This window comes from Anomaloglossus baeobatrachus, chromosome 8 (assembly GCF_048569485.1).
Source record: "Anomaloglossus baeobatrachus isolate aAnoBae1 chromosome 8, aAnoBae1.hap1, whole genome shotgun sequence".
Lineage (NCBI taxonomy): Eukaryota > Metazoa > Chordata > Amphibia > Anura > Aromobatidae > Anomaloglossus > Anomaloglossus baeobatrachus.
In genome coordinates this window covers 248,069,996-248,214,174 of record NC_134360.1, presented here as the reverse complement: position 1 = coordinate 248,214,174, position 144,179 = coordinate 248,069,996, and the positions used below count along the sequence as shown (strand labels likewise).

Here is a 144,179-nt window from a genome sequence, read left to right as displayed (position 1 = left end):
CCCTTTCGAGGGGGTGCCGGGAGCCCGGGTGCGAGTGGCGGGTCCTCGGCTGGACAGAAAAAGGGAGCTTGTTGGCAGTATAACGAGGGACAGTGTAAGTTCGGGGCCTCTTGTCGGTTCAGACACGAGTGTTCCGGATGTGGAGGGTCCCACCCTCTGGCCAGGTGCTTCAAGAAAGGCAAAGGAAAGGCGGGGGAGGGGTCTGGAAAAAGGGAGGACGCCAGTGAGGGTAGAGGCGATGCTTCCCTATTTAAGTAGATACCCGGATGTGCGGGCGGCGGAGTTGTTGGAACGTGGTTTTACAGAGGGCTTTCGGATTCCGTTTGAATCTGAGGCGCCGGTGTTTCGCCCGGGAAACTTGCGGTCCGCAAAAGAACATCCGGCGGTGGTGAAGGAAAAGCTGCAGAAGGAGGTGGAGTTGGGGAGGATGGCGGGCCCATTCCAGGACCCGCCATTCTCTAATTTACGGATTTCCCCCCTTGGGGTGGTACCTAAGAAGGAGCCGAACAAATTTCGGCTCATTCATCATTTATCTTATCCGGCGGGATTGTCGGTGAATGATGGGATATCACCGGAATTGTCGGCGGTATGTTATGTATCGTTCGATAGGGCCTTGGAGCTGGTAAGGGTAGCGGGGCGGGGGGCCCTGATGGCAAAGGCGGATGTGGAAGCAGCTTTTCGTTTACTCCCGGTGCATCCAGAGAGCTTTCATCTCTTAGGGTGTATGTGGGATGGTGAATACTATGTGGATCGTTGCCTGCCGATGGGCTGTTCCATTTCGTGTGCTTATTTTGAGGCATTCAGTACGTTTGTGGAATGGGTAGTCAAGGAGGTGGCAGGAGTCCATTCGGTGATTCACTATTTGGATGACTTCTTTTGCGTGGGTCCGGCGGGCTCTTCGGTTTGCTCCTTGTTGTTGTTTACGTTAGAGCAGATCGCGCGGAGCCTGGGTATTCCGTTGGCAAAAGACAAAACAGAAGGGCCGGTGACGGTATTATGTTTCTTAGGTATCGAAATTGATACACTGGCAATGGAATGCCGGTTGCCGGAGGGAAAGCTGTTGGATTTGAAGGCGTCGGTGCGGTTTTTGTCTCAGGCCAAGAAGGTGCGGTTGCGCGAGTTGCAGTCAGTGCTCGGAAAATTGAATTTCGCTTGTCGCATTATGCCGATGGGGCGGATATTTAATAGGAGACTGGCGAGCGCAACCGCAGGGGTAAAAGCTCCAAATCACTTTGTCAGAGTGACGAAAATGATGAAAGGGGATTTGTTGGTGTGGGAGGAGTTCTTGGACCGGTACAACGGTCGGACCCTTTGGATGAGCGAGGCGGTGTCCAATAGCCAGCTGGAATTGTACACGGATGCGGCTGGGGCGACAGGTTTTGGAGCAATTTTTCAAACGCGCTGGTGTGTGGGAAAGTGGCCGCGGCGGTGGGTGGAAGCAGGTCTGGTGAGGAATTTGGCTCTGCTGGAATTGTTTCCCATTATTGTGGCGGTGGAGTTGTGGGGCCCTGTTTTTGCTGGAAGAAGGGTTTGCATGCATTGTGACAACATGGCGGTGGTGCATTCCATCAACGCACTGTCGGCAAAATCCCCGCCGGTTGTGGGGTATTTAAGGCATCTAGTGTTGCGTTGTTTGGAGTTAAACATTTGCGTGGTGGCTCGGCATGTGCCTGGGATTCGCAACGAGGTGGCTGATGCGCTATCACGGTTTCAGTTTTGCAGGTTCAGGAAGCTGGTGCCGGAAGCGGACGCGGAGGGGGAACCTTGCCCGAACTGGCTGTGGGACCTGGCATCGGTGTAGCTTTTGAGGGAATTCGGAGATCGGTGTCTGAGGCTACTTGGTGCCGATATCAGGCGGTGTGGCAGGAATGGGCAGAGTTGGAAAGTAGGGAGTTCATGGAGTCGGGTTACCAGGGTCGAGTGTTGGGGGTACTGATGTTAATAAGTGGGGATTTTTCGGAAGGCAGGTCTGTTTCGGTGATTGGTTGCAAGTTGGCGGCGTTGGCCTTTTTGTTCCAGATGCAAGGGGTTCGGGACGCGACTAAGGATTTTCTGGTGCGACAGGCGATGAAGGGTTTTCGAAAAGGGGCTCAGTCGCGTGACTGTAGGCGGCCGGTGTCATTGCCATTGTTGGTGCGTTTGGTGGGGTGTTTAGGGGAGTTGTGTTCGTCTCCTTATGAGCGGGTGTTGTTCTCGGTAGCTTTTGTACTGGCGTTTTTTGGGGCCTTTCGTATTGGCGAATTGGTCAGCCCGACTAAGCAAGCGATGGGTGGTTTGCTGTTGGGTGATGTGATGCTGGGAGAGGATAGAGTGGAATGTCGGCTTCGTTTTTCTAAGACGGATCAGAGGGGCCGGGGGCGCTTAGTAGTGTTGTACGCTTTACCGGGGCACCAGTTGTGCCCAGTGTTACATGTGTCAGAGTTTTTAAAGGTGCGCGGCGGTTACCCTGGTGTTTTTCTTAGACATACGGACGGATTGGCTTTGTCGCGGTATCAATTCAATGCGGTGCTGAAGATGGCTCTAGCAAGGGTGGGGGAGGAGCCACGTGAGTACGGGTCTCACTCCTTCCGGATTGGGGCGGCAACGGAGGCCGCCAGGTGGGGTTTGAGTGAGGATTGTATCCGGCGGATTGGGAGGTGGGAGTCTTCCAGGTTCCGTTTGTACATTAGGCCTCACTTGGTCAGGTGATGGTCAGGGGTGGGGGATTCAAGGTTGGTGTTAGATGCCGGTTTGTGGGCAATTTCTTGTGCTGTTGCTGTTTTTATTCGTGGTCTTTGTATTTTATAGGTCCATGCCTTGTGTGGATCCTCGGGCACTCCTATGTGTATTGGGGAGCGTTACGGGCGGATGTGCGGCGTGACGGTCGGCAGCTCGGAGTGTCGGTGTCGGAAGCTCGAGTAAAGTGGCTCGGAATTCGGGGCATGACCTGGGGTAGGGTGCGCCCTGAGGTGGCTTATTATAGCAGTATGGATCGTGTCCCTGATGTGTTAATTTTGCATGTGGGAGGGAACGATTTGGGAGTAAGGTCGGCGAGGGAATTGAAAAGGGATATAAAGCTGGACCTGTTACATTTGTGGAGGGCGTTCCCGGGCATAGTTATCGTTTGGTCGGACATTATAGCTCGGACGCAGTGGCGTTTTGGGAGGTCGGTGGACCGTATTAATAGGGCTCGGAGCAAGCTGAACCGGGCTATTGGCAGGTTTGTGGCGAGAAATGGTGGGTTGGTGGTGCGGCATAGAGAATTGGAGGAGTCCACGGAGCAGTATCTAAGGAGAGATGGGGTTCACCTGACTGATGTGGGTCTGGATTTATGGATGTTGGATTTGAGGGATGGCCTAGAGCAAGCACTGGGGGGTGTGGGGGGCCCGGGCCAAGTAAGGGTGTCACTTGGCCGGCCTGTGGCGGGGTGATAGGTCCGTCTGAGAGGTTGGGAGTACCGACAGTCGGCTTGTTGGTACGAAGTCGCTCAAGGGGAGTGGCTTCGGAGTGGATGGGAACTTGTGGGCGGAGGTCCCGCAGGTTCTGGGTAGGGGTAATTAACGATGGAACGTTGTTACCCCTCACCTCGGGCCGGGTGGTCACGGCCGAGGTGGTCCTCTGGGCCGGTTTGGAGGTTACGGCCGGGGGGTTAGGAATGATGGTTTGCCTCTCGGACGGATCTATCGGTGTTTCTGGTTATACGGGTATATATGTATAAGGTTAAGTTTAACAATTGAGTGGCATGTTGGGCCACAAGTTTGGTATACATATATACGGTAAAATAAAACTGTGGCCATTCCTGCAATAAAGTCGTGGTTCTCGTCTTCATTTAGGTAGATATGGTACGGGGGGGGTGTTTTACAGGATAACCTGCTTATCCCTTATAGATGCGTCAAGAAGGGCAGTGAGCCCCATAGGGGTGAATGGACCCCATGACGATCGGGAGGGTGCAAGGTTAGGAAAGGGTTAATAGGTTTGCATGGGATGGGGGATGTGTGGGAGTACAGGATTGGTAGTAGGGAGCTGTAAGGGGATTGGGGGGGAGCAAGGAAGGGGTGGGGTGTTGGGAGAGGTATAAGAGAGGGGGGGGTGCTGTTTACCTCCCCTTTTGTCGATTGATCTTTGTGTCCCACCCGCCCGCCCTGATACATAATTATATGTATATGTTCAAAAAAAAAAAAAAAAAAAAAAGATAAAAAAAAAAAAAAAAATGAAAAGGTGGAAAGGTGATGGTTTTTCAAAAAAAAAAAGAACTTTAAAAAAAAAAAAAAAGAGGAATAAAGGAGAATACAAGGTTGAGTTGCTAATTTATTGTTGTCACAGCGGGGTGATAGGTCCGTCTGAGAGGTTGGGAGTACCGACAGTCGGCTTGTTGGTACGAAGTCGCTCAAGGGGAGTGGCTTCGGAGTGGATGGGAACTTGTGGGCGGAGGTCCCGCAGGTTCTGGGTAGGGGTAATTAACGATGGAACGTTGTTACCCCTCACCTCGGGCCGGGTGGTCACGGCCGAGGTGGTCCTCTGGGCCGGTTTGGAGGTTACGGCCGGGGGGTTAGGAATGATGGTTTGCCTCTCGGACGGATCTATCGGTGTTTCTGGTTATACGGGTATATATGTATAAGGTTAAGTTTAACAATTGAGTGGCATGTTGGGCCACAAGTTTGGTATACATATATACGGTAAAATAAAACTGTGGCCATTCCTGCAATAAAGTCGTGGTTCTCGTCTTCATTTAGGTAGATATGGTACGGGGGGGGTGTTTTACAGGATAACCTGCTTATCCCTTATAGATGCGTCAAGCAGTGAGGTCATTGTAGATTATAGGCGTCTCTGAACAGATGAGTTTTCAGGTTCCGTTTGAAGTTTGCAAGTGTAGGGGATAATCTGATGTGTTGAGGCAGTGAGTTCCAGGAGACTGGGGATGCTCGGGAGAAGTCTTGGAGTCGGTTGCGTGAGGAGCGAATGAGGGAGGAGGATAGAAGGAGATCTTGGGAGGACCGGAGGTGACGTGTTGGAGTGTAGCGGGAGATTGGTTCGGAGATATATGGAGGAGACAGATTATGCACAGCTTTGTAGGTCAGTGTTAGTAGTTTGAATTGGATGCGGTGGAAGATTGGGAGCCAGTGGAGGGACTTGCAGAGAGGAGAAGCGGGGTGGTATTGAGGAGAGAGGTGGATCATTCGGGCAGCAGAATTAAGGATGGACTGGAGAGGGGCGAGCGTGTAAGCAGGGAGGCCACAGAGGAGGATGTTACAGTAGTCGATGCGGGAGATTATGAGGGAGTGCATTAGCATTTCTGTAGATTGAGGATTGAGGAAAGGGCGGATTCTGGAAATATTTTTGCGATGAAGACGGCAGGAGGTGGTGAGGGATTGGATGTGTGGTATGAAGGACAAGGCAGAGTCGAAGGTCACTCCGAGGCACCGAACTTTGGGTGCTGGGGAGAGCGTGATGTTATTTATTGTAATAGATAGATCAGGTGGAGAGTGTAGGTGAGACGGAGGAAAGATGATCAGTTCAGTTTTGGCCACATTGAGCTTTAGGAAGCGAGAGGAGAAGAAGGAAGATATAGCAGATAGGCACTCCGGGATTCTGGACAGCAGAAATGTGACATATTTATTTAGTTATTTTTAAATCATTTTTTCGGGCATGGAAAATTATAAAACTTTTGAAGCCACTTAACTAGGGGATTTGTCTTCATTCCTGTAAAAAAAAAATGCATATAAGTTATATGTATATCCTGTATACACCACACCTATATACAGTGTGTCCACCCATATCCTGTATACACCGCACCTATATACAGTGTGTCCACCCATATCCTGTATACACCGCACCTATATACAGTGTGTCCACCCATCTCCTGTATACACCGCACCTATATACAGTGTGTCCATCCATATCCTGTATACACCGCACCTATATACAGTGTGTCCACCTATATCCTGTATACACCACACCTATATACAGTGTGTCCACCCATATCCTGTATACCCCGCACCTATATACAGTGTGTCCATCCATATCCTGTATACACCGCACCTATATACAGTGTGTCCACCCATATCCTGTATACACCGCACCTATATACAGTGTGTCCACCCATATCCTGTATACAGTGTGTCCACCCATATCCTGGGTACACCGCACCAATATACAGTGCGTCCACCCATATCCTGGGTACACCGCACCTATATACAGTGTGTCCACCCATATCTTGTATACACCGCACCTATATACAGTGTGTCCACCCATATCCTGTATACACCGCACCTATATACAGTGTGTCCACCCATATCCTGTATACACCGCACCTATATACAGTGTGTCCACCCATATCCTGTATACAGTGTGTCCACCCATATCCTGGGTACACCGCACCTATATACAGTGTGTCCACCCATATCCTGGATACACCGCACCTATATACAGTGCGTCCACCCATATCCTGTATACACCGCACCTATATACAGTGTGTCCACCCATATCCTGTATACAGTGTGTCCACCCATATCCTGTATACACCGCACCTATATACAGTGTGTCCACCCATATCCTGTATACACCGCACCTATATACAGTGTGTCCACCCATATCCTGTATACACCGCACCTATATACAGTGTGTCCACCCATATCCTGTATACACCGCACCTATATACAGTGTGTCCACCCATATCCTGTATACACCGCACCTATATACAGTGTGTCCACCCATATCCTGTATACACCGCACCTATATACAGTGTGTCCACCCATATCCTGTATACACCGCACCTATATACAGTGTGTCCACCCATATCCTGTATACACCGCACCTATATACAGTGTGTCCACCCATATCCTGTCCACCACCATTAACTTGAGAACGGCGGCAGCTATAGGCATAGAAGTGGTGTCTAGGTATAGTAAATTAGCCATGCGCTACGCAATGAAACCACCTATAGCGCCACCTGGTGGAAAACAACGGAGTTAGCATTTTTATCTTGAAAATGGAACGAGACAGAGAAAAAAAGTGAATTACAAAGTTGTAGGGAATCATCAATTCAATACGAATCGACACCTTGCATACAGAAATGCTATGATATGAAACCCATGACCCCCCCCAAGACATTAAATGCTGGTCACGCATATGGCGCTCATTAGTGTCCCCCGTCAGCTGCAATGCACATCTGGGCTCTGCACAGCATACTGTATCTTGCTGCACGTTGTGCAATATGGTGGGTGACACATTTGCACAAGCATCTGTGATACGTGGTGGTAGGTCCTGCAATGTTGGTGGAGGGGTCGCATACACCTGCTGTTTGATGTGACCTCACAGAAAGAAGTCCAATGGGGTCAGGTCAGGTGAGCGGAGGCCACTCCACACAGCCACCATAGCCAATGACTTGTAGGAAGGTCTCCATGAGGTATCGCTTCACGTCCGCAGCCTTGTGAGTGTTACACGTTGTAATCATAGCATTTCTGTATGCAAGGTGTCAATTTGTATTGAATTGTTGATGCCCAAAACTTTGTAATTCACTTTTTTTCTCTATCTCGTTCCGTTTTCGAGATAAAAATGCTAACTCTGTTGTTTTCCACCAGGTGGCGCTATAGGTGGTTTCATTGCGCATGGCTACTTTACTATACCTAGACACCACTTCTATGTCTATAGCTGCCGCCGTTCTCAAGTTAATGGCGGAGGACAGGATATGGGTGGACACACTGTATACAGGATATGGGTGGACACACTGTATATAGGTGCGGTGTATACAGGATATGGGTGGACACACTGTATATAGGTGCGGTGTATACAGGATATGGGTGGACAGACTGTAGAACAGGCAATTAGGCCTCCTTCACACGTCTTAGATTTCTAGTACGCATGTGAGGTTTTTTTTCACACACCAGAATCACGGACATACACAGACTCATTATAATCATTGGGTCTGCGCACACATCAGTGATTTCTCACTCACGTGTTCCGTGCGACGTACATGCGAGTCCGTGATTGCCACATGGAGACATGTCTGTTTTTTTCTGGCATCACTGATGTCACACGGACTCCACAGTGGTGTGACCTGTGAAACACGTACCAAAAAAAAGAAAGAAAATTTAAAGTAAAAAGCTTGTTAAACTCACCCGTCTCCAGTGACGCTGTCTTCAGCCGCTGCTCTCTCCTGCTTCCAAGCCAGCTAATTATGCTCATGAATATACACTGCACAGCCGACCCGGAAGTAGCAGCAGCTGCGGGAAGACAGCATCGTGGGAGACTTTAACAGCACGGACAGCAGGAGCGGCGACAGGTGTGAGCATACTATAGCGGCATCAATCTGTGTGGTTGAGCATTAAAGGTATCATAATGTGTGGGGGATCATATTTTGGAAACATACACTGTGGGGGCATCATAATGTGTGTGGGAACTATGGGTGCATCATTCTTTGTGGTAGAGCATTAGAAGTATCATAAAATGTGTGTGGGGGGATCTGTGGAGGCATGATACTGTGTATGAGAAGCTCTGTGGGGAGCATCATATTTTGGATACATACACAGTGGGGGCACCATATTTTGGATACATACACAGTGGGGGCATCATATTTTGGAAACATACACAGTGAGGGCATCATATTTTGGAAACATACACAGTGGGGGCATCATATTTTGGACACATACACAGTGGGGGCACCATATTTTGGATATATACACAGTGCGGGCATCATATTTTGGAAACATACACAGTGGGGGCATCATATTTTGGATACATACACAGTGGGGGCATCATATTTTGGACACATACACAGTGGGGGCATCATATTTTGGACACATACACAGTGGGGGCACCATATTTTGGATATATACACAGTGCGGGCATCATATTTTGGAAACATACACAGTGGGGGCATCATATTTTGGAAACGTACACAGTGGGGGCATCATATTTTGGACACATACACAGTGGGGGCATCATATTTTGGATACATACACAGTGGGGGCATCATATTTTGGACACATACACAGTGGGGGCATCATATTTTGGATACATACACAGTGGGGCGCATCATATTTTGGACACATACACAGTGGGGGCATCATATTTTGGATACATACACAGTGGGGGCATCATATTTTGGATACATACACAGTGGGGCGCATCATATTTTGGACACATACACAGTGGGGGCATCATATTTTGGACACATACACAGTGGAGGCATCATATTTTGGACACATACACAGTGGGGGCATCATATTTTGGATACATACACAGTGGGGCATCATATTTTGGATACATACACAGTGGGGCGCATCATATTTTGGACACATACACAGTGGGGGCATCATATTTTGGATACATACACAGTGGGGCATCATATTTTGGATATATACACAGTGGGGGCATCATATTTTGGACACATACACAGTGGGGGCATCATATTTTGGACACATACACAGTGGGGGCATCATATTTTGGAAACATACACAGTGGGGCATCATATTTTGGATACATACACAGTGGGGGCATCATATTTTGGATACATACACAGTGGGGGCATCATATTTTGGAAACATACACAGTGGGGGCATCATATTTTGGAAACATACACAGTGGGGGCATCATATTTTGGAAACATACACAGTGGGGGCATCATATTTTGGATACATACACAGTGGGGGCATCATATTTTGGATACATACACAGTGGGGGCATCATATTTTGGATACATACACAGTGGGGGCATCATATTTTGGAAACATACACAGTGGGGGCATCATATTTTGGAAACATACACAGTGGGGGCATCATATTTTGGATACTGTCACGCTCCCCGGGTCCCCTGCGCTGCCCTCCGGCTCACCTGTCACGCTCCCCGGCTCCCCCGCCTCGCTTCCCGGTTCCTTGGTCCGGTCACCGCCGCTCCCCGCTCTCCAGCACCCTTTGCCGGCGCGTCCCCAGCGTCCTGGTCCCCGCTCCCGTTGCCCGTCGGCTTCACAGCCCCAGCCCGGCCCTGCTGCTTCCTCCTCGCAGCTTCCTGCTCTGGCTTCTGGCACTCGGGCCGCGCGCATGCGCATTAGGGCGCGCGCGCGGTCATTGACCCTTTCTTAAAGGGCCAGCGTCCATTAACAGGAAATGATGCAAAACAGGTACAGGGTATAAAGGGGTGTAATGTCCAAGGGGGCGGGGCCTGATCTTCGTGTTTCTTAAGCTAGGAGTCAGGTCTCCTGGTGTCTCTGTGATATACTCACCTCTCTCTCTTGTAGAGCCGTGCCTGCCTCGCCATCCGGTCCTGCCGAATCCCGAACCCCGAACGCTGTCCATCTGCCATCCTGACAGTCCGCACCATCTCGGATCCCTGCGGTGACCCGTCATCTCGCTCCAAAGGTTCCGGACCCCGCCTGACATCTTCTCGGCTTCCGAACCTGAGCTGCGTCACCCGGACTACCATCAGTGACTCCGTGGTCCCAGGGACTTCTCCGTTATACTCGTGTGCACGGACTGTTCTGCTGCCTATAGTGCTCCAGCTACCGGACCCCTTACCACCATCTAGGAGTTCGGCCCAGTGGATCCACCTCCTGGGTCTGCCCGTCCACCTGGCCCTGACAGATACATACACAGTGGGGGCATCATATTTTGGATACATACACAGTGGGGGCATCATATTTTGGAAACATACACAGTGGGGGCATCATATTTTGGAAACATACACAGTGGGGGCATCATATTTTGGACACATACACAGTGGGGGCATCATATTTTGGAAACATACACAGTGGGGGCATCATATTTTGGACACATACACAGTGGGGGCATCATATTTTGGACACATACACAGTGGGGGCATCATATTTTGGACACATACACAGTGGGGGCATCATATTTTGGACACATACACAGTGGGGGCATCATATTTTGGACACATACACAGTGGGGGCATCATATTTTGGACACATACACAGTGGGGGCATCATATTTTGGATACATACACAGTGGGGGCATCATATTTTGGATACATACACAGTGGGGCACCATATTTTGGAAACATACACAGTGGGGCATCATATTTTGGACACATACACAGTGGGGGCATCATATTTTGGATACATACACAGTGGGGGCATCATATTTTGGATACATACACAGTGGGGGCATCATATTTTGGATACATACACAGTGGGGGCATCATATTTTGGATACATACACAGTGGGGCACCATATTTTGGAAACATACACAGTGGGGCATCATATTTTGGACACATACACAGTGGGGGCATCATATTTTGGATACATACACTGTGGGGGCATCATATTTTGGATACATACACAGTGGGAGCATCATATTTTGGACACATACACAGTGGGGGCATCATATTTTGGACACATACACAGTGGGGGCATCATATTTTGGATACATACACAGTGGGGCATCATATTTTGGATACATACACAGTGGGGCATCATATTTTGGATACATACACAGTGGGGCATCATATTTTGGATACATACACAGTGGGGGCATCATATTTTGGATACATACACAGTGGGGCATCATATTTTGGATACATACACAGTGGGGCATCATATTTTGGATACATACACAGTGGGGCATCATATTTTGGATACATACACAGTGGGGCATCATATTTTGGATACATACACAGTGGGGGCATCATATTTTGGATACATACACAGTGGGGGCATCATATTTTGGATACATACACAGTGGGGCATCATATTTTGGATACATACACAGTGGGGGCATCATATTTTGGATACATACACAGTGGGGCATCATATTTTGGATACATACACAGTGGGGCATCATATTTTGGATACATACACAGTGGGGCATCATATTTTGGATACATACACAGTGGGGCATCATATTTTGGATACATACACAGTGGGGGCATCATATTTTGGATACATACACAGTGGGGGCATCATATTTTGGAAACATACACAGTGGGGGCATCATATTTTGGACACATACACAGTGGGGGCATCATTTTTTGGATACATACACAGTGGGGGCGTCATATTTTGGAAACATACACAGTGGGGGCATCATATTTTGGACACATACACAGTGGGGGCATCATATTTTGGATACATACACAGTGGGGGCGTCATATTTTGGATACATACACAGTGGGGCATCATATTTTGGATACATACACAGTGGGGGCATCATATTTTGGATACATACACAGTGGGGCATCATATTTTGGATACATACACAGTGGGGCATCATATTTTGGATACATACACAGTGGGGCATCATATTTTGGATACATACACAGTGGGGCATCATATTTTGGATACATACACAGTGGGGCATCATATTTTGGATACATACACAGTGGGGGCATCATATTTTGGATACATACACAGTGGGGGCATCATATTTTGGATACATACACAGTGGGGGCATCATATTTTGGAAACATACACAGTGGGGGCATCATATTTTGGACACATACACAGTGGGGGCATCATTTTTTGGATACATACACAGTGGGGGCGTCATATTTTGGAAACATACACAGTGGGGGCATCATATTTTGGACACATACACAGTGGGGGCATCATATTTTGGATACATACACAGTGGGGGCATCATATTTTGGATACATACACAGTGGGGGCGTCATATTTTGGATACATACACAGTGGGGGCGTCATATTTTGGACACATACACAGTGGGGGCATCATATTTTGGACACATACACAGTGGGGGCATCATATTTTGGACACATACACAGTGGGGGCATCATATTTTGGACACATACACAGTGGGGGCGTCATATTTTGGACACATACACAGTGGGGGCGTCATATTTTGGAAACATACACAGTGGGGGCGTCATATTTTGGAAACATACACAGTGGGGGCGTCATATTTTGGACACATACACAGTGGGGGCGTCATATTTTGGAAACATACACAGTGGGGGCATCATATTTTGGAAACATACACAGTGCGGGCATCATATTTTGGAAACATACACAATGGGGGCATCATATTTTGGAAACATACACAGTGGGGGCGTCATATTTTGGACACATACACAGTGGGGGCGTCATATTTTGGAAACATACACAGTGGGGCATCATATTTTGGAAACATACACAGTGGGGGCATCATATTTTGGAAACATACACAGTGGGGGCATCATATTTTGGACACATACACAGTGGGGGCATCATATTTTGGACACATACACAGTGGGGGCATCATATTTTGGAAACATACACAGTGGGGGCATCATATTTTGGAAACATACACTGTGGGGGCATCATATTTTGGAAACATACACAGTGGGGGCATCATATTTTGGACACATACACAGTGGGGGCATCATATTTTGGAAACATACAGAGTGGGGCATCATATTTTGGACACATACACAGTGGGGGCATCATATTTTGGACACATACACAGTGGGGGCATCATATTTTGGATACATACACAGTGGGGGCATCATATTTTGGAAACATACACAGTGGGGGCATCATATTTTGGAAACATACACAGTGGGGGCATCATATTTTGGATACATACACAGTGGGGGCATCATATTTTGGACACATACACAGTGGGGGCATCATATTTTGGACACATACACAGTGGGGGCATCATATTTTGGATACATACACAGTGGGGGCATCATATTTTGGAAACATACACAGTGGGGGCATCATATTTTGGAAACATACACAGTGGGGGCATCATATTTTGGACACATACACAGTGGGGGCATCATATTTTGGGTACATACACAGTGCGGGCATCATATTTTGGACACATACACAGTGGGGGCATCATATTTTGGACACATACACAGTGGGGGCATCATATTTTGGGTACATACACAGTGGGGGCATCATATTTTGGACACATACACAGTGGGGGCATCATATTTTGGGTACATACACAGTGGGGGCATCATATTTTGGACACATACACAGTGGGGGCATCATATTTTGGGTACATACACAGTGGGGGCATCATATTTTGGATACTGTCACGCTCCCCGGGTCCCCTGCGCTGCCCTCCGGCTCACCTGTCACGCTCCCCGGCTCCCCCGCCTCGCTTCCCGGTTCCTTGGTCCGGTCACCGCCGCTCCCCGCTCTCCAGCACCCTTTGCCGGCGCGTCCCCAGCGTCCTGGTCCCCGCTCCCGGCGCCCGTCGGCTTCACAGCCCCAGCCCGGCCCTGCTGCTTCCTCCTCGCAGCTTCCTGCTCTGGCTTCTGGCACTCGGGCCGCGCGCATGCGCATTAGGGCGCGCGCGCGGTCATTGACCCTTTCTTAAAGGGCCAGCGTCCATTAACAGGAAATGATGCAAAACAGGTACAGGGTATAAAGGGGTGTAATGTCCAAGGGGGTGGGGCCTGATCTTCGTGTTTCTTAAGCTAGGAGTCAGGTCTCCTGGTGTCTCTGTGATATACTCACCTCTCTCTCTTGTAGAGCCGTGCCTGCCTCGCCATCCGGTCCTGCCGAATCCCGAACCCCGAACGCTGTCCATCTGCCATCCTGACAGTCCGTACCATCTCGGATCCCTGCGGTGACCCGTCATCTCGCTCCAAAGGTTCCGGACCCCGCCTGACATCTTCTCGGCTTCCGAACCTGAGCTACGTCACCCGGACTACCACCAGTGACTCCGTGGTCCCAGGGACTTCTCCGTTATACTCGTGTGCACGGACTGTTCTGCTGCCTATAGTGCTCCAGCTACCGGACCCCTTACCACCATCTAGGAGTTCGGCCCAGTGGATCCACCTCCTGGGTCTGCCCGTCCACCTGGCCCTGACAGATACATACACAGTGGGGGCATCATATTTTGGATACATACACAGTGGGGGCATCATATTTTGGAAACATACACAGTGGGGGCATCATATTTTGGAAACATACACAGTGGGGGCATCATATTTTGGACACATACACAGTGGGGGCATCATATTTTGGAAACATACACAGTGGGGGCATCATATTTTGGACACATACACAGTGCGGGCATCATATTTTGGGTACATACACAGTGGGGGCATCATATTTTGGACACATACACAGTGGGGGCATCATATTTTGGAAACATACACAGTGGGGGCATCATATTTTGGACACATACACAGTGGGGGCATCATATTTTGGATACATACACAGTGCGGGCATCATATTTTGGATACATACACAGTGGGGGCATCATATTTTGGATACATACACAGTGCGGGCATCATATTTTGGATACATACACAGTGGGGGCATCATATTTTGGACACATACACAGTGGGGCGCATCATATTTTGGACACATACACAGTGGGGGCATCATATTTTGGATACATACACAGTGGGGGCATCATATTTTGGACACATACACAGTGGGGGCATCATATTTTGGATACATACACAGTGGGGGCATCATATTTTGGAAACACACAGTGGGGGCATCATACTGTGTGTGGGGGAAAGGCACTGTTGAGGCATTATAGTGTGTGGGGGAGAAACTTTGGAGCATTATTACGGGGTTTCACAAGGGGAACCATTTCTGCTGGTGCACAATATGAAGCTGCTGGGTTAGTAGTGTCGCTTCACTGTAAAAAATTTGTGTCCTCATATCCTGTGCTCAAAAATTGGGGGATCCGGCTACACGTCAGGAAATCCTTGCATGTGTTTCTCAGACGTGTGCCATTCTCATGTTAAAATATTTTTTAATATTTTTCTTTCTAAACCGTTGAATACTGACGTTCCTCCTCAATGTTTTGTCTGGCGGATCACACGGATTTTCAGCCCGATTTAGCAATGTGATATTTATTTTGGGAACTTTCACCCGGTGTAGGCAATAATTAAACGAGAACTCGACTTTGCTGATTATAAAGAGATATAAGACGTCACTGATTGAAGAGAACGTTTTAACACCTGCATTATCAGTAGGATAAGAGCCCGGATCCGCGACCTCGGAAAAACTCAGAAGACTTCAAGCAACGAAGAGGGACACAAAGGACATAAAACTCTACAAATAAAGAGAATCATCCAGGACATAGTTCACTGTTCTATCAAAATGCAGGGAATGATTTCTTGCCCATTACCCACTAATCTGGAGTTTGTTACTTTATTTTTCCTCTGTCACTTATCAAAATATTGTAAATAGCAGGTTTATAAGATGCGAGGCAAAGGTGAATCCATCCAGTCATTGCACAATAAACAAGTGCATCTCAATAAATTAGAATATCATCAAAAAGTTAATTTATTTCAGTAATTCAATACAAAAAGGGAACGCATATATTATATAGAGTCATTACACACAGAGCAATCTATTCCTATATATTATATCGAGTCATTACACACAGAGGGATCTATTCCTATATATTATATAGAGTCATTACACACAGAGGGATCTATTCCTATATATTATATAGAGTCATTACACACAGAGGGATCTATTCCTATATATTATATAGCGTCATTATACACAGAGGGATCTATTCTATATAATATATAGAGTCATTACACACAAAAGGATCTATTCCTATATATTATATAGAGTCATTACACACAGAGGGATCTATTCCTATATATTATATAGAGTCATTACACACAGAGGGATCCATTCCTATATATTATATAGAGTCATTACACACAGAGGGATCCATTCCTATATATTATATAGAGTCATTACACACAGAGGGATCTACTGTATTTCTATATATTATATACAGTCATTACACACAGAGGGATCTATTTCTATATATTATATAGAGTCATTACACACAGAGGGATCTATTTCTATATATTATATAGAGTCATTACACACAGGGGATCTATTCCTATATATTATATAGAGTCATTACACACAGAGTGATCTATTACTAAATATTATATAGAGTCATTAAACACAGAGGGATCTATTCCCATATATTATATAGAGTCATTACACACAGAGGGATCTATTCCTATATATTATATAGTCATCACACACAGAGGGATCTATTCCTATATATTATATAGAGTCATTACACACAGAGGGATCTATTCCTATATATTATATAGTCATTACACACAGAGGGATCTATTCCTATATATTATATAGAGTCATTACACACAGAGGGATCTATTCCTATATATTATATAGTCATTACACACAGAGGGATCTATTCCTATATATTATATAGAGTTATTACACATATATTCGTTACACATAGACACAGTTACAGTTCTCCATAGAATATCATGAGCACTAACTGTCACCTCCTATCTCAGTAATGGGAAAATCTGTATTCACTGAAGACAGATTTTACCGTGAATTGAGAATTTTGAGAATGAAAGGTCAGTCCAGGAGGAGAAAGAAGCAGATATCTATAGTAAGACATATTACGAAGTTTCTTATTGTCACGTGTACTATTGACTTATGATATAATAAAAGCACGGTCACTCTTTAGATTAATAATACACTAGTAATACATTCATGAACAGTTTATAGGAAATTAGAACATACAGTGCCTACAAGTAGTCTTCAACCCCCTGCAGATTTAGCAGGTTTGATAAGATGCAAATAAGTTAGAGCCTGCAAACTTCAAACAAGAGCAGGATTTATTAACAGATGCATAAATCTTACAAACCAACAAGTTATGTTGCTCAGTTAAATTTTAATACATTTTCAACATAAAAGTGTGGGTCAATTATTATTCAACCCCTAGGTTTAATATTTTGTGGAATAACTCTTGTTTGCAATTACAGCTAATAATCGTCTTTTATAAGACCTGATCAGGCCGGCACAGGTCTCTGGAGTTATCTTGGCCCACTCCTCCATGCAGATCTTCTCCAAGTTATCTAGGTTCTTTGGGTGTCTCATGTGGACTTTAATCTTGAGCTCCTTCCACAAGTTTTCAATTGGGTTAAGATCAGGAGACTGACTAGGCCACTGCAACACCTTGATTTTTTCCCTCTTGAACCAGGCCTTGGTTTTCTTGGCTGTGTGCTTTGGGTCGTTGTCTTGTTGGAAGATGAAATGACGACCCATCTTAAAATCCTTGATGGAGGAGCGGAGGTTCTTGGCCAAAATCTCCAGGTAGGCCGTGCTATCCATCTTCCCATGGATGCGGACCAGATGGCCAGGCCCCTTGGCTCAGAAACAGCCCCACAGCATGATGCTGCCACCAGCATGCTTGACTGTAGGGATGGTATTCTTGGGGTCGTATGCAGTGCCATCCAGTCTCCAAACGTCACGTGTGTGGTTGGCACCAAAGATCTCGATCTTGGTCTCATCAGACCAGAGAACCTTGAACCAGTCTGTCTCAGAGTCCTCCAAGTGATCATGAGCAAACTGTAGACGAGCCTTGACATGACGCTTTGAAAGTAAAGGTACCTTACGGGCTCGTCTGGAACGGAGACCATTGCGGTGGAGTACATTACTTATGGTATTGACTGAAACCAATGTACCCACTGCCATGAGATCTTCCCGAAGCTCCTTCCTTGTTGTCCTTGGGTTAGCCTTGACTCTTCGGACAAGCCTGGCCTCGGCACGGGAGGAAACTTTCAAAGGCTGTCCAGGCCGTGGAAGGCTAACAGTAGTTCCATAAGCCTTCCACTTCCGGATGATGCTCCCAACAGTGGAGACAGGTAGGCCCAACTCCTTGGAAAGGGTTTTGTACCCCTTGCCAGCCTTGTGACCCTCCACGATCTTGGCTCTGATGGCCTTGGAATGCTCCTTTGTCTTTCCCATGTTGACCAAGTATGAGTGCTGTTCACAAGTTTGGGGAGGGTCTTAATTAGTCAGAAAAGGCTGGAAAAAGAGATAATTAATCCAAACATGTGAAGCTCATTGTTCTTTGTGCCTGAAATACTTCTTAATACTTTAGGGGAACCAAACAGAATTCTTGTGGTTTGAGGGGTTGAATAATAAATGACCCTCTGAATAAACTTTTCACAATTTAAAAAAAAAAAGAAATAACATTCTTTTTTGCTGCATTTCACACTTCCAGGCTGATCTACAGTCCAAATGTCACAATGCCAAGTTATTCCGAATGTGTAAACCTGCTAAATCTGCAGGGGGTTGAATACTACTTGTAGGCACTGTAGGTCTTTAGCTGCTTTTTGGCCGGAGTCCAAAAGGTGAGGTTATAACCTGACATAAGTCACGCTGCCTCGGCCACCTTTTCTCCAGATATTAAGGTGGAGTCGTTATACAACGAGATTGTATCGGGAAATGGCGTCTGACACTTTCCTGGGCACAGACATAGCGGATCATAGATAAAGGACCTGAGGCTGATTGTAAATAGTAAACCTCTCACCTATTGGACACACAAGAGGGTCACATCACCCAAGATAGGAAAAGTGTAGGTGTTTTTAAAGGGGTGTTCCCTTTACATCGCTCGTCTACCCCAGCGGATTCTAGACCCAGTCCAAAAAAGAATACCGTATTTTTCGGATTATAAGACGCACTTTTCCTCCCAAAAATTTGTTAGAAAAGTGAGGGTTGCGTCTTATAATCTGAACATAGCTTACCGGGGTGGTGGAGATTGGCCACAAGAGGCCGGGGGAATGCTGTGGCAGCTGTGCAGGGGCTGCGGCGGCTGGTGTGGGATCTGTGGCGGATGGTGTTGGGATGGCGGTACGGTGCCTGCAGCCGCTGTGCGGGGTCTCCGGCGGCTGCTGCTGGGGTGGCTGTGCAGAGTCTCCGGCAGCTGTGCAGGGTCTGTGTGGGGTCTCCGGCGGCTGTGGCTGGGATGCTGTGCGGGGTCTCTGGCAGCTAGACTGGCGCTGCGGGTCGGGCGGTGAGGACTTCAAATACTGCCGCCTGTAGTCGGCGCGTGCGCTGACGGAGGTCTTGACTCAAGCTCTCATGTGCACAGGCGCCGCCTCCGGCCCATTGATCTCTCTCTAGTGGACTTCAGGAAAACGGCACCCGGAGGTGGCACTTGCGCAGATGAAATCTCGGCTTGCCATTGAGCCTAGAGCGCAATCTGCGCTGACTCCGGGCGCAATTTTTTTGAACCCTTCACCGCCCTCAGCAGCTGCCCCAGAACGGCAGCCCGAGCCTCCGCCACAGCCCGAGCTGCACCAGCACTGCCTACAGTTTTTGGGACACCCACTTCCCCAGCCTCCTGTGACTCCACCACCGCTACTGCCCCTTCCGGTAAGCCACCACCGGATTACAAGAAGGACCCCATTTTTTTTCCACCTTTTTTTTTGCTCTGAATTTGGCATGTGTCTTGCAATGGCTACTCTGTTATTTACATTCCCTTTGCTCCAAGTGCCCCTTGCACCTTTTCACCTCGCTAAAGGTAAATTCCTACAGACTGTCACGGTCGTCGCTCTGTTTTTGGAGACTAGTGACAGCTTCCGGACTGCAGCCTCTCATCTCCATCTGGTTATCCACATTTAAATGTGGCTTTGTTTCCTTTGGTGCCTAAACGGTTAATGTCAGTTTTGCTGCTGGCAGCTTCTCCAGCAGTCTCTAGCTGAGTGTTTCGGCTGCAGGAGCTTTGTAGTCACGCCCTTCAAGTTTAAATAGAGGGGCTTCCCTGCAATGGCAAAGAGTGAATAGAAAAAAGTGGGCTCAGCACTGGTATAAAAATATATATAAAAAAACTTTTATTGGAATCTGGTTAAAACATAGTCTGGGAACACGCAGGAAAATCTTTACGCGTTTCGGACAGGCTAATAATTTAAAACCAAAAAATGTCCTTAATCATAAGCTACCCGCAGAGCGGCCAGAAAGAGAATATCTCCTGCAGGAGAGCGGTGTTCCCTATCCAGCTGTAATGGAATAATGCAATCAAAATTCCAATCCAAAGGCAGGGTTAATAGACATAAAGGTAACAATTCTACTACAGGGCCCTAAAAAAACGCATAGAAAAGCATGAGGGAAAAAAAAAAATGCACTTTAAATGGAATAAAGACATCATGAAATCTGTATCGCAATGTTATATTTAGTGACACATATGTTTCGCTGCCATACCACAAATATTTATATTATATAGGCACTTTTGCGATTAGTCGGTTTGGCTGATAGGCAACAACATAGGCACTATAACCATACGTGTATATTAAACACATGGAATGGTTGCCTGGAATGTATATGGGCATATTTTGTATTTTTATGCATATTACCATACATTTATATTATTAAACAGCCACGACTGAAACCCTACCCCCCCATTCCCTTCCCCTCCCTCCCCTGTCCCCCATTCCCTTCACCCCCCCCATTCCCCTTACCTGATTAACATTGCAATACAGATTTCATGATGTCTTTATTCCATTTAAAGTGCTTTTTTTTTTTCCTCATGTTTTTCCATGCGTTTTTTTAGGGACCTGTAGTAGAATTGTTACCTTTATGTCTATTAACCCTGCCTTTGGATTTGAACCTTGATTGCATTATTCCGTTACAGCTGGATAGGGAACACCCCTCTCCTGCAGGAGATATTCTCTTTCTGGCCGCTCTGCGGGTAGCTTATGACTAAGGACATTTTTTGGTTTTAAATTATTAGCCTGTCCGAAACGCGTAAAGTTTTTCCTGCTCTTCATTGTGTACAACGTGTTCCCAGACTATGTTTTAACCGGATTCCAATAAAAGTTTTTTTATATATATTTTTATACCAGTGCTGAGCCCACTTTTTTCTATTCATTCTTTGCCACACATACCGGTATGGACTGACCGGCAGGACTCGTGCACTCTGGAGGAAAGCATGGACTTTGAAGGCAGGTGAGCTGGATTTTCTCTCTTTTGTTGCTTCCCTGCAATCCCTGCTTAAGATACAAACTCATTTGCATGCTGCATGCCGGCCCCCTTGGTGAAAGGAGCTGTGTTGGAGCCATTCCAAGAAGCCGACCTTTATCCTTTTGTGTCGTGGTATTTCCTCTGTTTGTTTTCCTTCCCTTGTGTTTCCGCATTTTAGTGGTTAGTCTAGTGAACTTGTCGGCCTACTCACTAGACCAGGGTAAGTTTAGAGTCAGCTGAGGGCCCAAGGTATCCTGCTCGCCGACAGGTTGAAAGTGTATAGTCCGGCCACTCTGCCTGTGAATGACAGGTCACTGCTGAGATTTCAAACAGAGGAGGCAGGAGTTTCACAGACCGGAGGCAGGTGGAAGGGCCGTGGAATCACAGACAGGGAGGAGAAGACCCAGTGTTTAGTCTATATCTTTTTTTAAATCAGGTTCAGTTTTATTTAACAGCAAAATTAAACAACACATAAAAATTTCCCCATAAAAACATCACAGAAAGGGGAAAAACTTTTAGTCAGTAACAAAAAACACACAAATTACATAATAAACAATGCATCCGTAGTCCACGTCTCACATCAGTATGGGTCACAAAGTACATATTATTTCCCAATGTATTCCCCATAATATAAATTACCCAACATCTTTATGACATATATATATTTCAGCAATACGCATATCACCCTATTCCAGTAAATGTGTTAACCGGTTAGACGGAGAAGGACATGGTCACCCCCACTGTCCTGCAGCAACGCCGAGGAGGGAAGGCCCGGGGTATCCAACCATGCCCCCCAGATCTTGTAGAACTTCTTCAATGCATTTCTTTTAAGGTATACTCCCCTCTCCAGTCAAAGTATAGCGTTTACTCTTTCCCTAAGATCCCTGATGGCCGGAGGAGCCAGGTCCAACCAGTAGGAAGATATAATAGCAAACCTGCCAAGCAGAGAAGTGGTGCCCAATAGTCCAAAATACAAGAACAATAATAGCAGGGACTTAAAAAAAACTTAACTTTTAATCTAATATTAGGTAAAATTGGTAATAAAGTGCTTGTGCATAAATAGTGCAAAGAACAAAATGCCAAATGGCAACATATTATTCAGATCTCACCCAGACGTCATCCATGGGCGAGACTACACACCAGTCCGGAAAGGAGAGGTCACAGGCTGGAAGGACAGGGTGGACAAGTATGTTAAATTAATCCCTGTCGTGCCCCGTGAATGGACTTCTGCCCTGACAAGGGCAACACCCAAATGAGTTGTCTGCCCCACAACCACAAAAGAAAAAGAATGTCCCCCCGACGCGTTTCCCTCTCAGTATCAAGAGTTCCTCAGGGCAGACGGAGGAAAAAAGGGGGGAATCAACCTACAGTGGCAGGGACCAGCACAGGCTTAGAGGATGAAAAACCTATGTGACCAGGTAAACGGTGGATCTGTCGAGGAGGACAGCCGGTGGCCTTGCACCATCACCGGACTGGGACCAAGGCACGACGGGGTACATGGACCCTAGGTCGGGGAGTAGCTTCAGGCAATTCGATAATTTACCCGGGGAGAACGGAGTCTTCAAGAGCCGTTCCCACCTGCTCCAAAATCGGGGCATTAGCGCAACGAGGGGGATAGGACTTTCCAATTCAAAGCAGTCCAGAAAATCCCAAGTGTGAACCCTGAGAGCAAGCTCCCACACTTAGCAAGTTCCATACTACTGGGATCACTAAAGAAGTAAACTTAGTTCCAGGAGGCAGGTCACGGATCACCAGGCAGCACCATTGTGGACGGGACCCGAACTAAGCTCCCCTCAGCGGCAGCTGCATCCAGAGACTTGTTTAACCAGTTGTCGGTACCAGCTTAATGGACTGCGTGAGTACAATAGTGACCCCCTTTGCATCCAACGGCAGTCCCCCACCATCACCGAGCCCCGGGGTATCCCCCCTACCTGTGGAGGGTCACAAAACCTGGCTGCCCCACTTCATCATCCCGGGTACTCCCAACTGCAGCGGTGGTACTCCTAATTACCACATATCACGGGTGGCATCATGAACTCTATAACCTCCCTTGTAAATACCCCTTCATTTGAGTGGGCACACGACCCCCGGGACCGGAGACCCTCGAGCCACTGAGAATCCAGATCCAAGAAGCTCGGCTGCTGGCACGGGGGCGGCACATAATGTATCTTTTGTTTCGGCCATATAGTGAATGCATTAAAGTAGAATATCAGATGTGTATGGTGTTGAAGGGACAGTGCAATAATTTCATGCACGCCAGCTACCTCACATTTGCATTTAGAAGTACCTTATGAGTTTCTTGTAATAAATTTTTTAAAAAATCTAATGGTTTGTATTTTTTATATATGTTGAATTTGTAACAATAAATTAGAAAACCTTGTTACAAATATTAAAAATATCATGGTTTCCTTTTATTATATCTGAGAATCAAGAAGAAAAGGCAATTCAGGAATTAATATTTGTTTGTATTTTTTTTAGACCGTTCACTGGGTTAGAACACTAATAAGGCATCTTTATTCTTCGGGTTGGTACGATTGCAGCGATATCACATTTATATTGTTTATTCTTATGTTTTCTTGCTTTTACACTATAAAAACAAACTTATATAAAAAAAAATAGTTTTTGCACTGCTGTATTCTGAGAGCTATAGCTTTGTTATTTTTTTGCTGATGGAGCTTTATGGATGATTTTTTTTTGCGGGACAAGATGGATGTTTCAGTGATACCATTTTTATTTTGATACGACTTTCTGATTGCATTTTAGTCCACTTTATTTATCAGGTGCATAATGAAAAGACTAACTAGGTTAACTAGTATGACAGTTTTATAGATTGGGTTGTTTTGGACGCTGTGATACCAAATATGTGTACTGTACTTATGATGTTGTTTTTTTTTTTTTACATAAATATATGTGTTTATTGTTTTGGGTTTTTTTTCATTTTTTGTTCTTTATTTTTCTGATTTCTGAAAATGTATATTTTAATATTTTTATATATATTTTTACAATATTTTCCCATCATTCTGCATCATACAAAATGCTTCAGGAACTGAGCAATTGACATAATTATTAGATTTATTTTACAATTCACATTTGTGTGACAAATAGCAAAAAACACGAACTGTAAAGACACGACAGTCAAGGAGAATGTAGTCTTCAAGTTTTATTAAATAAAATCCAGGATAAAACCAAATGTGTGTCAGCCCATATTTTCAGGTTAGCTTTAGTTCTTTGTACTTCAGTATATGGGGGAAAGACCCTCCTCCTGTGCATATTGCCTGTATGTCATGGTTGTCTCCTTGCTGTTTTGAGACCAGTAACAGCCTTAGGACTGGAGCCTCCCATCTCCATTTTGACTCCTCCTTTAAACGAGGTTTCCTTTCCTTTGGCGACTCATGAGTTAATTTCAGGTTTTGTTGCCAGCAGCTCTGAGCAGGGCAGGTCATCTGTAGCTGCTTTGAGCCCATTTAGGTTAAATACTGGAGCTTCCCCAGCAAACCCTGCTGCTCTTAAAATAATTTCTACTTTGGCCACCCTGGTGGAAGGAACTGCTGAGGTTTTCTCCTGTGTTCATCCAGCTACTATTATAGAGTCCGTCTGCTATGGTGAAATTTGATGTTTCGTATCCTTCTGTTTATTCCCCCATCTGTCTTTTCTTTCCCTCCGTGTTTATTAGTGTAGTGGCGAGTCTAGTGAACTTGTTGATCTACTCACTAGGCAGGGTGAGTTTAGGGCCAGCTGAGGGACCCAGCTATCCTGCTCGCCAACAGGTTGAAAGGACTTGTATAGGGACACTAGGCAGCTCAGGAGTCAGCTTAAGGTGAGTGCAGGAGGTGCCCCCTCACCTCTCTCCCTAGCGGTAGTGACCTCTGCTGTATCGTGACCCCAGTGTTTCCCCCTTTTTGTGGTGTTTTTTAGTAGAGCGTCAGACCCCCTTTGGTCTGATCACGTGTGTCACGCGTTATATACGGATATATTCTACTACGTGCGTTACAATATAGCTTTCCACCTTCAAGAGTTAAAGGGGTCAAGTCTAAGTCCTCCTCTGTCCCCATCTATTTTGAGTTCTGCTGACGCATAGTGAAAGGACTATCCTGATTTGGGTACACCTTGTCGTAGTATCCTATGTTAATAACATGTACTACTAGTATCCTATGTTATTTACATGTACTTTTACTATTTATTTGTTTATTTATTTATTTACTTACTGCAGGGTATTTACTCATCTGTTTTTAGCCTAGGTTTTGTGTAGAGCAAAGTGCGCTTGTGCGAATATCAATCTCCCTGCGCAGGCACAAAATTTTGTCTGGCTATGTGGATGACGAAGGATCCACCAATGGAGAGGAGAGACAAGAGTTGCTGCAAAGAAACCCATAGGACCGGACTGGTTGCATTTGCAAACAGCGCGGGAGCTATTAAAAAAGTTTTTTTGGGGGATATGCAGGGGGTCACGGCATAAGATACCACTTTTAAGAATGCAGCATAGGTGCTAAGGAAGGTGGTAGGATTATCTCATAGACTAAAAAACTGTTGACAGGTTCCCTTTAAGGGCCGCAGTGTGAATATATACATTGCACTTATAACCACAGGTGTGCCGGCCCATCTCTCTGGCTTTGCGTCAGGTTTTACAAAGCTTTTTCTATTTTCATCAGGTTGACATGAATACCGTTCACAGAACGTAGGACGAGCTGATGAATCTTCCGTGGCTCATTGTCGGGGTCAGAACTCAGGTGGAATCTCTGTAACGTCAGCGCGATGGCCACTTTCACCTCATTCATAGCAAAGTTCTGTCCAATACAATTCCTGGGGGAAAGAATATAAAGGCTAATTTGCCATTTTTACTATTTTATGTTCCTTATTTTACTAGTTATGCCTAAAGTATGCGCCGCGTAATTGTAGCTGGTGGCAAACTGACAATTTTTACCTAGAAACCCCCCCCCACCCGGGTAGGGACCAGGCAACATCTACGCAGACATGGAACTCAATGAAATCTGATGGATTTTATAATATAGTTTGTTATAGAAAGACACATTAAAAAAAATGGTAAGTATCCACCCTCATTAAAAAGTGGCAGTATTAAAAATAAACTCAATTATACACACTTTAGGGGCCATTCTCTCAGTTAATTTTATTTTTCTTATTTTTGTTTCACATTATAATTATAAATATTTGTGTAACCCTCAAGCTCTGTGCCGCAACACCATTGTGTAACTTCCATGCTCTGTGCATCACCTATATGAGTAACTGCTAAGCTCTGTGCCTCAAATTTGGTGTGAAACTACCAAGCTCTGTGCCTCACCTATATGAGTAACTGCCAAGTTCTGTGCCTCACCTATAATGAGTAACTGCCAAGCTCTGTGCCTCACCTATAATGAGTAACTGCCAAGCTCTGTGCCTCATCTATAATGAGTAACTGCCAAGCTCTGTGCCTCACCAATGAGTAACTGCCAAGCTCTGTGCCTCACCTATAATATATAACTGCCAAGCTCTGTGCCTCACCTATAATGAGTAACTGCCAAGCTCTGTGCCTCTCCTATAATGAGTAACTGCCAAGCTCTGTGCCTCTCCTATAATGAGTAACTGCCAAGCTCTGTGCCTCACCTATAATATATAACTGCCAAGCTCTGTGCCTCACCTATAATATATAACTGCCAAGTTCTGTGCCGCAACACCATTGTGTAACTTCATGCTCTGTGCCTCACCTATAATATATAACTGCCAAGTTCTGTGCCTCACCTATATGAGTAACTGCCAAGTTCTGTGCCTCACCTATAATGAGTAACTGCCAAGCTCTGTGCCTCATCTATAATGAGTAACTGCCAAGCTCTGTGCCTCACCAATGAGTAACTGCCAAGCTCTGTGCCTCACCTATAATATATAACTGCCAAGCTCTGTGCCTCACCTATAATGAGTAACTGCCAAGCTCTGTGCCTCTCCTATAATGAGTAACTGCCAAGCTCTGTGCCTCTCCTATAATGAGTAACTGCCAAGCTCTGTGCCTCACCTATAATATATAACTGCCAAGCTCTGTGCCTCACCTATAATATATAACTGCCAAGTTCTGTGCCGCAACACCATTGTGTAACTTCATGCTCTGTGCCTCACCTATAATGAGTAACTGCCAAGCTCTGTGCCTCACCTATAATGAGTAACTGCCAAGCTCTGTGCCTCACCTATAATGAGTAACTGCCAAGCTCTGTGCCTCACCTATAATATATAACTGCCAAGCTCTGTGCCTCACCTATAATATATAACTGCCAAGCTCTGTGCCTCACCTATAATGAGTAACTGCCAAGCTCTGTGCCTCACCTATAATGAGTAACTGCCAAGCTCTGTGCCTCACCTATAATGAGTAACTGCCAAGCTCTGTGCCTCACCTATAATGAGTAACTGCCAAGCTCTGTGCCTCACCTATAATGAGTAACTGCCAAGCTCTGTGCCTCATCTATAATGAGTAACTGCCAAGCTCTGTGCCTCACCTATAATGAGTAACTGCCAAGCTCTGTGCCTCACCTATAATGAGTAACTGCCAAGCTCTGTGCCTCACCTATAATATATAACTGCCAAGCTCTGTGCCTCACCTATAATGAGTAACTGCCAAGTTCTGTGCCTCTCCTATAATGAGTAACTGCCAAGCTCTGTGCCTCACCTATAATATATAACTGCCAAGTTCTGTGCCTCACCTATAATGAGTTACTGCCAAGCTCTGTGCCTCACCTATAATGAGTAACTGCCAAGTTCTGTGCCTCACCTATAATGAGTAACTGCCAAGCTCTGTGCCTCACCTATAATGAGTAACTGCCAAGTTCTGTGCCTCACCTATAATGAGTAACTGCCAAGTTCTGTGCCTCACCTATAATGAGTAACTGCTAAGCTCTGTGCCTCACCTATAATGAGTAACTGCCAAGTTCTGTGCCTCACCTATAATGAGTAACTGCCAAGCTCTGTGCCACACCTATAATGAGTAACTGCCAAGTTCTGTGCCTCACCTATAATGAGTAACTGCCAAGCTCTGTGCCTCACCTATAATGAGTAACTGCCAAGTTCTGTGCCTCACCTATAATGAGTAACTGCCAAGCTCTGTGCCACACCTATAATGAGTAACTGCCAAGTTCTGTGCCTCACCTATAATGAGTAACTGCCAAGCTCTGTGCCTCACCTATAATGAGTAACTGCCAAGCTCTGTGCCTCACCTATAATGAGTAACTGCCAAGCTCTGTGCCTCACCTATAATGAGTAACTTCCAAGCTCTGTGCCTCACCTATTATGAGTAACTGCCAAGCTCTGTGCCTCACCTATAATGAGTAACTGCCAAGCTCTGTGCCTCACCTATAATATATAACTGCCAAGCTCTGTGCCTCACCTAGAATGAGTAACTGCCAAGCTCTGTGCCTCACCTATAATGAGTAACTTCCAAGCTCTGTGCCTCACCTATTATGAGTAACTGCCAAGCTCTGTGCCTCACCTATAATGAGTAACTGCCAAGCTCTGTGCCTCACCTATAATATATAACTGCCAAGTTCTGTGCCTCACCTATAATGAGTAACTGCCAAGCTCTGTGCCTCAACTATAATGAGTAACTTCCAAGCTCTGTGCCTCACCTATAATGAGTAACTGCCAAGCTCTGTGCTATAATGAGTAACTTCCAAGTTCTGTGCCTCACCTATAATGAGTAACTTCCAAGCTCTGTGCCTCACCTATTATGAGTAACTGCCAAGCTCTGTGCCTCACCTATAATGAGTAACTGCCAAGCTCTGTGCCTCACCTATAATATATAACTGCCAAGTTCTGTGCCTCACCTATAATGAGTAACTGCCAAGCTCTGTGCCTCACCTATAATGAGTAACTTCCAAGCTCTGTGCCTCACCTATAATGAGTAACTGCCAAGCTCTGTGCTATAATGAGTAACTGCCAAGCTCTGTGCCTCACCTATAATATATAACTGCCAAGTTCTGTGCCTCACCTATAATGAGTAACTGCCAAGCTCTGTGCCTCACCTATAATGAGTAACTGCCAAGCTCTGTGCCTCACCGATAATATATAACTGCCAAGTTCTGTGCCTCACCTATAATATATAACTGCCAAGCTCTGTGCCTCACCTATAATGAGTAACTGCCAAGCTCTGTGCCTCACCTATAATATATAACTGCCAAGCTCTGTGCCTCACCTATAATATATAACTGCCAAGCTCTGTGCCTCACCTATAATGAGTAACTGCCAAGCTCTGTGCCTCACCTATAATGAGTAACTGCCAAGCTCTGTGCCTCACCTATAATATATAACTGCCAAGCTCTGTGCCTCACCTATAATGAGTAACTGCCAAGCTCTGTGCCTCACCTATAATATATAACTGCCAAGCTCTGTGCCTCACCTATAATGAGTAACTTCCAAGCTCTGTGCCTCACCTATAATATATAACTGCCAAGCTCTGTGCCTCACCTATAATATATAACTGCCAAGCTCTGTGCCTCACCTATAATGAGTAACTGCCAAGCTCTGTGCCTCACCTATAATATATAACTGCCAAGCTCTGTGCCTCACCTATAATGAGTAACTGCCAAGTTCTGTGCCTCACCTATAATGAGTAACTGCCAAGCTCTGTGCCTCACCTATAATATATAACTGCCAAGCTCTGTGCCTCACCTATAATGAGTAACTGCCAAGTTCTGTGCCTCACCTATAATGAGTAACTACCAAGTTCTGTGCCTCACCTATAATGAGTAACTGCCAAGCTCTGTACCTCTCCTATAATGAGTAACTGCCAAGTTCTGTGCCTCTCCTATAATGAGTAACTACCAAGTTCTGTGCCTCACCTATAATGAGTAACTTCTAAGCTCTGTGCCTCACCTATAATGAGTAACTGCCAAGCTCTGTGCCTCACCTATAATATATAACTGCCAAGCTCTGTGCCTCACCTATAATGAGTAACTTCCAAGCTTTGTGCCTCACCTATTATGAGTAACTGCCAAGCTCTGTGCCTCACCTATAATGAGTAACTGCCAAGCTCTGTGCCTCACCTATAATATATAACTGCCAAGCTCTGTGCCTCACCTATAATGAGTAACTTCCAAGCTCTGTGCCTCACCTATAATATATAACTGCCAAGCTCTGTGCCTCACCTATAATATATAACTGCCAAGCTCTGTGCCTCACCTATAATGAGTAACTGCCAAGCTCTGTGCCTCACCTATAATATATAACTGCCAAGTTCTGTGCCTCACCTATAATGAGTAACTGCCAAGCTCTGTGCCTCAACTATAATGAGTAACTTCCAAGCTCTGTGCCTCACCTATAATGAGTAACTGCCAAGCTCTGTGCTATAATGAGTAACTTCCAAGTTCTGTGCCTCACCTATAATGAGTAACTTCCAAGCTCTGTGCCTCACCTATTATGAGTAACTGCCAAGCTCTGTGCCTCACCTATAATGAGTAACTGCCAAGCTCTGTGCCTCACCTATAATATATAACTGCCAAGTTCTGTGCCTCACCTATAATGAGTAACTGCCAAGCTCTGTGCCTCACCTATAATGAGTAACTTCCAAGCTCTGTGCCTCACCTATAATGAGTAACTGCCAAGCTCTGTGCTATAATGAGTAACTGCCAAGCTCTGTGCCTCACCTATAATATATAACTGCCAAGTTCTGTGCCTCACCTATAATGAGTAACTGCCAAGCTCTGTGCCTCACCTATAATGAGTAACTGCCAAGCTCTGTGCCTCACCGATAATATATAACTGCCAAGTTCTGTGCCTCACCTATAATATATAACTGCCAAGCTCTGTGCCTCACCTATAATGAGTAACTGCCAAGCTCTGTGCCTCACCTATAATATATAACTGCCAAGCTCTGTGCCTCACCTATAATATATAACTGCCAAGCTCTGTGCCTCACCTATAATGAGTAACTGCCAAGCTCTGTGCCTCACCTATAATGAGTAACTGCCAAGCTCTGTGCCTCACCTATAATATATAACTGCCAAGCTCTGTGCCTCACCTATAATGAGTAACTGCCAAGCTCTGTGCCTCACCTATAATATATAACTGCCAAGCTCTGTGCCTCACCTATAATGAGTAACTTCCAAGCTCTGTGCCTCACCTATAATATATAACTGCCAAGCTCTGTGCCTCACCTATAATATATAACTGCCAAGCTCTGTGCCTCACCTATAATGAGTAACTGCCAAGCTCTGTGCCTCACCTATAATATATAACTGCCAAGCTCTGTGCCTCACCTATAATGAGTAACTGCCAAGTTCTGTGCCTCACCTATAATGAGTAACTGCCAAGCTCTGTGCCTCACCTATAATATATAACTGCCAAGCTCTGTGCCTCACCTATAATGAGTAACTGCCAAGTTCTGTGCCTCACCTATAATGAGTAACTACCAAGTTCTGTGCCTCACCTATAATGAGTAACTGCCAAGCTCTGTACCTCTCCTATAATGAGTAACTGCCAAGTTCTGTGCCTCTCCTATAATGAGTAACTACCAAGTTCTGTGCCTCACCTATAATGAGTAACTTCTAAGCTCTGTGCCTCACCTATAATGAGTAACTGCCAAGCTCTGTGCCTCACCTATAATATATAACTGCCAAGCTCTGTGCCTCACCTATAATGAGTAACTTCCAAGCTTTGTGCCTCACCTATTATGAGTAACTGCCAAGCTCTGTGCCTCACCTATAATGAGTAACTGCCAAGCTCTGTGCCTCACCTATAATATATAACTGCCAAGCTCTGTGCCTCACCTATAATGAGTAACTTCCAAGCTCTGTGCCTCACCTATAATATATAACTGCCAAGCTCTGTGCCTCACCTATAATATATAACTGCCAAGCTCTGTGCCTCACCTATAATGAGTAACTGCCAAGCTCTGTGCCTCACCTATAATATATAACTGCCAAGCTCTGTGCCTCACCTATAATGAGTAACTGCCAAGTTCTGTGCCTCACATATAATGAGTAACTGCCAAGCTCTGTGCCTCACCTATAATATATAACTGCCAAGCTCTGTGCCTCACCTATAATGAGTAACTGCCAAGTTCTGTGCCTCACCTATAATGAGTAACTACCAAGTTCTGTGCCTCACCTATAATGAGTAACTGCCAAGCTCTGTACCTCTCCTATAATGAGTAACTGCCAAGTTCTGTGCCTCTCCTATAATGAGTAACTACCAAGTTCTGTGCCTCACCTATAATGAGTAACTTCTAAGCTCTGTGCCTCACCTATAATGAGTAACTGCCAAGCTCTGTGCCTCACCTATAATATATAACTGCCAAGCTCTGTGCCTCACCTATAATGAGTAACTTCCAAGCTCTGTGCCTCACCTATTATGAGTAACTGCCAAGCTCTGTGCCTCACCTATAATGAGTAACTGCCAAGCTCTGTGCCTCACCTATAATATATAACTGCCAAGCTCTGTGCCTCACCTAGAATGAGTAACTGCCAAGCTCTGTGCCTCACCTATAATGAGTAACTTCCAAGCTCTGTGCCTCACCTATTATGAGTAACTGCCAAGCTCTGTGCCTCACCTATAATGAGTAACTGCCAAGCTCTGTGCCTCACCTATAATATATAACTGCCAAGTTCTGTGCCTCACCTATAATGAGTAACTGCCAAGCTCTGTGCCTCACCTATAATGAGTAACTTCCAAGCTCTGTGCCTCACCTATAATGAGTAACTGCCAAGCTCTGTGCTATAATGAGTAACTGCCAAGTTCTGTGCCTCACCTATAATGAGTAACTTCCAAGCTCTGTGCCTCACCTATTATGAGTAACTGCCAAGCTCTGTGCCTCACCTATAATGAGTAACTGCCAAGCTCTGTGCCTCACCTATAATATATAACTGCCAGGTTCTGTGCATCACCTATAATGAGTAACTGCCAAGCTCTGTGCCTCACCTATAATGAGTAACTTCCAAGCTCTGTGCCTCACCTATAATGAGTAACTGCCAAGCTCTGTGCTATAATGAGTAACTGCCAAGCTCTGTGCCTCACCTATAATATATAACTGCCAAGTTCTGTGCCTCACCTATAATGAGTAACTGCCAAGCTCTGTGCCTCACCTATAATGAGTAACTGCCAAGCTCTGTGCCTCACCTATAATATATAACTGCCAAGTTCTGTGCCTCACCTATAATATATAACTGCCAAGCTCTGTGCCTCACCTATAATGAGTAACTGCCAAGCTCTGTGCCTCACCTATAATATATAACTGCCAAGCTCTGTGCCTCACCTATAATATATAACTGCCAAGCTCTGTGCCTCACCTATAATGAGTAACTGCCAAGCTCTGTGCCTCACCTATAATGAGTAACTGCCAAGCTCTGTGCCTCACCTATAATATATAACTGCCAAGCTCTGTGCCTCACCTATAATGAGTAACTTCCAAGCTCTGTGCCTCACCTATAATATATAACTGCCAAGCTCTGTGCCTCACCTATAATATATAACTGCCAAGCTCTGTGCCTCACCTGTAATGAGTAACTGCCAAGCTCTGTGCCTCACCTATAATATATAACTGCCAAGTTCTGTGCCTCACCTATAATGAGTAACTGCCAAGCTCTGTGCCTCACCTATAATGAGTAACTGCCAAGCTCTGTGCCTCACCTATAATATATAACTGCCAAGCTCTGTGCCTCACCTATAATATATAACTGCCAAGCCCTGTGCCTCACCTATAATGAGTAACTGCCAAGTTCTGTGCCTCACCTATAATATATAACTGCCAAGCTCTGTGCCTCACCTATAATGAGTAACTGCCAAGTTCTGTGCCTCACCTATAATATATAACTGCCAAGCTCTGTGCCTCACCTATAATGAGTAACTGCCAAGCTCTGTGCCTCACCTATAATGAGTAACTGCCAAGCTCTGTGCCTCACCTATAATGAGTAACTGCCAAGCTCTGTGCCTCACCTATAATGAGTAACTGCCAAGCTCTGTGCCTCTCCTATAATGAGTAACTGCCAAGCTCTGTGCCTCACCTATAATGAGTAACTGCCAAGTTCTGTGCCTCACCTATAATGAGTAACTGCCAAGCTCTGTGCCTCACCTATAATGAGTAACTGCCAAGTTCTGTGCCTCACCTATAATGAGTAACTACCAAGCTCTGTGCCTCACCTATAATGAGTAACTACCAAGCTCTGTGCCTCACCTATAATGAGTAACTGCCAAGTTCTGTGTTTCAACTTTGATGTATTTGCAAAGCTCTCTGCCTTAACTGTGTTGTGTGACTTGCAAGCTCTGTGTTTCAACTTAAGGCTCCCTCCACACATCCATGTCTCAAGTACGTGTGATGTCCATTTTCACATGTACCAGAACACACGGACACACGCAGACCCATTAAAATCAATGGGTTTGTGCACACGTCCATATTTTGACAGGGACTGTGTGTCTGTGTGCAGCATACACGTGTCCATGTGCTCCATACGGCGACATGTCCATTTTCTGCTGGCAGCATGGGTATCACACAGACCGCACACTGATATGATCCGTGTAACATCAGTGTGATACATTCCGGAGAAAACACAGGTCACGTAATAATAAAGAATTTTTATACTTACCTGTCTCCTGCGCTGCTGTCTCTGCCTCTGCTGGTATTTCTGGGTCCACTCATTATGCTCATTGAATATTCACTTCACTCACTGCAGACCCGGGGACAGGTAAGTATACCAGCTCATGTTGTATGTGTGTTATCTGGACGTCACATGTTTAGCACAAGGATAATACACGTAAAACAAACATTGACACAAGCACACACACAAGCGGTCACTACGGACCGTTCAAAACGGCAGTGTTTTGCACGGACGTGTGGAAGAGGCGTAAAGGTGTACATACTCTCAACTCTGATGTGGAACTGCCAAGCTCTGTGCCTCAACTCTGATATGTAACCAACAAGTCATACGCTAAACTCTGACAATGTAACGTCCAAGTCCTGTGCCTCAACTCTGATGTGTAAATGCCCTCAACTCTGATATGTCACCAACAAGTCCTACGCTGAACTCTGACATCTAACGGCCAAGCTCTGTGCCTCACAGTGAGTACGCCCTATGCATGTCACAGCATCATTCTCAAGTGGGATGCAGCAGTAGGGATCCATTTTTTAGAGCTTCATGATGTCTTACCTTGGTCCAGCTGAGAATGGAACATACGCATGTGAATGTCTGTTTGATGAATTCTCAGGTGAAAACCTCAGTGGATCAAAAGCCTAAATAATAAAATACACAAAAACCTGGTTGTAAAAACCATTCGTCATACTACAAACTAATAAGGTCCTGTCACAACCTTTATAGACTATGAAAAGAACACTATAAACAACCTGAAACTCAACATGAAAAGGCAAAATTAGCAAACTAATAGTCAAGAGAAGACCATGTGGCCAATAGCGCACTTTGAATTGTTCATATAGTTGGGCAAAGTGTTAAGTGTTCATCCATAATCACACCATGACACCATACACATGTAGTCCATATCTATCCTATATCTACATGATCAAGCTAGATTGTCACAATTCCTCTTTGCAAAGCATTTTGCCTTTGGAGATGCTCTGCTGCGCTTTCCTGAGTTTCTGCGCTGGCAGCCTGTAAGCATAGTCGCCCAGGACCTTGCCAGTTGTAGTCTCTGGTTCTGCAGTTGTGCTGTTGGCTTGTGTCTCTCTTAGTGTTTTGATCTTGGTTTTCTGACCCCGCACTGTTATTTGATGTCTCTCTGCCCGCTCCCTGTTCCTGTCGTGATCTCCTGCCTTCTGACCTCAGACCATTTCCTGACCATGTCTCTGTTTTCTCCCTGAACCTATTACGTGTTCTCCTGGATTTCTGACCCTCAGATATCTACCTGACTACGCCTCTGTTTCCTCCTTGTGCCCATACATGTCCTCCCATTACCAGACCCCGGCTTTTCTGACTACTCTTCCATCTATACTCCCCGTAAGTAGTGACTAGCATCACATTGATATTTAGATTGTAAATTACAGGTGCCATTAAAATAATTCTATAGAGTTAAAGGGAACCTGTCAGCAGAAATTTCGACTAAAACCTAACAGATTCCCCCTCTGCAGCTCCTGGGCTGCATTCTAGAAAGGTCCCTGTTATTATAGTGCCCCCTTTCTGACCCAAAAAAAGAGTTTATATCGAGGTACCTTTTTGGCTTCTGAATCTCTAAATGTGTCACGGGGGCGGGCTGCCTGATGGCCGTTATTCTGCCCCCTGTTCCTGTATGCCGCCCCCATCGCCGATTTCTATACTTCTGGACGCCGCCCACTGCTCCAGCCATCCCTGCGCATGCCCAGTGCTCATCTCTCGTGGATGAGCACTGTGCCCAGTGTCACCGGTGGTGACGTGCGCGCAGGGTTTAGATTATGGGCGGTGCTGTGATGTTAATTACCAAGCAACCGCCCATAATCGCGGGACCGCGCATTCACCCTCGGCCTGCTTCTTTCTGCGCAAGCGCGCTGCAGCTGAACTCCTCCTGATCGGTGTAGTCACTGCTCCGCGCTCCTCCCATCTATTTCCTGCCTCAGGGCAAGATGGGAAGGAGGTGACGTGAGTTCAGCTGCAGCGCGCTTGCGCAGAAAGCAGGCCGAGGGGGAATGCGCGGTCCCGCGATTATGGGCGGTTGCTTGGTAATTAACATCACAGCACCGCCCATAATCTAAACCCTGCGTGCACGTCACCAGTGGTGACGCTGGGCACAGTGCTCATCCACGAGAGATGAGCACTGGGCATGCGCAGGGATGGCTGGAGCAGTGGGCGGCGTCCAGAAGTATAGAAATCGGCGATGGGGGCGGCATACAGGAACAGGGGGCAGAATAACGGCCATCAGGCAGCCCGCCCCCGTGACACATTTAGAGATTCAGAAGCCAAAAAGGTACCTCGATATAAACTCTTTTTTTGGGTCAGAAAGGGGGCACTATAATAACAGGGACCTTTCTAGAATGCAGCCCAGGAGCTGCAGAGGGGGAATCTGTTAGGTTTTAGTCGAAATTTCTGCTGACAGGTTCCCTTTAAATATCTATGTAGCCTCCACCTACCTCCGGGTTATCCCACACATTGGGAGATCTGTTCATGCAAAACATACTCAGAAGTACAGCCGTGCCTGTCACATCAAAAGATAAAGGAGGCTTTAAGACATTACAGTAAAACATGCTACAAGTGAAGTGGTACCCAAAAGTGTTGGCACCCTTGAAAGTTTTCCAGAAAATGAAGTATTTCTCCCAGAACATTATTGCAATTGCACATGTTTTGTTATGCACAGGTTTATTTCCTTTGTATGTATTGGAACAACACAAAGAAAACAGAGAAAAAAAAGACAAAGTGGACATAATTTCACGCAAAACCCCAAAAGTGGTCAGGACCCTCAACTTAATATTTGGTTGCACGCCCTTTGGATTAAATAACTGTACAGTCGCTTCCTACAACCATCAACAAGCTTCTTACTCCTCTCTCCTGGAATTTTGGACTCTTCTATATAAACTGCTCCAGGTCTCTCATATCTGAAGGTGTCTTCTCTTCTCTCAACAGCAATTTTAGGATCTCTCGAAAGATGTCAATGATATGTAGATTTGGACTCATTGCTGGCACTTGAGAACTCCCCAGTGCTTTGTTTCTATCCGTTTCTGGGGGCTTCTTGATGTTTGGGGTCACTTTCCTGCTGGAAGACCCATGACCTAGGACATACACCCAGCTTTCTAACACTGGACACTACATTGTGACCCAAAATCCTTTGGTCATTTTCAGATTTCATGATGCCTTGCACACAGTCACGTCCCCAGTGCCAGAGGCAGCAATATAACCCCAAAACATGTTTGAACCTCCATATAGAAAAATAGCCAGCAGAAAAGGCTGTTCTCAGGAGAACCCCCCCAGGATGTGAGAGGACAGAGACAATAAGCAAGTGAAACACAAAGATAAGACATCCATCAGCATTTGGACAGAGATTGACCAGTCTGTGGCCTAGCAGGGAAGGAAACTGATTATGCACCACAAGGTCACCGGATCGAGTCCCAAACCTTAGGCCTGACACCCAGCTCCCTTACATACATTATGGAGGCTCCACCACAAATACCTGATATGCAATACAGGGGCCCCACTGCTCTCCTATATGGAGAATGGGGCCCCACATATGACTGATAAAATAAGGGGGGAAAAAACTCACGTTGCTGATTTTCCCTAACAGACTGCTCTGATCTCTGCACCATTTGTCATGGCAGGCTTGATCTAATAAAGAAATCACCAGCACCAGCTAAACGGGGGGAGGAGGGAGCTATTGGCTCTCTCCTCCATTAGTATCATTAGGATACAGATACAATTGACTTCCAGAGAACGATTGCCTGCCGTTAGGCACCAGATTTTCCCTAAGGCCGGAGTCACACTTGCGCATATCTTGCGCGAGTCTTGCATCATATCACCCGGCACGGCCTGATGCTCTCTGGACAGGATCGTCTCAGCTGCATAGAAATACATGCAGCCGACCCGCTCTTGTCAAGAGAGTGTACGGCCATGCCAGGTGATGCGATGCAAGATACGCGGAAGTGTGACTGCGGCCTAACTCAACGGCTTCATGGCGACTGCGAGGGCTGCTGCAATTGACAACCCTGAAAGAGAAGACAGGGCCGACCGGAAGATTCTCTGGTCCTACGGTGGGCCAGTCCAACACAGAGTGTAGGACCCATAGCAAATAGTTAATTTGTGCTTTGGCTGTCATAGTAAAATTATGTCTGTAGTAAAAATATCCAAATATGAATTTTAGAATTGTATTTTAATTTTTTATATTATGTTTTTATAATTTTGACTTAAAAAAAAATCTGTGACCGACCTCTGGGCAGACTCCGACCATCAAAGAATGTGATTGGTTCTTTCAGCTCCCGAGTTATTCCTGGTACAGGAGGGTAGAGCCGCATACTCTCCTTTATACACATAGTGGTGTACGGCAGCTTACTCAGGTCTTCCCTGGAAACATAAAATAATAATTGGAAAACCCCTTTAGGCTATGTGCGCACAATGCGTTTTTCGCAGCGTTTTTGCGCGTTTTTCGGGTGCGTTTTTGGCCTCAAAACTGCAGGACTTTGCTTCCCCAGCAAAGTCTATGAGTTTTCAATTTTGCTGTCCGCACACAACTGTTTTTTTAAGCTGCGTTTTTGAGCTTAAAAAAAAATAATGGACATGTCAATTCTTTCCTACGTTTTTCTGCGTTTTCCCCCCATGCAATGCATTGGAAAACCGCAGAAAAACGCAGAGATCAAAAACGCAGCAAAACGCAGCCAAAAACGCACCAAATCGCGGTAAAAACGCATGCGGTTTTTGTCGCGTTTTTTTGACGCGGGTGCGTTTTTGTGGGTTTTTAGCAGCCAAAAACGCACAAAAACACAGCGTCAAAAAAACGCAGTGTGTGAACTTAGCCTTAATGACACAAAATTCCAAGTGTTTTTTTTAATTTTTTCTTTATCACTTTCATTGTGCAATAAAACTGACTTGGCCACATGAATCTTCAGCTCAATCCGATTACAGCGATACCAAACTTAGAAGGTTTTTTTACTATTTTAATACTTAAAAATTTCTGAACTCTGTAAGAAAAAATTATCTTGTGGCACCACATTTTACATTAATCCTTTTTTAGTCTTTTAGTCTCCATAGGAGACTTGAATTATAACATTGCGATGTATAGGAAAAACACAGTTTCTCCCATGAAGCCAAACTTGTGGCTGGGCTTCAGAGGAGTATCAATATGCCAGCGACTGCAGCCTTTGGCCATGATAATCCATCATCATCATCATCCTGCCACCACATCTCAGGGGAGAGAGTAATGGGTGTTTTAAAGAACATCCGTGGATTTTCCTATGTGGTCAGGTTTGGACACTGCCTTCTAGGTATATGCACCATGAAGCCAGATTTACACCAGCTGACTGTCGGTGTTAAGCAACCGCCGATCTATAACGTGTGCCGATCGGTGCTCATTTAAAGGGAACCTGTCACCAGTTTTTTCAGTACTGACCCAAAAGTATCACCTTCTGCAGCTCCTGGGCTGCATTCTATGAAGGTGCACCTTGTTACCAGACTCCCCTTGCAGACCCCAGAATTAACTTTATAAAATCTGACCACCACGTATGCAAATGACCTGTTCTGGTTAGATGGGCATGCTCTTTTTCCCTCCTGTTCCCCCTCCTGCCGCTGTTGCCGTCCTCCTTTGATGATTGACACGTCTAACGCCTCTGTTTGGGCTGAATCTCGCGCCTGTGCAGTTATTCCCGGCTCATGCAGGCACACTTCTTTCTGCCGCATTGCAGGCAGAGCCAAAAACATAGGTGCACTTGCGCAAGCCTGTGAGCTCTCTGTGCAGACACAAGATTGTGAGCGAGCTCACGGGCTTGTGCAAGCGCACCTATGTTTTCGGCTCTGCCTGCAATGGGGCAGAGCGAAGTGCGCCTGCGTGAGCCAGGAATGATTGCGCAGGTGCGAGATTCAGCCCAGGTATGTGGAGAATTACGAAGGTGTCAGACACATCAATCATCAAAGGAGGATGGCAAACAGCGCAGGAGAGGAGCTGAAAAAGAGGATGCCCATCCGACCAGAACAGGTAATTTGCATACGTGGTGAAGAACCCCACGGGGCCTTGGGAATAGTTATCACTGGGCCAGTGAGGGTCAGGGGATGTCACGGGTGGCCCTGCCTGGTTTTGTGACCCTGAAGGTGTCCACAAAGGGATGAAGGGTGGTTCACGATAATCATCCAGTGTAAGCCCATTCTAAGGCCGGGGTCAGACAGCCATATAACTTGGAGGAAGATTGTATTGAAGTGCACACATTTGCCAGCGGCTTTCCTGACCCGAAAGTGAGAGCTTCATGTATTTCTATACAGCTCTTACACTCGGATCAGGAGAGCCGCCTGCCAGTCCGGGAATTTTGATGCGGTCATTTTCCATGTTATAAGGCCATCTGACCCCAGCCTAGTAGCATAGCGTTACACTGGCTCAGTGCTATGGGTTGTAATCTACTAATTATGACCTGAAAGCCATTAAACATTGTATATTAGGTTCTTACCACTCAACTGTGGTCCGATCCCCCAGGACCTCTCTGATCTCCTCCCGACATTTCTCCTGGTGCTCGGGATACTTAGCCATACAGTATAATGTCCAGGAGACGCCGCTGGCCGTTGTGTCATGTCCTTCGAACATGAAGGTGTCCACCTCTGCCCGCAGGTCTTCATCAGTTAGACCCTGACCATTTTCATCCTGATAAAGACAGGCACACATCTCTGTTAAGAAATTATTTGGATAATATGAAGGTGTCCTGGATTTTTTTCTAGAAAAAGCTCTACTCTAGTTCATGGGTTGTGCCTAGTATTGCAGCTCACTCTTGTTCACTTGAGAGGAGAAGAACTGCACCACCTTCCATCTGTAAGTATAGTATACAGGTCCATTAGACAATATTAGGGATTACATCTGAATTTAACCCCCAAACTAGGGGTTACTTCTGTAACTTACACCTCCCCAAAGCAATACCTGTAATAAGGACTCTCATCTACCATGTGCCATTAGTGCCATTATGATATCACCGCTCTCCTATATGTTCTGGACCTTCTCAGTCTCCAAGTACATCTGATTTATTCTTATTTCATAATTTACTATTAAAAGAGTGATCCGAGCTGTAAAGCCATAGGCCCACCTACTATGTGCTACTTATAATACTGATATCTTCTTATGTGGCAGAAAGGCCTTTGGACGCCCTTAGGGCACTCGGACCTGGATGCAACAACCACTTCTTCCCTGGATAGATGGTAATATACTGTATATGGATCATTTCAGTACCTTGGCACATAAAAGAATGTCCAGAAAATCCAAATGTCTCTTCTGCTTGATCTTCTCAACTTCCGTTTCTCGTTTTAGTGATTCTCTCCTCAGTTTGATAACTCTCTCTAAATAAAACCGGATGAAGTAAATTAGAAAATGAAAACACCTCCAAGTATCGCGAGTTTTAAAGAGGTCTCATCAAACTGGTGACATGATCCTCCTCTGTGGCATACTTGGGAATTTTCCTGGAATGTCCAAGAATCTCTTGGAATAAGAGTAGACCTCCTGGACTGTCGGAAAAGTCAGTATGTTTTCTGGGTCTTGATAAGGTTGTCTAAACCAAATATCAGAAACCTTCCAAAACGGGGAGTGGAGAAGTGTGGAAAGGCCAAAGAGAGAGATTTTTTTATTTTATTTTATTTTTATTGCTTGGATTGGCTACAACCGAAATTCACCAGTGGCAGGCCTCACTGTTTGCAAATGTACATTCCTCTTGAAGGCTTGTCATGGAAGGAGAACAAGTATGCTCCATGGTACTGTCACAGGGTAGCAGATGATAACAGGAGACTGGGGCACCTAAATTGGCCCTCAGGCTAGAGGGGCCCTAGCTGTCCCTAATCCCAGAGATACATCTGATGGTGACAATGTCTAGGCCCCCTTTCTACCCCTGCTGCTGACCAGCCCTGATCTAGTACCCCCTTCCTGCCTACTTCAAGGATAGGGGCAGGGACAGGAGCATGTAAACATCTACAGTGATAAACAAACAGGGGAAACCAAAACTCTATCACACAGCATGCTCACACAGAGTAATCAGACAATAAGTGATAAGGAGGAAAACTAAAGCAGGAGGAAATAACCAGAGAACAGGAGGAATTCCACAGCACACCAAGCAACATGCAGTAAATAACCAGCTGGAAAACAACAGCACCCGGACCGGTGTAACAGAAAGCTATAGTCGGCATAGGAAAACAAATTCCTCCATCTTAAAAAGTCGGGGAGTACCTGTGATAGGTCTCCCGCAACATGTGATCCAAAAGGTAACCAGCAGGCTAGCAGAAATTAACTTCTGCTAGTCCGATCACGAATGAGCATGCAGCTGGTTGACACCCGAGCCTGCCTGTGCTACTCAGAAGCACCAGACAAAGCATTGTGTGGAGTGTCACAGTCTGTAGTCTGAACAGAGTCTGACGCTGCCATGACACTCGGTGAGTTTAGAGCAAAACACTGTGTGACAAGATAGGTACACCCCTGTATCCAGGCTAGACTATCATTGTTTATGTGTCAAAGATATTAATTAGCTAATTTATTGAATAATTAATTGTATAAATAAAACAAATATTCTAGTATTTTAATATAAAATGTACAACACTTAAAAAAAACCAAAAACATTTTTTTTGGGAAACATGTGAATAATGTATGATCTATTCTGACCTGTGTGTTCATGTGCGGTTTTCAGCGCTCTCCGGAAGCGGAATCCATGTGGGCTGATGTAGAAGATAAAGTCATTATGATATATAAAATTGCAGGATCTATAATCCACGAGGGAGGCGAGCTCAAACACAGCTTTGATGTAGTCATTTTCACTGCGAAAAGAAGAAAGCGGTCACCCAAGTCTTACAGAGCTCTGTACATGATGGCTTCCACTAAACCACAAACAATCCGGACCACGAAGTTATATGCAAATTGATAATTTCTTTCTTTTTTAATACTAATAAGAACATTACATAAAATTGGGAGAATTAAGGATCATTCATGTGATCAAGCAAGACGAAACATGCGTCGGGAGGTCTTATGGATACCCTACCACTAAGATAATTATTTAGGAAAATAGTACTCTATTAAAGATGGCAGCCATTGGCTTTCTCATCTATAGGTGTTTGATTATTTAAAGGTTGTCCTGTACCATGACTTTTGCAGTGTAGTGCAGCTGGCATGAGGAGGGGAGTCCTGTTGCCACCAAGGTCCAAATATGACGTGATCACCATAGCTGGGCCACTTATCTCCAAAGACTCCATAGCAGCTACATGACATGCCTCTACAGAATGTATATCATACATTTTTACAGACACATATATATGGTTGCCAAAAACCAACCTGTTATTCTGGCAGTTGCTCTCGTAACTGAAGGCGCATTTCATGATGGTGTCCAAGGCCATGAGACTGACGTGATGGAAAAGCTCCACTGGTTTCTTATTTGGGGCAAGTTTCTCCAAATTGTCCTAAAAAAGATTCAGCAACAGACCAAGTCATTGCAATAGGATCATTTCCACACTTTGGTGTCTGCTCTCCTCTGTCTTCTAGTTTCTTTGTTACACTAGACAGATTTTTGGGTGACTGAGAAGGTTCCTGGCGTGGACGTTTCTCCTTACCAGCATGACATTAACACTGTCGGACATCACTCGGACATACGGCTTCAGGACATCGTAATGGAATCCCGGGGTCAACAGCTTCCGGTGCTGGAACCATTTCTGCCCCGACAACACCAGCAAACCTTTCCCTGAACGATAAAGGAAGAGACCAGGTGAAAGTAGGGGACATCTATTTCGACTAGAGCAGGTCTTGATATTACTGAACAAAGAGCACGCCCTATGATTGTACACGTAATACACCTAAAATGTAAAGCTTATATAGGTGAAAAAACAATAATATTATTAGAGATGAGCGAATAGATTTGATGCAAATCAAATTCATGTTGAACTTTTAGGAATTCGCTGAACACAAAAAATTTGAAAAATTTGTAGTTTTGCTTTGAATGTGTCATGATATTGGTTTGGCTCAGTCACTGCTGAGCCATGGCAGGTTCCTATCTACAAGGTACAGGTCATGGGAGGGTTAATTCCATTCTGCCTCGTTCCGGGGGGCAGGTCGTTATATCCTGGCGCTGCACCTCCGGTACATCGCCAGTAATAGTTTCTGCTCGGCAGTGTGCATTCAGGCTCTCAGGAGTATACCTTGATCTGCCCTGTTTCCCTGCTACCTTGTCCTGACCTGAGTCCTCTTTCTATTGTTTGTCCATCCATGTTCCCTGACGTCCTGATCCTGCCCGTAGTCTTCCCCGTCCTGTCTGTCTTATCCCGGTTCCGACTTTTGACTCTTCCTCCCAGTATGTTACTCTGATCTCCCGACTCTGACCTGTAATTTGGCTCTTCACCCCGGCTCTAGTTCTCCCTCTTGTAGTTTACGTGACCTCTCGGCTTCTGACCCCTTGGCTTCCACCTGACCGTGATTTGCTCTCTCCTTTGTTATTGACGAGACCTCCTGTTACAGACCCGGCTTCTTGACTGCTCCTTTGCCCTCTAGTGGGCTTGTCTGCTAACTTCACACTGAAGCTGCACCTCCAGCTAGCTTCAGTGCTCCCATACTACTATGTGACAGAATATCTGTAGTGTTTGCGCCATTTTACACATTGTAGAAGATTATATCAGCCAGAGAAAGCTCATATGATCCTTGACGCAGCCAGGGAATCTTCATAATACTTTGCAATTATCACAAGGTATAGCGCAGACAATCAGGAGAGACTATCATGTCCCACCATGTCTATGGAAGGGAATATGGAGTTATCCCAGGGTGAGCAGGAGATGAGGCTGACAATCAGTGTAAATTAATCATGACAATGTTAGCTATGACAGCCAACCATGTAGGGGAGGCAGAACGTGAACCAATGGGTATCTTACTTGTGCTGGAAAGCTTCGAACACGATTGCTTTCGACTGACAAATGTATTATTGGCATCAAGGAAAGGGATGACTATGGGTAGCCATGCTTTTAGACCCTGGCTATAACTACAAAATAGGAGAACTTTTCCGGCTTTCGTAAAGTTGTAAAAATTGCTGCATTACCAGGATATGCACTTTTCCCTCCTCGGCAAAGATTTCGCTGAACAGAAACCTGCTGACCACATGCCTGACCAGGAGACCCCTCTTGGCTTCTCAAAGAGCCAACACTCTCCTCCTTGTGTAAGCGCTACCAACAAGTAGTCAATATGAAGGAATCGGGAGAAAACGTGGTTTAAACTGCGCTATTGTACAAGACAGGAAGTTCCAAACCGCTTGAAAGGCGATATATAGGGGCTTTATTCAATGCGTTTCAAAGTGAATCCCCATTTCTTCATCAGGAAATGCACCGAATTACAAAACACCTGCAAAAAATTAAAAAAAAAAAAAGAGAGAGAACACGTGTCATGATTCCTCTGTGCAGAGCATCTTGCACTAGGAGATGCTCTGCTGTGTTTTCTGGACTACTGAGCTGGCAGGTTGATCGACTGTGCAGAAGTCCATTTTGGTTCTGGGAGGTGTATTGCTCATTTGTTTCATCTTGCTGGTAATTGCTCTGTTTCTTAAGTGAGCATGCTCCCCCAGAACTTTGCCAGTCGTATATTCTGGTTTTGTAGTGGTGCTGTTGGCCTGTGTCTCTACTCTGTTCTGATTTCTGTTTTCTGACCCCGGACAGTTGTTTGACTTCTCTTGGCCTGTTCCCTGTTCCTGTTGTGACCTCCTGGCCTTTGACCCCGGACCGTTACCTGACTACGTCCCAGTTTCCTCCCTGGAGTTATTATGTGCCTTCCTGGAATACTGACCCTGGATCGTGACCTAAACATGCCTCTGAATTCTCCCTGTGTCCATAAGTGTCCTCCTGTTACCAGACCCCGGCTTTCCTGACCACTCTTCCATCTGTACTACCCCTAAGTAGTGGCTTCCATTACAACATGACACTGAGCCAGGGTTCAAGGTGTTACCGGCAGTCCTGCTCTGAAGTTTGTAATACACTAACGATATAAAACTTTATTAATAAAATAAATATGTAAATGATTGATATACAGTCAAGAAGAGAAGAAAAAGAAAAGAAAGAAAGAAAAACAAAAATTATTATGAAAATTATACTGTGTGTTCCCGAAAAAATGGTGTATAACAAAAGGAAGGGGGTGGACATGTGTAAAAAATATGGGTGAAACAGACTAAAAGTCAGACTTTGGTAGAAGAGAATGCACAACATACACCGTAAGGAGACAATAATAAAACATGATAAAATATAAAATAAATGAAAAAAAAATAAAAATAAAATAAAAATAAAATAAAATAAAATAAAAAATGATAAAACAGGAGGAAAGATTATGATAACTACATGGCTCTTTCCATAGAAAGTGAGAGTGCACAAGTTCAGCAAAGTTCGTTCTGCATCATGACATACACCACAGATACTCCCGACAGGGGAGGGTGAGATCAAAGGTGAGAGCGCACAGAGTGCAGCAGAGTTCATTCTGACATACACCTGGGAGGAAACATACTAAGGGGTCACCTTAAGGTTCGGTAGACTACACAATCATGGGGAAGACTGCTAACTTGACAGATGTTCAGAAGGCAGTCACTGACACACTCCACAAGGAGGGTAAGCCACAAAAGGTGGTAATCTAATTTATTGACATACACTTGTATATGTTTTGACACAAACTCAAATACACTTTTTTCATCTCTGTTGCACACTAGGTTTTGCATACAGTTTACTCTTACATACATAATACCTTTTTTTGTCTGAAATCTCTAATAGATTAATTTTTATCCCCTATTTTCACTTATGTAACAAATACTTTGTTACTTGTCATACCTTCATTTTATCTGTTTTCTTTCATTCAGGATTCCAGCTACACTTTAATCACATTGGGTATGTGCGCACTAGGCGTTTTTTTCACGCTGCGTTTTTATGTGCGTTTTTGTCTAAAAAACGCACCCGCGGCTAAAAAAACGCGGCAAAAACGCATGCGTTTTTGCCGCGATTTGGTGCGTTTTTTGCTGCGTTTTTGCTCACTGCGTTTTTAATCAGTGCACAATGCCATTAAAGATTGTTGATGAAAAAAAAAGGTCTGATGTCATTTCCTTCTTCAAAATGTTCATTGTATGCAGGAGAGCAGACAGCTGCAGAACTAGTGTATGCAGGAGAGCAGACAGCAGCTGCAGAACTACAAGTCTCAGCATCCTCCATTCACTAGTGTATGGAGGAGAGCAGACAGCAGCTGCAGAACTACAAGTCTCAGCATCCTCCATTCACTAGTGTATGCAGGAGAGCAGACAGCAGCTGCAGAACTACAAGTCTCAGCATCCTCCATTCACTAGTGTATGCAGGAGAGCAGACAGCAGCTGCAGAACTACAAGTCTCAGCATCCTCCATTCACTAGTGTATGCAGGAGAGCAGACAGCAGCTGCAGAACTACAAGTCTCAGCATCCTCCATCCAGGACTGTATGCAGTTTTTTGCCCAAAAAGAAAAAAAAAATGACGTAGGCTTCGCCATATTTTTGTATGCTAGCCGGGTACAGCAGGCAGGTACGGGCTGCCCCCAACCCCCAGCTGCCTATTTGTACCCGGCTGGGAACCAAAAATATAGAGAAGCCCTTTTTTTTTTTAATTATTTCATGAAATAATTAAAAAAAAAAATGACGTGGGCTTCGCCTAATTTTTGAGTCCAGCCGGGTACAACTAGGCAGCTGGGGATTGGAATCCACAGTGCAGGGTGCCCATGCTTTCTGGGCACCCCCACTGCGAATTGCAGTCCGCAGCCACCCCAGAAAATGGCGCTTTCATAGAAGCGCCATCTTCTGGCGCTGTATCCAACTCTTCCAGCTGCCCTGAAGCCGGGTGGCTAGCTAGGTAATAATGGGGTTAGGGCTAGCTGTATAGCTGGCCCTAAGCCCGAAATTCATGGTGTCACGCCAATATTAGACATGGCCACCATGAATTTCTAGTAATGATAAAAAAAAACCACAACACAGAGAAAAATATTTTTATTAGAAATAAAACACAACACAATTAGTGACTCCATCTTTATTGAAATAAACCCCCCTCCGCAGTAATCCTGGGTCAGGGTCCCGCGCCGTCCAATCAGGATCCAATATCATCTGATCGGTTTGCTGGAAGGCATACCGATCAGATGATCTGTCAGGTTCAAGGATGTGAATCACACCACACATCAGCTGATTGTATAAAAGCCGATTATACAATCAGCAGATGCATCGGTAGAAAAAAAAAATAAATAATACTCACTTATGTGCTGTGGTGATTACCGGCAGCTCCTGGAGCGATCGATTGGACAGGAGTCTGATCCTATACGATCGCTGCCGGAGCTGCCGGTAATCAGCTGATGAAGTCCCCTGACGGCAGGATCAGCTGATAGCCGGCCGGGCGCGAAAAAGCCGGCGACACCGCGATCAGCTGATGCGTCAGGTGACTGCATCAGGTGATCAGCGCCAGGTCCTGCAAGCAAGGTCCTGCCCCGGGGAGACTGCACACAGCCAGAGCGGCGGGACCGGGAGGAGCTGGGAGCGGGCATGGCACCGGGACCCTGCGGACAGGTGAGTATATGACATTTTTTTTTTCTACTGTTCACTTTGGTTTTCGCTGCTGCCTCCACCTCCCGCCCAGACATGGCGCCGCACGGAGCTGACATGCACAGGACGGGAGGTGGAGGCAGCGGTGACGGTACCGGGAGGATTCATGCTTCTGTGTTTACCAACAGAAGGAATCCTCTTCCTGTACACGTCACTGTAGTACCCACCCCTTGCGTTTATAGCTGCGTTTTTAGTCATAGAAACGCGGCTATATGCGTTATTCATTGCGTTTTTAACATCTCATTGAATTCAATGAGTGAAAAACGCAGAAATAATTGACATGCTGCGTTTTTGTGGTCACCACAAAAACGCAGCTAAAAAAAAACGCTGTGTGAGGACAGCACTTCTGAAAACCCATTGACATTGCTGGGGAAGCAATGTCACTGCGTTTTCAGCACAAAAACGCGGTAAAAAACGCCGCTAAAAACGCGGCAAAAACGCCTAGTGCGCACATAGCCTAAGGGACCATTTTAAATGCATAGGAAGCCTTTTCAGATGTTTTGTGGTAATCATTCTAATTTTCTGAGATAATGTCTTTTGGGTTTTCATTGGCTGTAAACCATAATCATCAACAGTGACAGAAATAAACACTTGAAATAAATCCCTCTGTGTGTAATGACTATATAATCTATAGGAATAGATCCCTCTGTGTGTAATGACTCTATAGAATATATAGGAATAGATCCCTCTGTGTGTAATGACTCTATAGAATATATAGGAATAGATCCCTCTGTGTGTAATAACTCTATATAATATATAGGAATAGAATCCTCTGTGTGTAATGACTATCTAATATATAGGAATAGATCCCTCTGTGTGTAATGACTCTATAGAATATATAGGAATAGATCCCTCTGTGTGTAATAACTCTATATAATATATAGGAATAGATCCCTCTGTGTAATGAATCTATGTAATATATAGGAATAGATTCCTCTGTGTGTAATGAATCTATGTAATATATAGGAATAGATCCCTCTGTGTGTATTGACTCTATCTAATATATAAAGCTGAATGTGTGTGTATGTGTGTGTGTGTGTGTATGTCCGGGATTGGCATCCGCACCGTCGCAGCTACAGCCACAAAAGTTTGCACACTCACACTTCTGGACCCCGAGAGCGTCATAGGCTATGTTTTGAGGGGAAATTTTAACCCCGCTCTTTACAGTTATTCGCCAAAAAAACGGCCTCCATTAAAGCGAATGGAGCTGGGAGCCACAGTGCAGCCAGAACTTCAGAAGAATGCGCCTCCACACCCTTATATGGAATGTTGGCGTGTCACAATGCAGCCAGGGAAAGAGAGACAGACAGGGAAAGAGGCAGACACAGACAGGGAAAGAGACAGACACAGACAGGGTAAGAAACAGACATAGACAGGGTAAGAGACAGACACAAAGAGACAGACACAAAGAGACAGACACAAAGAGACAGACACAAAGAGACAGGCTGACAGGGAAAGAGACAGACAGGAAAAGAAAGGGAAAGAGAGAGACAGGTTAAGAGACAGACACAGACAGGTAAATAGACAGACACAGACAAAGAGACAGAGACACAGGGAAACAGACAGACAGGGAAAGAGAGGTAAAGAGACAGACAGGGTAAGAGACAGACAAAGACAGGTAAAGAGACAGACAAAGAGACAGACACAGGGAAAGAGACAGAGGGAAAGAGACAGGGAAAGAGAGGGAAAGAGACAGACAGGGAAAGAGACAAACAGGGAAAGTGACAGAGCTATAGACAGAGATAGACAGACAGGGAAAGAGATTGAGACAGATGGAGAAAGAGACAGAGACAGTCAGAGACAGACAGGGAAAGAGACAGACAGACAAAGAGATAGAGAGAGAGACAGAGATATATATAGAGGGGGAGACAGACATTATAATTACATTTCTATCTATTTGTTTTGTGGTGTTTGTGTGCAGAATACATTTTTGTTACTACATTCTATTTTGTTAACAGCAGTTATTAACCCGGGCGAAGCCAGGGAGTACAGCTAGTATAATATATAGGAATAGATCCCTCTATGTGTAATGACTCTATATACTACATAGGAATAGATCCCTCTGTGTGTAATGACTCTATATAATATATAGGAATAGATCCCTCTGTGTGTAATGACTATATATAATATAGGAATAGATCCCTCTGTGTGTAATGACTCTATATAATATATAGGAATAGATCTCTCTGTGTGTAATGACTATATAATATATAGGAATAGATCCCTCTGTGTGTAATGACTCTATATAATATATAGGAATAGATCCCTCTGTGTGTAATGATTATATAATATATAGGAATAGATCCCTCTGTATGTAATGACTCTACATAATATATACGCTCTACATAATATATACGGTAGGAATAGATCGCTCTGTGTGTAATAACTCTATATAATATATAGGAATAGATCCCTCTGTGTGTAATAACTCTATATAATATATAGGAATAGATCCCTCTGTGTGTAATGACTCTATATTATAGGAATAGATCCCTCTGTGTGTAAAGACTCTATATATAATATATAGGAATAGATCCCTCTGTGTGTAATGACTCTATATAATATATAGGAATAGATCCCTCTGTGTGTGTAATGACTCTATATAATATATAGGAGTAGATCCCTCTGTGTGTAATGAATCTATGTAATATATAGGAATAGATGCCTCTGTGTGTAATGAAGCTATGTAATATATAGGAATAGATCCTTCTGTGTTTAATGACTGTATATAATATATAGGAATAGATCCCTCTGTGGGTAATGACTATATAATATATAGGAATAGATCCCTCTGTGTGTAATGACTCTATATAATATATAGGAATAGATCCCTCTGTGTGTAATGGCTCTATATAATATATAGGAATAGATCCCTCTGTGTGTAATGACTCTATATAATATATAGGAATAGATCCCTCTGTGTGTAAAGACTCTATATAATATATAGGAATATATCCCTCTGTGTGTAAAGACTCGTCTATATAATATATAGGAATAGATCCCTCTGTATGTAATGACTCTATATAATATATAGGAATAGATCCCTCTGTGTGTAATGACTCTATATAATATATAGGAATAGATCCCTCTGTGTGTAAAGACTCTACATAATATATAGGAATATATCCCTCTGTGTGTAAAGACTCGTCTATATAATATATAGGAATAGATCCCTCTGTGTGTAATGACTCTATATAATATATAGGAATAGATCCCTCTGTATGTAATGACTCTACATAATATTTACCGTAGGAATAGATCCCTCTGTGTGTAATGACTCTATATATAATATATAGGAATAGATCGCTCTGTGTGTAATGACTCTATATAATATATAGAAATAGATCCCTCTCGTGTGTAATGACTCTATATAATATATAGGAATAGATCTCTCTGTGTGTAATGACTCCATAGTAATATATAGGAATAGATCCCTCTGTGTGTAAATAACTCTATGTACTATATAGGAATAGATCCCTCTCTGTGTAATGACTCTATATATATATAATATATGTTGTTTCCCTTTTTTGTATTTGACAATTACTGAAATAAATTAACTTTTTGATGATATTCTAAATTATTGAGATGCACTTGTACATAGAATATATATACAGTGGGTACGGAAAGTATTCAGACCCCTTTAAATTTTTCACTCTTTTTCTCTTTCATTGCAGCCACTCTGATAAATTAAAAAAAAGTTCATTTTTTTTCTCATTAATGTATACTCTGCCCCCATCCTCCATCTTCACAGAAAAATAACATATATAATACACTGTATATGTAGCCGGTTGAATGCTGGCTCAATGTCAGTGTGTTTTTTTTTAATTTTTTTTTAGCCTCCATTTAAATCCGACGACGACGCCAGTGTTTTTGTATTTCCTGTTGAAGAATCGGGAATTCACTATGAACACGCATTGAATAACATTATGCCAGTCAAGCCTCTTCGCCCCTTCCTCCTGGCTGTATTTTTTTTTTATTTTGTCCTATTCTTTTCTTTTTTCACATTTTTTTTTTACATTACGTGTATGTGAGCGTAATTATAAATTAAAATAAATTGATTTTGCATTTATACTCCTAGTTCTCCTGTGTGTCTCATTAACATGGAGTTTGTGCATTTCCGCTGGTTCACCTAGTAGTGTAACCATTGGTATAATTCAGAATGGTGTTCTTGGATTTGTGGTGTGTTAAGTTCTCAAAGCAGTAGAAGCAGCGATTACATTACATTTGAGACATGATTGACCAGATGTTTTATCTGCCACGGCGCCCAACCTGACTCACATCAGCAAAGAGACATACCGCCTGAATAACCAAGCCCGGTCATACCTGGCCTGTGTCCTTTCCCTGGCAGGTACCCTGATCCCTGACCCCCCTATACTTCTGGGTCAGCAGATTGGACCTGGGGTGTGAACTGACCCACGTTTGCTACGGGGATACAGTCTTGGCTAGAGATGAGTGAGCCGATGTTCGGTTTTTGAGCCGAACACCAACTTTCCAAATGAAACCCAGCATTCGGGTTCTGAGTTGTTAGGTGCTTTACGTATGCTGACCAGTCACACCTCTGTGCTCAGGCATGCTCATTGCTCAGTCCAGTGCGAGACGCTTTGAATGGCTCGCACTGGAGGTAACCACAGCATGATCCTATGTAGTGTGCACTAAACCTGCCCAAGCTCCCCCGGAAATGATCTGGTTATGGCTGGCTGCATTTGTGCGGAGATCCAAACTACCAATCAGTGACTTCCATTGTGGTTCAGGTCAGGTCAAAACCTGTAGAAGGTCGGTTTGGCTGCATCCACTGAACCGAACTTCCACGAGTTCGCTTATCTCTAGTTTTGCTGTCAGAGAAGGATTTAAAAGTGGTACGTGGCTTTGTCTTCTCCAATCTGCCCACATGATCCTCTGCAAGCTTGTAAAAGCATACAAAATTAATCAGGAATGAGACAGAGTAAATTTTTATTTCCCTACAGCTGATGCCAATGATACGATCGTCTGTAGCATCTGGCTGTCTGTCCATTATGTTCTATACTGTTCTGCTGCTGCCAGTGCATCTACTCTCTGTTCATTAAAGCACCTCTCCAGCCTTGTTTTCAGGGCTGGAGTGGTGATTTAAATGTAAGCCCCCTTGCTCCAACGAATCCGGAAGTACATTACGGAATCGGGCTTGAAACATCTCAAGCCCGAGGACGCGGCCACCTTGGAAAGACCTATCTCGGAGGAGGAGTATTGGGCAGCGATTAAAAACTCTCCCTCTGGTAAGGCCCCCGGCCCAGATGGGTTCCCCTTGCTTTATTACAAAAGGATGAACTCCCTACTGCTTTCCCCATTTCTCAATTTCCGAAAAGGCCCCCAAGGGACTCTCTGGCTGCTAACATAGTAGTTATCCCCAAAGAGGGTAAAGACCCTACCTCCTGTTCTAGCTACCGACCCATTTCCCTTCTCAACACAGACTTGAAGCTCTTTACCAAAATTCTTTCAGATAGACTCTCTCCTCTGCTGGGGGAATCGTTCACCCTGATCAGGCTGGGTTCATGATGGGGAGGGAAGCAAGGGACAACACCACTAAGGCGTTGAACTTAATACACAAGGCTAAATCTAATGGATTGCCTTTGATGTTCCTGTCGACCGACGCAGAAAAAGCAGAGTCAATTGGGTATTTATGGAAGAGGTTCTGCGGGCGGTGGAACTGGGGAGGATGATGCTCAAGTGGATATGCTCACTGTACAGTAATCCCTCGGCCGCGGTTAGGGTGAACGGTCTTTTCTCAGATAGCTTCCCCATTCTCAATGGTACCAGGCAGGGCTGCCCTCTCTCGCCCTTGATCTTCATTCTGACTCTGGAACCTCTGCTTAGCCGAATTAGAGGTAACATTAACATCTCTGGCCCTAAAGCCGTTGATTCCACCTACAAAATCGCGGCGTCTGCTGATGACTTACTTTTCTTTTTAACTAACCCTTGGGTCTCCCTCCCCAACCTTCTGAGAGAACTGGAAACATACTCTCTCCTCTCTAATTTTAAAATTAACATGTCAAAATCGGAGGCTCTGAATGTATCGCTCCCCCAGGAGCAGGTTATCTCGTTGCAATCGGCGTTCGGGTTTAGGTGGGCCAGTCAATCTTTAAAGTACCTAGGGGTCCAGCTGGCCGCGGACAACAGTCAATTATATAAGCTGAACTATCTCCCCCTCCTGCAGTCCATTAGAACAGACTGCGCAAATTGGGGTAGGGGCCTCTTCACTTGGTTTGGGAGATGTGTAATATTGAAGATGAATATACTGCCACGTCTCCTATACCTTTTCAAGTCCTTACCGATTAAGATTCCAAGCTCCTTCTTCAAGGAACTGGCTTCACTACACACCAGATTCATCTGGGCGAATTAGTCGGTGAGACTCTCCCGTTCCCTTTTGTGCAGACCTAAGAGCAGGGGTGGTCTGGGGATGCCAGATATGAGAAAGTATTATTGGGCTACACACATGGTCAGGGTTCTGGATTGGTGCCGCCATTCTAGGATAAAGCCGTGGGTCGCCCTGGAACAGAGTTTTTCGGACATCCCTCTTCCGGACGCTCCTTGGCTCTCGAGTTTGTCTCCGTCCTCTCTGAGATCTCATCCAACTATTGGCGCTACCTTGGAATGTTGCTCGAGAGGTGAGGTTCGTCGCCTCCTCTTGCCGGTGCCTTCCCCCATGTCACCCATACTTGGCGATCCGGATTTCCGTCCTGGCCTTTCAGATGCTGTGTTTCGGAGCTGGGTTCAGGAGGGTAGATTCAGAGCCTGTCACATGGGAGGAGAGGGAGATTGGCCATCTTTGTCTGCTCTTAGTGGTCTCCTGCCTTCGGACCCCCTGGGGAGATGGAGGGCTATGCAGTTAAGGCACTTTATGTGTTCCCTTCCCTGCTTCACTCGGTACGCCAGGCCTCTTACGAGATTCGAGAAATTGTGTCAGGGGGAGGGGGCCCTGCGGCACTCACTTTCCCTGACGTACGACCTGTTATCGGATCCCGGGAACCTGCCCCCCTGGCCTACTTACTGCAGTGGGAAAGGGACCTAGGGATCGCGCTATCTGACTCGCAAAGAAATAACATCTTACTGTTGGCGCATAAAACTTCAATTAGTTCCAGACAGCTGTAGGCCAATTTCAAATTACTGACTAGATTGTATAGAGTCCCGACTAGACTTCACAGGATGTTCCCCTCAGTTGACCCCATATATTGGAGATGCGGCTCAAGGGAGGGTGATTATGTGCACATCTTCTGGTCCTGCCCTTCTCTACAACGGTTCTGGTCGGAGGTGGGGGATGTCATTGGACTGGTGACCGGCACGAAAGTTACACTGGGCCCGGAACTGTTTCTATTACAGTTATCGGAACTTCCGGCCCCTAAGTACAAGCGCTCATTGCTGAGATTTCTGGTCATGGCTGCCAGGTCTTGCATCCCGCTTGGCTGGAAGTCCACTACACCCCCCACACTGACACAGTGGGCTTCTAGGATGAACGATCTCATGCATATGGAGGACCTGACATCCTCTATCAATGACCGACAGGACGAGTTCCATAGGACTTGGTTTCCCTGGTTGGAGTTCACCTATTCGGCGGAATACTCTAGACTGTTCTCTGTTCCGCGGCAGTCGTGAGGCTCCGGAGAAATGTGTCGCCCTGGGCAAGCCAGGGGACACAGGTCACAACACCACCACACCCCACACTCCAGGTAGGCACATCTGCTAACCAGAAATCCTTGTTGCCTTCCTCCAGGAGTCTGTTGATGCACACCAGGGGGTGGGCCAGGCGGTTGGCTCCGCCCACCAAGGAGCTCACAACTCTGGAGGCAGGAAGTTACCAGGCAGAAGGCCCAGGCTGGGCAAGTGTGAGGAGCTAAAGTGAGAGTTAACAGAGAAGGAAAGAAAAGTGAAAAAGGAGGAAAGCAAGAAGTGGTGACAGAGCAGAGAGTGTGCAAAGCCTGAGAGCCCAGCTGTGTGTAGGGCTAGAACAGCAAGGTCAGCGACGGCGGTGACTGTCCGGAGGGGGACCGTTTGGAAGTTCCTGGAAGGACCCCGTTGGCTGTGTGCCCGGTGGTCTGGAGCAGTGTTCCGAAGGACAGTCAGCACCAGGGCAGGGGCCTCTCGGACCCCGGCAAGGCTAGGAGTCGCCAAATTTGCCGAATCCGTCAGTGAAGGGGACGTAGATTCCCCCAACAACCAAGTCCCGATAGAAGGCAACAGTCCAACCTGTACAACAGAGGCACCGCCACCGCCAGGGCACCAGTCTCTGAGGGCCAGCGCCTGCGGGCAAAGTGTAGTGCTCCTCCGGCCCAGCTTGAAGCCGGGGAGCGGGTTACCGGTGGGGACCCATCGCAACCATCCGTACATACAGGTGCAAGGAAGAGGGACATCACCGTCACCTACCGGGGAAGCAAAGCAGCCGTCTGTGGGACCGTCCTACCAGCCGTTTGGTTTGTTGGGGGAGACCTCCCGGTCTCTCAGGGTCACGGAGGTGAATTTCAAATCAAAACTGCGCAGATGTATATGAATCAGGAAAATGACCACACAGAGAAACGTGTCTCTATTTGGGAGAAGTGGATGCCTTCTGCCAGTGTATTCAAAAGCATAACATTTTATACAGCTTTTTGGACAGTCCTGTAAAACAACATTCCTTTAAGGCATTCAGGTGTGTCTGGGAAGAGAGGAAAGTCTTTTCAAGAATATTGCTTAATCATGAGTCTAACAGGTTTTCCAAGACTGGAAGAAGACATTGAAGAATGTCACTTTACTAATTTATGAGACTGCAAACTCATTACTTAGCCCTAAGCATAGTTGGTTTACGTTTACAATCCTTGCAACATTTAATTCAGGTATATGTAAAAAGCAATACATAAAACATAGAAAATACAGATTAATCTTATTATAATATAATATCATACTGGACAAACGATTCATAGCCTAGACCTTCACAGTCCCCCCTTAATAAGATTATCTGTCTACTTACTCCGTGAGGGCTACCCAGAGACTACAGTGTCTTATAGATATGGTATATAGGTGCGTGCTATCATGCTCTTTCCTAGCATCTTCACCTCAGTTCCCACAGAGGGGATCCGGGCCCCATGGTGCCCTTCTATAACAACCTGCTAAGTTTGACTTTGAGTTGTTGAGCTTTGATGGTAACCATTGTGTCAGATTTGGAGGGGGCTACTGGTGTATGTAATACTGAAGAGAAGGTTGCCATGGCTATAGCCTCGTTTGTCCCCTTTTTACAAATCTTCTTACAGCAAGGCAAAATACAGTAAACAATAATTATAGCAAAAAAACAACACTAGAAGGGTTATAATCCCTATATGAATTAGTATCCCTTTCAGAGAGGTCATCCAACTAAACCAGTCACCCCAAGGATTGGTTACCCCTGAATTTTCTTTCAATTCTTTAGTTAGGGAATTTAATTGTTTCAGGGCCTGGGTAACCTTACCATTTGGGCCTGTTTCATCTGGGACATAAGTACAACAGGCCTCTCCTATCATTGCACAGACACCTCCTTTTTCTGCTAATAGCATATCCAGAGCCAGCCGGTTCTGGTTGGCCAGCAGAGTAGTCTGACCCAACTGAGTAGCTAACCCAGTTAAGGCATTCCTGAAGTAATTAACAAATCTCTGTTGATTATAATAGAGATAATTGATCCATGCAACATTCTTATTCACAGTAATAATGGGAAGTAAGGACTTAAATCCTGCTGCTACTTCATCTCTGGCCTTATTCTCATCTGGGACCCCCCTTGGGACTCCAATTACATCAATATATACATGGGGGTCTTCCAATAGGTCATTGTTTGACACAGTTCTACGGGGCCTGGTTCTACCTTGGTTACTTGTTCTTATCTGCTCAAAGGTAACTCCATGATTTACAGGGCTTATTAGGATCGGCATTAACACTTTCATTAGGGCACATTATCCTGACCAAGGAAGTTTGAGTCTAGATCTTATCTTGAGGTTAGCACATAACAAAACAACATTTGCTACATGTTGTCTGTGGTCTTTTCCAGATGTTAAATGAGAAGGAGGATACTTGGTTGGTGCTAGTCCTGTCCAGGGCCGACTCGTGAACCTTGGTGATCTGCTCTTGATAAAGATCCAAAGCTTGATGAGGCTTCATGTGAACAGTTTGAGGCGTTGACTCAGAGAAGCCTTCTGAGATAATGGGTGGAATGGCAGCCGCTCTCTGCTTCAGTTATTTTAGGTCCATTGGTTTCTGAGGCGAAGATCTTAACTCGCGTGTCACTGCCAGTGCTCAGCAGACTAGGCCGGGGAGACATCAGCCTGGTGGGATGGGCTCTCCCAAAACTTTTCCCAGGATTAGAGGGTTAACAGCTGGCATTTTGTATTAAGGCAAATCAACGAATATATTTATATATGTGTTAGAAGAAAACAAAAGCATTCATATATATGTATATTGGGCTACATCGACTAAACTACATATAGGGGTCTGTGAAATGGCTGAATTAAGTATTTCAGGTTACTCAATTCTTATGGTGCCAGTCCCCCCTAAAGACTTATTTCTGCCATTTCCGAGTACTAAGGGTACTGTGTTCCCTTAGGAAGAGAGGGAAAGAGATCTGTTGGGAAAACCTGCCTGACTGAACGTTGAGGCATGGGCGGAGAGGGGAAAGGGTTTTCTTCACCGGTTTGAGACTAAAGACTCCTAGACGAGTCCTCACCCTTTGTAGTTGGACTTTCCCATGTCTCAAGGTTCTCTAAGTCCTCTTTTCTACGTATTTTGGCAATGATGGTCTGACACTGTACAGGTCTTTTAAAAAGGATAAATACAAGCAAGACGCTCAGTGTAGCTTCGGTGGGCCGACCCTTCTGCAATGCGACGTGTGAGTCCATGTTGCCCTGCCGTCGTGCTTATTGACATGTCTGTGGCTGGATGGCTCATTCTCGCTTGTCCTTTTAGGATCAATCAGTCCCCTGACTGAAGACCACGTGCTCCTGACACTGATTTAAAATCTGGAATTGGAGAATACACCTGTTTATCACACTATTTAGTCAATCATATAAAAAAATTGTACATGCCTGTGATAAACCAAAAAAATATCTTACAAATAGACCTGTTTATCACGAAAAGAAGTTTCCACCTTTCTATAAAAATATACACTTTCTTTACTTCTGTAAACCCATTTTTTTCATACCACCTCCATCATGTGCTTTTCAGCAATAACGTCGCTTTCTGCACTGGAATGATTCTGACCAAACCTGGAAAGAAATTTACACAACACGCACAAACTCACATAAACCTACTCATGGTAGATGTATATGACTAATCTGCAATCACCGGAGCAGTAGAGCGGATGAGGGGAGTGTTTCTACGAGGTCTTTTTAGTTTCTCTACTTTGTATTAAGCACAGGTCTTACAAGACTTGGTGTGTCTGGCCACCTGGGTACTGAGCACTGGTGCCGCCCATATCTTGTCCACCACCACACTTATAATGATCTTTGTCACATGTGTTCATGGGTTACCTGGGCCATTATTGAGTAGAGCACTCATGGCAGAGAAAGCTTACCGCCCTTTATCCACAGACCTTCCTCAAGTCACTGGCTCCCTGCGTCTCACACTCCGTTCCTTGCTGAATCACTTGTTTCTGTAGGGATTTAAAAACACAAGTAGTGACCAATGTCACGGACGTGACAGGAGCCACCAAGGTACTGGTCTGCATTGGTAAAGGACTCTCAACTCTAGGCCCATTCACTGCTTCTTTGCTGTCTGCACCTGTGCGAGAGCCTCCACCTGGGCTCATATGCACTCTACGGTCTTTATAGGGTTTTCACGTCACACTAGAAAAGATCTGCTGCCTATAGCCACATTTGACTATCTTACCCCTTTCCGCTCTACGAACCACAGCAATCGCAAATCTTCATCTCGTTCTCCTATTCCGATGGGAGAGGAGTGGTTCGATTTTTATTACCTCATGTTGTGTAACCTCAGCATATCCAGTGCAGAATCAACCAGCATCTTGGTATCTGGATCCATCTACGAAAAAACTTAAAATCTGCATTAGCAATGGGCTCATCTGAGACATGTTCAAAATCTGACAATTCTTGTTACAGCAGAGCAATCATGAGATATATGTCTGTCTGCTGTATCCTCCATTACAGATAAAAAGATAAAGAAAACTTAATAGACAAACTCAATTGATTAACAAATTAAAAACTTAAAAATAAGTCTTTCCCCCCTTTTTGAATCCATTATCCAAAGCATAATTAGATTCAAAAAGTGTGTGTCCCCGGAGCTCTACATTTAGGCACAAAAGTCACATTGTATAGATCATACCTAACCGGGAACACCATAAATATGTTATGTGTAGCCTTATAATGGAAAACGATTTCAATGACTTTTCAACCTTTGCTTGAAACACAGAAATCTGCATTACAATCTTTCTATAAAAAGAAAACAGATGATTCAATACATTATATATCAAACACAGAATGCCATAAATCATCCACCGTAAACCAAATTATTATAATTATTAATAAATTAGATTATTAATAAAGATTATAATAATTAACTAATTGTACACAGCCTGACCTCTATGCTCCAATATCTGCCAATAAATCTAAACATGTCCACAATTCAACTTATTCTGTTTAGATAAAATCAGTAAAATAAAACACTATTGTCAATTACTTTTTCCAATATAATTTACAATGCATTGCTAAGGTAGAGAAAAGTCTCCTTTTTTTATAGCAAACAATAGGACTACCCCCCCTGTAAATTGAAACTTTAGTTGTTTGACCCACAGACTGGAAATACCTGTATTTTGGGTCCACACCCTGAAGCCAATAGCAAACAGGGCTTGTCTTCCCCTGCCATCTCCAGCACAACCACTCATTCATTCATTCATTCATTCATATTAAATCTTTCAGTATTATAAACTTTTACTAACAGCTTTAATTTAATATTTTCAATATAGCAATGGATGTTAACATTTTGATCCCTGAGGCTCACATTGCAAATACTCATTAAATCCAATTTCCTACTAACCTGACACTCTCTTTATGACTGACCCAAGTCCCAAATATTACTTTATATATATTTAACCATGATCTTAGTCTAATTATAGATAAAACACCTTTTTTTCTGTCTGAGTATGTAGTAGTCCACCCAATCTGTTGTTTAAACATTTACACATTACATGGTCTTCTTCACACATCCCCATCTCACTTCTTTTGTAATAACCATGCCTCGACCACCATGTGCGTCATCCACCATTTTTAGATCTGACCTAAAATAGCACATGGTTTATCATAGTATTGCGGCATAGAGTCTCCACATCCACAACAAAGTTCACTCTCATCCGGATTTTTCCAGTGACAGCTAGAACAGGCCCATACCACACCATCACCATTTTTGGTCGCTCACAAGGTACACTTTTATTATATACATAACTCAAAATTCTGTCTTTCTTTTCCCTTTCCCCTTCTACCCAATTCTCTCTATATAGACACTATATAGACTTTTAGAAACCCTTCCCCATGCATTGTTTTTCAAAACACCTTTTTTTTTTTTTTTTTTAGTGTGCTAATCTAGCAAAGTTCTCTGCAACAATATACATTGCTGGGGAATTTTGAGACCTTACAATAGATAACACAGTTTGTATATACTGTACACTAATATCCATGAAAGAAAGGAAAATCAAAATATTAATGAAATACTGGCAGTCTGTATCTCAAGAAATCTAATTCTCCATAATACACGTCTCTGTTGGATCTATTTTTTCTAAATGGATATAATACCTTCCAACATTATTGGGGTAAGTCTTTATGAATTTTTACATTAGCTAACACGGTGCAAAAATATGTATTTACTTGCCCCTATTCTATTTTAAGATATAATGCTGCCACTCTTTTACAACACCAATTGTTCAAAATTTTCACTTATTTGTACAATAAGGGGTCGACACTTCAGGGACTCAATGTAACAAATTTTGTACTTGTAAACTCTCTATTCTCACCAGGCTATCCAACATATTCCTCTGATTCTTCCTGAATCGTCTGACCACCTTGTAAAACCATTTGCTGGGCAACTTCCCCCAGCAGGATGTAAATTTGAATTAGCTGGGTTAACATACACCCCTGTCTCCTGCACCTTCTTCTATTTCAACCTATCCTTCTGACTGCAACATCTGCGCTACACTTTACCAAACACCTGTGCATCTTCCCACAATCCTTTATCTTTCAACTTCACTTTCTTTCCCTTCAGCGCCGCATTCCATGTGACGGCTATAGCCATCCGCTCCTAGGCAAACCTAACACCTTAGAAATCTCTGAGGCATGGCGCACAACTTTCTTTTCCTCTCTGTCTGTCACTAGTTCTATAACATTCTGCAAACCTTCTCAACTTTCTTTTTCTCCACCTAAGCATTGTTGCTGTCTTGACGGCAGTTGGATTACACTAATTCAAGACTATATGGTGCACGCTACAGTCCGGCCGGCACTGGGGCGTTCCACCCTTACTCTAGCTCCCTCAGCTAAGTAAAAACAAAGGTGTCCCGTGAAAGGAGGAGGACGTACAAAAATGTCACATACAAGAATGTCCCGCCCTCCGGACTTGGTCAGCTGTACCAATTTATTGTCCTAATCCCTATCTTCGATCACGGGTATCCCCCCCGTATCCTCAAACTACGGATCGGGTCAGTCTATCCAGCTATATCCAACTGCTGCCCTCTTACTCCCTACAATCCATCCTCCGGATCCCTTGTGACAATTGAAATCCACACCACAGGGTAGGATTCGAGCTACTGGGCCCCCAGCGGGCATCACCACCGAGTCACTATCGGTTACCTTTAACTCCGATGGGGACACAAGGCCTGTCACCCCCTCCTCTCCAAAAACAACCTTGTCGGCAGTGAATACACAGTATGTAACACTTACCGGGGCTGTTGGTTGATCAGGCCTGTTGGAGCGGAGGGAGGTCCTGGTCCGTGACGTCCAAGGTATCGGGGTGTCCAGGTATCGGGGTGCTCCTTATGGGGGCCCCACGTTGGGCGCCAAACTGTTGGGGGAGACCTCCCGGTCTCTCAGGGTCACGGAGGTGAATTTCAAATCAAAACTGCGCAGATGTATATGAATCAGGAAAATGACCACACAGAGAAACGTGTCTCTATTTGGGAGAAGTGGATGCCTTCTGCCAGTGTATTCAAAAGCATAACATTTTATACAGCTTTTTGGACAGTCCTGTAAAACAACATTCCTTTAAGGCATTCAGGTGTGTCTGGGAAGAGAGGAAAGTCTTTTCAAGAATATTGCTTAATCATGAGTCTAACAGGTTTTCCAAGACTGGAAGAAGACATTGAAGAATGTCACTTTACTAATTTATGAGACTGCAAACTCATTACTTAGCCCTAAGCATAGTTGGTTTACGTTTACAATCCTTGCAACATTTCATTCAGGTATATGTAAAAAGCAATACATAAAACATAGAAAATACAGATTAATCTTATTATAATATAATATCATACTGGACAAACGATTCATAGCCTAGACCTTCACAGGTTTACCGTACAAACTGTGTCCAAGTCTCAGGCTGAGTGAGTACCATAGTGCCGCAAGGCACAGCGCTGCCCCCGCGTCCCTGCGCCCACCAGGCCCTGCACCTCACAAGCCATCACCGGGCCCCGGGATCACCAACCCTTACCCACGGAGGGGCAACACAACACCTGGCTGCTCCCCATCACCATCCCCGGGATCCCCGCATTGAGCAGCGGTGGTGCTACACATCACCACAACCGTGGGTGGCGTCACGGACATTATCCCAACACCCCAAACAACCCCCCTTTCACTCACGGGCGAGGAGTGCCGCTCGAGAAACCCCGGGATCCGGCCCACCGCTCGAGCCACCACTGAGCAGCTTCCGGACCCGAGCAGAAGGGGTGAGCGCGGTGTGCTGACACCCTCCTCCCCGCCCACGACAACTTGGCGTCACGAACAGGATCTTACCGCTCTGCCGTCTGGTAGAGGTGCGCCTTGTTACCGCCGGAGGTATCCGGCAGAAAAATTTCAGAAGCCGCCATCTTTGGCGCGAAAAGTTCCCGCTCGAGCGTCTTCTCGAGCAGTAGAGGCGCGAAGGCCAAAACCCCGCCCCGAGAGAGGAGGGGCCGGAAAGAGCTAAGGGGGACGCGATGGCGGCCGGCCGCATGTAGCTGCGGCTATACAAGCAGAGACGCCAGGACTCTGCAGACTGATTGGGTTCCTGGAAAAACCTCGTTACCAAGATGCAAGATCCTACCCGCAACGAGGAAGCCCCCGCGCCCGGCACGGCGACGTGGTTGAGGGACCGGACCGTCCCGCTGAGTAACCGTCTGCAGGCCCATATGCAACTCCTCCTGGAGGAGTGGGAGACCGACATGGCGGACGTAGTGGCTGCTATGTGGAGACGCGAGGCAGAAGAGGATTTGGAGGAGCGGGTAAGCGACCCACGCCCCTGTATTCCTGAAGGATCGGCCGCTGCGGCTGAGGGGCCCGGCCGGCTTCCGCTCACCCTGCCTCTCTCCCCGCTATCCGTGATAGCTGCTGCCGCCCCGCCATTAGGCCCGCTACCTGCCCAACCGGTAGCGATACCCTGCCCGGCCGCTCCGGCGGACCAGCCGGCTGCAGACGTCCAGGACGGCCCTGAAATGCACCAAGGGGAACCGCTAGAACCACGGCCCCTTAACAGCGTGGTGCCTGAAGTCCCAGTAGAGACTGTGCCAGACCCTGAGCCCGGGACTGTGGCTTGGATGAAGGCCCGGGTGATACAATTCCACCAACGACAGCAGGATCAGATCTTTCGGATGCTGGAGCAGTGGACCAACGTGGTGGAGGAGCTGATTACAACTGTCCCGATGGGCGAAAGGGGAATAGATGTAGCAGAACCGACTGGTGACCCACGTCCCTATGTCCTCCCAGGACCGGCCGCTGCGGCTGAGGGGCCCGGCCTAGTCTCGGCCTATGCATCGCCCTTGCCGTCACTGATGGGGCGCCTCAACATAGGCTCGCCTACTCTGCTGCTCCATGTTACTGCAGATGGGGATGAGGTGGTGGATGCTGGAGGCCAGGAGGCTGCGGCAGCTGGCGGCAACCCGCCTGACGCAGAAACAAGAAATGACGACTCCTGCCCCAGCTCCGGGCCCGCTGTTGCGGCTGAAGGAGCAATTGAGCGTTCCCGCTATGTGGGGGACCCTGTGGTTTATCATACTCCGCGTACCGGTGGAAATGGGTACCGGGTACCCCTGTCACAGCAGGCATGTCAGTGCATGTTTGGGGTGCTGGTGGCAGAGGATGGGTCCACCTCAGTAGAGGAACTGGAGTAGGGCAATGGATGCCCGCAGCACTGTCCCCGTTGGGACCACCTGCTTGTTTGAAAAGTTTGAAAGTTTGCCAAAGTTGAAAGATGATGAAAAATGATTATCCGAGTTTTCACCTGATTGTCTGCTGTGATTTGCAGCCGGCTGGAGTCGGCACCGTTGTCCCCGTGGGGACCGTTTAAAAATGCATGGGAACTATCCATGGACAAGCCCGTGAACTCTGCAGGGCAACCACAAACGTTAGTGGCTTGTAAATATGTTGGGTACCGTTACCGTTTTCCGCAGTGCCGCCTCCGGAGAGGCAGGTTGGAGGGAGGGCCCTGAGCAGAGCAGGCCAGGGCCCAGCCACCAAAGGAACCGGTGGATACCCTCTGGAGGGAAGGACAGATCCCGCTCGGGTACCGTGTGCTGGACTGTGGGTCAAGGGGTGCTGCCTGGGTTTTAGGGGCAGCATCAGGGCCAGGTTACTTGGGTGGGAGAGAGCGGAAACCGTGACCGTATACCGTTGAAACGTTAAAAGTAAAATGTGCCTCCCGTCTTGGGAAGAAGTTATTAAAAATGTATTTATGTTATGTTTAACCCTGTTATCCCTTTTACAGAAAAATAAAACCGGTGTAGGACGGCAGCCCGCGGACGGTCTGCATTTTGCTAAGGGGGAATGTGTCGCCCTGGGCAAGCCAGGGGACACAGGTCACAACACCACCACACCCCACACTCCAGGTAGGCACATCTGCTAACCAGAAATCCTTGTTGCCTTCCTCCAGGAGTCTGTTGATGCACACCAGGGGGTGGGCCAGGCGGTTGGCTCCGCCCACCAAGGAGCTCACAACTCTGGAGGCAGGAAGTTATCAGGCAGAAGGCCCAGGCTGGGCAAGTGTGAGGAGCTAAAGTGAGAGTTAACAGAGAAGGAAAGAAAAGTGAAAAAGGAGGAAAGCAAGAAGTGGTGACAGAGCAGAGAGTGTGCAAAGCCTGAGAGCCCAGCTGTGTGTAGGGCTAGAACAGCAAGGTCAGCGACGGCGGTCACTGTCCGGAGGGGGACCGTTTGGAAGTTCCTGGAAGGACCCCGTTGGCTGTGTGCCCGGTGGTCTGGAGCAGTGTTCCGAAGGACAGTCAGCACCAGGGCAGGGGCCTCTCGGACCCCGGCAAGGCTAGGAGTCGCCAAATTTGCCGAATCCGTCAGTGAAGGGGACGTAGATTCCCCCAACAACCAAGTCCCGATAGAAGGCAACAGTCCAACCTGTACAACAGAGGCACCGCCACCGCCAGGGCACCAGTCTCTGAGGGCCAGCGCCTGCGGGCAAAGTGTAGTGCTCCTCCGGCCCAGCTTGAAGCCGGGGAGCGGGTTACCGGTGGGGACCCATCGCAACCATCCGTACATACAGGTGTAAGGAAGAGGGACATCACCGTCACCTACCGGGGAAGCAAAGCAGCCGTCTGTGGGACCGTCCTACCAGCCGTTTGGTTTACCGTACAAACTGTGTCCAAGTCTCAGGCTGAGTGAATACCATAGTGCCGCAAGGCACAGCGCTGCCCCCGCGTCCCTGCGCCCACCAGGCCCTGCACCTCACAAGCCATCACCGGGCCCCGGGATCACCAACCCTTACCCACGGAGGGGCAACACAACACCTGGCTGCTCCCCATCACCATCCCCGGGATCCCCGCATTGAGCAGCGGTGGTGCTACACATCACCACAACCGTGGGTGGCGTCACGGACATTATCCCAACACCCCAAACAACCCCCCTTTCACTCACGGGCGAGGAGTGCCGCTCGAGAAACCCCGGGATCCGGCCCACCGCTCGAGCCACCACTGAGCAGCTGCCGGACCCGAGCAGAAGGGGTGAGCGCGGTGTGCTGACACCCTTCTCCCCGCCCGCGACAGAAACATCCCCCCTCCCCCCTCCCGTCTCCTTTCCCCTCCTTCCTCCCCTCTCTGCGATTCATTCTTTCTCACCCCCTCTTTTCTTTTTTCCTTTTCCTTCTCTCTTTCTTCGCTTTTAGCTTTTTCCTGGCTTTGCTTTCGTCTTTCAGCTGTGTATTCTATCTTCTTTTTGTTGGGTTGGTTTATAAAAAGTTTAAAATGGGTCAGACTCGAGCAGGTGCGGGGTCGAGAGCTGTGATTGCGAGCAGATTGTTTCTATGCATGTCATTGTTAAATGCTAATTTTTCTATAATGATTATTTGCTGCTGGTGTGGAGCAGGAGATACCCTGTACTGATTTGAGTTTGACTTTTAAAAATAAAGAATTTAAAAAAAAAATGTAAGCCCCCTCCCTGCCCCTTATCATATACTCACCTACTGGCGGCTTCATCGATGTTCGGAGCCATTCCAATCTCACAACGTCATCTTGTTCCTGTAAATTCTGACTGGTCAAAACTCAGAAGCTACATCACAAACTCTCAATGCATCTCTATGAGAGCTAGAACAAGGATGGAACAAGGCTCTCATAGAGTTACATTGATGTGTGACCACAGGAAACAGACAGGAACAACGCTGGAAACAGATGAAGACTGCAGCAGGTGAAGGTGGGGACTTAGGAGTACTTTGCACGCTGCGACATCGCTACTGCGATATCGTCGAGGTCAAATCGAAAGTGACGTACATCCGGCGCCGGTAACGACGTTGCAACGTGTAAAGCCTAGATGCGCCGATAAACGGTCGCAAAAGCGTCGAAAATCGGTGATCTGTGTAGTGTCGGACATTTCCATAATGTCGCACCAATAGGAGATACGATGTTATTCCTTGTTCCTGCGACAGCACACATCGCTGTGTGTGAAGCCGCAGGAGCGAGGAACATCTCCTTACCTGCCTCCACCGGCTATGCGGAAGGAAGGAGGTGGCGGGATGTTTACATCCCGCTCATCTCCGCCCCTCTGCTTCTATTGGCGCCTGCCGTATTACGTCGCTGAGACGCCGCACGACCCGCCCCCTTAGGAAGGAGGTGGGTCGCCGGCCAGAGCGATGTCGCAGGGCAGGTAAGTGCGTGTGAAGCTGCTGTAGCGATAATGTTCGCTACGGCAGCTATCACAAGATATCGCATGTGCGACGGGGGCGGGTACTATCGCGCTCGGCATCACTAGCATCAGCTAGCGGTGTCGCAGCGTGCAAAGTACCCCTTACATTGAAAGCACCACTCCAGCAGTGCAATAAAAAAGAAACTGCTGGAGTGGAGCTTTAAGTGTTGCTCGTGTTGGTCCTACACAGCTGCACATGTCTTGCCATTTCATCATATAGTATACTGTGTTATTGCTGCCAATGCGAATGCTAGTAGACAGGGTTGCTGGCGCTACCCAAACGGGCATCTTCTTGCCTGTACATCATATTCTATACTGTGCAGATGCTGTCAGTACCGCTGCCCCCACACATCTCCTACCTGTCCATTTTGCTCTATATTTATATTGTACTGCTGCAGGGAGCCCTGTACCTCACTGGGTAAATAAGAGAGACTTGAAGCTCCTACAAAAAAATAGATAATTTTTGGAAGGCTTTTTTAAAAAAAAAGAAAAAAAATTGCCTTTTCCATTTCCAAACAGAAAACTTGGTGAAGTTCTCAAAAGAAGTGATAATTTTTTAAAGGTTTTTTAAATAGCCATTACTTCTTTACTTTACAAACAACAAAGTTGTTGCTTCTTCCTAAGAAGGGATAATTTTTGGACTTTTTGTCTTAAAAAGCCGTGGCTCCTTCCATGTGTATAAACATTAGCACTGCAAGCATCCATTATTCTTGGAACATTAATTAGTAATTGGAGGCTTTGCGGTGCCTTCAATTTGCCTCAAACTTATTCTTTGGGGAAAAATGTTAAATTCGAATTTCAAAAGGTTCGTTTATCTTTAAATATTATTTATTTAGAGTCATGTAAAAATCTATGAAGTTTCTTAAAATATATGAGAGAAATACATTGTTATGGGACAAACCTTCCACAAAGTTCTAGGTCACGGTACGTACCTATCCAGGAGGTTAGAAAGTAATAGGCAAAGTTGTCCTTGGGATCTATAAAGAAATGGTATGTATATTTAGGATAAGAATAGAAAACTTGACATCACTGTATAATTGTATCCTTTATCGTCAGTAGGGAGATAATCCCATTAGATAGGAGCTTAAGCCTGCTTTACACGTTACAATTAATCGTGCGATTGCACGAGCGATCGTATCCGCCCCCATTGTTTGTGCGGCACGGGCAATTTGTTGTACCCCCCGTCACACGTACTTACCTTCCAAACGACCTCGCTGTGGGCGGCGAACATCCACTTCCTGAAGGGGGAGGGACGTTCGGCTTCACAGCGACGTCACACAGCCGCCGCCCAATAGAAGCAGAGGGGCGGAGATGAGAAGGACGTAAACATCCCGCCCACCTCCTTCCTTCCGCATTGCCGGTGGGTGCAGGTAAGCTGTGTTCATCGTTCCCGGGGTGTCACACGGAGCGATGTGTACTGCCTTGGGAACAATGAACAACCGGACGTTCGATTTTTAGAAAATGAGTGACGTGTCAACGATGAACGAGAAGGTGAGTATTTCTGCTCGTTCACCGTCGCACGTAGCTGTCACACGCTACAATATCACTAACGATGCCGGATGTGCGTCACTTACGACGTGACCCCGACGACATCTCGTTAGATATATCGTAGCGTGTAAAGCCGGCTTAAGAGTCTAGGGCAGACCAAACAGATGAAGATAACGTTCCCTACACAGACTGGCCATCTCCAGCCCCCACCAGGGACATCAGGATGGCTCAATCAAAATGGAATATTTCAAGGCCATCTCTATAATAATCAGATTTAAAACAATCTACAGATATATCCCTGATCGGGGATAATATTTCTTTCTGTTGTTTCAAGCCCCAGGATTTTCAGACTTTTTGGTGTGACCATGATTGGTGTGTATACCATGGTAAAAATATGCACAGAATAATTATGGTCATACTATTCCACTAAGAGCTTCCTATAGGAAAATCCAACATATATTACAAACATGTCCTGCAACTTTGTTTCCTTGCATATAATTATAGTCATACTCCTTTCACCTGACAAGAAAGAGGTGGGGATCCGGATAGGACCTTTTAAAATCTTTCATCTAAAGACACCAAGGGTCAGAACCAGGAGATGCAACCAGGTGTCACGGGCTGTGAGAGTATAATATGGGACCGGGGCTCCTAATCTGACCCTCAGGCTAAGGGGCTCTAGCTGTCCCTGATCCCAGAGATACATCTGATGGTGAAGATGTCTGGGCCGCCTTTCTTGCCCTAGCACAGACAGGGGAAAGAACTAAAACACATACACCCTACAATCAGACACGATGGAGAGACAAGAGGAACCTAGTAGGAAATAAACTAACAATGGGGATATTTCCACACCACACAGGAAAGCACACCACAGATCACCAGGCTTTGGATCACTACAATAAGGACTGGTATCACTGAAGCAAAGCTGAGCTATATTCGGCGAGTAGGAACCAGATCCAGAACCTTATAAAGAGTGAAAGCTGCTGTGAGTGGTCATTAGCAGCCTGAGCTCCTACCAACAGTTCACAAGCCAGCAGGAATTCACTCCTGCTGGACTGTAGAGCAGTGAAGCTAAAAACAGTGGACTCCTGAGTAAGGTTAAGCAACTACCGTAAGAGACTTCAGGCTGCTTATCAGACTCTATGGTGTGAACAGAGTCCAACACCGCCATGACACCCAGCGAGTGCAGAGCAGGACACCGCATGACAACATACAAGTTATGTGCAGCGAGTGAGCAAATGAGTTGTGACAAGGATGTATTCATTAAAAATGACAAGGTTTACAACACTAATATAAAAAAAGAGATAGCCAGCATTGTTCCTCACCTTGCCTGGACAAAATGGCCTTCATATAATCTGGATGATAGACAACGAGGAAGGCAAAGAAATTTCCAAGCCACATGGGGAAGGCATAGTCGAATTGTTTTGCATAGCCATTCACGAGGTCCATATCAGTTCCATCTCGCTTGAACTGTTAAGAAAAAGAAAAACATCAGCTAAAACCTTGTATGGTCTGATCACTATTCACAGAAATCCATCTAAACTGCAGATATGAATAAAGTTTCAATCTGTAGAGCATCAAGGTCTGCAAACGTGTGACCTCCTGTCACCTCCAAATGTGGCTGCCTTCTACTGAAGCTTCGTAGCCGCTTTATGCGTCAGAGTCTGGACCCACTGGAGGATCCTCTCGTACTGCTACGTTCTAGTCTGACCTGCTCCTGTGTCCTAGGCCGGATTGTTACCCTTCTCTCAAGTTTGCGCACCTTGAGTTGGTCTTACATAAGTAAGTATAGCATCAGTCAATCCTGATATGTTTCTAGGCTTATAAAACCATTTTTTAAATTATTTTTTACAGAAATAGTGCCAGCAGATATTGTCATCTGAGGAACTGATAATTGAATTAAAAAACCCAAGGGTTTCACAAAGTCCTGATGTCAGCAAAGGATTCCCCTTGCCTAATATCCATTGCCCTTTCTACATGTCTCGGATTTGTGGCCAGGAGCCTGGAAACCAAGGAAAGCACAACTTTCATCTGTATTCAATCTGGGTTGGCATCAGCACACGACGCACCCGGGCAAGTGCCAGGGCCCTGGACAGCCGGGGGGGGGCTCACTCGCAGATGGCAGGAACAGGACGTCAATAGCTTTCCTGCACCCCCAGGGCAGATTTCCAGGGACCGTAGACAGTGCTCCAGCCGGCAGTCTCACTTTGCTGTCCGCCAGCACTTTAAACCAGCCGAGCATACGCCCGCAGGCCGGAGTTCATCTGTGGGCGGAGCTAGCATGCAATGCGCTCCTGTCCCACACAGGAAGAGGAGAGGCTGCCGACTCCCAGCGTCCTACAGTCCTGCTGTCTGCCCGCATATGCCCCCAGAGCCACCATGTGGGTGCCCCGCAGGCCCCAGGACCGGTATGTGTATGCCTTATGGGCCCCCAGCATCCCCAGAGCCACTATGTGTATGCTCCCCGATCCCCAGCATCTCTCAGTTATGTGTATATCCCACACGCCCCATCGTCCGCCAGTAATGTGTATGCCCCCCAGACCCACAGCATCTCCCAATAATGTGTATGCTCCATATGCTCCCAGCATCCCCTCAGTGATGTGTATGCCCCACAGGCCCCCAGTGTACCTCAGTAATGTGAATGCCCCCCAAGCCCCAGCATCCCCCAGTAATGTGAATGCCGCCCAGGCCCCCAGCGTCTCCCAAAAATGTGTATGCCCAACAGGTCCCCAGCGTCCCCTAGTAATGTGTATGCCACCCGGTGACCCCAGTAACGTGTATGGCCCCCCCTCAGTGCTGTCTATGCCTCAGGGATGTATTTACCCTCAGCCCCTCCTGTGATGTAGATACAGCAGTGTCAGTGTGCACTTTACGGCCATGTCTGTTAGTGATGGCCATCACGCAGCACGGCCACATGTCCGGGAGGAGCTGGATGGAGACGCGCTGCTGAGGTGAGTGAGGCTGCTGCCGGATTGTATCTGTGTATGTGCGTGTCTACGTGTGGATGGGGCCCACAGAGACTCTTTCGCCCGAGGCCCACAAAAACCTGGAGCCGCCCGATCCTGACATGTACATTAGGGTTTATCATCGTTTTCTGGAAAGGAATATAACACCCCTTACCTGGTGAGCGATGCCATACAGCCAGTGCCGTGCAGGACCCGGGAAAGCCCTGAGCGCTCGCTCCAGCTGCTGCTTTCTCAGGAAGAGACTGGAGACCTTGTAGACCAGGGACAGGACGCACAGGTAGGCTGCCCAGTGCAGGAGCTGCGGGAGGCTCAGGGCGGACAGCGAGGGCAGCGAGGAAGAAGCCATGTCTGGATTTGTGCTCTGTGCTATACATCCAGGAAGAAATACATCAGTGACAGGAGGAGCTACAAAGGCAGAGAATAGAGGAGGAGACGACTATCACCTGAGGAAGGTGTGTGCACCGGCTCATACACACAGACGCCGGTGATCAGTGCACACAGGAGACTGCAGAGGAAGGAAGCGGGCGGCCATAGTGTTATTCTGCTATTTCTGTGCAGGGGGCTTTGGAGCTTTGCAATGCATTGATCACTATAATAAGAAACTATTCATCAGAGGATTTAGAAACTAATTAAAGAAAAAAAAATGGATAAAATAGTGCTCAAGGGTGGACATGGATTTTAAAGGGAACCTGTCATCAGATTCACACAAACCAGAGGCCACATGAATCAGACACCGGCTGCATCTTTTACTCAAAATTATGCAGAGTCTCCGACTGGGGACTATGGGTCTTGGCTGACGAGTCCAATGTAGCTTTTCGCACCCCCAATCCATTTGATTCACAGGTCTCTCCCAATTTACATGTATAGGGATATACCTTTTGTCATGTGCTGTTCGGTTTTGCAGTCGCTGGATGTCATGGCGGCATCGAACTCTGTTCACACTGCAAAGTCTGACAAGCAGCTTGAGATCTGTTAGTTGTACAGCCTGTCACAGGCGTCGGCTGTGTTTTGCTTCACTGCTCTCCAGTACAGCAGGAGTTAATTTATGGTGGCTTGTGAACTGTTGCTAGCAGCTCAGGCTGCTAATGACCATTCACAGCCTCCTTCACCCTCTATAAGGTTGTGGATCCAGTTGCTGGTCACCGAATATTGCTTCAGCGTTGCTCCTACATATCGGTCCTTACTTTATTGTAGTGATCCAGAGCTTGGTGATCTGTTGTGTATTGTAGAGGTATCCCTGTTGTTAGTTTATTTCCTCCCTGTGTTCATCCCCTCCTGGATTCATACTGTCTCTCCCTCGTGTCTGATTGCAGTGTGCAGGAGTTTTGGTTCTTTCCCTTGTCTGTGTTATTTGTCAGGCTTGCTTCCCAGTCCCGGCCCTCTCCTGGGGTGGGGGGAGAGGGGGTGTAAGATCAGGACTTAAACATCAGTTAAGGACACGTTGGGGGTCCAGACCTGGCTACCATCAAGCTTACCTCTGGGATAAGAGACAGCTTAAGGTCCCCAGTTTGAGGGTCAGCTTAGAGGTCCATCTTTTGTTACCCTGATTTGCTGTGACACCTTTCCGTCAAGCAGAGCAGGGAGAAAACAGCAAGGACTCGATTTCAACTGGTAATCCGAGATTATTATTATTATTTATTATTATAGCGCCATTTATTCCATGGCGCTTTACAAGTGAGAGAGGGTATATGTACAACAATAATTAACAGTACAAGACAGACTGGTATAGGAGGAGAGAGGACCCTGCCCGCGAGGGCTCACAGTCTACAGGGAATGGGTGATGGTACAATAGGTGAGGACAGAGCTGGTTGCCAGTGGTCTACTGGACTGAGGGCTATTGTAGGTTGTAGGCTTGTTGGAAGAGGTGGGTCTTGAGGTTCCTCTTGAAGCTTTCCACGGTAGTGGAGAGTCTGATGTGCTGAGGTAGAGCATTCCAGAGTATGGGGGATGCACGGGAGAAATCTTGTACGCGATTGTGGGAAGAGGAGATAAGAGAGGAGCAGAGAAGGAGATCTTGTGAGGATCTGAGGTTGCGTGCAGGTAGGTACCGGGAGACTAGGTCACAGATGTAGGGAGGAGACAGGTTGTGCATGGCTTTGTATGTCATGGTTAATGTTTTGAACTGGAGTCGTTGGGCGATGGGAAGCCAGTGAAGGGATTGGCAGAGTGACGAGGCTGGGGAGTAGCGAGGGGAGAGGTGGATTAAGCGGGCCACAGAGTTTAGGATAGATTGGAGGGGTGCAAGAGTGTTGGAAGGGAGGCCACAGAGCAGGAGGTTGCAGTAGTCGAGGCGGGAGATGATGAGGGCATGCACTAATGTTTTTGTTGATTCTTGGTTAAGGAAAGCACGGATCCGGGAGATATTTTTGAGTTGTAATCGGCATGAGGTGAAGAGGGCTTGGATGTGTGGCTTGAAGGATAGAGCAGAGTCGAGGGTTACTCCAAGGCAACGAGCTTGTGAGACTGGGGAGAGTGAGTAACCATCAAGTTTGATGGAAAGGCTTGTTGGAGGAGATGAGTGAGGAGGAGGAAAGACAATGAACTCTGTTTTGTCCATGTTAAGCTTTAGGAATCGCGCAGAGAAGAAGGATGAAATAGCAGACAGACATTGTGGGATTTTGGTTAGTAGAGAGGTAATGTCAGGTCCAGAGAGGTAGATCTGTGTGTCATCGGCATAGAGATGATACTGGAAGTCGTGGGACTCTATGAGCTGTTCCGGGCCGAAGGTGTAGATGGAGAACAGCAGGGGTCCAAGAACTGAGCCTTGGGGGACACCGACAGCTAGGGGGCGAGATGAGGAAGTGCTGTGAGAATGGGAGACGCTGAAAGTTCGGTCGGTTAGGTATGAGGAGATCCAAGATAGGGCCAAGTCTGTGATGCCCAGAGATGAGAGAATCTGTAGTAGGAGGGAATGGTCTACTGTGTCGAAGGCAGAGGACAGGCCCAGGAGGAGGAGGACAGAGTAGTGTCGCTTGGCTTTGGCGGTTAGTAGATATATTTATTTTGCAACACAATATTTCAGAGTAAAACAATAATGCAGCTAGTGACTAGAGATGAGCAATCCCAAGGTTTGGTGTTCATACCAAAGACAGACTTTGCAAAAAAACAGAGTTCGGGTGCTTTACATATGCAAACCACTCGCACGAGCCTTGCTGTGCTCGGGTACATTCTGTGTTCAGCCCAGTGCGAGCCACTTGTAGTGTTTGACTGGCACACACTGGGGGTAATACCAATGTGATTAGATGTAGTGTGCACCAAACACAAAAAAAATGGAAAAACCCTGCCCACCCTCCTCCGGAAGTGATCTGTTTATGGCTGGCTGCAAATGGGTTGAGACCTGAACTGCCCAATTAGTGACTTCCATTGGGTCAAGTCCAGGTCCCAAACCGAACTTTATCTAATGTCCGGCTGCACCCTCCGAACCGAACTTCCACAGGTCCGCTCATATCTACCAGTGCCTGATTCAAGTGTGCCATGGTTCGGGAAGCAGGAATCTGATGATAACTTGCCTTTAAGGGATATTTGTGTTTCTGACTTCTTCATGAAAAATTTGGTAACTTTCCGTGATTTCTAGCCAGTGCTTGAAATTAGTCTGAGGATTTCTTAGCAAAAGGATTCCCTGCCTGTGTGTGATACTGTTGGATCTCTACATTTTTTGGTTGTTAAAAAATCTGATGTGGTATAGTTAAAAACATTCCATAAAGATGACACATTGGCCAGATTCATGAAAGATTTTACACTAGAAATCTGGAGCAAAATGCTTTGAGAGGTTGCAAAAATTTTATGCATTGTGAGGATGCACAAACTTTCTGCAACTGATGGCATATTTCACTCCAGTTTTGCTCAGCTCTACAAAAGTGGGCTGCATGAGTGCACCCCGGACTCCAGCACGAGCCCCCATCAAGACTGACCTGAACAAAATCGTTCTTCATTATTTGGGGGTTTAGAAGTTTAAAATTCTACCTGCAAGGGGTGGAAATTTGAGAAAAACCCTATTAAACTGAGTAGCCGTTTGGATAAAGAACCTTAATACAAAAATTACATTTTGAAAATGATTTAATGTATACTTTTTAAAATGACTAGTGATTTTATATGTTCATCTATTATGTTGGCATTCATCGTTGGTATTAGAGTTCATTGTAGTGACTTAGGGGACAGACATTGTATTTGTAAATGGCCATACATACGCCATATTATACTAGGACTAAAACAGCATTGTTAAAATCCTCATTTCATGCTTATCTTGCCATATAAACATTCTGCTGATCACCCGATGAATGAGCAAAATGCACGTTCATTGGGTAAAATGATCTATTGCGTAGCGTAAAAGATCATTCTTCTTGGAGGAGCAGTGTCCTATATAAGCAGAACTCGCGCTGCCGAGAACCATGGCAGTCTATGCGCATTGAGTGATCTAGAATGGATCGCCCAGTGAGCATTGTTTGCTTTGGCCTGCCTGTATGGTGGTCATATTCTGCTTCCGAACAGTCCACCATGGCTGAAACGCTAATATACTGTCCTGACTGCACTCAGACCATTGGGTATAAGTGTCATAGGGCCATCACGACAGACCATACTATTGTTGAGGTTGGAAGATTGTAGCTTGTGGCTACATGCACGCCTGCGCTGGTTGGAGCTGTTAGCCATGCAGATCTCCCTTGTGCTAATGCTGCAAGTGTTAAAGCTTTTCTTTTCTCTCCTAAGGCTTTCCGTCTTGGCCTAGCTCAGCTGTTCTGTTTTATCCACTCCCCTCTTGTATAGATACTCCCCTCTTAGCTGCGGCAGTTGCCAGTGAAAGCCTTCTATACCTTGGTATTGGTGTGGAGGTGTGAGCTGTGGAAAGAACGGTTGTCTTGGACTTGTTTCGGGAGATTTCTGCCTGCAAGTTTTGTTTTTACCCCTGTCTGTCTAATTCCCTTCTGTGTCTTCATCATAGAGCAGGACTAGTGTTCCTGCTGCCCTGCTCACTAGTCAGGGCTGAGATTAGGGTAAAACAGGGGTAGGAACGTGATCGATGCACGAGGTTAAAAAACCCATCCAGGGACATCAGGGAGCTCATGGCTCCTTCGGGTACCCTTCATGTTGGTTCCTACTGGCAGTATACCCCATTCCATCTGTCTCGCGTCGGAGCGTTACATTAGGGCAGTGCTCAAGGTCAAAGAGCGCCTATAGCCCAAGCCACATGAGGTTATTATTGCTGCATATCCATCAGAAATTCCATATCAATCACGAACTATAAAAATCCATATCAAAAACAGCAATATACTGCAGCGAACCTTTGAAATTTGTTAATTAATCATCTACATAGCTAGTATGGTAATTTGCTGTAGATTTTTTTCCTGCACAATTTTTCATAGAAAATCCATTGTTTCGTTACAACCATTAATGGTCAATGAAGCTGGAAGCTACAACATATCGAGAATACATTCCTGATTAACTCTGCTATTCCATGTACATTCCTCTAGGGGGCAACACACAATATCCTTCAGGACCTGAGCAATGATTAAATATTAGTTTTTATTTTACAATACGTATTTATGTGGCTCATTGCAGCAGTACAACATGAACAGTAAAGGCTGAATCACGGGGCACGCAGGGTTCGTGATCTATGATGATTTTTCTATTTTCTTCAGGTTCAGGTGAATGCCGTTCACAGAACGTAGGACGAGCTGAGGGACCGGCTTTGGCTCATTGTCGGGGTCTAGACTCAGTTCGAATTTCGGTAACGTCAGCGCGATGGCGACTTTCATCTCATTCATAGCAAAGTTCTGTCCAATACAATTCCTGGGGGGAAAAGAATATAAAGGTTTTGGTATTAATAGATAATTATGTGATTTAGTGTACTGGTGATGTAAAGAAACAATGGAAATAAGAACTTTGCTTGTGGCAAGTATCTACAGCTGATGGCAAATCTACAAATTTGATGTATGTGTCGCGGGCGGGCAGGAGGGTGTCAGGACTGCGCTCACCCCTCTGCTCGGGTCCGGCAGCTGCTGCTCAGTGGTGGCTCGAGCGGTGGGCCGGATCCCGGGGGTCTCGAGCAGCATTCCTCGCCCGTGAGTGAAAGGGGATTGGGTTTGGGATAAAGTCCATTGTCCGTGACGCCACCCACGGTTGTGGTGATTTGTTAGCACCACCGCTGCTCGGTGTGGGGATCCCGGGAGTGATGGTGTGAAGCAGCAAGTTGTTGTGTTGCCCCTCCGTGGGTAGGGGTCGGTGGTCCCGGGGCCCAGTGATGAGGTGGGAAATGCAGGGCTTGGTGGGCGCAGGGACGCGGGGGCAGCGCTGTGCCTTGCGGCACTGTGGTACTCACTCAGCCTGAGACGATGACACAGTTCTCGGTAAAACACACGGCTGGAAAGACGGTTCCCACGGACGGCTGCACTTGCTTTCCCCAGTAGGTGACGGTGATGTCCCTTTTCCTGCACCTGATGTTGTTTATGGTCTCGATGGGTTCCCACCGGTAACCCGCTCCCCGGCTTCAAGCTGGACCGGAGGAGCTCTACTCTTTGCCCGCAGGCGCTGGCCCTTAGAAACTGGTGCCCTGGCGGTGGCGGTGTCTCTACTGTAATGGTTGGGCTGTTGCCTTTAATCGGGACTTGGTTGTTGGGGGATCGACGTCCCCTTCACTGACGGATTTGGCAAATTATGGCGACTCCTAGTGACTCGCCCACCCCAGGGCTATGGGACACCCGGTGCCGGGCCGGACTAGTCCGGTGGTAGTCAGTGGTGGCTGGGCCCGGCTCCGTGGCCCTGGTGGGTGTCAGTATAATATGTGGCTTGAATTAAAGTTTGTGTTCGTGACGCCACCTGTGGTATGCGGCTATTAAGCCGCCGCTGCTGTGTGAGGCCTCCGGGATGGTGTTATGGCAGCAATGGTGGTACTACTCCCCACAGGTGGAGCAATGCCCGGGGCACAGTTGGTGCTTGTGAGTGTCTATGCAGCTGGAATAACAGAGACCACTTCAAGGGTGCAGTTCAAGGTCTTTACTCACAGTTCTTGTCAGAGCTCTGTAGGGACCCTTGGAGTGCTGGGACCACTGTCAGGGACCTCCGCCGTTTCTGGGTGATTCTGAGAGTGAATGCCGGTGCCCTTCTCTTAGTGTCTCTTTCTTCCGCTGTCTTCCTTAGCCTTGCCTTTGTTAGGATGGACCTGGCTTGGCCTCCACTACAGCCTCCGGGCTGGGGGGTCACCTGTCGGCTGATTACCCCTTTTCTGGAAGTCTGCTATGGGTTCTGGCCCTGGGAGCCTACAACCTTCCCTGGGCCTCGGTTTTTACTGTTTGGAGAGTGTCTTTGCACTCCTCCAGTCTCTAGGGACCGTCCCCTGTCGCAGCTTGATCACTCCACCGATGTTAATGTGGAACAGGCCACCGCAGCCTACAACTACTTGTGGCGCCTCTAGGCCCTCTCTCCTTGGGACCTCTAGGACTGCTCGTGGTACCTCTAGGACTACCCGTGGCCCTGCGACTCCTTCTGTTTCCTACATGGTGTCACCTGGAGCTCTGGGTCCCAGGATCTTCACCAGGAAGCGTCTCCTTCAGTTTCTCTGCTCCTGCCTGACTTGGAGCTTTCTTTCCTTCTTTCTTTCCTTCTTTCCTCCTCCTTGCCTGCCTCCAGCAGGCCTCCTCCTCCCTCCTTTCTCTCGTTCTTCTTCTCCAACTACATGCTCACTCTCTCACTCCCTGAGGTAACTGACTAAGCTTGACCTTCCTCTCTGTGTCTGCTCTCAGATGGCTCCTCCCACCTCCCCAGTTGCTAAGCTACCACCCTATGGGAGCAGGGATGGGTCTTACAGCCCCTCTCAGCATGCAGCATGGGAGGGTTGCCTGCCACTTTCCCTGGTCCCAGTATGTACCTAACAATGGGTGTAGTGTGGATTTACCAGGGGACCGGATTTCACTCTCTTCCTCTCTCAGAATGGGGCATCACACCACTGGATGGGGTGCAATGACCTGTGGCGACGGAAGCCTCAGGGGCGCCACACTAGCCTTGCCGGGGTCCGAGAGGCCCCTGCTCTGGTGCTGACTGTCCTTTGTACACTGCTCCAGACCGCCGGGCCACCACCCGTCCGCGGTCCTTCCAGGAACTTCCAAACGGTCACCCCTCCGGACAATCACCGCCGTTGCTGACCTTGCTGACTCTGTCCTGCACACAGCTGGACCAACTTCAGGCTTTTTACACTCTTTCTTTCCTGTCACCACTCTTACTGTCCTCCTTTACCACTTTACTTCCTTCACTTCACTACTTGTTTACTCCTTCACTTAGCTCCTCACTCAAGCTCCCCCCTGAGCTAATCTGCCTGGTTCTTCCCGCCTCCAGGGCTGTGAACTCCTCGGTGGGCGGAGCCAACCGCCTGGCCCACCCCCTGGTATGAACATTAGCCCCTGGAGGAAGGCAACAAGGATTTTGGGTTAGCTTTGGTGTTCCTAACTGGGGTGTAGGGTGTGGTGGTGCAATGACCTGTGACCCCTGGCTTGCCCAGGGCGTCACATATGAACACCCAAAACACACAGACTAAAGTGCGGACCAAGCAATATCCAGCCAGTAGTGCCATTTAGTACATTATTGCATTATCTGGACTATATGTGTGTCATGGGTGGGTAGAAGTTGAGATGCCCTGTGTAATATTGGCTACTCAAGAAGAACATGAGACAACCTGCCAAGCTCAGCAACTGCATGTTAGGTGATATACTCTATTAAGAATTGTGTTAACAGACAGTTCTTATTATTACTGTTAATCTCAAATTTCTGTGCCCAACTGTGACATATAACCGCAAAGCTTAGTACCTCCACCTTGACACATACAGTACAGACCAAAAGTTTGGAAACACCTTCTCATCTCTAGAACAACTGTTAAGAGGAGACTTTGTGCAGCAGGCCTTCATGGTAAAATAGCTGCTAGGAAATCACTGCTAAGGACAGGCAACAAGCAGAAGAGACTTGTTTGGGCTAAAGAACACAAGGAATGGACATTAGACCATTGGAAATCTGTGCTTTGGTCAGATGAGTCCAAATTTGAGATCTTTGGATCCAACCACCGTGTCTTTGTAGAAAAGGTGAACGGATGGACTCTACATGGCTGGTTCCCACCGTGAAGCATGGAGGAGGAGGTGTGATGGTGTGGGGGGGGCTTTGCTGGTGACACTGTTGGGGATTTATTCAAAATTGAAGACATACAGAACCAGCATGGCTACCACAGCATCTTGCAGCGGCGTGCTATTTCATCCGGTTTGCGTTTAGTTGGACCATCATTTATTTTTCAACAGGACAATGACCCCAAGCACTCCTCCAGTCTGTGTAAGGGCTATTTGACTAAGAAGGAGAGTGATGGGGTGCTATGCCAGATGACCTGGTCTCTATAGTCACCAGACCTGAACCCAATCGAGATGGTTTGGGGTGAGCTGGACCGCAGAGTGAAGGTAAAAGGGCCAACAAGTGCTAAGCATCTCTGGGAACTCCTTCAAGACTGCTGGAAAACCATTTCCGGTGACTACCTCTTAAAGCTCATCAAGAGAATGCCAAGAGTGTGCAAAGCAGTAATCAAAGCAAAAGGTAGCTACTTTGAAGAACCTAGAATATAAGACATATTTTCAGCTGTTTCACACTTTTTTAAGTATTTCATTCTACATGTGTTAATTCATAGTTTTGATGCCTTCAATGTGAATCTACAAATTTCAGAGTCCTGAAAATAAAGAAAACTCTTTGAATGAGAAGGTGTGTCCAAACTTTTGGTCTGTACTGTAACTCACACCCTCAAGATCTGTTCTTTAAGTCTGATGTGTAACTGTCAATATTTTGTGCTGGGCTCTGACATATAACCACCAAGCTCTGTGCCACAACTCTGAAGTGTAACCACCAAGCTCTGTGCCACAACTCTGATGTGTAACCACCAAGCTCCATGCCACAACTCTGAAGTGTAACCACCAAGCTCTGTGCCACAACTCTGAAGTGTAACCACCAAGCTCCATGCCACAACTCTGAAGTGTAACCACCAAGCTCTGTGCCACAACTCTGATGTGTAACCACCAAGCTCTGTGCCACAACTCTGATGTGTAACCACCAAGCTCCATGCCACAACTCTGAAGTGTAACCACCAAGCTCTGTGCCACAACTCTGAAGTGTAACCACCAAGCTCCATGCCACAACTCTGATGTGTAACCACCAAGCTCTGTGCCACAACTCTGATGTGTAACCACCAAGCTCTGTGCCACAACTCTGATGTGTAACCACCAAGCTCTGTGCCACAACTCTGATGTGTAACCACCAAGCTCCGTGCCACAACTCTGATGTGTAACCACCAAGCTCCGTGCCACAACTCTGAAGTGTAACCACCAAGGTCTGTGCCACAACTCTGATGTGTAACCACCAAGTTCGGTGCCTCACACCTTATTTATTAAACATCATTAAGGTCACTGTGTTATCCGTGCATAAGATACCTAAACAATGATGTGTGAATGCCAAGCTCTGTGCTCTAATGCTGATGTGTATCTGATATTTAGCACAATTCTGCTGTGAAATGACCATATTCTTTGCCTCAACTCTGATGTGTAACCACCAAGCTCTGTGACTCCATTCTCACATGTAACTGCTATGATCTGTGACGTGAACTTTATGTAAATCTTCCAGTTTTATCCTAAGGTAGGAGGAGATCATTTTTTAGATCTCCAGGATGTCTTACCTTGATCCAGCTGAGAATGGAACATACGCATGTGAATGTCTGTTTGATGAATTCTCAGGTGAAAATCTCAGTGGATCAAAAACCTAAAATAATAAATTAAACTCATAAAATGATTTGTAAAATGTTTGCCTTCATAATACAGAATAAGAGAGTTCATTCACAATCTATGGAAAAAGATAAATAAGCAACGTCAACAACTTGAAATTCTTCTTGAAAAGGCAAAAAACCCCATAAGATTATAGTCAAAAATGATGTGGCCAACAAATGTAAGTTGAATTGCTCAGGCATTTTGGCATCTATCAATCCATCCATCCTTCTATCTATCTATCTATCTTTCTACTGTACAGTGGGGAAAAAAATATTTAGTCAGCCACCAATTGTACAAGTTCTCCCCCTTATAAAGATGAGGTCAGCCTGTAATGGACATCATAGGTGACCACAACTATGAGAGACAAAACGAGAAATCAAATCCAGAAAATCACCGCGTCTGATTTGGCAAGATTTTTTTTTAAATTGTAACCCTGCACCATGCTGGGAAGACTGAATCTGTAATAGGCAAGCAGCTTGGTGTGATGAAATCAACTGTGGGAGCAATAATAAGAAAATGGAAGATATACAAGACCACTGATAATCTCCCTCGATCTGGGTCTTCACGCAAGATCTCATCCCGTGGGGTCAAAATGATCACAAGAACAGTGAGCAAAAATCCCAGAACCACAAGGGGGACCTAGTGAATGACCTGCATAGAGCTGGGACCACCATAACAAAGGCTACAATCAGTAACACACTACGCCGCCAGGGACTCAAATCCTGCAGTGCCAGACGTGTTTGCCTGCTTAAGCCAGTACATGTCCAGGCCCGTCTGAAGTTTGCTAGACAGCATTTGGAATATCCAGAAGAGTATTGGGAGAATGTCATATGCTCTGGTGAAATCAACATAGAACTCTTTGGTAGAAACACAACTCGTCGTGTTTGGAGGAGAAAGAATGCTGAGTTTCATCCAAAGAACACCATACCTACTGTGCAGCATGGGGGTGACAACATAATGCTTTGGGGGTGTTTCTCTGGAAAGGGACCAGGACAACTGATGAATGGGGCCATGAAAGACTACATGAAAGAATGAATGGGGCCATATGTCCTGAGATATTGAGTGCAAACCTCCTTCCATCAGCAAGAGCATTGAAGATGAAACGTGGCTGGGTCTTTCAGCATGATAATGATCCCAAGCACACCGCCAGGGTAATGAAGGCATGGCTTCGTAAGAAGCATATGAAGGTCCTGGTGTGGCCTAGCCAGTCTCCAGATCTCAACCCCATAGAAAACTTTTGAGGGAGTTGATAGTCCATGTTGCCCAGCGACAGGCCCAAAACATCACTGCTCTAGAGGAGATCTGCATGGAGGAATGGGCCAACATACCCCCAACAGTGTGTGCCAACCTTGTGAAGACATACAGAAAATGTTTCACTTCTGTCATTGCCAACAAAAGATATAGAACAAAATATTGCGATGAACTTTTGTTATTGACCAAATACTTATTTTCCACCATAATTTGCAAATAAAATATTCCAAATCAGACACGGTGATTTTCTGGATTTGTTTTCTCATTTTGTCTCTCATAGTTGTAGTCCCCTATGATGTCAATTGCAGGCAAATCTCCTCTTTATAAGGGGGAGAACTTGCACAATTGGGGGCTGAATAATGACTTTTCCCCACTGTATCTATCTATGTATCTATCTATCCAACTTCTCACTCCCATTACATATATTTGAGCTGTCTATACAGTTACATACCTCTGTAGCCTCCACTTACCTCCGGGTTATCCCACATACTGGGAGATCTGTTCATACAGAACATACTCAGAAGTATAACAGTGCCTGTCACATGAAAAGATAAAGAAGGAATTTAAAATAAAACGCTTTCAGATAATATACTGTAATTAAAAAAAATGTGTTAAAAATCAAACCTATCATTCCTTCAATATCAATGACAAACTCATCATTTAAATTTTTTTTTTAAATAATATATATATATATATAATTTAAAATAATATATACCTGAACAAATAGAGGGTGAAATGCTGGAACAAATTGAAAAGGCAGCTAATAATAATAATCGGGTTCTTATTATGGGGGATTTCAACTATCCAGACATACAGTGGGACATAGAATCTTCTGGTTCTGCTAAAAGCTGTAAGTTCTTATCTACCATTCAAGACCATTTCCTCTCTCAGATGGTAGATGAACCGACCAGGGGAGATAATTTGCTAGATCTGGTCCTGTCAAATAGACCGGATACAATTTCAGATCTACAGGTCCAGCAGCACTTGGGCACCAGCAATCATAATATGGGAAGCTTCAACGTAATATTCAATAGAACATTTCAAAGGGGAAATGCTAAAACCTGGAATTTTAGGAAAGCTGATTTCAACAAATTAAGGAAAGAGCTTAAATGTGTAAATTGGGACAAAGTCATGGTAACTGGGGATATGGAACATAAATGGGGAAAGTTTAAGGATATATTGCTAGAGTCCTGTAAAAAACGTATACCCTCTGGTAATAAAATGTCCCGGAATAAAAAGAAACCACTATGGATAAATAAGACTGTACAAAGTATAAAAAAACAAAAACAAAGGGCGTTTAAAATCTTGAAGGCTGAGAATACAGAAATAGCATTTCAGGAGTATAAAGATATCAATAGGAAATGCAAAAAAGAAATCAAACAAGCAAAACTAGCTACTGAAACAAAAATCGCCAATGACATTAAAATAAATCACAAACTCTTTTATAAATACATTAATGCCAAAAGGAAAACAAAGGATAGTATTGGCCCCTTAAAATATAATAACAAGTTAGTTATAGAGGACAAACAAAAGACTGAGATATTAAATAGGCATTTCTCATCTGTGTTCACCAAGGAACTGACTGTACCAGGGATCATTCAACAAGTGAAAAATCAAAGTTCCCCACCAGATATAATTAATTTAACAGAAGAAGAAGTACGTCTACAATCAAGGATTTCTGGGTAACAGATGGAATATGCAGTAATAAAAATCTACGGCCACTCCATAATGACATAAATGTAAAAAGAAAGAAAAGGAGTACTAGATGGCCAACCACATTATCAATAAATATCAGAACCATTGCCTTATGGTATCAAAACCTAAATAAGTTTATTAAACATTAAATCAGACAATGGTAAAATCACAATTGTAGAAAAAAACATAGTAAGCAGGAAATCAGTCCCAGATAAACATTCCCAATCAAAGGGACATCAGCCCTATATAAAATAGTATGCACAGAATGGGCAAGAGCACCCTGAAAATATAGTAGAGGAAAATTCCTCATACTACAAGTACAAAAAATAAAACAGAGCTGCTTACCCATTAAGAAGTGCAAGGTGCTAGGTCGGTGCCAGGGCAGAGGTCCAAATAACAGTGGGAGAATCCCACAGGCTTCTCCCACTGTTATGTGGACCTCTGCCCTGGCACCGACCAAGCACCTTGCACTTCTTAATGGGTAAGCAGCTCTGTTTTATTTTTTGTACTTGTAGTATGAGGAATTTTCCTCTACTATATTTTCAGGGTGCTGCTTGCCCATTCTGTGCATACTATTTTATATAGGGCTGATGTCCCTTTGATTGGGAATGTTTATCTGGGACTGATTTCCTGCTTACTATGTTTTTTTCTACAATTGTGATTTTACCATTGTCTGATTTAATGTTTAATAAACTTATTTAGGTTTTGATACCATAAGGCAATGGTTCTGATATTTATTGATAATGTGGTTGGCCATCTAGTACTCCTTTTCTTTCTTTTTACAAGAAGTACGTCTACGTCTGAGTAAATTAAACATTGACAAATCCCCAGGGCCAGATGGCATTCATCCACGAATATTGAGGGAATTGAGCTCTGTAATTGACAGACCGCTGTATCTCATCTTTTTAGACTCTCTTGAACAGGGTTGGTGCCTCAGGATTGGAGGATTGCTGATGTGGTACCGATATTTAAGAAAGGTAAGAGGGTAGATCCAGGCAACTACCGTCCAGTAAGCCTGACATCAGTAGTATGCAAAGTTTTTGAGGGCATTTTAAGGGATGACATCCAAAAATATGTTGCAGAAAATAATATAATAACTGACAGACAGCATGGATTCATGAAAGATAAGTCGTGTCTAACCAACCTGTTGGGGGTCTATGAGGGGGTAAGTGCAAACCTGGATATTGGTGTGACGCCCTGGGCAAGCCAGGGGTCACAGGTCACAACACCACACACACCCCACATATCCTGCAGGAACACCAAGGTCAGAACACAAACCCTTGTTGCCTTCCTCCAGGGGCTGATGTCCACACCAGGGGGTGGGCCAGGCGGTTGGCTCCGCCCACCGAGGAGTGCACAGCCCTGGAGGCGGGAAAACCAGGCAGATCAGTTTAGGGAGAGTGAGAGTGAAGTTGAGATGAAGTAGCGAGTTCAAAGTTTAGCTCAGGAAGAGCTTGAGTGAGGAGTAAGCAGATTAAGTGACAGTTGAAAAGCCTGAAGTTAGTCCGGGTGTGTGCCCCGGACTGAGACAGCAAGGTTGGCAGATGGCGGTGACCGTCTGCAGGAGAGGCTACTTGGAGGTTGCTGAAAGGACCGTGGACGGGTGGTGGCCCGGCGGTACCGGAGCGGTATACGAAGAGAAGCCAGCACCATTGGCAGGGGCCTTTCGGATCCCGGCAAGGCTTGGAGTCGCCGTAATTTGCCAAATCCGTCAGTGAAGGGGACCTCCGGGTCTCCCAACAATCAAGTCCCGATTGAAGGCAACAGTCCAACCGTTAGAGAGATACACCGCCACCGCCAGGGCACCAGTTTCTCAGGGCCAGCGCCTGCGGGCAAGAGAGGGGCTCCTCCGGCTCCTATCCAAGCTGGGGAGCGGGTTACCGGTGGGAATCCATCGCTACCAAAGAACCGTACTTGGGTGCAGGGAAGCGACCGTCACCGCTAACTGCAGGGAACATCAGCACCGTAGCCGTCCGAGGGACCTGTCCAACCAGCCGTTTGTTTACCGTGAACTATGTCATCATCCTTGGGCTGAGTGAGTACCTCCGTGCCGAGCTGGCACAGCGCTACCCCTGCGTCCCTGCACCTCCACAGGCCCCATAACCCGCCTGTCCACCATCCCAACCCCATCACTGGGCCCCGGGACCACCGAACCCCCTACCCACGGAGGGGTCAATCAACAACTAGCTGCTCCCTGTCACTGCTCCCGGGATTCCCATACAGAGCAGTGGTGGTGTCCATACAATCACCACAACCGTGGGTGGCGTCACGGACAATAAATTATCCCAAAAACCAAACCCCTTTCACTCACGGGCGAGGAGCGCCGCTCGAGTCCCCGGGATCCGGCCCATCGCTCGAGCCACCGAGCAGCAGCAGGCCGCAGCAGCGGCAGCCGGACCCGAGCAGTGGGAGAGCGCGGCGTCCCCTCCTCCGCCCGCGACATTGGTAATGCAGCTGATGTGATTTATTTGGACTTTGCAAAGGCATTTGATACTGTACCACATAATAGCCTTATACTAAAGCTCCAGAAGCAAGGACTAGGGGAAACTATATGCAACTGGGTAAGGAATTGGCTAAAAGATAGGAAACAAAGAGTAGTCATAAATGGTACATTCTCTAAATGGGCTATAGTCAGCAGTGGGGACCGCAGGGATCTGTAATGGGAGCAGTGGGGACCGCAGGGATCTGTGCTAGGACTGATTCTTTTTAATCTCTTTATTAATGACCTTGTGGATGGGATTGATAGTAAAGTGTCATTCTTTGCTGATGACACCAAACTATGTAGGATATTAAAAACTGACCTTGATAGTACAATATTACAAAAAGATCTGGATAAGATGTCAGAATGGGCAGATACTTGGCAAATGAGATTTAATGTTGATAAATGTAAAGTAATGCACCTAGGACGGAGTAATCCTATAACTACGTATACATTAAATGGAAGTAAACTCGGGACTACAGAACAGGAGAAGGACTTGGGGATTCTCATTACAAATAAGCTGAGCAGCAGCACTCAATGTCAAGCAGCAGCTGCAAAAGCAAACAAGATTCTAGGGTGTATAAAAAGAGAGATTAGATCCCGTGATCCCAATGTATTGTTATCCCTCTATCACTTGTAAGGCCACATCTGGAATATGGGATCCAGTTTTGGGCTCCACATTTTAAAAAGGACATTCAGAAGTTAGAGTCAGTTCAAAGGCGGCAACTAGACTACTACAAGGAATGGAGGCCGCCCGTATGATGAGGAATGGAGGCCGCCTGTATGATGAGGAATGGAGGCCGCCTGTATGATGAGGAATGGAGGCCGCCCGTATGATGAGGAATGGAGGCCGCCCGTATGATGAGGAATGGAGGCCGCCCGTATGATGACAGGTTGAAAAAGTTAGATATCTTTAGCTTAGAAAAAAGACGTCTCAGAGGAGATCTCATTTAGATGTATAAATACATGTGTGGTCAATATAAAGGACTGGCACATGACTTATTCCTTCCAAAGACAATACTAAGGACCAGGGGGCACTCACTGCGGGAGAAGAAAAGCGATTCTGACAGCTAAATAGGAAAGGGTTCTTTACAGTTAGAGCGGTCAGACTGTGGAATGCTACCACAAGAGGTAGTAATGGCAGATACTATAACAGCTTTATATCAGGGCTGGATGATTTCCTCAGTACACACAACATTGTTGGTTATAAATGACTTGGTGATCAGGTGTAGAACTGGTGGAGGAAGGGTGAACTAGATGGACCTAGGTCTTTTTTCAACCTTAGTAACTATGTAACTATGTAATAATAATAAATAATATTAAGAAAAAATAATAATAAAAAATAATAATAATCTTCAAATTGTGCAAATTCAACGATATATATATATATATATATATATATATATATATATATATATTTATTTATATATATTTATATTAAATTTTGACCTGACATTTTTGGTTGTTTGTTGGGGGTATAGGTCTCATGACAATTAGCTCATCACAGTTTTAATTATTCAGTTTTTGTTTGGTTTTTTTTCATACTTTGGATTTCCAACAATTATGACCGACCTTTGGGCAGACTTCGTCCATCAAAGAATGTGATTGGTTCTTTCAGCTCTCGAGCGACTCCTGGTACGGCGGGGTAGAGCCGCATACTCTCCTTTATACACATAGTGGTGTACGACAGCTTACTCAGGTCCTCCCTGGAAAGACAAAACAGTAATAATAAAAATTAATAGTATTACAATGTGAACGCTATGAATTGTGTAAAACAAATGACGCCCATGAGGAGTTTATCATTGACTTTATTTGAGAAAACCTATTGCCAAAATAATGCTTGTGAGGCGCTGGCTGCGGGCTAAAGACTATTGGACCAATATATGTAGAGCGGAGTCCACGGCTCTAAGGAATGCAGACGTTTCCAGCACGGAGCTCTGGTTACGTCGATCTCATTGTTGTGTTTTGTTAAGACATTTTCTTGCTCATCAGTTTAAGGTGCACAATAAAATGTTAATGGATCATACAGGACGCAGGGGGAGACACAATTCACAAGTTCACATACCATGCTCATCCAGACCCGAACCACAAGATTGGAAATTAGAGTAGAGCAATCATTCCGTTACTCTCGTTAGTGCCACAGGGGCCTCAATTAAGCCACTGTTTTCCCAGCCACTAGTTCCATTATGTGGATGGGGATTGTAGACCAAGTGGAGCCATCACCAGGTGAGGAGCTTGGTCTGAGGAACATACCTCTACCAATGCACAGTTAGCATTGGGGTACTTAGGACACTGGTGAAAGGATGGAGGGTTGTTGCCGGCTGGAGCTGGATACATGCGCTATGGTCATGGTATCCGTTGTCTGAAAGAGTATAAGCTGTGACTGTAGACCATACTGGCAGGAGATTAAAAAAAAAGCTGTGGGCCAACCAATAGTTGGGAGACAGCAGGTATCACCCGGTACGGGGGCATTGGAAGTACCGGACTTGGTTGGGATCTCGTAGACTGTTGGCATCTCGGTTTGGCCATCTACCTGGAGTTGCTATAAGATCGAAGAATAAAAATAATTGTGAGAACCCCAGCAAACAGCTACTCAAATCTCAGCTTACTGAACTCTTGTGAAGGTGATGTAGAGGAGGAAACATAGGAGTTTTCTGGAGTTACACCTAAATTTTGAGTCCTTGGGTGCTATTAGCCCTAATAAATAACATGAGCAAATACCAGCACTCCCTTCCATGCAACTCCCTCAGAGGGAATTCTCTAGTCTAATGTTTCATGCAATCTTGTATTTATCTGCCATGGTGTAAGGAATACTGGTAATGCTAAACTATATAAGCCAAAGATTAGCCCAAGTATTGTATTATGGGTGAGAACATGAGCGCAGTCTAGTGTGCTCATAGTAATCCATGCAAAAGGACAAATGCTGCGGTTGCTGATACTTTTATTTGGCAAAATAGAAGATTAATAATAATAATAATATAAAAATACTTTTTTTTTTAATTCGCGAAGCACAAACCTCCTTTATGCCCCACAAATTAAAAATGCCTACGTTTATTATCTTTTTAGGGGTATTACTATTTGTAGGGTGCACAAAGTTGGCAGTTGGTACTGTGTAGTAGCCACAAATGGAACATTATAACTGTGTCGGGAATAAAGGGGACATTATTACTTGGAAGAGAGCACAACTCTGGCATTATTACTATGTGGGGTTATACTGGGGCCTAAATCCAGGTACGCTAGTTGTACAGAAGAGTAGGGGCCATATGTGGTTCCAAGCTTTATTTTGTGGCACTGTCGTGGGCTTGAATCTGTTGATATAACATTAAAACAATATATAGTATTATATATTAGGTTCTTACCACTCTACTGTGGTCCGATCCCCCAAGACCTCTCTGATCTCCTCCCGACATTTCTCCTGGTGTTCAGGGTATTTGGCCATACAGTATAATGTCCAGGAGACACCACTGGCCGTTGTGTCGTGTCCTTCGAACATGAAGGTGTCCACCTCTGCCCTCAGATCTTCATCAGATAGACCCTGACCATTTTCATCCTGATAAAGACAGACATACAGTATATCTCTGTTACTGGAATTGTTCAGATAATATAAGGGTATCCTGGATTTGATTTTTTTTTTCCAGAAACTTTTTCCCTCTTGATCATGGGATGTGTCCGGTTTTGCAGCTGAGCCCCTTTCACTTGAAACGAGCAGAACCACCTTCCACACATAGACAAAGAGTCTACTTGTCCGTCAAACAAAGCTCAGGGTTATCTCCTTTCATATACATAACTTAAAGTCCCAACACAATGTCTGTAACAGGGTTTCCCACCTATGCGGCAAGGAATGTATTAGATTCTCCTAGGCTCCAAGTACAACTTCAGATTCAATTTAGTTCATAAAAGAAGATGAATGTGTAAGAAATCAAATATCATACAAGGACTTGGGTCTCAACATGACTCCTTTCTCCCCCACCTACTATGTGGCATTTATAATACTGATATCTTCTAATGTAGCAGAGGTGCCCTAGGGGCCCTAAAAGAACCAGGGACTCAGTGTGACTGCTACTGTGGCGCCCTGGACAAGCCAGGGGCCACAGAGCACAACAACCTACACACCCCACACTCCCAGCAGGCACACCGAAGTCAGACAAAAACCCTTGTTGCCTTCCTCCAGGGGCTGATGATCACACCAGGGGATGGGCCAGGCGGTTGGTCCCGCCCACCGAGGAGTTCACAGTCCTGGAGGCGGGAAAAGAGCTCAGATTAGTTTGAGAGGAGTTGAGGAGTGGACAGAGATTAGCTTTGAAAGTAAAAGTGGAAGGAGGAAAGTGGTAGTAGAGCAACTGACTGACGGCGTCCGGGTGTGTGGCCCGGGCGAGACAGCAAGGTTGGCAGACGGTGGTGACCGTCTGCAGGAGTGGCCTATCGGAGTTACCATGAGGACCGTGGACGGGCGGTGGCCCGATGGTACCGGACCGGTACACGAAGAGAAGTAAGCACCATCTGGCAGGGGCTTGCGGACCCCGGCAAGGTTAGGAGTCGCCGTGAATTTGCCGAATCCGTTAGTAAAGGGGACCTCCTGGGTCTCCAAACAGCTAAGTCCCGACAGAAGGCGACAGTCCAACTAGAATAGGGAAACACCGCCACCGCCAAGGCAACCGTTTCTCAGGGCCAGAGCCTGCGGGCGAGAAGAGGGCTCCTCCAGCCCACATCCAAGCTGGGGAGCGGGTTACCGGTGGGGACCCATCGGAACCAACAACCGTACCCAGGTGCAGGGAAAGACAGTCACCATCAACCTGCAGGGAGTAACAACACCGCAGCCGTCTGTGGGACCCGTCCATCCAGCCGAGTGTTTTACCGAGACCTGTGTCTTCATCATTGGGCTGAGTGAGTACCACCGTGCCGTGCGGCATAGCGCTGCCCCTGCGACCCTGCACCTCTCCAGGCCCCGTAACCCGCCTGCCATCCACGGGCCCCGGGACAACCAACCCCCTACCCACAGAGGGGAGAATTAACAACAAAGCTGCTCCCTGTCACCGCTCCTGGGATCCCCGTCCAGAGCAGCGGTCGTGTCACTATTATCACCACAACCGTGGGTGGCGTCACGGACAATAATCAAATCCCCACCATCAATCCACCCTTTTCACTCATGGGCGAGGAGCGCCGCTCGAGTCCCCGGGATCCGGCCCACCGCTCGAGCCACCACCGAGCAGCGGCAGCCGCAGCAGCAGCAGCGGCCGGACCCGAGCAGTGGGAGAGCGCGGCGTCCCCTCCTCCGCCCGTGACACTACCTCTGCACCCTAGATGGATACATGGCAAATTATACTGGCGCGTTTCAGTACCTTGGCACATAAAAGAATGTCCAGAAAATCCAAATGTCTCTTCTTCTTGATCTTCTCAACCTCTGTCTCCTGTTTCAGTGATTCCTTCCTCTGTTTGATTACTTTCGCTACATGAAACCAGAGAAAGCAAATTAGTGCTGCCAACATGGACGCCAAACTAGTTCCACAGTCCTCCTCCATGGCATTTTTACTAACTCTCCAAGAACGTCCTGGAGTCTCCTGAAAGTAGGAGAGAACTCCTGGACTGGTTTCTCGGTTCTTGTGAAGCCTGTCTGAAGCCAGCTGAAAAACAGTTATTCTATAAGGGGTTTTCAATCAGGAGGAGACAAACAAGGAATGGAGAGGTGAGGGAATGGGGAAAAACGGGAAATGGAGCTCCAGCCACTATTCACTGTAGACATCACTGAGACCCTGCCTACTTTACTACAGGTATCACCGAGATACTACCTTGCTTCACTTATAGGCATAACCGTGCCACTGTCATGCCTAACTGTAGGCATCAACGAGTCACCACCATACAGCACTGTAGGCAGGTTGTCCTTTTATGTATGTATGCTTCATTTTTTTATCCTCCTCACATACTGCTGATCTACAGGCATGAGAAGTTCCAGATTTGTTTCATTATTAGATAGAACTGAATCCCCCCAATTTCTTGTTCACACCGGAGCCAACTTTTCTCTTGATTTTGGACCAATATCGTGTATGTCTTGGTGCTCGGGAGTGGAGTCCCCCTGTGTTTAGATACGTCTTACCGTGTAAACTGATACATCAGTGCTTGCTGCCACCAAATCTTGCTGCAAATCTGTCATGCTCTCCACACTGCTCTGTTTTGACTTTTGTATGTTGCTGATTCTGGGACCTGGTTGTGGTTGAGATGTCAGTCTAGTTTTGTTGTGTATTATTTTCCATGCTGGTTCTGGGAAGGGTGGCATCACTCAGGTGTTCCTACTCTCCAGTGATTGCCTTGCCTCTTTAGGGTTCAACTTTCTCCAGTCTGGTGTCAGTCGTACTTCTTGATTGCAGTGTGGACTCCTGTGGTTTTGATCTCTGGTTTCTGACCTAGTCTGACTTTGGTTTCTCTTTTCCTGATTTTCTGACCCCTGGACCGTTACGTGTTTTTAGCTCTATTTACTCCCTGGATCCTAGTTTCACTCTCCTGACATGTCTGACTTCGGCCTGTCTTGTGACCACGTCCATGGACTCTCCTGGTGTACTACGACCATTCATGGATCTGACCCCGGATTGTCTGACCCTTCTGTCATCTCTATCCCAGTAAGTGTGACTGTGTCATCTTACTCTGTGTCACCTAGCTTCTGTCACAAAATCCTTTGCCATGACTTGGAGGGTCGGAAGGTGGGGGGGAATGACCTTGTCCCTCTTTGTGATTCTGTTGGCAGCCAGTGACTGCTTCCTCTTTCTGGGAGTGTCGCCGGTGACCCAATAATCCTCAATTTGTAGACCATGTTTCTAGCTGCAAGCAGTAAAATTTCATTATACATAGGCTAACATATATTTGGATATTGGGGGGATAGAAAGCCGCACCACAAAGGGTGGTACATATAATGCAGTTGCTACAACAGGTTAAAGATGTACAGTGCCTACAAGTAGTCTTCAACCCCCTGCAGATTTAGCAGGTTTGATAAGATGCAAATAAGTTAGAGCCTGCAAACTTCAAACAAGAGCAGGATTTATTAACAGATGCATAAATCTTACAAACCAACAAGTTATGTTGCTCAGTTAAATTTTAATAAATTTTCAACATAAAAATGTGGGTCAATTATTATTCAACCCCTAGGTTTAATATTTTGTGGAATAACCCTTGTTTGCAATTACAGCTAATAATCGTCTTTTATAAGACCTGATCAGGCCGGCACAAGTCTCTGGAGTTATCTTGGCCCACTCCTCCATGCAGATCTTCTCCAAGTTATCTAGGTTCTTTGGGTGTCTCATGTGGACTTTAATCTTGAGCTCCTTCCACAAGTTTTCAATTGGGTTAAGGTCAGGAGACTGACTAGGCCACTGCAACACCTTGATTTTTTCCCTCTTGAACCAGGCCTTGGTTTTCTTGGCTGTGTGCTTTGGGTTGTTGTCTTGTTGGAAGATGAAATGACGACCCATCTTAAGATCCTTGATGGAGGAGCGGAGGTTCTTGGCCAAAATCTCCAGGTAGGCCGTGCTATCCATCTTCCCATGGATGCGGACCAGATGGCCAGCCCCCTTGGCTGAGAAACAGTCCCACAGCATGATGCTGCCACCACCATGCTTGACTGTAGGGATGGTATTCTTGGGGTCGTATGCAGTGCCATCCAGTCTCCAAACGTCACGTGTGTGGTTGGCACCAAAGATCTCGATCTTGGTCTCATCAGACCAGAGAACCTTGAACCAGTCTGTCTCAGAGTCCTCCAAGTGATCATGAGCAAACTGTAGACGAGCCTTGACATGACGCTTTGAAAGTAAAGGTACCTTACGGGCTCATCTGGAACGGAGACCATTGCGGTGGAGTACATTACTTATGGTATTGACTGAAACCAATGTCCCCACTGCCATGAGATCTTCCCGGAGCTCCTTCCTTGTTGTCCTTGGGTAAGCCTTGACTCTTCGGACAAGCCTGGTCTCGGCACGGGAGGAAACGTTCAAAGGCTGTCCGGGCCGTGTAAGGCTAACAGTAGTTCCATAAGCCTTCCACTTCCGGATGATGCTCCCAACAGTGGAGACAGGTTGGCCCAACTCCTTGGAAAGGGTTTTGTACCCCTTGCCAGCCTTGTGACCCTCCACGATCTTGTCTCTGATGGCCTTGGAATGCTCCTTTGTCTCTCCCATGTTGACCATGTATGAGTGCTGTTCACAAGTTTGGGGAGGGTCTTAATTAGTCAGAAAAGGCTGGAAAAAGAGATAATTAATCCAAACATGTGAAGCTCATTGTTCTTTGTGCCTGAAATACTTCTTAATACTTTAGGGGAACCAAACAGAATTCGGTTGGTTTGAGGGGTTGAATAATAAATGACCCTCTGAATAAACTTTTCACAATTTTTAAAAAAAAAAAAAAAAAAAAGAAATAACATTCTTTTTTGCTGCAGTGCATTTCACACTTCCAGGCTGATCTACAGTCCAAATGTCACAATGCCAAGTTAATTCCGAATGTGTAAACCTGCTAAATCTGCAGGGGGTTGAATACTACTTGTAGGCACTGTATATACAATGGTCAGTGATGAAATGGCCTCCCGATGAAACCGGCAGTGCGGTGAAACGCGCATCGAGGTGGTGGTATTTTTTTCAGCGTTACACAAAGATTGATTTACCTTACTAATGGCCGCAGGTAACTAGATGGTTACATCTATGTAACATTAAAACCCATGGGGCGGATGTAATATATGGGGACATTGTGTCCTATATATAAAATACAGCAGGAGAGAAGCAAAGTCCTGCACCACCGCAGATTACCTGCAATATCGCTTGCGGTACCGCCTGTGCCTGTGCTCGGGTGGAGAGCCTGTAGGGTCCGACAATCCAAAAGCGGGGTGCTGGTCATAAGGCAAAGTCCATTGATGAAGCCTGAGAGTAGAAAGAGACCGCACTCAATCCGCTGTGAAGGATTTCTTTATTCAAACACGTGCAGAGTGGAGGGCTGGAGACACACTGTGAGCTGGCTCCTCAAGAATGGACCTGTGGAAGCCCAATTTGGGCGAAACAGCTGTCGTCCATTCTTGAGGAGCCAGCTCACAGTGTGTCTCCAGCCCTCCACTCTGCACGTGTTTGAATAAAGAAATCCTTCACAGCGGATTGAGTGCGGTCTCTTTCTACTCTCACGCTTCATCTATATATAAAATACCCTATAATACATAGTTTATAATATGTATTTTACATAGAATCACTTGTAGGTAGATGTTATCTATCATTTAATGACCTGTTATGAGATAATTGGTATATGCCACTCATGACTCTCTCTGCCACATGTGATATGTGACCATCACTGGCCATTGTATATACATCTTTAACCTGTTGTAGCAACTGCATTATATGTACCACTCTTTGTTATGCGGCTTTCTATCTACCCAATATCCAAATATATGTTAACCTATGTATAATGAAATGTTACTGCTTGCACTGGCACTTTGTATAATAAACTTTCTATTTTGAATATCATAATCTGTGATTCCTGAATCTCTTTGTAGGTTGTAATTGTTGATGATAAGAATCAATTCATGAATTTGAGAGGCCACCGATAGGTAACATGTTTCTAGCTGTATCTGTAGGAATATTCAAGGTCTTTGTAGGTTTCTGTAACCTGTTCTTCGTTTGTAGAAGTCAATGATCGCTTCACTTTTTGGACCACCCTCTTTACAAGAATATTACTGAGCGTGAGGCCATTAACCATGAGAAATGGGCAAGGATTCATCAGGAATGTTTCCAGAAGCCGGTGTCTGGCTTTCCATCACATTTTCAATAGATCTTAACAGCCAAAGGGGTTCTGGTAAGTACTAAAGACACTTGTCATGGGAAGGAAGGGGGGGGTGTTTGAATAATTTTAAAGGGAACCTGTCACGTAAAAAAAATGCTATTAACCTGCAGATAAAAGTTAAACTTTCGTATAAAACCCAATATGCGATGATTGAGATTAGGGTGGGGGGAGGGGGGGGATTACCACTTTGATTAAAACTTAAGAGTAATGAATGGTCTCTTCTGACCTGTGTGTTCATGTGTTGTTTTCACCGCTCTCCGGAAGCGGAATCCATGTGGGCTGATGTAGAAGATAAAGTCATTGTGATATGGAAAGCAGCGGAATCTGTGATCCACCAGGTAGGAGAGCTCATACACAGCTTTGATGTAGTCATTTTCACTGTAAAGAGAAGACAGTAATGGACCGTGTTGCTTCTGTAGCAGGGTGTTGGGCCTCTTCAGAACAGTCTTTTGCCACCAAGACGCAAATGGATTTAACCAATTTGGCCAGACCCCTTCTCTGTGAGGACACTATAACAGCTACATAATATGCCTCTATGGCATCTCTATATTTGATATTCTGTGTAATTTACACATAAATTGCCAGTAACCACCAACCTGTTATTCTGGCAGTTGCTCTCGTAACTGAAGGCGCATTTCATGATGGTGTCCAAGGTCATGAGACTGACGTGATGGAAAAGCTCCACTGGTTTCTTATTTGGGGCCAGTTTCTCCCATTTGTCCTAAACAAGAGTCAACATTAACCATCATCGTAATCAGAAAATAACCAAACATAGGTGGATGTTCTCCTTTGTCTTCTAGTTACTGTTTTACGTTAGACCAGTTTTTGGGTGACTGAGAAGGTTCCAGGATGTGGGCGTTTCTCATTACCAGCATGACGTTAACACTGTCGGAAGTCACTCGGACATACGGCTTCAGGACATCGTAATGGAATCCCGGGGTCAACAGCTTCCGGTGCTGGAACCACTTCTGTCCCGACAGCACCAGCAAACCTTTCCCTGAATGACAAACCAAAAGATAGGTAAAAGCAGGGAAGAAATAAAGCGACTAGCGTAGATCTGACTGTCGGAAGGACAATGCACAATTCCATAAAAAAAGTTTTAAAATATAAAACTAGAAAAAAAATAAAATGCAAAAATAGCAAATATCAATATGATTTTAAACATACGTGATTATTTGTGGAGTTTCTTAGAATATAGGAGAGAAATATGTTATTATGGAATAACCATCGGAATAAATCAGGTCATGTTACTTACCGATCCATGGGGTTATGAAGTAATAGGCAAAGTTGTCCTTTGGATCTGTGAAGAAATGGTGCAGGTTGAGAACACATTCAGTATTCATGGCAAGGGGAGCAATGGTTCACCCTGAACAGCACAAAGAATGCGAACGACAAAAAGTCACAAAAAGACCTCAATGTCAAGTAGTTCTTTTCAGGACAGAGCTGCAACACCAGACTTTGCCCCTGAATGCCTGAATGAGTAACACAGTGTGTGTGTGTGTGCGTGTGTGTGTATATATATATATATATATATATATATATATACAGTGCCTACAAGTAGTCTTCAACCCCCTGCAGATTTAGCAGGTTTGATAAGATGCAAATAAGTTAGAGGCTGCAAACTTCAAACAAGAGCAGGATTTATTAACAGATGCATAAATCTTACAAACCAACAAGTTATGTTGCTCAGTTAAATTTTAATAAATTTTCAACATAAAAGTGTGGGTCAATTATTATTCAACCCCTAGGTTTAATATTTTGTGGAATAACCCTTGTTTGCAATTACAGCTAATAATCGTCTTTTATAAGACCTGATCAGGCCGGCACAGGTCTCTGGAGTTATCTTGGCCCACTCCTCCATGCAGATCTTCTCCAAGTTATCTAGGTTCTTTGGGTGTCTCATGTGGACTTTAATCTTGAGCTCCTTCCACAAGTTTTCAATTGGGTTAAGGTCAGGAGACTGACTACGCCACTGCAACACCTTGATTTTTTCCCTCTTGAACCAGGCCTTGGTTTTCTTGGCTGTGTGCTTTGGGTCATTGTCTTGTTGGAAGATGAAATGACGACCCATCTTAAGATCCTTGATGGAGGAGCGGAGGTCCTTGGCCAAAATCTCCAGGTAGGCCGTGCTATCCATCTTCCCATGGATGGGACCAGATGGCCAGGCCCCTTGGCTGAGAAACAGTCCCACAGCATGATGCTGCCACCACCATGCTTGACTGTAGAGATGGTATTCTTGGGGTCGTATGCAGTGCCATCCAGTCTCCAAACGTCACGTGTGTGGTTGGCACCAAAGATCTCGATCTTGGTCTCATCAGACCAGAGAACCTTGAACCAGTCTGTCTCAGAGTCCTCCAAGTGATCATGAGCAAACTGTAGACGAGCCTTGACATGACGCTTTGAAGGTAAAGGTACCTTACGGGTACATGGTATCCATCCACAGACAGCCGTTTCGGGGTATTTGCCCCTCATCAGTGTGGAGTAGGAATCTGGCTAGTGGGACATTGCCTAGTAAAAGACTATGTGAGCAAGGATGGTTGACCTTAGGGAGATCAACATCCACCACTGCGGAGACACCATCACGTGTAGGAAACTAGCCAGGTCTTTCACCGGGAAGGAACAACCACGGGAAGGAAAAAAAGTTTGGCATAGGTGGTCTCCGTGACTGGAGACTGCCCTTCCCGTGGTTGTTCCTTCCCGGTGAAAGACCTGGCTAGTTTCCTGCCAGCGTTGAGAAACATGTGATGGTCTCTCCGCAGGCCTTCTTGATTTGAATATTTCCCAGGGGGTATTGCTCTAGAATCACTGCGTTGAGAAACACGTGATGGTGTCTCCGCAGTGGTGGATGTTGATCTCCCTAAGGTCAACCATCCTTGCTCACATAGTCTTTTACTAGGCAATGTCCCACTAGCCAGATTCCTACTCCACACTGATGAGGGGCAAATACCCCGAAACGGCTGTCTGTGGATGGATACCATGTTTGGCATAGGTGGTCTCCTTGACTGGAGACTGCCCTTCCCGTGGTTGTTCCTTCCCGGTGAAAGACCTGGCTAGTTTCCTGCCAGCGTTGAGAAACATGTGATGGTGCCTCCGCAGGCCTTCTTGATTTGTATATAAATATATATATATAAAAAATATGAGGATGTGTATACTTATATATATATATATACACACATACTTATATATATATATATACTGTATATATAATGTGTATGTATATACGGTATATATATATATATATATATATATATATATATATATATATATATATATATATATAATCTGCAATAGTTGCTCCTGCAATAGATTGTAGCATTTTCCGAGTTGTTGCCTATTATATGTTGCTTTATATAATAGTTGCTCCTGGTAGCAAAAAAAACATTTTATAAAGCTTACGTCATTTAGCAACAAAAATTGTTTTATATATATATATATATATATATATATATATATCTATATCTATATATATATATATATATATATATATATATATATATATATATATATATATATATATATATATATATATATATATATATATATATATAAAATTATCATATAGACCTACATACAACAGCATTGCTCCTCACCTTGCCTGGACAGAATGGCCTTCACATAGTCTGGATGATAGACAATGAGGGAGGCGAAGAAATTTCCAAGCCACATGGGGAAGGCATAATCAAATTGTTTTGCGTAATTATTCACCCTGTCCAGATCTTTTCCATCTTGTATGAACTGTTAAGAAGAAGAAAGGTCTCAGAGATAAAAGCGCTGTGGAATTAATAGCGCTATATAAATGAATAAAATTATTATTATTATTATTATTATAAAACCTTCATGGTCTGACCAGTAGTCACAATAGAAGGTTAATCTAAATAGTGGTTAGCACTGCAGCGCTGGGTTGAAATCCCACCCAGGACATCTACAAGGAGTTTGTATGTTCTCCCCGTGTTTGCAATGGTTTTCTCCCACACTCTGAAGACATTGTGATAAGGAATGTAGATTGTGAGCCCCAATATAGACAGTGATGATGATGTCGCAATATAAGCCAGTTAAACAAAGCAACATGTTACACAATTTTGTAAACAATTGTGACTGGGAGAAGTTGTCGTGACGGTCTGGGCTACAAAAAAGCAGATGAGAAAAGGGTCTACGATTAAGAAAGAAGTCACATAATTTATCTATAGTGTATTCTATTCACTGCTATAGTCCATGGATCTCCTGTGTAGAACCGGTATAGATCACTATAGGGTCATTGTATGGTCCGCATCAGGTGTTGGTGAGTTAGGAGTTGTTCATGAAGGGATGAATCCAGAAATATATTCAATACTAAATATCTATCGAATGCTATAATAAAAGTTACCCTAATTGCAAAGCTTGACGTTTTGAGTGTGCTGTGATTTCTTCATGGTGGCCATATTGGTAATGTATACTGATTCATATTTAATTAGTACAGTAATATTATGGAATCACTGTTTAGTGGTCATGGTGTGGCGATATTATTGCCCCTTGTAGTGTTGTATTTATGGTCATTTTAGTTTTTATATGCTGTGTGCACACATTGTATTTTTATTGCGTTTTTACTTTTCACAAATCTGCAAGGAAAACGTTTTGCCAGCAAAGTCAACAAGAATCCTCAAGTGCTCTGCACATATTCAAGATGTTTTCCTTGCAGAAAAAAAATCTGCAGCGTGTCAATTCTTTGTGTTTTTTGGCTGCGTTCTTCCTCCATTGAAATTAATGGAGAAAAAAAAAAAAACTTGTCAAAAAAGTGCATTTTCCTGCCAGGAGATGCCTCAATTTCTGCAATGTGTGCACAAGTCTAAGGGGCCCTTTGCACACTACGACATTGCTAGCCGATGCTGCGATGCCGAGCGCGATAGTCCCCGCCTCCGTCGCAGCTGCGATATCATGGTGATAGCTGCCGTAGCGAACATTATCGCTACGGCAGCTTCACATGCACTCACCTGCCCTGTGACGTTGCTCTGGCCGGCGAACCGCCTCCTTCCTAAGGGGGCGGGTCATGCGGCATCATAGCGACATCCCGCCCACCTCCTTCCTTCCGCATAGCTGGTAGAGGCAGGTAAAGGAGATGTTCCTCGCTCCTGCGGCTTCATACACAGCGATGTGTGCTGCCGCAGGAACGAGGAACAACATCGTATCTCCTATTGGTGCGACATTATGAAAATGACCGACGCTGCACAGATCACCGATTTTCGACGCTTTTGCGATCGTTTATCGGCGCATCTAGGCTTTACACGTTGCAATGTCGTTACCGGCGCCGGATGTGCGTCACTTTCTATTTGACCCCGACGATATCGCAGTTGTCGGCCGGGACGCAGGTAGGAGATGTTCCTCGCTCCTGCGGCTTCACATACAGCAATGTGCGCTGCCGCAGGAATGAGGAACAACATCGTAACATCGGTCTTTCCCAAATCATGGAAATGACCGACGCTACACCGATGATACGATTACGACGCTTTTGCGCTCGTTAATCGTATCAAAAATCCTTTACACACTACGATGTCGAGAGCGACGCCGGATGTGCGTCACTTTCGATTTGACCCCACCGACATCGCACCTGCGATGTTGTAGTGTGCAAAGGGCCCCTAAAAGTATTTGGAGAATATCTGATAGAATAATTCTATTATTAAATAATGAGTAAATTATTATTAAATGATCTTTAGTGATTGTATGGCTGTTTTATTTAAAGCTATATGATCAAAACTAGAAAATGATCTTATTGTTCAATTTTGTACCATTTGGTCACTGTTGTCTAGAGATTGTATACAAAGCATCATTCACAATGGCTGAGTGTGCGTCGTGATTGGATGAGATCATTTTCCACCGTGTCGTGGATGGACACATTGGTCACGTAAACAATCCATTGACAGATTGCACACATTCAAAGTATGGAAAACTCTCAAATGATCCATTGCAAGACAAATGTTGTGTGCGCAATCTAAGCATGAAAAACTTTGATTCCCTTTTTCTAAAAAAGTAAAAAATGAAGCCCCCCACATGGCTGCCGCAGATCTTTTGAAATATCTTTTTTGAAGAACAAAATAAATAATAATTAAACTTGACTTTGGAAATAGCAGGTTCACGCCTTCTAATAATGACATTATCAGCAGGATGAGACCTATGGAACCGGCGGCTCAGATAAAACTGGAGCAAAACTGGTGCAGAGGGCAAAATATCGGTGGAGTTTGGTCACCGTCTGCTTCTATCTCTCCTATTTTACCATAGTAAACAGTGTATTTATGGCATGGAAGGTAAAGGTGAATCTCTCCATGTGACCTGCTGTTTATCTATACGTCAAGAAAGCTGGATATTGCATAGTCATTGCACGGTCCTACTAGATATACTGTATATTGACAGCTGACAACCGGTGTGGAAGTTTTCCACCTTGTTTTGGCCAAGACCCTGCAAAAAGGAACATACATACATACATACATACAATGTATAGTGAAGCTCCTGGACTGGATCTTTCTCCTCTTCCAAGGAATACCCCATGAAACTAAGATCCCAAGTAGAGTTGAGCGGACTGGCAATAATCCGGGTCCGCCGGATCCGTCGCGGATTGTCAATGAAGTCCGGATCCAATTCGGAAGCCGGACCCATATATGTGAATGGGGAGCGGATCCGGGACGAGAGGGAGAGAGAGAGAGAAGAGAGAGAGAAGAGAGAGAGAAGAGAGAGAGAAGAGAGAGAGGAGAGAGAGAGGAGAGAGAGAAGAGAGAGAAGAGAGAGAGAAGAGAGAGAGAAGAGAGAGAGAAGAGAGAGAGAAGAGAGAGAGAAGAGAGAGAGGAGAGAGAGAGAGGAGAGAGGAGAGAGAGAGAAGAGAGAGAGGAGAGAGGAGAGAGAGAGAAGAGAGAGGGAAGAGAGAGAGGAGAGAGAAGAGAGAGAGAGAAGAGAGAGAGAAGAGAGAGGGAAGAGAGAGAAGAGAGAGAGGAGAGAGAGAGAAGAGAGAGAGGAGAGAGAGAGAAGAGAGAGAGGAGAGAGAGAAGAGAGAGAGGAGAGAGAGAAGAGAGAGAGGAGAGAGAGAGGAGAGAGAGGAGAGAGAGAAGAGAGAGAGGAGAGAGAGAAGAGAGAGAGGAGAGAGAGAGGAGAGAGAGAAGAGAGAGAGGAGAGAGAGAAGAGAGAGAGAAGAAAGAGAGAGAGAAGAGAGAGAGGAGAGAGAGGAGAGAGAGAAGAGAGAGAGAAGAGAGAGAGGAGAGAGAGAAGAGAGAGAGGAGAGAGAGAGGAGAGAGAGAGGAGAGAGAGAGGAGAGAGAGAGGAGAGAGAGAAGAGAGAGAGGAGAGAGAGAAGAGAGAGAGAAGAGAGAGAGGAGAGAGAGAGAAGAGAGAGAGGAGAGAGAGAGGAGAGAGAGAGGAGAGAGAGAGGAGAGAGAGAAGAGAGAGAGAGGAGAGAGAGAGGAGAGAGAGAAGAGAGAGAGAAGAGAGAGAGAGAGAAAAAAAAAACCCCGAATCCGGATCGTGCAGCCGGATTCCCGGGTCCAGGTCGGACCCGGATTGGACGCTGAAACCGCGCGGATCCGGACTTTTACAGTTCGGATCCGCTCAACACTAATCCCAAGATGTTAGTAGAGATCTCTTTTAATTCCACATAAATATTCAGGATCGTGCATTTTTTTTTTAATTACGATAAATATACACTTGGCAAATGTATACCATTTGAAATGGGTATCTTTCTGGTTGGAGCTATCCCTCCACTTTCAAGTGAACTCCCCTCTTTATGCCGCACTTGGTTTCCCGCCACCCCGGGACTTCATGGCACAAGAAACCTTCTGAAATCGAGGTTTTTGTGAGGTTTCTGACTTTTCCGGGTTGACCACGAAAAGGTGACAAGCCTTTTAAGAACAAGGTGCAGTCACCAACATGGGTGACAGCCTGGTAAGGAGTGGGGGGGAGTTTGGGGGTTGGTGCACCCCCAATTAGTATGGCACATTAGCGTAATATAATTGAGAGACTTGCGTGAAATCCAGAAACCAAAAATCTACATTGAAGCAATATCTGCACCTGTGGTTTGACTTTTTTTTCCTATTTATTGTGGATATTTCCAATCGCTGAGAAGAACAGTCAAAAAGTAAAACACAAATTATATGAGAAAGTTGTAAACTGTTGTTAGAGTTAAGCGGGCTTTACACGCTGCGACATCGCTAGCCGATGCTAGCGATGCCGAGCGTGATAACACCCGCCCCCGTCGCACATGCGAGATGGGGTGATCGCTGCCGTAGCGAACATTATCGCTACGACAGCGTCACACGTACATACCTGCTCTGCGACGTCGCTGTGACCGGCGATCCGCCTCCTTTCTAAGGGGGGGCAGTTCGTTTAGCGTCACAGCGACGTCACAGCAGCGTCACTGAACCGCCACCCAATAGAAAAGGAGGGGCGGAGATGAGCGGCCGGAACATGCCGCCCACCTCCTTCCTTCCTCCTTTTCCGGTGGACGCAGGTAAGGAGATGTTTGTCGCTCATGCGGTGTCACATATAGCGATGTGTGCTGCCGCAGGAACAACAAACAACATCGTACCTGTCGCTGCAGCGATATTAAGGAAATCAGCGACGAGACAATGAGCAACGATTTTTGACGTTTTTATGCTCGTTGATCGTCGCTCATTTGCGTTACATGCTGCGATGTCGGTAACGGCGCCGGATGTGCGTCACTAACGACGTGACCCCGACGATATCTCGTTGCCGATGTCGCAGTGTGTACAGCCCGCTTTAGACAACTTTTCTGTAAAAATATATAAGTAGAAACTAAAAATGCAAATTCCATGAGAAAACTTCAAAAGAAAATATAACCCTGCTTACCTCATGGGCATTGCCATAGAGCCAGTGACATGCAGGACCCGGGAAAGCACTGAACACGCTCTGCAGTCTTTTCCGTCTCAGGATCAGACTGGAGACCTTGTAGACCAGGGACAGGACGCACAGGTAGGCTGCCCAGTGCAGGAGCTCCGGGAGGCTCAGGGCGGACAGCGAGGAAGAAGCCATGTCTGGATTTGGCTCTGGGTTATACATTCAGGGATATATATTGGTGACAGGAGGAGCTACAGGCTCACAAATCCAAAGTGCAATGAACAGAGGAGGACCGACACCTGTGGAAGGTGTGTGCACCGGCACAGAAACAGACAAGCAACTGATCAAGCAGGTAGCCTTAGGCTGAGTTCACATGTCCTGTAATCATCTGTCAGAACGGATCCATTGCCAAAAAAGTTGTGCAAACAAAACTTTTTTCTCTGTTGTTAAAAAAAACAAAAACGCCCTGCAGAAATGAATTGTTTAACAGCCTATAAAGAATGGATCCGTTAACAGATTGCTATTTAGTCATCCGTTTTTCTTTCATTTGTAAAGGATCCATTTTTTCTTACAGGATCCATTTCAAATGGAAGATAGATAGCAACTCATTAACGTATTTGTTCCCCATTTATTACGAATTATTTTTTACCCATTTTTTATGTGAATTAGCGCAGAGGTGTTTCTTTTATACATTAGCCTTAAAGGGAACCAATCACCAGGATTTTCCTATATAAGCTAAAGCCGGTGCTATACTGGCACTATCAGGCTGATTCTATACATACAGTGCTATACTGGTGCTATCAGGCTGATTCTATACATACAGTGCTATACTGGCACTATCAGGCTGATTCTATACATACAGTGCTATACTGGCACTATCAGGCTGATTCTATACATACAGTGCTATACTGGCACTATCAGGCTGATTCTATACATACAGTGCTATACTGGTGCTATCAGGCTGATTCTATACATACAGTGCTATACTGGCACTATCAGGCTGATTCTATACATACAGTGCTATACTGGCACTATCAGGCTGACTCTATACATACAGTGCTATACTGGCACTATCAGGCTGATTCTATACATACAGTGCTATACTGGCGCTATCAGGCTGATTCTATACATACAGTGCTATACTGGCGCTATCAGGCTGATTCTATACATACAGTGCTATACTGGCGCTATCAGGCTGATTCTATACATACAGCGCTATACTGGCACTATCAGGCTGATTCTATACATACAGTGCTATACTGGCACTATCAGGCTGATTCTATACATACAGTGCTATACTGGCATTATCAGGCTGATTCTATACATACAGTGCTATACTGGTGCTATCAGGCTGATTCTATACATACAGCGCTATACTGGCACTATCAGGCTGATTCTATACATACAGTGCTATACTGGCACTATCAGGCTGATTCTATACATACAGTGCTATACTGGCACTATCAGGCTGATTCTATACATACAGTGCTATACTGGCATTATCAGGCTGATTCTATACATACAGTGCTATACTGGCACTATCATGCTGATTCTATACATACAGCGCTATACTGGCACTATCAGGCTGATTCTATACATACAGTGCTATACTGGCATTATCAGGCTGATTCTATACATACAGTGCTATACTGGCATTATCAGGCTGATTCTATACATACAGTGCTATACTGGCACTATCATGCTGATTCTATACATACAGCGCTATACTGGCACTATCAGGCTGATTCTATACATACAGTGCTATACTGGCATTATCAGGCTGATTCTATACATACAGTGCTATACTGGCGCTATCAGGCTGAGTCTATACATACAGTGCTATACTGGCACTATCAGGCTGATTCTATACATACAGTGCTATACTGGCGCTATCAGGCTGATTCTATACATACAGCGCTATACTGGCACTATCAGGCTGATTCTATACATACAGTGCTATACTGGCACTATCAGGCTGATTCTATACATACAGTGCTATACTGGCACTATCAGGCTGATTCTATACATACAGTGCTATACTGGCATTATCAGGCTGATTCTTTACATACAGTGCTATACTGGCACTATCATGCTGATTCTATACATACAGCGCTATACTGGCACTATCAGGCTGATTCTATACATACAGTGCTATACTGGCATTATCAGGCTGATTCTATACATACAGTGCTATACTGGCATTATCAGGCTGATTCTATACATACAGTGCTATACTGGCACTATCATGCTGATTCTATACATACAGCGCTATACTGGCACTATCAGGCTGATTCTATACATACAGTGCTATACTGGCGCTATCAGGATGATTCTATACATATAGTGCTATACTGGCACTATCAGGCTAACTCTATACATATAGTGCTATACTGGCACTATCAGGCTAACTCTATACATACAGTGCTATACTGGCACTATCAGGCTAACTCTATACATACAGTGCTATACTGGTATTATCAGGCTGATTCTATACATACAGTGCTATACTGGCGCTATCAGTCTGATTCTATACATACAGTGCTATACTGACACTATCAGGCTGATTCTATACATACAGTGCTATACTGGCACTATCAGGCTGATTCTATACATACAGTGCTATACTGACACTATCAGGCTGATTCTATACATACAGTGCTATACTGGCACTATCAGGCTGATTCTATACATACAGTGCTATACTGGCGCTATCAGGCTGATTCTATACATACAGTGCTATAGTGGCGCTATCAGGATGATTCTATACATATAGTGCTATACTGGCACTATCAGGCTGATTCTATACATACAGTGCTATACTGGCACTATCAGGCTAACTCTATACATACAGTGCTATACTGGCACTATCAGGCTGATTCTATACATACAGTGCTATACTGGCACTATCAGGCTAACTCTATACATACAGTGCTATACTGGCACTATCAGGCTAACTCTATACATACAGTGCTATACTGGCACTATCAGGCTGATTCTATACATACAGTGCTATACTGACACTATCAGGCTGATTCTATACATACAGTGCTATACTGGCACTATCAGGCTGATTCTATACATACAGTGCTATAGTGGCACTATCAGACTGATTCTATACATACAGTGCTATAGTGGCACTATCAGACTGATTCTATACATACAGTGCTATACTGGCACTATCAGGCTGATTCTATACATACAGTGCTATACTGGCACTATCAGACTGATTCTATACATACAGTGCTATAGTGGCACTATCAGGCTGATTCTATACATACAGTGCTATACTGGCACTATCAGGCTAACTCTATACATACAGTGCTATACTGGCACTATCAGGCTAACTCTATACATACAGTGCTATACTGGCACTATCAGGCTGATTCTATACATACAGTGCTATACTGACACTATCAGGCTGATTCTATACATACAGTGCTATACTGGCACTATCAGGCTGATTCTATACATACAGTGCTATAGTGGCACTATCAGGCTGATTCTATACATACAGTGCTATAGTGGCGCTATCAGGATGATTCTATACATATAGTGCTATAGTGGCACTATCAGACTGATTCTATACATACCTGTAGTGGTCAGCTCGGATGTTTAGGTTTTGAAATCGAAGAAAGTAAAGTTTATAAAATCATCAGCTTCTTGAGTGACAGCAGCTGAGGATCAGATAATATCTGGGGGGTATTCATAGTTATCCCCTCCCCCTGTTACAATTAGTATAAATATTATACAAACGATTCACTTTTTCACTTGCAGGACCTTTGTGAGGTCATACCCATGTGACCAGAAGGGGCGGGGCCTCAACCAACAAAGCTGATACCACAAAACATCATTTTTCTGTTGGCTAAATAGAACAAAATCACCTATGACTACATAGTATTGCTTGATTTTCCTTTTCTCTTAACACTTTCTCTCTTATAGGCGTCTGCGGATGTTCTCTGTGAAGCCTCCAGCAGTTGTCCCCCATTATGTTCACGCTCCATCTATCTCGGTATCGTTGTTCCATCTCCTCGATATCTTGATGAAATCTTTCTCTTTGCTCTTTGATAACAGCATTAATGTTTTGAGCAAAGTCATCCAAATGGGAACATAATAAATGTACAAACTCAGCAGACAATCCAAGACTTTGAAACATTTCAGCATCTTCTCCACGATGGACTTACATTTTGGATCTTTGTTGTTACCTTGAAATTTATTCAAGACTTCTTTAAAAGAATACCAAACCCGTTTCTCAACCACTTTCATTTTTCAAACACATCGTGCTTCGAGAGTTTCCGAATATCCGGCGCCACAAAATGCTTTCCTTCAGTTTTGCTTCGGACGGTCTCTGACACTTGGTACACAGGTACTTAAAAGTCCCTCCTTCTTTTGGTTGAGCTTTCCCAAACTGCTTCATCAGTCCAAGCTTCATGCGGAGTGGTGGCAGGACACCTTCGGTGGCATCAACTAAACTTTCCGCAACTATGTTCTTGAGTCCAGGTTGCAAAGATGTTCTTGTTGGCCAACTTTTTTGGCTCCAATGATGAGTCCTATCCTGACTGGCCCATTCACACAACTAGCATGGGTACTTTGTGTATCCTTCGTGCTGCCCAAGGAGCAAAGAGTGAACCTTCAGATCACCACATATTTGATCATCTTAATTTCCTTGAGAATATAGTCTAAATTTTCATAGCTTTCCTTCAAGTGCACAGAAAGCCCTACAGGCACTGAAGCATACTCGCTGCCATTGTGCAGAAGCGGCTTTCAGACTTTCTTTGGAGGAATTGTGTCGCCCTGGGCAAGCCAGGGGACACAGGTCACACACCACCACACCCTACATCCCAGCTAGGAACACCACAGCTAACCAAAAATCCTTATTGCCTTCCTCCAGAGGCTGATGATGCACACCAGGGGGTGGGCCAGGCGGTTGGCTCCGCCCACCGAGGAGTTCACAGCTCTGGAGGCGGGAAGAACCAGGCAGATAGAGTTTGGAGGAGGAAGTGGAAGGAGTGAGAGATTAGCCCAGGCAGGGCTTGAGTAAACAGCTAAGTGGAGTAAACGAGAAGTGAAAGTAGAAAGTAGAAAAGTGGTAAAGGAGGAAAGCAAGAGTGGTGACAGAGAGAAAAGCCTGAAGTAGTCCAGCTGTGTGCAGGACAGGTCAGCAAGGTCAGCAACGGTGGTGACTGTCTGGAGGGGGACCGTTTGGAAGTTCCTGGAAGGACCCCGGAGGCTGTGTGCCCGGCGGTCTGGAGCAGTGTTCCGAAGGACAGTCAGCACCAGGGCAGGGGCCTCTCGGACCCCGGCAAGGCTAGGAGTCGCCATAATTTGCCAAATCCGTCAGTGACGGGGACGAAGATCCCCCAACAACCAAGTCCCGATTGAAGGCAACAGCCCAACCAGAGTAGAAGAGACACCGCCACCGCCAAGGCACCAGTTTCTTAGGGCCAGCGCCTGCGGGCAAAGAGTAGAGCTCCTCCGGTCCAGCTTGAAGCCGGGGAGCGGGTTACCGGTGGGGACCCATCGCAACCAACAAGTACACAAAGGTGCAAGGAAGAGGGACATCACCGTCACCTACTGGGAGCGCAAGTGCAGCCGTCCGTGGGACCGTCTATCCAGCCGTTTGGTTTACCGTAAAAACTGTGTCAACGTCTCAGGCTTAGTGAGTACCACAGTGCCGCAAGGCACAGCGCTGCCCCCGCGTCCCTGCGCCCACCAGGCCCTGCACCTCCCTCACCATCACCGGGCCCCGGGATCACCAACCCCTACCCACGGAGGGGCAACGCAACACCTGGCTGCTCCGCATCACCATCCCCGGGACCCCCAGATTGAGCAGCGGTGGTGAAATCACCACAACCGTGGGTGGCGTCACGGACAATAAATACTTCCCACACCCAACAAACCCCTTTCACTCACGGGCGAGGAGTGCCGCTCGAGAAACCCCGGGATCCGGCCCACCGCTCGAGCCACCACTGAGCAGCAGCCGCCGGACCCGAGCAGAAGGGGGGAGCATAGTGTGCTGACACCCTCCTCCCCGCCCGCGACAGAATCAATCAAGAGTCTCCACTCGCTCACATTATACTCAATGTTACAGTTTTCCATCAGCCCAGGAATATCGCTGCAATACACTAGAGCACCGTCTTGAGAAAAGTATGGGATTTCTTTCCTCTGCTTCTGCACCATGAAAAACAGGTACCAGAATCCAGCAGGTACCAAGATTCTTTTCCTTTAGTCTAGAACCTAAAAGTTATGCAGATTGTTTAGGAAGGTCCAAGCCCCTGACTAAATCATTTATTTGAGCGGTGAGGAAATCTGTGGCTCGTTGGGAAGAGCGTGAAAATTTTCATCAGAATCTTGGTTATCTACGAAAATCCTGGTGATTGGTTAAGGCAGAATGGAACACTGAGGAGGCAGACGACGGACGGGCTTTACAGTAGTTGCAGTAGTGTGAAAACAGCCTTAAAAGGGTTATCTATCACTTTGTAACATTTTTTATGTGGCATGGGGAGCAGGAAATAGTAAATGGGTGTATCTAGGACATTTAGTTAAGAGTGTGTCCCAAAATATTGTCCAGTGTGCTAGGTCATTTGGCCATTTTGGCAATGCCGAAAGACTCAAGGCCAAACGGAACCTACAGCCTGAGTCAGATATGGTTGTGTAGCTGCCACGGGGGAAACTTTTCAGTTCCAAAACCACAACAAAATCTGCATGAAAAACTTGCAAATATATTTCTTTGAATTTCACCTCTTTACATTGAAAGTGATAACGTTTGCTGTGAAAATCCAAAGTGAAAACTGGCACGCTGAAGATTTAAAAGTCCGCATCATGGGTGCGAGCAGATGAAATTTCCTACAATATTGTCTATATGACGGGTGTTAAAATACGCAGTCGATGTTTCATATGCAAATTCTCACAGAAAATCTACAGTAATATCAGTGCACCCATTACATATTACGCCCTTGCCTCAAGATAGCCGATGAAACCTCAAGGCTATCACATAACAAGAATGCATTCCTGGTTTATTCTGCTATTGCATTTTCTTTCCTCTAGGGGGCATCACACAACATCCTTCACAAACTGACAAATGCATAATTATTATTTTTATTTTACAATATGTATTTATACGGCACATAGCAGCAGTACAACATGAACAGTAAAGTCACGACAGAGGCACGAAGGGTCAAGTCTTCAGGTTTTAACAAGCTTTTTCTATTTTCTTCAAGTTCAGGTGAATGCCGTTCAGAGAACGTAGGACGAGTTGAGGGATCTTCTTTGGCTCATTGTCGGGGTCTAGACTCAGTTGGAATCTCGGTAACGTCAGCGCGATGGCGACTTTCATCTCATTCATAGCAAAGTTCTGCCCGATGCAGTTCCTGGGGAGAGAGAATATGAAGGTTTTGGTCTTAATTGATAATTTTTACTTTTTTATGTTGTATAATGTACTGGTTATATATAAAAATACTGGAAATAAAAACTTTGGTGGTGGCAAGTGACTGCAGCTGATGGCAAATCTACAGTTTTTATATATGAACACCCTCCTTCCTTCAACACACACACAAATTCAATTGCGGATGAGGCAACATGTAGGCCGAATTGCCATTTGGTACATTAAAAGGAGCAAATTACATTAATGCCCTATTCATAAGGTTCATAGGGTGGATACCAACACTGGGATCATCACTAAGGAGTACTTTGCACGCTGCGACATCACTAGCCGATGCTAGCGATGCCGAGCGCGATGGCACCCGCCCCCGTCGCACATGCGATGTGGGGTGATAGCTGCCGTAGTGAACATTATCGCTACGGCAGCTTCACACGCACTTACCTGCCCTGTGACGTTGCTCTGGCCGGCGACCCGCCTCCTTCCTAAAGGGGAGGGTCGTGCGGCGTCACAGCGACGTCACATGGCAGGCAGCCAATAGAAGCGAAGGGGCGGAGATGAGCGGGACGTAAACATCCCGCCCACCTCCTTCCTTCCGCATTGCCGGTGGAGGCAGGAAAGGAGATGTTCCTCGCTCCTGCGGCTTCACACACAGCGATGTGTGATGCCGCAGGAACGAGGAACAACATTGTAACAGTGGTCGTCCCGACATTATGGAAATGACCGACGCTACACAGATCGACGATTTTAGACGCTTTTGCGATCGTTTATCGGCGCATCTAGGCTTTACACGTTGCGACATCGTTACTGGCGCCGGATGTGCGTCACTTTCGATTTGACCCAGACGATATCGCAGTAGCGATGTCGCAACGTGTAAAGTACCCCTAAGTCCTGCCCCTAATGATGGAAACAGCTCTAAACTACTGGAATGGATACTCTATTCATAGATGTGACCCTACATCAAGGGTATAGTTTAGACCGTGGAGGGTCCATGCTGGGCTATCCTGGTTTACCTGAGGCTTGCCAAGCCCTGCCACTGCCTGTTGTGTATTACATTTATAACTGTGCTTAAAGACAATTCGTTCTATAGCTGGTAACCACCAAAATCCAAGCCACAACTTTGATGTATAGCTGCCAATCTCTTTGCCTCAAATCTGTTGTGTAACCGTTAAGCTTTGTGCCTCAATTCTGATGTGCTACCACCAAGCTTTGTGCCTCTGATGTGATGTATAATTGATAAGCTCTGTGCCTTAGATATGATCTGTAATTGGCAAGCTTTGTGCCTCAACTCTGTGTAAAAGGCAAGGTCTGTGTTGTCTCCGCTCTAAAGTATAACCACCAAGCTCTTTGCCTTAAATATGATACATAACTGTCAAGCTCTGTGCCTCAACTGTAATTTGCAACTGCCAATCTCTGTGCCTCAAATCTGTTGTGTAACCGCAAAACTCTGTGATTCAACCTTTTCAACTGCCAATTGCATTGCCTCAAATCTACTGTAATGTGTTATGATCCGGAACCATGGAAGATCACCATAAATCATTGGCAAAAAAGTGACGAGCATTGGCAACTAATCTGGCCGCCATCCCCTTACTAACCATCAACACTAGAAGTAGCCAAGGGGTGAACTAACATCCTATGCACTGCGAACCCAGCCGGAGAACTAGCTATCCTAAAGGAAGGAAAGATGAATAACTCTCTGCCTCAGAAATAGACCGCAAAGGTATAGCAAGCCCCCCACATTCAAAGACTGCGGTGATATAGGAATGAATACACAATACACAGATATATGATAGGATTAGCAAAGGTGAGGCCCCATTGACTAAATAGGACAGGATAGGAAAGGGGCTGATGGTGGCCAGAGAAAAACCCTACAAAAATCCAAATACCTGATAGTACAAAAAGCCCTCAGATCGCTGGATCTGAACTCCGTCCTATACCAGGCGCTCTTGTCTTACCAATGAACAGAAAGCAGAAACCATACAAATTCAAGAAGCAACAAACACATGGACTTATAGGAGCAATACTCCAAACACAGCTGCAGGGAGCTTCCCAGCTAAGCAACTGAGAGGGAAGATTCCTGCTTGCAAATAAACTGACAATAACCACAGTAAATGACAAACTCAGATAAGAGCAAAAAGAACAAAACAACATAAGAAAGAACCAAGCACTTATCTGGGATAGATATGGTCTGGAGCAGGATGAGAAGGCTGGTGAACAAAGAACAAATGACATCCGGCTCAGACAGCTAGCAGACTAAGGTTTAAATAGGCAGAGAGTTAGCAATGGAAACGCCCATTGCTTCAGCACACCTGGTCTCTGTCTAAACCATTCCTGGCCACAAGAGGGAGCCTCACAGCAGCAAAAGCATAACTGACATTCACAACACTTATGTGTAATCTCTAAGCTATGTGCCTCAGCTCTGTGCAACCACCAAGCTTTGTGTCTTTGATATTATTTATAGTTGATAAGCACTGTGCCTTAAATATGATCGTTAATTGCATAGCTTTGTGCTTCAACTCTGTGTAAAAGTCAAGGTTTGTGTCATCTCAACTCTAAAGTATAACCACTAAGCTCTTTGCCTTAAATATGATGTGTAATTACCAATCTCTTTGCCTCAAATATGTTGTGTAACCTCTAAGCTCTGTGCCTCAGCGCCAATGTGTAACCACCAAGCTTTGTGTCTTTGATATGATGTATATTTCATAAGCACTGTGCCTTAAATATGATATTTAATTGCCAAGCTTTGTGCCTCAACGCTAATCTGTAAAAGTAAAGGTCTGTGTCATCTTAACTCTAATATGTAATCCCCAAGCTCTTTGCCTTAAATATGATACATAACTGCCAAGCTGTGTGCCTCAACTGTGATGTGTAACTACCAAGCTCTGTGCCGAACTCTAATGTCTAACCACCAAGCTGTGTGCTTCAAATGTGATCTGTAACCACCAATCTGTGTGCCTCAAATGTGATGTGTAACCACCAAGCTGTGGGCCTCAAATGTGATGTGTAACCACCAAGCTGTGTGCTTCAAATGTGATGTGTAACCACCAAGCTGTGTGCCTCAAATGTGATGTGTAACCACCAAGCTGTGGGCCTCAAATGTGATGTGTAACCACCAAGCTGTGTGCCTCAAATGTGATGTGTAACCACCAAGCTGTGGGCCTCAAATGTGATGTGTAACCACCAAGCTGTGTGCCTCAAATGTAATGTGTAACCACCAAGCCGTGTGCCTCAAATGTGATGTGTAACCACCAAGCTGTGTGCCTCAAATGTAATGTGTAACCACCAAGCTGTGTGCCTCAACTGTGATGTGTAACTGCCAAGCTCTGTGCCGAACTCTAATGTCTAACCACCAAGCTGTGTGCTTCAAATGTGATGTGTAACCACCAAGCTGTGTGCCTCAAATGTGATGTGTAACCACCAAGCTGTGTGCCTCAAATGTGATGTGTAACCACCAAGATGTGTGCCTCAAATGTGATGTGTAACCACCAAGCTGTGTGCCTCAAATGTGATGTGTAACCACCAAGCTGTGTGCCTCAAATGTAATGTGTAACCACCAAGCTGTGCGCCTCAAATGTAATGTGTAACCACCAAGCTGTGTGCTTCAAATGTGATGTGTAACCACCAAGCTGTGTGCTTCAAATGTGATGTTTAACAACCAAGCTGTGTGCCTCAAATGTAATGTGTAACCACCAAGCTGTGTGCCTCAAATGTGATGTGTAACCACCAAGCTGTGTGCCTCAAATGTGATGTGTAACCACCAAGATGTGTGCTTCAAATGTGATGTGTAAGCACCAAGCTGTGTGCCTCAAATGTAATGTGTAACCACCAAGCTGTGTGCCTCAAATGTGATGTGTAACCACCAAGCTGTGTGCCTCAAATGTGATGTGTAACCACCAAGATGTGTGCCTCAAATGTGATGTGTAACCACCAAGCTGTGTGCCTCAAATGTGATGTGTAACCACCAAGCTGTGTGCCTCAAATGTGATGTGTAACCACCAAGCTGTGTGCCTCAAATGTGATGTGTAACCACCAAGCTGTGTGCCTCAAATGTAATGTGTAACCACCAAGCTGTGCGCCTCAAATGTAATGTGTAACCACCAAGCTGTGTGCTTCAAATGTGATGTGTAACCACCAAGCTGTGTGCTTCAAATGTGATGTTTAACAACCAAGCTGTGTGCCTCAAATGTAATGTGTAACCACCAAGCTGTGTGCCTCAAATGTGATGTGTAACCACCAAGCTGTGTGCCTCAAATGTGATGTGTAACCACCAAGATGTGTGCTTCAAATGTGATGTGTAAGCACCAAGCTGTGTGCCTCAAATGTAATGTGTAACCACCAAGCTGTGTGCCTCAAATGTGATGTGTAACCACCAAGCTGTGCGCCTCAAATGTGATGTGTAACCACCAAGCTGTGCGCCTCAAATATGATGTGTAACCACCAAGATGTGTGCTTCAAATGTGATGTGTAACCACCAAGCTGTGTGCCTCAAATGTAATGTGTAACCACCAAGATGTGTGCCTCAAATGTAATGTGTAACCACCAAGCTGTGTGCCTCAAATGTGATGTGTAACCACCAAGCTGTGTGCTTCAATTGTGATGTGTAACCACCAAGCTGTGTGCTTCAATTGTGATGTGTAACCACCAAGCTGTGTGCCTCAAATGTGATGTGTAACCACCAAGCTGTGTGCCTCAAATGTGATGTGTAACCACCAAGATGTGTGCTTCAAATGTGATGTGTAACCACCAAGATGTGTGCTTCAAATGTGATCTGTAAACACCAAGCTGTGTGCCTCAAATGTGATGTGTAACCACCAAGATGTGTGCTTCAAATGTGATGTGTAACCACCAAGATGTGTGCTTCAAATGTGATGTGTAACCACCAAGCTGTGTGCCTCAAATGTAATGTGTAACCACCAATCTGTGTGCCTCAAATGTAATGTGTAACCACCAAGCTGTGTGCCTCAAATGTGATGTGTAACCACCAAGCTGTGTGCCTCAAATATGATGTGTAACCACCAAGATGTGTGCTTCAAATGTGATGTGTAACCACCAAGCTGTGTGCCTCAAATGTAATGTGTAACCACCAAGCTGTGTGCCTCAAATGTGATGTGTAACCACCAAGCTGTGTGCCTCAAATATTATGTGTAACCACCAAGATGTGTGCTTCAAATGTGATGTGTAACCACCAAGATGTGTGCCTCAAATGTGATGTGTAACCACCAAGATGTGTGCTTCAAATATGATGTGTAACCACCAAGATGTGTGCTTCAAATGTGATGTGTAACCACCAAGATGCGTGCTTCAAATATGATGTGTAACCACCAAGATGTGTGCCTCAAATGTAATGTGTAACCACCAAGATGTGTGCCTCAAATGTAAGTAACCACCAAGATGTGTGCTTCAAATGTGATGTGTAACCACCAAGCTGTGTGCCTCAAATGTGATGTATAACCACCAAGCTCTGTGCCTCAAATGTAATGTGTAACCACCAAGCTGTGTGCCTCAAATGTGATGTATAACCACCAAGCTCTGTGCCTCAACTGTGATGTATAACCACCAAATTCTGTTTTCAAATCTGAAGTATAACTACTAAGATCTGTGCTTTATATTGAGTAAACGTCTTTCGAAGTTAAACCTTACATGAGTCACCGCGCCATCCCAAGTTGAATGCCAATGTAGAAGTCATTAACTAAATCTTCAAGATGTCTTACCTTGGTCCAGCTGAGAATGGAACATACGCATGTGAATGTCTGTTTGATGAATTCTCAGGGGAAAATCTCAGTGGATCAAAAGCCTAAAATTACAAAATAGACGACATATAAAGAATTACTTCATAACACAAAATAATAGTGTTCATTCATGATCTATACATTTGCCAACACAATTATTCAAACCCCATTGCAAATTAGATTTATTAGCAAAATTTGCAAACTTTCTACTATTTGTAATTAGCCAATCAAAATTAACAATTTAGACAGCTCAACACAACTGATATAACAAGTGGTTTCTCCAAATTCAATGCAAATAGACAATTTTAATGACAACAATTATGTAACTCCATTATTACCGGCCTTCAACCCTTTTGGCTGTTATAACCTGCTGCAAATGTGACGCATTCAATGTGTTTGCCATCTTCAAGCATCCCTTTTGTAACTCTCTTTTGTATTTTTTATATCTTTTCTCTTAACTTTTTCAACTACTCTTTTGACAGACCAAAAGTATTTGTGAACTGGAGGCCATTGCCCACTTGGAAATTCCTCAGGAACGCTGCCAAAAATCGGTGTCTGGCTATTCATCTCATTTGGTTATAACAGCCAGAAGGGCTCCATTAAATATTAAAGATGCTTGTCATGGAATGGATGAATAATTCAGTAGTAGTATTTTGTGCTGAATTTGGAGAAACCACTTGTTATATTAGTTGTGCTGAGTTATTCGAACAGTCCATTTAACTTTCAACTACCATGATGTCATGCGTTGTTCAGATCCAGACTTATTAGGTGTCATGACAGTGTCGGGCTCTGCTCACACTGCAGAGCCTGACAGGCCGCCTGATGTCTCCTAGTTGTTCAGCCAGAGCTGGATGTTGGCTGTTTCATGTGCTCTGTTCCTCAGTCCTGCAGGAGTTAATTCCTGCTTACCTGGGGAACTTTGCTAAGAGCTTAGGTTGCCAGTTGCCAATCAAAGTCATCTACTTCTTATATTAAATCCTGGATCTCACTACTAAGTGCCGATTATAGCTTCAGCTTTTGCTCGAAGCGATACCGGTCTTATTTGTTGAACCTGTTTATGGTGATCTTTGTTGCGATATTGAGTGGTGTGGACATTCCCCTGTTGTGCATTACTTCATGTCCTTTTTCTTTGCTCCCTTGTACACATATTGTGTCTCCTGTGTGTTTTGGGTGCACTGTGTATGCGTCTCCGTTCTCCCTTGTCTGTGTTGTTTTGTGGGGCTTTGTAATGGGGTTTTCCTGCCCACCCCGTGGGTGAGGGAGAGGGGAGTAAGATCAGGGCTCGGACAGGAGTCAGGGCCATGCTGGGGGCTCGGACCTGTCTACCATCAAGCCTACCTCTGAGATAAGGGACAGCGCAGGGTCTCAAGTCTGAGGCCCAGCCTAGGAGCCTCTGACCAGTCAGTACATACTTCGTGATACATGACATACACATACAATTAAAATGATTCTGTAGAACTAATACCTCTGTAGCCTTCACTTACTTCAGGGTTATCCCACATACTGGGAGATCTGTTCATGCAAAACATACTCAGAAATACATTGGTACCTGTTATATCAAAATATAAAGGAGGAATTTATAATACATTTCTATAACATATGACCATAAAACATTGTAACAGTAAAACCTATTGTTTCTTCAATATCAAAATTACTATTCTTAAAAATGATTGAATTATGTAGACTTTTAACAAAAGTTTCATACATATTATAGTACAATCAGGGATAATTTGCTGCAGGTGTAGGACCCACGGCAATAAGCTTGATTTTGCATTAGTTCGCATATTGAAGTGGTTGTCCGTAGTGGGACAATCTGTCCTAATATGAAAAGCAGGTTTCAATTTTATTTGTATTTTTTTTATGTTTTTATCATTTTGATTAAATAAAAATATGCCTGACCTTTGGGCAGACTCCGACCATCGAAGAATGTGATTGGTTCTTTCAGCTCCCGAGCGACTCCCGGTACAGGAGGGTAGAGCCGCATACTCTCCTTTATACACATGGTGGTGTACGACAGCTTACTCAGGTCCTCCCTGGAAACATAAAACAGTAGTAATACAATAAATAATATTACAATGTCTACTCTGATATAAAAAAGGGTGACGCCCATGAGGAGCTTCTCACTGACTTTAATGGGAGAAAAACCTGTTACAGAAATAATGCTTGTAAAACCTGTGATCATCAACATTTCCTAGAGATGTTTCCTTAAAAAAAAAAGTTAAAAACACAATAAAAACTAAATTTATTAACTGCTAAGCTAAACTCCTAAAATAACTTTAACCGGATATTTCATATAGTTTCATTCAAAGGGGTTTTCCAGGCTAGATCACTTTTTTCTGCAAGCAGTGTAACTCACCGGAGCTTAACAGTGTATATACAATTGAAACCAGAAGTTTCCATCACCTATCTAAAAAGTCATATCCGCATGTTTTTCCCTCCGTTCTCTAAATAGACACATCTACAGGTTTTTCCCTCCACTCCCTAAAAAGACACATCTGCAGATTTTTCCCTCCATTCTATAAAAAGACACATCTGCAGGTTTTTCCCTCCACTTTCTATACAGACACATCTGCAGGTTTTTCCCTCCCCTCTTTATAAAGATACATCTGCAGGTTTTTTCCTCCCCTCTTTATAAAGACACATCTGCAGGTTTTTCCTCACTATCTGACATGAAATCAGAATAAAACCTTTCCCGTTTTAGGTAAATTAGGAATGAAAAGTATTTCTATTTACCAAATGCCAGAATAATGACAGAGCGAGAGAATGTTTTCAGGCATTTTTATTACTTACTGCAAAGTGAAAGGTTTCCTCCATGCATTAGTATTTGGTGACATCGCCCTTACACTGTGTGACTTGGATGAAATGTTTTAGATATCTTTGCACAAGCTTCTCACAATAGTTGGTGGAATTTGGACTGATTCCTCCTGACAGATCTGGTGTAGCTGAGCCATGTTTGTAGGTCGCCGCTCGCACTGACCTTTTCAGCTTTACCCATAGATTTCAATAGGATTGAGATCAGGGCTTTGTGATGGCCACTCCAAAACATTGACTTTGTTATCCTTTAGCCACTTTGTAACCAGTTTGGCAGTAACTTTGGGTCCTTGTCCATTTGGAAGACCAATTTCACCTCAAGCTTTAAGTTCCTGGCTGATGTCTTGTGATGTTGCTTCAGTATTGCCACATAATCTTCTTTCCTCATGATGCCATCTATTTTGTGAAGTGCACCAGTCCCTCCTGCAACAAAACAACCCCACAACATGATGCTGCCCCCCTGTATCACAGTTGGGATCGTGTTCTTAGGTATCAAAGCTTCTCCCTTTTTCCTGTAAACGTAATGATGGTCATTATGGCCAAACAGTTCAATTTTAGCTTCGTCAGACCATAGGAGGTCTCCAAAAATTAAGAACTTTGTTCCTGTGTGCATTTGCAAACATTAATCTGTCTTTTTTATGTTTCTTTTGGAGTAATGGCTTCCTCCTGGCAGAGTGGCCTTCCAGCCTATGTAGATACAGTGCTCATTTCACTGTGGATAATGACACAATCTTACCAGCTTCCGCCAGCATCTTCACAAGGTCTTTTGCTTTTGTTCTTGGGTTGATATGCACATGCCTGGCTAATACATGTTCATCTCTGGTACACAGGATCCATCTCCTTTCTGAGCGGTATGATGGCTGGACATTCCCATCTTGTTTGTACTTGAATATAATGGTTTGTACAGATGAACGAGGCACCTTCAGGTATCTGGAAATTGTACCCAAGGATGAACCAGATTTGTGTAAGTCCACAATTCTCTTCCTGAAATCTTGGCTGATTTCTTTTGACTTTCCCATGATGCTACACAAATAAGCAGTGTGTTTCATGTGTTCATTAAAATTCATCCACAGGTGTGTCTCTAATTAACTCAGATGTTGCCAATAAACCTATCACAAGCTTCCAAATACATGACATCATTATATGGGCTGTCCCATATTGTTTAAAGGCATAGTACTTTTAGTGTATGTAAATGTAAACTTTTGACTGAGCAGAAAGTAAAAAAAAATGCCTTAAAACATTCTCTCTCACACATTATTCTTACTATTGGCCAGAATAATGTGCTAGTGCTGAGCGAGGATGTGACTGCAGAATAGCGAGGGACAGAGGGCTCCTATGCTGCCCCTCACGCTAGGGGACTCTCTAGGCTATCCCTAACATCCGGGTGAAACCTAATGGTGGAGATGACTGAGTCCCATGCCCTGGCTATTCTCCTGACCAAATATAATCTGTTACACCCCACTCCCTCGGGGAAGGAAGGGACAGGACTGTGATGGTAACACAGGTTAAGGCAAATGGGAAAACCAAAACTCAGACATATTGCAAACTCACAGGAACAAATAGTACAAAACTAAGCAGAAAAGCAAGAGCAGGAAGGCAGCAACAAAAAGACAACAAGGGTTCACACCACAACTGCTGACAGCATTAATGCACATCAACCACCAGTAAGTCTGGATCACAACACCTCACCAGACCAGTATAGGTAAGCTATAGCTGGCATTAATGGAATAGTCCAGCCAGCATATATAAGAGGGGAGCAAATGTGACTGTCTCCCCCACAGCATGTGATCAAAGAGACTAACAAGCAGCAGAGCAGAGATTAACTCTTGCTAGCCTGCCTAAGGCTGTGGGTCGACATCCGCGTCTCCCACAGACCTCAGAGAAGTTAGCAGGCAGAACGCCAGAATCTGAAGTTTCCACAGATCCTGACACCGCCATGACAGTTGTTAATGCCTCCAAACATCTCCTTGTGACAATGAATAACTGTTTCTGGCTGCCATTTCTGGAGGCTGGCACTGTGTGTGGTTGCACAAAGCTAAGGCTAGTTAAGTATATTTATTTTTTATTTTGGGGGTAAAAACAAAGCACTGCTAGTTATCAGAAGTAACAGTTCACTATCAGGTGAGTGAGGAGGCTGGTGTTACTTTGGTGGCAGAATGGGAGAATTTTTTTGGTAAACAAAAGTAAAGTATTTCTGCACCCACACAGTAATAACTCTTTTTTCCCCACATATTAGAAATGCCCAAATAATTTACTTTTAGGGTCCATTATTACTTTGCACAAAGTTGGCATTAATACTGGGTTAGGGTACAAAGTATTGTACAAGCCACAATGGTGGGCATTATTAGGAGTCTAAAACCATCGCTTCTAGCTGTAGAGAAATGCAATGGACTTCGTACTGTAACGCCTGCCTGGATCAACAGACTCAGACAGGCTGTAATGGACAGGCTAGAGGGAAGCCCCTCACCCAGCAGGACCCCCAGAACCCTGAAACCCTTTATCCCCTATACAGGGATTTGGAATTACACAGGGCCCTGGAGATCACTACCTGTGGAAGGCTGCAGTCCGATGAGAGTAGTCATCAGGCAGGGTCAAACCAGGAATAGCAGAACAGGGACAGAATCGGCAGACAAGGACGTAATCAGAAAACGTAGCAGAGGTCAAATCCGGATCGGGCAGCGAGGTACAAAAACAGCAGGCAGAAGGGTAGTCAGGAAACACGCAGAAGTCAGCACACAGGAATCACAAAACAGAATAGGGCGGATCAGGAGCCAGGAAATCAGAACTATCTCTGGCAGAGGTCAGCAGACAGGAGGGAAACTAAGAAGGGTGTGGTGTCTTCCCATTGGCTGTAGCTGAACGCTGGCAACTTCAGCTGGAAGACACCCGCCACCCACAGTCAGCCAGTGGTACTGCAGATCCCAAGATAACCCAGCCCAGTCGATGATCGGAGCTTGCGCCCACCGGTGCCTCTGGCATCGACTCCTCTCCCATCACCAGCACCAACCACGGCAGGAACACGGCGTCGCCTGGCGATCGGAGCAGAAGTCACTGGAGCGGACTCCGATGGTGACGTAACATGTACCTTATCTCTACAATTGGTTGGGCCATCATTTGGATCATATCTTTGTCCTATTTTTCCCTTTTTGACAGTTATGGACATTGTCTTCTACATGTTCCCTTCGCGCACTAATCATCAAGCCCATGGTAGTGTTGCAAAAAAAGCATTGAGGTTCAGTGCCTCAATGCTTTTTTTGCAACACTACCATGCGCTTGATTATTACATAAAGAAAACAATTTATAGGTTGGTATTCTATATTACCAGTCGACTGTGGTTCGATCTCCCAGGACCTCTCTAATCTCTTGCCGGCATTTCTCCTGGTGTTCAGGGTATTTGGCCATACAGTATAATGTCCAGGAGACACCACTGGCCGTTGTGTCGTGTCCTTCAAACATGAAGGTGTCCACCTCTGCCCGCAGGTCTTCATCAGATAGACCCTGACCATTTTCATCCTAATAAAGACAGGCACACATTTCTATTACTAGAATATTTGGATATGTGGAGAACATGGGGTCGTCCTGCAATAATTTTTTTTCCAGAAACTCTTATACATGGGTTGTGTCTGGGATGGCAGTCCATTTTTACTTTTTAGTGAGAAAATACTAGGGGTTGTCTCTGAAACTGGAAACTCTGATCACCAATGTAACATCTGTGCCCCCACCCACCATGTGCCAGTTATTTTCTGTCGTACTGCATAGACAAAGGCTGTTGCATCGTCTCAGACTCCAAGTGCCACACCTGATTTCTTTTTAGCTTATATTTTACTAATAAAGGGAACCTGTAAGAATCTTTAACCCCTTGTCCACAACCATTTTTATGACTGTATACAGTAGCTGTCACGCATGGAGTAGAATATGTCCGTATAGGATGCGTGACACACTTGATCAGACCAACGGGCGTCTGACGCACTACCAAAAACAGCAAACAAAAAAGGGGGGAAACACGAGGGTCACAATACAATGGAGGTCCCTGCCGCTAGGGAGAGGGGTGAGGGGGCACCTCCTGCACTCACCTCACGCTGACTCCTGAGCTCCCTAGTGTTCCTGTACAGGTCTTTTCAACCTGTCGACGAGCAGGATACCTGGGTCTCTCAGTTTGCCCTAAACTCACCCTGTCTAGGGAGTAGGCCAACGAGAACACTAGACTCGCCACTATAATAATAAACGTGGAGGGAAAGGAAAGACAGACGGGGGAATAAACAGAAGGATACAAACACCAAACTTCACTGTAACAGATTATAAAGTAGCAGGTGGATGGAGAATCTCTCAGCAGCTCCTTCCACCAGGATGGCCGGAGTAGAAATTATTCTATCTGCAGAAGGGCCAGCTGGGAAAGCTCCAGTATATAACCTATATAGGCGTGGGCCCAAAGCAGCAACAGCTAACCTGACCTGACCTGCTCAGAGCAGCTGGCAACAAAACTGACATTAACTCATGAGACGCCAAAAGAAAGGAAACCTTTGGCGTCTCATTAGTGAGGAGTCTAGATGTAGATGGGAGCTCCACTTCTAAGGCTGTCACTAGTCTCAAAACAGTGGGGAGATGACCGTGACAGTAGCCCTTTAAAAAATAAACTATTTGATCCCTTTATGTGTCTTTCTACTTGTGTATAAAAATGCATTGACAGCATGGTGATGCACTTACAGCTTCTCATCTTCACGCTGTATTTCCTATCTAGCAGCACCCTCCCCAGGTTGACTCTCAAGTCAATGGCCGTGTACTGAAGCAAACAACCATAGGAGATCGGTGCTAGATAGGGAATACAGCATGAAGCTGAGAAGCTGTAAGTGCATCATCAATGCACTTTTAAAAATATGATTTCTCGCTGCTGGAGCACTGATCTGGGGTCATTAAATTATCAATTGGCTTATCTTTCACAAAGAAGTAACATTTTCTGACAGGTTCTGTCAAGGGAGATTCTGACAAATGAGATCTGGGACCTGAAAAAAAATTTGGCCCCATCTACTAAGTGTCATTTATAATACTAATAATTTCTAATGTGGCAGAGAGGTCTTTAGATCCTGTTAAAGGGAATCTGCCAGCAGGTTTTTGCTATGTAATCTGTAGACAGCATGAGCTGGCGTTAACACAGCGATTTCAGCGATGTGTCAGTTATCACATTGTGTGCTGTTGCTTACCTGCAATGGTTATTTAAGCTTCAGAAGATTATCATTGCAGGACAAGGTCAGCTAGAGGTCAGCTAGTCTGGCATGCCTCCTGCTGACTGTCTATAGAAACATACATAGAGAGCCGGGTGTGTGTAGTGGCAGCTCTCTCAGCTCTGCTGCATTGGTAATTCTAAAAGCTCTAATTGTATCAGAACGGATGCACCCAATAATCTAAGTGATATATCACTGGATTCAGGGTCTCTTTGCCTACATCATGCTGCTCTCACATCAGGTAGCAACAACCTGCTGAGAGATTCCCTTTAAGGCAGTAGAGCCTGCATGTGATGGCTACCTCGGCACCCTATAGACTTTTTTCCTTCAATAAATGGTAAATTATACCTGGAGTGTTTCAGTACCTTGGCACATAAAAGAATGTCCAGAAAATCCAAATGTCTCTTCTGCTTGATCTTCTCAACCTCTGTCTCCTGTTTTAGTGATTTCTGCCTCTGTTTGATTACTCTCTCTATGTGAAACCAGAAAAAGCAATTTAGTGCTGCCATCATGGACGCCAAACTAGTTACACGGTTCTCCTCTATAGTGTAATTATTACCTTATTCACCTGGTGTTATGAAAAATGTAGCCTCATATTAGTTTTTAATAACTGAATATTCTAAATAATTATAATTGTCTGCATTCATTATTATATTTACTGATTTATGTATGTTTCTCTTCTCTGAATATATAGAAGTCTAAAGGGATTTATGCAAAGCTAAGCAAAGTGGGGGAAAACAAATTCCTTATCTACTAGTCTGGGAAAGTATCAGACATATGCGATGTGTGACTTTTTGAAGGTTTTTCCTTTCTTTGACTGTATTACTATAAAAGTAGATGAAATTCTGGAAGAGTCAGACCCTCTCACCTATTTGTCCTTGAAGGTGATTTAGAGCTGTCTCCTCATATATGAGAATAAAGTGTTCAACAAGAGCAGATGTCTCCGGCTTCTTTGATTGATAAATCAGAAATAGAGGTAGACATATAGGGAGAAAGAGGAAAAGAAAGAAAGTAAGTGATAGGGAGAGAAAGAAAGAAAGTGATAGGGAGAGAAAGAAAGAAAGAGAGAAAGAAAGAAAAAGAAAGAAAGTGATAGGGAGAGAAAGAAAGAAAGAAAGTGATAGGGAGAGAAAGAAAGAAAGAAAGAAAGAAAGAAAGAAAGAAAGAGAGAGAAAGAAAGAAAAAGAAAGAAAGTGATAGGGAGAGAAAGAAAGAAAGAAAGTGATAGGGAGAGAAAGAAAGAAAGAAAGAAAGAAAGAAAGAAAGAAAGAGAGAAAGAAAGAAAAAGAAAGAGAAAGAAAGAGAAAGAAAGAAAGAGAAAGAAAGAAAGAAAGTGATAGGGAGAGAAAGAAAGAAAGAGAGAAAGAAAGAAAGAGAGAGAAAGAAAGAAAGTGATAGGGAGAGAAAGAAAGAAAGTAAGTGATAGGGAGAGAAAGAAAGAAAGTGATAGGGAGAGAAAGAAAAAGAAAGAAAGAGAAAGAAAGAAAAAGAAAGAAAGAAAGAGAAAGAAAGAGAGAGAAAGAAAGAAAGAAAGTGATAGGGAGAGAAAGAAAGAAAGTAAGTGATAGGGAGAGAAAGAAAGAAAGTGATAGGGAGAGAAAGAAAGAAAGAGAAAGAGAGAAAGAAAGAAAAAGAAAGAAAGTGATAGGGAGAGAAAGAAAGAAAGAAAGTGATAGGGAGAGAAAGAAAGAGAGAGAAAGAAAGAAAAAGAAAGAAAGAGAAAGAAAGAGAAAGAAAGAGAAAGAAAGAGAAAGAAAGAGAAAGAAAGAAAGAAAGTGATAGGGAGAGAAAGAAGGAAAGAAAGTGATAGGGAGAGAAAGAAAGAAAGTGATAGGGAGAGAAAGAAAGAAAGTGATAGGGAGAGAAAGAAAGAAAGAATGAAAGAGAGAGAAAGAAAGAAAAAGAAAGAAAGAAAGAGAAAGAAAGAGAAAGAAAGAAAGAGAAAGAAAGAAAGTGATAGGGAGAGAAAGAAGGAAAGAAAGTGATAGGGAGAGAAAGAAAGAAAGTGATAGGGAGAGAAAGAAAGAAAGTGATAGGGAGAGAAAGAAAGAGAAAGAGAGAAAGAAAGAAAAAGAAAGAAAGTGATAGGGAGAGAAAGAAAGAAAGAAAGTGATAGGGAGAGAAAGAAAGAAAGAAAGAGAGAAAGAAAGAAAAAGAAAGAAAGAGAAAAAGAGAAAGAAAGAGAAAGAAAGAGAAAGAAAGAAAGAAAGTGATAGGGAGAGAAAGAAGGAAAGAAAGTGATAGGGAGAGAAAGAAAGAAAGTGATAGGGAGAGAAAGAAAGAAAGAGAGAGAAAGAAAGAAAAAGAAAGAAAGAAAGAAAGAAAGAGAGAAAGAAAGAAAGTGGTAGGGAGAGAAAGAAAGAAACACAGCGCATTTACCTTCCTTCCGGATGTTTGTCATTGAAAGATATAGTAGTAAGTATATTATGTGGTAGGTACACCACTGTATCCAGGCTGGTCCGTTATAGTGTGTGTGTAGCGCCCCACGGGGCAGGTGTTTTAACCTACTCGTTGCCGGGCTGGCGGTGCAGATCCTCTTCGATGTCACGGGGTGGCCTGGCCCGATTCTGTTACCCCGAGGCAAACAGGAAGGAGGTTTGGAGGGTGGTAGGGAGGATGGGGTGGTAGTTGGAGGTTGGGAAAGTCTTTTAAAGGATCGTGACGCCACCTGTGGTACGTGGCCAGGGATGGGCCGCTGCTGCAGGATCTCTCACTGGGGCAGATATCGGGTGCAGCTGGGATGGTATCACTCCCCACAGGCAGAGCGGGTGTGGGAGGATGGCGAGGGTGGTGGTAGTCCCCGTTGGCGCCGCAGCGCTGGGCACCGGTAAAGGAGAGTCAAAGACAGGGGCTGCGGTTCCAGGTCTTTTACTCACAGGTAGTTCAGGCGCTGCTTCAGAGTACTGATCTCTGCAACGATGGGCTTCATCTGATCCCGGATAGTTGGCCATTACCGCCAGTGCCCGTGACAGTCTTTTAGTGAAGTGTCCCTCGGTTGCTGTCCAGAACCCGGGACGAGCCTCCTGCTCGAAGCCACAGGCCCACGAAGAGAGAGAAACACTAATGCCTGTTGTCAGTGCTAGGTGTTATCCCAAGCTGTGCCCGGGGAGGTTCTGCTGTAAGTGTGTTGGTTGCGCCTACTTCTACCAATGGTTGTCCTAGCGACTGGGATAGTCCCATGCTTTGTGATGGCTAACTCCCCTATCTGCCCTAGTTCAATCCACTGTGAGTAAGCACCTTACTGTTGTATGTGTGTGTTTTGTGAAGGCACCGGCAGGTTAACCCCCTCCTAACCCGGGATAGATATTACCCTTGAAAAGTGGTGTAATACCCTGTGGTGCATGAAGCCCAGGGGCGCCACATGTGTGTAAAATATATCAATGATCTCATCCATTGGATCATGACTTGTATAAAAGTATAAAAAAAAATTGAACATTTCCATATAAAATGTACATCTAAAAAAAAAATTACTTATTTATTATTTTTTTCTTTGAAATTTTTGTGAATTATTTTTGAATCATTCTGACCTGTGTGTTCATGTGCGGTTTTCAGAGCTCTCCGGAAGCGGAATCCATGTGGGCTCATGTTGAAAATAAAGTCACTATGATATGGAAAGCAGCGGAATCGGTAATCCACCAGGTAGGAGAGCTCATACACAGCTTTGATGTAGTCATTTTCACTGCAAAAAACCCCCCCAAAAATTGGTAAACCAAGTTTTACATAGCACACTACACAATGTATCTTCTGTGGTGGAGTGTAGGTTCCCTGAGACCCGGGACTCCATAGCAGCTATATGATTTGCTTCTGCATTGTGCACATCTATATATTGTTGGCATCCACCGACCTGTTATTCTGGCAGTTGCTCTCGTAACTGAAGGCGCATTTCATGATGGTGTCCAAGGTCATGAGACTGACGTGATGGAAAAGCTCCACCGGTTTCTTATTTGGGGCCAGTTTCTCCCATTTGTCCTAAAGAACATTTAGCATTAACCATCATAATAACGAAACATAGGTGGATGTTCTCCTTTGTCTTCTAGTTACTATTTTACGTTAGACCAGTTTTTGGGTGACTGAGAAGGTTCCTGGATGTGGACGTTTCTCCTTACCAGCATGACGTTAACACTGTCGGACGTCACTCTGACATACGGCTTCAGAACATCGTAATGGAATCCCGGGGTCAACAGCTTCCGGTGCTGGAACCACTTCTGCCCCGACAACACCAGCAAACCTTTCCCTGAATGACATCAAAACAGAAGACCAAAGTAAGGAACAAATACTGTGTCCTATCTACAGTAGGTCTTACCATTACCGGAGCGAGGAGCATGAAGAATAATTGCATAAAAAATTGACTTAAAATGTAAAGCTTAAAAAGATCCAGAAATAGAGAATATTATCATTCACATATACGTGATTCTTTATGGAGTTTCTTAAAATCTATGTTATTATGGGGCAGGTCATGTTACGTACCGATCCATGGCGTTAAGAAGAAATAGGCAAAGTTGTCCTTTGAATCTATAAATAAAAATAGGATGTTCGTTTAGGATATATAATTAGTGGTGGGCGAATAGTAACTATTCGTGTTTGGATTATTCGTAACAAATCCCAACATACATTATTTGAACACGAATAGTTACTAATCGCCCATCACTATATATAATTGAACATGAAAAGGTTTAAAACTCTGATTAGCATAACAAAGTGTTCAGTTTGAACTATGCAGAGAACGTTAATAATAAAAAGTAACAAAAAAATGTAAAGTAGTCTCACAATGACTTTGGGATAGCGGGGAACCAGGGCTCCTAATCTGTGCCTCAAGCTAGAAGATCTTATGCTATCCCTAACCTCAGGGATACTCCTAATGGTGGAGAGGCCTGAGTCTCTTTCCTGTCCCTGCTCCAGACCAGTCCTGATCTAATTCCTCCTACCCCCAGGGAGGAATGGGACAGGAGTATGTTGAAACCACACAAAAAGACATAAAAGGGAAAAGAAAAACTGTGTCACACAGCACGCACACACAGGATAAGACAATAAGAGATTCAGGAGGAAAACTAGAGCAGGAAGGAAGTACAAAACAACCACTGCAAGCCAAAAGCACAACTTTCACCAGATAGAGTCTGGGACACCACACCTCACAGACCAACATAGAATAAACTATAGCTGGCATGTGTAGAAGGATTCAACCAGCATAAATAGGAGGGGAGCAGATATGATAGGTCTACCCACAACATATAAATAAAGGAGCAAGCAGACTAGTAGAGATTAACGTTTGTTAGCCTGCCTATGAATCAGTATACAGCAGGTCGATGCTGTCCGAGTCTGTCTTTCTTGAGCCTAGACACCAGAGAAACCATCAGGCGGAGTGTCCAAATCTGCAATCTGAACAGAGTCCAATGCCGACATGACAGTCAGCGAAGTTTGTAGAAAAATTCCTTGTGACAAGTAGTTTTGTTATCAGGAAAAACAGCGCCATGTCTAATATATTAGCTTAGCCTTTATCAGGTCTGAGTTACAATTCTAGACACTTCCCTTGACTTTGAGTGGTACTATTTGTGGAAAATAATGTTCCACAGACAATGATGAGACGTTGAAAGATCTGGTGGGAAAAATATTATGTACATTATATTTAATTTTAAAAATAATAAATGCAACAAGAAAAATACAAAAATGAATACATGCAGACAGAAAAAATATATGTATAAAACAGCAAGGTTCCTCACCTTGTCTGGACAGAATGGCCTTTACATAGTCTGGATGATAGACAATGACGGAGGCAAAGAAATTTCCAAGCCACATGGGGAAGGCATAGTCAAATTGTTTTGAATAACCCTTCACTATGTCCATATCCTTCCCATCTCGCTTGAACTGTGAAAAAGAAAAATATTAGCTAAAACATTTGATGGTTCGACCAGTATTGATAGTGGAAAATCCAATTGGACTACTGAGTTCAATGTGGTTTCAAGCTGAAGAGCATCATAGTGTGCAATTTATGAATCTCCATTCAACTGAAGAAGCCCCACCCGGTGAAACGTGCGTCGAGGCCTCGCCCACCGCCATCAGCCAGTCTGCTAGCACGCTCTAACATGTCTCAAGGTAATTTCTATTATATGCTTATTTAGTGACATGTTACTTTGGCGTTTATACAGGGAGACACACACAGGTGACCAAAATTAGTTTATTATCTATTACATGATCTCCCTACCCTTTTGGCAATTTGGTTTCTAACATTAACCCCTTTGTGTCTAGCAGCCCCATTACACCTGCTGGTGGTGTTTGTGTAATTTTGTGTCTGGCGATTTTTAGATCTTATTCGTCACTACTGTCTGTCCTTATGTCACGTACACTTTATTAAAATGGATTTTGTATTTCACTAAGAACTTCACTTTCACTTGTTTCTGGTCTCTTCTTTTACCAGTGGTCTTCCTCTCATCTTGTCCACTGGTGTGTTTTGACCACTGGGATCTTTTTGGTTTTTGCTGTTCTCATTGAGACCCTCCCTTTATGGGAAGCTGTAGGTTTATATTCAAATCGTGGTTGGCGTCTGGTGGAGCTTTGAAGACCATTTTGTTTCAGAGATTGGGCCCACTGGAGGATCCACTTATGCTGTTATGCTCAAGTCTCAGATCCTATAATGCATGTTGAGAAACTAGGGAATTAAGCATTCTTCCCCCTTTAAAATGGCACCGGTTCTTCAAGAACCACTTGTAAATTTTTACCATAGAGAAACACTACTGTTACAAAGCCAGGGTATATTGTCTTCTTAGGAACCATTGCCTGAGTCTCAAAAACCCAAAATGTCCACCTAATCTTGGTCTGTGTCTCCAGCCTACGAGAGGTCACAAAACTAAGGATGTCAGTGGCCCTGCACAACAAGACAGGAAGAGGCCCCAACCACTTATCGTAGGATTATAGCATGGTTAGAATTAGGGGTTTTGTTTAATGGAACAAGAAACTTCTAAAAATATGCACAAAAGAGTACTGCTACTGTGTGGAGGTACAAAGGGGGACATTACCATTGTGTGGGGGCTCAAACAGGGACATTATTGTTTTATAGGAGCTCAAATGAGGGTGATCAAAGATGGAGATTAATACTTTCTTAGAGCTCTAAAGGGGGCATTTCTATTGTATGGGGTTGGGTGACATGTTTAGTGTGCAAAGGCATAAAGGGTTGGTCACTGTGCATGGAGCACAAATGAGACAATACTTCAGTGTAGGGGTATAAATAGGGCACTATTAGTGTGACGCACTAACAGAGGAGCACTGGTACAGTTTGAGAGAAACATGATTATATATAGCACAAAAAAGAGGTATTACACTGTATGGGGTACCATGGGATAAGGTAGTAACAACATCAGTGGTACAATGGATGAGAAATTAGTGTAGAGTGTGGAAAAATGGATCTGCTAGAAGTAAAAAGCCACACATGGCGATGTTACCAAATTGTCCAGTGGCCAATTGTGACTGGTAGAAGTTGTCATGGCGGTCTGGCCAGAAAGATCAAATGAGAAAAGTAACTATAAGAAGTCATATGTAAGTCACTGGATTTGTTTTTACTGCTCTTATATACGTTGAGCAAATATTAATTTATGAACATTGTATGACAATAATATTAATTTATTAAGTATCATGTGTGGATATATTATAAAACTCCCCAGGGGGGGCATGGATCCAGAAATACATTCAATACTGAATATCTATTGAATGCACTAATAAAACAAGTGCGTTGTTATTTCTACATGATGGCAGGCTTGGATTGGCCTGACCTGGAGTGTAGTGATACTCTATGACCGTGGAAGGGGCTATGGCTTCTTGTTGAAGGGAAGCACCTGGCACAATGTGTATGTTAATGCCAGCTCCCTCCGCCATGCTCCCAGTTTACAGCCTGGAGGGTAGGCCCTATTTGTGAAGGAGGACAGGCTGCGAGGTTGGCTTATGGTGGTGGTCACCAGAGTAAGACAAGGGACTGGAGGATTGCCCACAACAGCGCAGCCTTGACAAGAGGTGTCCATTCCAGGGCTGTCACACACCGCCAGGCCTGGAGGCCCATGTGAAGAATGACAGAGGGGAGACTGACTTGAGTCTCCATGGTCCCTCGGAAAAGGTGCGGACCACAGGACTGCTGGAGGTAGCAGCCAACCCAGCCATGGTATTTGTGGCCCAGGGTGCTGTGTATGTGCGGAGGATGGAAGCCAGGAAGACCTGGGACTAAACACAGCTGGTTGAGGAACTGTTACAGAACATGAATTCGGGTGCTGAGGAAGCCGTCTTGTACATCTTGCACTAGCTGGATGTTCTGAAGCTCACAAAGGGCCACAAATCAGCTGGACTAAGACTCAGATATCCAGGACTCTCCCCCTTGTAGCCACGTATGGCTGGATTTTGTTTTACCCCCTTCCCAGTTTGTTTGCATATTTTGCGCACCCCTCTGATGGATTGAGGGTCTTTGGACCCCCTCTTTTATATAGCGTCCCAGTGTGCAAGATAAGCAGCCCTTAACCACGAATACTGCCCTACGCCACGTTACAGAATGATCATACTCAATGTATATGGCTAGCTTTTGCCCCCCCCCAAAAAAATTAAAAATGAAGTTCTATATAACTATGGGAATCATAAAGAAATAGCACGTTCACTCCATATAGAACAGCTGCATTATCAGCAGGATAAGATCTCTGGAACCGCGACCGTAGATAAAACTGGCACAAAGGGCATAAATATCCGTGGAGTTTGGTCACCGGCTGCTTCTCTCTCACATTTTTTTCAATTTGCATTTAACAAGCAACTTATTTATGGCATGAAAGGTAAAGGTGAATCTCTCTAGTTAATGGGCCTCCTGCTTATCCTCAAGTCCAGAAAACGGGTAATTGCATAGTCATGCAAGATTTGTTTACACGCCTGACACCAGATATTTTGGATACTTGCCACCATACATTGGCCAACTCTAAACATCTATCGTTATGGTTTAGGGCTCGGAGGTAAAACTTGAGGAACGCTCCTAGTATCTGAAAAAAGTAGTAACAGAAATGGGGGTGTAGGATGATGTTGCTGTGCTCACCCTTTCCCCTCTTTCCAAAACTTCACACACCCCAAAAAACTATCATTACATGCCGAGATCCCCTTTACTTATTGTTGCCTCTAAATATTCAGATTTTGCACCTACTTTAAATAGTTTTAATACACGTTTGTTAAATTTATACAGTTGGTACCCATTATGGTTTTAGGGATGTCCCATTTTCTTAGCATCGTCCCTCTGTGGCCTTTCTCCACCTGCTTCGCACCTTTTTCCCGCCTCTCCGATGCTCTATGGCACAAGAAACCTTCTGTAACTGGTGATTTTGGGTGATATTCGAGAAAGACCAGGGGTCCCCTCCTTTTTTTCTGGGAAATTTGGCAAGCATGCCTTAATATTGAGGCTTTTTAGGGTCTGATTAGAGTCACAACACAAGATTGACAGCCATCGGTCACTAATAAGAAATATGTAGAGGTGAATATAGTCAACTCCCCGTAGATAGCACCTCATCACCGTCCTTGCAAATCCAGAGAAAAAAATGATTCAGCTCAATAAATGTAAATTAAAATTTATGCAAAGCATTATTAAAAAAAAAAAAAATCAACCAACGCGTTTCTGGCATCAAATAGATGATTAAAGGCACTTGATGCCAGAAACGCGTTGATGGTATGGATTTTTTTATTGACTTGAAGTACCTGATTTAAACATTTTGGCATAAAGCATTGAAGAAATTGTAATATACATTTGTTGAACCAGAGGCTTCTTTCTTTGGGTTTACTTTTAAGAAGAGCGTGGGATGCACTCATTATTAGTACGGCACACTTAATTAAACTGGGCAATTAAACAGGTGGTTCACTACTCTGCAGTAGTGACCACATCTCTGTAAACCTGATAGGGAAGGATTTTTGTAAATACCTTGTGTTGCCAATTCAGCTTTTAAGCAGCGTTATCGCGGTCCACTCTTCCCTATTGCGTGACCACCCCCGGGTCCTTCACCTCTAGGATCCGGTGGTGTCAGGTCAACTTCCAGTTGACTTAACATTACCACTACCGGCCCCAGTCTTCCCGAGTGACTGGGCTGTGGGTGGTGTTTCACTGGTCATCACAGCCCAGCGTCACAGTGCAGCATGTCATGCGCTTTCTCCTACACTGCTTAGTGCACAAGCAGGGAGAAGCTAGGCTGTGATGTAGCGCCCCTCAGCCACTCAGGGCACTACTAGGAACTGAATCCTCACCTGGATGCAGGGCCTACCCCCAGGGACCTGGAACACCAGTGCCAGCAACACCTAGACACACCAAAATCCCAGTTTCCAGTCCACACCAGGGGTAATTGGCTAGTCTGACAAGAGGGGATGGCCACCTAGAGAGCGGAGCCAGACCAGGGGACTAGACAACCTGGTGGAAGTGAGTGAAAGTGGAAAGACGTGCCTGAGAGCTGGGTCGTGTAACGGTGACCTGGAGGCACAGGAGACTGGTTGCCAGGGCAGGTACACCCGATTACCGCTGGGACCAGAGCACCGACGGGGCACAGGGCCCTAGATGAGGCGACAGTTTCATACGGACTGGCAAATACCTGCACAGTGAGGGTACCTTCACAGACCTCACTGACCCACAGATCCGGGGGCACTAGTAGTAAAGCAAGGATCAGGGTTCGGGACACAGACCAGCTCTACAGGGTCAACACTGCCCGCCGTGTGGACAAGGAGACTGCCACAAAAAGGGACAGTCGGGCCCCAAACCGCTCCACGCTACGGGGACCCAACCACACTGAGGGTGCCAGGGACAGATCAACCGAGTCATCAACTGGCACTGGAACTACAGGGACCTGAACCAGCCGTCCAAGGGTCAAGAGTGAGTAGAGACTGTTAACTACAACCAACGGTGTGGCCTCCCTTATTAACGGTGAAAGGCTCCATCATACATCTCCCAGGCTCAGTCATACCTGCAGAGGGCCAACCACCGCAGTTGCCGTTACCACAAGCCCTAGAGATAATCAACTCAGCATCGGCGGTTCCACCATCTTAACCGCAACCCGCAGGTGGCGTCACACAAATGAATTTAATCTCCCCGGTAAATACTCCCCATTAAAAAGCACCCAGGGCACGGAACCGGGCAACGGCCACCAAAGTGACATTCCTCAGTTATACACCGCCCGGGACCGAGTACCCCATTCCCTGGGCGACACAGTGACAAGTGGTGAAACTCCACCCGCAGCCTAGTCACTCAGGAAGACTGGGTCCAGCCACGGTGATGTCAGGTCAACTGGAAGTTGATGTGAGATCACCGGATCCAAGAGGTCACGGAGCCTTGGGGGGGGGGGTCATGAGATGTGGAAGAGTGGACTTCGATAGCACCTCTCAGAGGCTGAATTGGCAACATAAGGTATTTATAATAAGCCTTCCCTATCAGTTTTACAGAGATGTGGTCACTACTGCAGAGTAGTGAACCACCCCTTTAAAATCCAGAAACCAAAAACCTATAGTATCGTAGAACCTGAATATATACGGAATATTTCTACTTACTGATGAGAAGCAGAGACTTTGAAAACAGTGAAAAAGCAAAATGCTAATTTACGTGAGAAAGTCGTATAAACGCTATCAACAGGATCAGCCAAAATAACACTTACCACATGGGCATTGCCATACAGCCAGTGACGCTTAGGACCCGGGAAAGCCCTGAACGCTCGCTCCAGCTTCTGCTTTCTCAGGAAGAGACTGGAGACCTTGTAGACCAGGGACAGGACGCACAGGTAGGCTGCCCAGTGCAGGAGCTCCGGGAGGCTCAGGGCGGACAGCAAGGGCAGCGAGGAAGAAGCCATGTCTGAATTCTGCTTTATGCCATACATCCAGGAATATATATATTAGTGACAGGAGGAGCTGCAGTCTCAGAAATCCAAAGTGCAATGAATAGAGGAGGGGACTATCGCTTGAGTGAACACCGGCACAGAAACAGACATGACCGTGATCAGTGCACCCAGGAAACCAGATTATGTAATGGACGAAAGCAGTAAAAATATAATAAATACACTAAAAGAAAAAAAAAAAAATTTGTTTTACAATTGCATTCAAAATTATTCAACCCCCCGTATTGCAATATTGGATTATTAGCAAAATTTACAAAACTTTCTTCTGTTACTAATAAGCTAATTAAACAAGAACTATTTAAATAGCTTAAACAGTGAATATAACAAGGGGCTTCTCCAAAGTCACCGCAAAATGCCAATTTTACTGACTACTGCTGTGTCGCCCAGAGAAGGGGGTACTCAGTCCCGGGTGGTAACAAATGGGAATGTCACTCTGGTGGCCATTGCCCGGTCCCGTGCTCTGGGCCCCTTTTGTTAATGGGGGGTATTTACAGGGGAGATAAGAGTTTTTGTCATGTGACGCCACCTGCGGGTTGTGGTTAAGGATAGAGAACTGCCGCTGCTTAATGTGGGTACTCCCAGAGCTGGTGGTGGTTGCAGCAATGATGTTAGGCCCCTTGCAGGTAGGGCCGTGCCTGAGAGATGTAGTGGGGCAAGAATGGAGACTACACAGGTTGTCTTTAACAGTCTCTACTCACTGTGGACCTAGGGGTTGCTGGTTCAGGTCCCTTGGAGGACCAGTGCCAATGTAGTGACCCAGGTTGCTCTGTCCCGGGCACTCTCTGTAGATTGAGCCCCCGTAGCGTGGAGCGTTTGGGGACCCCAACTGTCCCTTTTGAGGTACAGTCTCCTCCGTATGGTGGGCAGTGTGGACCCTGCGGGGAGGCAAGTGTCCAAACCCCAATCCAAGTTTACTGCTGATGCCCCCGGATTATTTCATTTGGTGAAGTCCTTGAAGGTGTCCTCACCGGGCAGGTATTTGCCAAACAGTCTAAAACTTGCGCTTGACCTAGGGCCCTGTGCTCCGTGAAACCTTCCGGCAGCAGGTTGTCCAGATGAAGGCCAAAGGGGTGACCCTATCAGCCATAGCAAGAGAAGTTGGTTGGTTCCAAGTCTGTGATTTCGTGAATCTTGCATCTTTACAACTTCACAAACTCTTTCAAGAAGGCTGGTCGCCCTCGAAAGGCAAATGCAAGAGTGCACAAAAACATGCAGGGGATCTCCATGGGTTGTTTCATCACTGCAGCTGGAACTGCTCGCCAGTTCAGCACTGAACAGGGTAAGGATCTGTCTCGTTATACAGTGTCACAACGTGTAAGAGCATTTGGACTGAAAGCCCACTGTGCAGTGATCAAACCTCTCATTAGCAGAAAGAATCACAAGGCTAGACTTACCTTTGGTGAGGAGCATGTGTGGACAGAGGAGAAGTGTCCACAGTTCATTTTAGTGATGAAAGGAAGTTTAATTTCTTTGGGTCTGATTTGAAACATTATGTACATCGACAAACTGGGGAAAGACTGAACCCAAAGTGTGCTAAGAAGTCAGTGAAAGGTGGTGGAGGAAGGGTCATGGTTTGGGGAATGTTTTCTGCAGCAGGAGTTGGACCTCTCATACTGCTACATGGCAGAGTGATACAAGTGTAGATCAGAACCTTCTTCACAACATATGGTTCCTTACTTGTGTTCATTACAATGTTCATGCAGGACAATCCCCCCTGTCACACAACAAAACGGGGAAAACAGTTCCTTGAAACAGAAAAAAATTGAAGCAATGAAATGGCCACAGCCCA

General features: G+C 45.2%; 3 protein-coding genes across 3 annotated transcripts; all 3 read right to left on the bottom strand.

Moving 5' to 3' along the window:
• Positions 1-24,651: 24,651 nt before the first annotated feature.
• Positions 24,652-74,936, bottom strand: LOC142248998 (cytochrome P450 4B1-like). Its single transcript, XM_075320525.1, has 12 exons — positions 74,745-74,936; positions 72,950-73,094; positions 71,072-71,116; positions 44,809-44,936; positions 44,534-44,658; positions 43,871-44,022; positions 42,458-42,564; positions 41,691-41,881; positions 39,470-39,603; positions 37,686-37,750; positions 35,782-35,864; positions 24,652-26,473 (listed from the first exon to the last, which is right to left on the bottom strand). The coding sequence occupies exons 1-12, from the start codon at positions 74,934-74,936 to the stop codon at positions 26,296-26,298; spliced, it is 1,545 nt and encodes a 514-aa protein (XP_075176640.1). The 3' UTR covers positions 24,652-26,295.
• Positions 74,937-79,871: 4,935 nt separating this feature from the next.
• LOC142248999 (cytochrome P450 4B1-like) lies at positions 79,872-109,589 on the bottom strand. Its single transcript, XM_075320526.1, has 12 exons — positions 109,402-109,589; positions 104,173-104,317; positions 101,838-101,882; positions 101,452-101,579; positions 101,179-101,303; positions 100,809-100,960; positions 96,124-96,230; positions 94,144-94,334; positions 92,357-92,490; positions 87,081-87,145; positions 85,272-85,354; positions 79,872-80,374 (listed from the first exon to the last, which is right to left on the bottom strand). The coding sequence occupies exons 1-12, from the start codon at positions 109,582-109,584 to the stop codon at positions 80,197-80,199; spliced, it is 1,536 nt and encodes a 511-aa protein (XP_075176641.1). The 5' UTR covers positions 109,585-109,589; the 3' UTR covers positions 79,872-80,196.
• A 6,897-nt stretch (positions 109,590-116,486) lies between these two features.
• Positions 116,487-142,388, bottom strand: LOC142249532 (cytochrome P450 4B1-like). Its single transcript, XM_075321199.1, has 12 exons — positions 142,154-142,388; positions 136,241-136,385; positions 134,991-135,035; positions 134,630-134,757; positions 134,368-134,492; positions 134,051-134,202; positions 130,889-130,995; positions 128,627-128,817; positions 124,393-124,526; positions 123,978-124,042; positions 122,476-122,558; positions 116,487-116,756 (listed from the first exon to the last, which is right to left on the bottom strand). Exons 1-12 carry the CDS (start codon positions 142,370-142,372, stop codon positions 116,579-116,581), a joined length of 1,572 nt encoding a protein of 523 aa, XP_075177314.1. The 5' UTR covers positions 142,373-142,388; the 3' UTR covers positions 116,487-116,578.
• Positions 142,389-144,179: the final 1,791 nt, after the last annotated feature.

Bases quoted from the DNA above. Each gene is read 5' to 3' on its own strand.
- LOC142248998 (XM_075320525.1), bottom strand. From the start codon at position 74,936: ATGGCTTCTTCCTCGCTGCCCTCGCTGTCCGCCCTGAGCCTCCCGCAG. The intron at 42,565-43,870 runs GTCAGAATAGAT...GGTTTTATTTAG, and splicing joins AACCGCACATGAACACACAG to AGAGAGTTATCAAACTGAGG. The intron at 35,865-37,685 runs GTAGGTGGAGGC...TTTATTATTTAG, and splicing joins ATGTGTGGGATAACCCGGAG to GCTTTTGATCCACTGAGGTT.
- LOC142248999 (XM_075320526.1), bottom strand. From the start codon at position 109,584: ATGGCTTCTTCCTCGCTGTCCGCCCTGAGCCTCCCGGAGCTCCTGCAC. The intron at 94,335-96,123 runs GTACTGAAACGC...TGTCTTTATCAG, and splicing joins ACATTCTTTTATGTGCCAAG to GATGAAAATGGTCAGGGTCT. The intron at 87,146-92,356 runs GTCGGTCATAAT...TTCATGTGACAG, and splicing joins TGGACGAAGTCTGCCCAAAG to GCACTGTTATACTTCTGAGT.
- LOC142249532 (XM_075321199.1), bottom strand. From the start codon at position 142,372: ATGTATGGCATAAAGCAGAATTCAGACATGGCTTCTTCCTCGCTGCCC. The intron at 135,036-136,240 runs GTGAGGAACCTT...TTTTATTTATAG, and splicing joins GGCCATTCTGTCCAGACAAG to ATTCAAAGGACAACTTTGCC. The intron at 124,043-124,392 runs GTCAGGCATATT...TTGATATAACAG, and splicing joins TGGTCGGAGTCTGCCCAAAG to GTACCAATGTATTTCTGAGT.